Here is a 144,179-nt window from a genome sequence, read left to right as displayed (position 1 = left end):
GGCCGCACCTGTAATTATGTGCAGAAAATAGAACAAAAAATCTGTAACTAAGAAATAAAAACAGATTAGAAAAATGTTAGAATATTTGATTTTAAAGAAGTAGTGTAATTAGAGACATTCTATTACAAAATGCATCAGCTAAGTGCAACAGACTCGCCCCACTACTGGCACTTCTGGGGAAGCTGCTGAATTTGCCAGAGAAAGCCATGGCCCTACAGGCAGCATTACATGATGTGGTACTGCAGCATTACATGGTGTGGTACTACAGAATTACGTGGTGCGATAGTGCAGCATTACATGGTGCGGTACTGCAGAATTACATGGTGCGGTACTACAGAATTACACGGTGCAGTACTGCAGCATTACATGGTGTGGTACTGCAGAATGACATGGTGCGGTAGTGCAGCATTACATGGTGTGGTACTACAGAATTACACGGTGCGGTACTACAGAATTACACGGTGCGGTACTGCAGCATTACATGGTGTGGTACTACAGAATTACACGGTTTTGTAGTGCAACATTACACGGTGCGGTACTACAGAATTACACGGTGCGGTACTGCAGCATTACATGGTGTGGTACTGCAGAATTACATGGTACGGTACTACAGAATTACACGGTGTGGTACTACAGAATTACACGGTGTGGTACTGCAGAATTACATGGTGCGGTACTACAGAATTACACGGTATGGTACTACAGAATTACACGGTGTGATACTGCAGAATTATACGGTGTGGTAGTGCAGCGTTACACGGTGTGGTACTGCAGCACTACACAGTGTGGTACTGCAGCATTACATGGTGTGGTAGTGCAGCATTACATGGTATGGTACTGCAGAATTACATGGTGTGGTACTGCAGAATTACATGATGTAGTACTACAGAATTACACAGTGTGGCACTGCAGCATTACACAATGTGGTAGTGCAGTATTAGGCCAGTCTCACACGTCCAGATAATTCAGGTACCAGAGAAATCGGTACCGGAGTTATCCGTGTCCGTGTGTCCGCGTGCTCACGTGGCACATCAGTGTGGCACACGTGCGGCAGCTGTGTGCCGCCTGAGGACCACACGAACCGTGCAGGAAAGACAGCGCTGTCCCCTGCATGTGGTGCTGAAGCCGGCATTCATCCCTTCTGTCCTGCTCAGCTGAAAGCAGCGCTTGCAGGAGAGGAGGGATGAAAAATCAAGTTTTTTTTTTATAAAAATAAAGTTTGGGGGTCATCTAATGCCTCCCACCCCCCGCACGCACGCCCCCTAGCAGAGAAATACTCACCCAGCTCCCGCGATGCCTCCTCTCAGCGCCGGCAGCTTGTCCTGTGTGAGCGGTCACGTGGTACCGCTCATTACAGTGATGAATATGCAGCTCAACCTCCTATAGGGACCACAAACTTTAATTTAAACAAAAAAAAAACAAAAAAAAAAACCTTGATCTTTCATCCCTTCTCTCCTGCTTTCAGCCGAGCAGGACAGAAGGGATAAATGGCAGCTTCAGCACCACACACAGGGGACAGCACTTACTGTAGCGCTGTTCCGTGTGGTCCTCAGGCAGCACACGGATGGCACACGGACAGCATCCGTGTGCGGTACGTGTTTACACGGACCCATTGACTTTAATGGGTCCGTGTGATCCGTGCGCTCCCACGAACACAGACATGTCTCCGTGTTTTGCAAACGGACACACGGTCTGTGAAAACATGCTGACATGTGTAGAGACACATTTATTTTAATGTGTCTACGTGAGTCAGTGTCTCCGGTACGTGAGGAAACTGTCACCACACGTACCGGAACCACTGACATGTGAAACCGGCCTTACATAGTGTGGTACTATAGAATTACACAGTGTGGCACTTCAGCATTACATGGTGTGGTACTGCAGCATTACACGGTGTGGTACTACACCACTTCTAGAACCTTTCTGTCTAGTGTGAAAACTGCAAAAAAAAAATCTGAATATGCCACATGATGAAAAAAAATCATGTAACACACTGTTATGAATTGTAAACCAGTTAACTAAATAATTTCAGGGGTTTTCCAGGAATAGAACAAACAAACTTCGGCCACAGGATTAGCCAAAACACTCATTTTAAACCCAGAAAGCTGCCCCACTTTATTCACACAGTGCAGGCCAAAGGCCTCTTTTGAATCCCACAAGCTTTTCCTTCTGTATTCCCACAGTGCAGCTTGAAGCTTTACATCTACAGCTCTGGCAAAAATTAAGAGACCACCACATCAAAACCCTGCCATGGGCAGCCCAATCTCCAGACCTGAACCCCATTGAAAACCTCTGGAATGTGATCAAGAGGATGATGGATAGTCACAAGCCATCAAACAAGAAGAAGAACTGCTTACATTTTTGTGCCAGAAGCAGTGTGAAAGACTGGTGGAAAGCATGCCAAGACGCATGAAAGCTGTGATTAAAAATCATGGTTATTTCACAAAATATTGATTTCTTAACTCTTCCTGAGTTAAAACATTAGTATTGTTGCTTCTAAATGATTATGGACTTGCTTTCTTTGCATTATTTGAGGTCTGTTTGTTTTTTTTAATTTTGACCATTTTTCTTTGTCAGAAAAAAATACAAAATTGATTGCTTGGAAATTCAGAAAATGTTGTCAGAAGTTTAGAGAATAAAATAACAATTTATATTTTACTCAAAAATATATCTATAAAGAGAAAAATCTGACAAACTGAACATTATGCAGTGGTCTCTTAATTTTTGCCAGAGCTGTATATTCATACAGTGCAGCCTGAAGCCTTTACCTCTGTATTCAAACAGTGCAGCCTGAAGTTTTTCCTCTGTAGTCACACAGCACTATTTAAAGGGAATCTGTCACCACATGTGACCTATCTAAATATTAATATGGGCATACAGCTAATAGACTGCTGAAAAAGTCCTCCTTGTGTGTCTCCTATCAGATGTCTTGTTGTCGATTAATCCTCTTTTATCACTATATATGAATGATCTCTTTCAGGCTCTGGGGAGGTCACTGCCTGGAAGATAACTCTGCCCGAGAGCTTATTTTACATGAAGCGGAAGTTACCAATGTGAGACAAGTAACTAACACAGATAGGAGAAATGGAATTTGTCTTCTTGCAAACAATTTTTTTGCAGCTCTCTGAGCTCTGCTGTATTGCAACAATATTGCAAACCTGGCTGCCTGTGAGATTGAAGTTGAAGCCAAGAGGAACCTGCAGATGTGTCAGGTATAATCACACACAGCTCTGCAGTGAGATCAGGAGAGTAGAGAGCGGCCAATGCACATCACACTGGTAATTCACCCTTCATGTAAAATAAGCTCTGGAGGCAGAGTTATCTTCCAGGCAGCATCCTCCCCATAGCCTGGAACAGGTAATTTACATAAACTGATAAAAGATGATTTATCAACAACAAGGCATCTGATATGAGACATACAGTGAGGACTTTTTCAGCAGTCTATAACCTGTATGCCAATACAGATTCCCTTTAATAACAATACATAGTGCAGGGGTAAAGCAAGTGAACAGCTCTGACCCGCTCACTCTGTATTCCCACAGCTTCCTTTATCTATCCACAGTGCAGTAGCTAATACCAGTTCAGTTTCTTCTTTTCAGTGGAGGAGTTTATGTCAGTACAGCGTGAGTGAGAAAGAGTGCTCAGCTTTTTTCTACTCCGCTGTAGAATGCTAGGGCTGCATGTATGTAATGGTGCCCAGGGTGGTAGCTGTAGGCGAATGTCATGTGTCCCGCACCCCGGCAGGCTACAGATAATTGTGGGTCCTCACTGGGTGTTAGTGCGGTGAGGGCCTTGTGCCCGTGCAGGCTGTCGGTAGCTGATGGTATTGGCAGGCCAGGACCACAAGTTCCACAGATTAGTAAAGGAGACTTCGGTTCAAATATGGGAACTTTACTGAAACTGATGAAGGTGAGATCACTTATTGTGAGATTCTGTGCTATCAGCTGTTTAAAGAAATGTTACCTGTCATTGCAATCATGCCTCTGCTGATAATGAGCCTGCTAAAAACTTTTCCTGGAAGGACAGGAAGTTTAAACCTTACATAGACCAAGTGCTCACTGTGAAAATTGGAAAATTACTAATTGTATTTTTTAATAAAGATTGCGAACACAAAAGCCTGATTTAAACAAAAGATAATTTTCTGATGGCACATGCCCTTAGATGGCGGTCTGAGTGGGAATGTTGTATATTAATGCTGGCTGGAGCAACAAATGTAGATCTATGGCCTTTTTTGGAAATCACTGTAAGTGTAAGGAGGCTACGGTGGTAGTCGTGGCAACAGGCTGTATGGTTCCCACACCCTGGCACCCCACAGATGAAATGCAAAGTCCTTTCTACTGCATGTGCAGCATGCACCACAGCACACTTACAGGCTCTGTCAGATTCCCCTCAGCTGCGGTCATGAGCTCCACAAATTACTTCAGAGACAAGACCTTTTTCCAACAGTTGAACTATACTGAACAGCAACATATTCATCACACGGGTAGCATGATTCACACAGAGCCACATGTCCTGTACTTTCCCTGCCTTCCGAGCAGACTCTATTCTTTCTGTATTCTCTCTCTCTTTCTTCCCGGCATTTGCTGCCATACCTCTAGTAAAACTCTGTTCTGTCTGTGGCTTCCTTTTCCCTGCCATCCGGGCAGCCTCTTTGGACAGTCCGTGTCCTATCTGTGCCTTCCTTGTCACCAGCTCCCTGTCAGCCCCTCATCTGGTACCAATTGGGAAAGGTTCCGGGAACGCCATCTCAGCTGCTCCCGCCCCGATCTTAAACCCGGATCCTTCTTGGGGAAGGTCCTGTTGAGCTGGTGCCTGACTGCACTATTCTCCAGCCTGGGGCCCCTTCCTGCCGTATCCCCATGGCCTGCAACTGTCTGCACCACTGCCTCTCACACGCCCTGGGCAAAGGTTCCCGGGCTTCTGCTGCTCTGCTTGGTGGCCCCTCCCACATAATCATAAAACAAGGCCGAAATCAAATTTCAAGCTGAGGTCAAAGAATAAGAATAATCAGGACAAAACACTGAAACACAGGACAGAGATCTGAACCAAGATAGCTGAACCATTGAGTGGGACCTGGCTCTCAGGGGCTTGTATAGAACAGCTCCATCTAGTACTGACAGCAGACAGAAACCAAAACAAAAAGATTAACCCCATAGCTTTTGGACTGGCCAGAGCCACAAGTCCTAGGAATAAAATAGATTTGATGCCATAAAGCATCACCTGCAACAATGGTGTGGCACTGCCTAGCGACCGAAGCAGAAACCGGCTGTTAGGACTGGCGGAACGCACCAAGAGAGATGTAATGGATGCGTTCGCAGTCCGGGGTCCACCGTGCAGGTGAAACCTGCTGCTAGGACATGACAGACGATATGGCGGTACTCATAAGTATACACGCGTGGGTTAAACCTCACCCAGCGTGAAGAAAGCGATCCTGTTGCGTCACAGGATCGCGGTACCGCACATAGAGCGCGAGCAAGTGGTCAGCGAACTAGACCCCAACAGGGATAGTAGTCCGATTAGACCCTTGCTGGCACTACACCACAACTGGGTGTGAAAAGTATATACAATAGAGGCACCGAAGTGCAAACTGTGCCGTGCTGGCAGGCACCACTAAGTACCCAGACATGGGTCAGGAAGCGCACACAGGCGCGTGGCGCCGCACTGGCGGTCACAGCAGAGGACGCTGACACGTGTGTGACACGTTGAGTGTTAAGTCGGGCGCTAGATAGCAGCCATACACCATACGCGAACAATCATACAGTAGGGTAGGGGTATTTAAAGGACGACTTGCACTCACAACAAACACACGTATAAAGTTGTACACTAGCGCATGGCCGTGCGGTCATGCGCAGTTTATATAGCTGCAGGACAGGAAGCGGCCACAGAAACTTTGCCCTTCCAAGACCTGCCAAGAGGACCAATAGAATGCGCTGCAGAGTCTGAGCACATGACCCTCGATCTCCAACGGGAGATCTTGCCCTGGGCATGCTCAGTGTGCGCAGACAAGGACTTAGTCCCAGAGAAGTCCACTCGCTGCTGACCAGTATTGGCTTTAAAGGCAGAAGCTGGAGAAGCAGCAGTAACTCTTCTCACAGAGTCAGACTGAGCGAGACGCTGGGATCGACGTCCCTGCTGAGCAGGCTCCACTGCGGCTGGAGGAGAATGGGAGACCGCAGCGGAGACGGATCGAGATTCCCCCTGTACAGCAGAGGAAACTCGACTCCTAACATTACCCCCCCTCCTAGGGCCCCCCCCTCCTTGGGCCTCGCTACGTTCGAAGGCAGCAATGAGCTGTGGGGCCCGAATGTTTTCAGCAGGCTCCCATGACCTGTTCTCTGGACCATAACCCTTCCAATCCACCAGATAGAACTTTTTGCCGCGTACCACCTTACACCCCAAAATAGCGTTCACCTCGTAATCGTCCGTAGACGAACCCGATGTCCCGGCAGATGACTCGGAAAACCGGGACATGTATACGGGTTTCAAGAGGGACACATGAAAGGTGTCGGTGATACCCAAGCGTGGAGGAAGAGCCAGGCGGTAGACCACAGGATTAACCTGTTCGAGAACCTTGAAGGGACCCAAGTAGCGAGGAGCAAACTTAGTGGACTCAACTCGCAGCCTGATGTTACGGGCGGAGAGCCACACCAAGTCACCAGGGACAAAAGTCGGAGCAGGGCGCCGATGAACATCGGCGGAGGACCTCATTCTCTCCTTGGAGGCCCGAATGGCATCCTGCGTGCGATCCCAAATGTCCCGTGCCTCCACAGCCCAGTCTGCCACCCTATGATCAGCGGAAGACAAGGCATGGGCACAGGAACACGCGGATGCTGGCCATAATTTAAGAGGAATGGAGTCTGACCGGTGGAGTCGGCTACGGCATTGTTAAGTGCAAACTCTGCCCACGGTAGCAAGTGTGGCACCCCTAGGGGTATTTGCCACAAAAATAGTTACTGACAGTAAGTACAAATACTAAAATAGCAAGACTGCACTACCACCTCCGGCCAGAAGGGGGAGCTCCAGAGACTCCCCTTGATCCATTCTGGTCTGAGAGAAGAAATGGCAGTTGGGCCAAGGAGCTGATAGTGAGAGGTCATACAGTTGAATCTCTAACAGCCCTGTGACTGTTACCAGGCCTAAATCACCGGCCTGAGGAGAAGAGGGATAGAGAAAAAGGACATTGTGAGAACCGGGTAGCATTAATCACTACCCAGAACAGGCGCAAAGACGGATACCGGATCCGTGGCTGTATTCATTATATATAATACAGCAACCGGAAAAACGTGAGGTGATATCAGCTTCACTAGGGTCGGATGCAGCAACAGACACAGAGTTCAGCGGTACTCCCAGAGGGGGTAAACCGATAAAAGGACTCGGGTTGCCCGTCGAACCAGGACCCGGAGGGGACAGATTGGGCCGGCAGCCAGTTCACATACAGCAGCAGGGCCACACAGAAATTGCGCACAATAAGAGGCGAAGACCCCGGCAGGGTCAAAGTAACTCAGAGTTCCCATACAGACTCCGGTGACAGGACTGGTTGTAAATCCTTTTATGTTAAAGTAAACTGGTTAAACGTTTCAGTGCCTCAGTCTTTCATTTGGACAATAGCCATCTATCCAGGATCAGGATCGTCACCGCTGGGAGAACCTGCTGCTGATCAAGTAAGTGCCTGTCCCCTCATGATACCCCTTACACTGTGCATTGCCTGAGGCCACAGCACCGGGTCAAGCCACCCGTGACATCCCCCTCAAGAGACAGACTCCATTGGTCCGGTGCTGGGTATCCCGGTCTCCTGGGCGTCACAATTGGCGTCACGAACAGGATCTAGCCAGCCCGTATACCGGGTATTGTGTGCCGTGATTGGAGCCCAAAACTGTGAAAACTGGGATGAAAAATCTTGAAAATTGACTTTATTAAAGAAAAATCCATTCCCCATTGAAAACTATTGAAAGTGACTTTTCCCCATTGGTTATAATGGAGTAAAGATGGCCGCCATCCCCTGAGGTAATCACTTCATAACCGTTAGGCACGAGACTGTTAATTGAGCTACGCCATCACCTGAGCCCCAGTCTAACTGAAAAACTTCAGAATCCGCCATTACAGAGCGCGGTGGGTGGGAGCAGCAGGGGGCGTGTCATTGTGGGCGGCACCAAGCTGAGCGCTCTGACATCAGAGCAAGGGGAAAATCGATCCTGCTGCACAGCGGAACGAATCTACACTATCCCGACGGAAGCGGAGGACCGGAAGGGTCCGGATTAACTAAGGGGGCACAGTATGTCGCAGCACGGAGACGCCGCAGCACTCGGCAACGCTAATGCAGCTGAAAGACAGAGTGTCAATAGAGAGTCCGGCAGCGCAGCGGTGCAAGGAGTGGCGCCCATCATGCCGGTGCTGATGCCATATACCCCGGGTGGCCCATGGCTTCCAATGTATGAAGGTGAGCCTAATACCCTTGACGATTTCAGAGAAAAGATGCTGGCCCATTTTGACATGTTCCCCGTGGGTGAAGTTCAGCGTGTTAGTCTCCTGATGATGCAGTTAAGTGGCCATGCTAAGCGAGAAGTCACAGCATGGGCAGCTGATCTAAAAGGCACTGTTGAACGCATATTTGCTGGATTAAAAGCTACATTTGAAACCACGGCCAGCAGCAAAGCTAAAATACGATTCTTTAGTTGCAAACAAAAAGCTAATGAGGGCGTGAGAGACTTTGCCTTAAACCTGCAGGAAGCCCTTAAATCACTTACACTGGCTGAACCCATTTTTAACACCGGAGCGGATAAACTGCTAAGAGATCAATTTATTGAGGGACTCTACACCCCTTCTCACCGGGGGCATGTGAGCATGCTTGTTTTTAAGAACCCTGAATTGACATTTGCCCAATTAAAGGAGAGAGCTATACGTCTCCAGCTGGCAGAGGCACCTCGGGATCAGGATCCTGCGCAACCCATGGCAGAGGCACCTCAACAACAGGGAGTGCCAGTGACATCAGCTATGTCTGGGGCCATTGCTAAGCCCCTGGGGCCCAGTACTAATGAGGCTCTTCAACAAAAGCTTGACTCTTTAGCTGATGTTGTTGCTTCAATGGCTAAAACCATGCAGGAGATGAGAGGACACAAGATGGAGTTGGCAAACTGTAGAGAGGATGTTGCATGGATGAGACCCCGGAGATACCCGACATGGAGAGGACGACCCCGCGACCGCTACCAACCGGATGGACAGCCCATTTGCCGCCGTTGCCAGCAGCCGGGCCACTTTGCACGAGATTGTGATTTAAACGGGAATCCCCTGGGAATGCGGGCCGCTTCGCAGGAATGAACTTTCAAGGCCCAACACCCTGGCACGACAGGTACATCGGAGGACGACCCATTATCCCTATCGTGCTGGACGGAATTCCCCTCAACGCTTTGCTGGACACAGGTTCCCAGATTTCATCTATACCGTATATCCTTTATAAGAGGTACTGGGCTGATGCAGATATTGATAAAGGGCCCTCTGATGTTGAACTAGATATATGGGCCAGTAATGGTAAGTTGGTACCGAAACTAGGATTCAGGGAGATGACCATAAAGATTGGTAAAGTAGAATTGAAGAAACAGGGTATAATTGTTGTTGATGTTGACCGGCGGAACTGTGAACCAACTGTATTGATAGGAATGAATGTGTTAGAGAACTGCTTCTCCGAAGTCATTTCTGTCTTACAGCAAATTGCTGAAACTGCCCAATCCTGCCAGCAGAGAGTTCTCCGGAGGGAAATAAAAGTATTGATGTTAAGGCAACAGGTAGAAGTTGCAGGTGGAGAAATCGGCAGTGTGAGGGTAAGTGATCCAACGTCTATTGTAATCCCACCAAAAACAGAAATGCTGGTATGGTGTAGAGCAGCCATTGGTACTAAGGGACGAGATTATCAAGCCTTAATAGAACCAGTGTACACCGACAGCAGGCCCACTATACTCACAGCACGAGGGATAGTCGAGGTACACCGGGGACGAGTGCCGGTACGACTTTTGAACTGTGGAGAGGAAGAGGTCACTTTGCCAAGGTATGCTACAATGGCAAAGCTATATACTGTTGACAACAATGCCATCACAACCATTGAGCCCTTAGAACCAACCTGTCAGGTGGAAGGCAATGGCTCAGATGGAGAAATGGAGGATTGGTGCCAACAGCTACACGTGGGCATAAATTCAACACCTACCCATCAAAAACAAGGGGTGTATAGGCTAGTGACGGAATATGAACAAGTCTTCAGTAAACACCCATTGGACTTCGGACGGATAGAAGGGGTAGAACACACAATCCCCACAGGTGACCATCCCCCAATAAAAGAAAGATATAGACCCATACCGCCCGCTCACTATCAATGTGCAAAAGATATGCTGAGGGAAATGAAACAGGCCGGGGTAATAAGAGACAGCTGTAGCCCCTGGGCAGCCCCTCTAGTGATTGTCAAAAAAAAGGACGGAACCATGAGAATGTGCGTAGACTACCGGAAGATTAATAACATCACCCATAAAGACGCCTACCCCTTGCCTAGGATAGAAGAGTCCTTAACTGCTTTGAAATCTGCTAATTATTTTTCCACCTTAGACTTAACAAGCGGGTATTGGCAAGTCCCTGTGGCTGAGAGAGATAAGGAAAAGACGGCATTCACCACACCAATGGGTCTATGTGAATTTAATCGCATGCCGTTCGGACTCTGCAACGCATCCGGTACCTTCCAGCGGCTGATGGAATGCTGCCTCGGACACAAGAACTTCGAGACCGTCCTCCTGTACCTAGATGATGTGATCGTCTACTCAAAGACTTACGAACAACACTTAATAGACCTGGCAGAAGTGTTCGAAGCCTTATCCAGGTATGGCATGAAAGTCAAGCCATCCAAATGTCACCTTCTCAAGCCAAAGGTACAGTACCTGGGACACATCGTGAGTTCGGAGGGAGTAGCACCAGATCCCGAGAAAATAAGCGCCATAAGGGATTGGCCAAGACCTACCAGCGCAAAAGAAGTGAGACAATTCCTGGGATTGGTGGGTTACTATCGCAGATTTATAAAAGGATTTACCAAGTTGGCAGCACCCTTGCAAGACACCTTGGTAGGGCAGACGAAGAAACCTTCAAACCGAAACCCTCCTTTTCAGTGGAACGACGAAAGGGAAGACTCCTTTGAACAACTAAAGAAGGCACTAACTGGAGAAGAGGTTCTGGCATACCCAGATTACCATAAACCTTTCATCCTCTACACCGATGCCAGTAATGTGGGACTAGGAGCGGTGCTGTCACAAAAGCAAGAAGGTCGGGAGAAAGTCATCGCCTTTGCAAGTAGAAAGCTCCGGCCTACTGAAAGAAATTCAGAAAATTACAGCTCCTTCAAATTGGAACTACTGGCAGTAGTTTGGGCTGTGATGGAGCGTTTCAAACACTATCTGGCCGCTGCAGAATTTATTGTCTATACTGACAACAATCCGTTGACCCACCTGGACACAGCCAAATTAGGTGCGTTAGAACAGCGATGGATAGCCCGGTTATCTAATTACAACTTCATAATCAAGTATCGAGCAGGTCGCAAGAATGGAAATGCCGATGCCCTATCCCGGATGCCACACTTGAGAGATGTAGAAGAGGAAACGGGGGAGCTTGAAGAAATTGAACTACCAGCCTTCCATCGTCCCAAGGCAAAACATCATCAGTCAAGTACCTATCAGAAACAACAAGAGGTGAATTTTAATCCGTTAGCACACCATAGATGGGCTGACACCCAAGACAGCAATCCGGCTGTGAAGTTGGTGAAGGAACTGTTGACTGAGCAAAGTGCATATCCCTATGAGGATGCCCCAGAAGAGACGCATCAACTCTGGAAAGAGAGAGGCAAAATGTTCCTGTATCAAGGGAAGCTCTGTAGAAGATACACCAATCCGAAAACACATGAATTGGTTTGGCAGATTATTGTGCCTAAACAAGATGTGAAGATGGTCCTCGAAGCTTACCATAATGGTGCTGGTCACTTCGGTTGGAAAAAGTTAGAAGTACTTCTAAGAGAAAGATTTTATTGGGTCGGGATGAGAAAATCAATCGAACAGTGGTGCAGAAATTGTGGCCCGTGTAACCTCAGAAGAAACGATCAAAAGAACCAAAGAGCACCACTGCAGCCCATAATCACCAAACAACCACTTGAACTTGTAGCCATGGACCACGTGAAGTTGACACCAAGCCGGTCCGGCTATGTCTATGCCTTGACCATCGTGGACCATTATTCACGTTTCTTGGTAGTAGTACCCGTAAAAGATCTGACAGCAAAAACAGCAGCCAAAGCGTTCCAAACGTACTTTTGTAGACCCCATGGATATCCAGAACAGGTTCTCACCGACCAAGGTACAGCCTTTGAATCAGAGATCTTCAGAGAATTCTGTAATATGTATGGTTGCAAAAAGATCCGGACGACGGCCTATCATCCACAAACAAACGGCTTATGCGAGAAGATGAACCATATTGTAATAGACCTACTAAAGACTTTACCTGAGACAGAAAGGAATCAATGGCCAGAGAAATTGCCTGACTTGGTGGATCTGTATAATCATGTCCCGGTGAGCTCCACCAACTGCACCCCAGCTTACCTTATGCGTGCAAGACCCGGCCAATTACCAATCGATCTAGAAATGGGAATTCTGAAACCAGACGCAGAAGTTCAAGACTCCAATTGGGATATCATATGGCAAAAGCAGTATCGCCAAGTGCAAGAGAGTGTGGAAAGAAGCCTTCAGCAAACTAGAGAAAGACAAGAGCGAACTTTCAACCAGAATGCTCTAGCGACCCCATTAAGACCGGGTGACCAAGTGCTCAAGAGAAATCGTCGAACCAATAAACTGGACAATCAGTGGGAAGCCGTACCCTACACAGTTTTACCAACAAGAGTGGATAATCCTAAAATGTGTCTCATTAGCAAAAACGGAGGCTTAACATCTGTACTAGTGTCAAGAGACAATCTTAAATTATGTCCGGAAGCATTGAAAGAGCCAGACGTTGTCCAGCCAGAAACAGAAGTTATTCAACCCATACAGGTTCAACCAGTAAAGGAAAAAGAAGAGGAAGTGTATCACACCTGTATAGGAGACTTTCCCAAAACCCTACTAACATACCATGGTGCAGTAGTGGTTCCCATGGTGGCCTTTTACCCAACACCGAACCCAATACCAGAAGTCCCAAGACAGGAAGAGGCTGACCCCGTACTACAGGAGGTTCCAGGCCAGGAAGAACAGATTCCTGGTCAGAGTAATCCCATTCACGGTGGACTTGCCAACTCCATAGTCGTGGAATTATCTTTAGCAGAGCGGGCAGATACTACATCCGCAGTAGACAGTAGTACACCACATGAAGAGACACCGCTATTACGTAGATCACAGCGTAGTACCCAGGGTCAATTACCGGCCAGGTATGCAGATTACCAACTATAAAGCTCATAATGTGAATTGTATATATGTTATGCCGTATATAGTTAAACAGAAAATGTAGTATAGTCATTGCTATCAGTCTGCAACGTTTAAGCCCAGTGCCTACAGAGACTTGTCTGTATGAACTTATTGCATATTCTTGAACTTTTTATCAGCCCGGAGGCACTAAATCAAAGCTCCGGAAAGACTGCTTTTTGAACTTTGCTTTTTGCTCTTTTTGAACTTTCTTTAGACTTTATATTGATAACTCTGTTGGAAAAATGGAACTAAATTCCTGGACACTAAGTACAGTGCCGTTCCTAATACCTTCAAGGATAGAACTGTATTAATGGACGCTATTTGAAGTGACTTTTTACAGAACTCTATTTTTGTTTCCTTGAGTGGTTTTTGTAACTTTTCATTTTTAAGACTGTACATATTAATTGTTATTTCAAAATGTTATTGTCCCACAGTCCCGGAGTACTGTTCTTAACAAAGGGGGAATGTGGCACCCCTAGGGGTATTTGCCACAAAAATAGTTACTGACAGTAAGTACAAATACTAAAATAGCAAGACTGCACTACCACCTCCGGCCAGAAGGGGGAGCTCCAGAGACTCCCCTTGATCCATTCTGGTCTGAGAGAAGAAATGGCAGTTGGGCCAAGGAGCTGATAGTGAGAGGTCATACAGTTGAATCTCTAACAGCCCTGTGACTGTTACCAGGCCTAAATCACTGGCCTGAGGAGAAGAGGGATAGAGAAAAAGGACATTGTGAGAACCGGGTAGCATTAATCACTACCCAGAACAGGCGCAAAGACGGATACCGGATCCGTGGCTGTATTCATTATATATAATACAGCAACCGGAAAAACGTGAGGTGATATCAGCTTCACTAGGGTCGGATGCAGCAACAGACACAGAGTTCAGCGGTACTCCCAGAGGGGGTAAACCGATAAAAGGACTCGGGTTGCCCGTCGAACCAGGACCCGGAGGGGACAGATTGGGCCGGCAGCCAGTTCACATACAGCAGCAGGGCCACACAGAAATTGCGCACAATAAGAGGCGAAGACCCCGGCAGGGTCAAAGTAACTCAGAGTTCCCATACAGACTCCGGTGACAGGACTGGTTGTAAATCCTTTTATGTTAAAGTAAACTGGTTAAACGTTTCAGTGCCTCAGTCTTTCATTTGGACAATAGCCATCTATCCAGGATCAGGATCGTCACCGCTGGGAGAACCTGCTGCTGATCAAGTAAGTGCCTGTCCCCTCATGATACCCCTTACACTGTGCATTGCCTGAGGCCACAGCACCGGGTCAAGCCACCCGTGACATCCCCCTCAAGAGACAGACTCCATTGGTCCGGTGCTGGGTATCCCGGTCTCCTGGGCGTCACACAAGGATGCCCAGTCATCCTGTCTGGCAGAAACAAAATGTCGCAGATATGTGACCAAGGTCTGGTTGGCCCTTTCTACCAACCCATTCGTCTCGGGATGATATGCCGAAGAGAGATTTAACTCAATACTGAGTAAACGACATAGCTCCCTCCAGAATCGAGACGCAAACTGGGGACCCCGGTCACTAACAATTTTGTCTGGCATACCGTGTAAGCGAAAGATATGCTTGATAAACAAGACAGCCAACGCCCGTGCAGATGGTAGCCGTGGAAGAGGCACCAAATGCACCATTTTGGAGAAATGGTCGGTGATCACCCAGATAATGGTGCAATTACGAGACTTGGGTAAGCCCACCACAAAGTCCATCCCGACCATCTCCCAGGGCCTGTCAGCCACGGGCAGAGGGTAAAGCAAACCAGCTGGCCGTTGCCGAGGAGTCTTGTTCCTGGCGCAAGAAACACACGCCCGAACGTACTCCGCGACATCACGAGCCATATGCGGCCACCAGTATGTCCTCGCCAGTAACTCAGATGTCCTTTTAGTACCAAAATGTCCACCCACCCTGGACGAGTGCGCCCAAGAGAGAACCTCCGGCCGCAAACTAGATGGAACAAAAGTCTTGCCCGGGGGCACAGACTCCAGCGAAACCGGGGCCACGGTTCTCAAACTCTCGGTGGGGACAATAAGCCGAGGCTCCTCCTCCTCCTCCGCAGATGACACAACGGAGCGAGAGAGAGCATCGGCCCGAATGTTCTTCTCCCCAGAAAGGAAATGGAGGGTGAAATGAAACCGGGAGAAGAACAAGGACCATCTGGCCTGGCGAGAATTCAACCGCTGAGCTGTCTGCAGATACACCAAATTTTTGTGATCTGTGAAGACTTGGAAGGGAAAACGTGCTCCCTCCAAGAGATGTCTCCACTCCGAGAAAGCCAACTTCATGGCTAGCAACTCCCTGTCCCCGATGGAATAATTCCTCTCTGCTGGTGCGAAGGTCTTGGAGAAAAAGAAGCAAGGATGCTTCCGACCTTGAGCATCCTTTTGGAAGAGGACTGCTCCAGCACCAACAGAAGAGGCATCCACCTCCATGATAAATGGCTTATCAACATCGGGGCGATGAAGTATGGGAACGCTAGCAAAGTGTGACTTTATAGAGATAAAGGCCTTGGAGACCTCCTCAGACCACAATTTAGGATTTGCCCCCTTCTTGGCGAGGGCAACCAAGGGAGCTACCAAAGTTGAGAAATGCGGGATGAACTGGCGATAATAATTGATGAACCCCATAAAGCGCTGCACCGCTTTAAGAGAATGAGGTTCCTGCCAGTCCATCACAGCCTGTAGTTTGGCAGGATCCATAGCCAATCCCTGGGCTGAGATGATGTAGCCTAGGAAAGGTAAGGACTCCTGCTCAAACATGCACTTCTCCAACTTGGCATAGAGGGAGTTTGCCCGTAGGAGGTCGAAGACTTTGCAAACATCTCTCCGGTGGGAGTCAATATCTGGAGAGTAGATGAGAATATCATCCAGATACACTACGACCGAGGTGGAAAGCATATCCCGGAAGATATCGTTCACAAAGTCTTGGAAAACGGCTGGGGCATTACAGAGCCCAAAGGGCATCACCAGATATTCATAGTGCCCATCCCTGGTGTTAAAAGCCGTCTTCCATTCGTCTCCCTCACGGATGCGAATCAGGTTGTAAGCACCCCGCAGATCTAATTTAGTAAATACCCTTGCTCCCCGAAGCCTATCGAACAGTTCAGATATCAAAGGCAAAGGGTATTTATTCTTAACGGTGATGGCGTTAAGACCCCTGTAGTCTATGCATGGACGCAATTCCCCACTCTTCTTCTGCACGAAGAAGAATCCTGCCCCAGCAGGTGACACTGACTTCCTGATGAACCCTCTTGCCAGATTTTCCTGTATGTACTGTGACATTGCCTCCGTCTCCGGGAGAGATAGCGGATAGACTCGACCCCGGGGAGGCTCAGCACCAGGCAAGAGGTCAATAGGACAGTCATAGGGGCGATGGGGCGGAAGGGTCTCCGCCGCCTTTTTGGAGAATACGTCTGCATATGACCAATACTGCTTGGGGAGAGAGGATAGATCTGCGGATACCTCAGTAGTAGCAACCTGAACGCACTCCCTCTGACACCTACCCCCACAAGATTCACCCCAACCCAGAATTCTGCCAGAGGACCACTCGATATGAGGAGAGTGGTACCGTAGCCAAGGTATTCCCAACAGGATCTCATCAATTCCTTCCGGAATGACGAGCAGAGAAATTATCTCCTGATGAGATGGCGACATGGACAGAGTAAAAGGGATGGTCTGGTGTGTTATCTGTGAGGGCAATGTCGACCCATTCACCACTCGCACCGTTACTGGTTGAGCAAGCATAACCAAGGGTATTGCGTGACGTTGGGCGAAGGCAGAAGACATAAAGTTGCCCTCCGCCCCAGAATCCACGCAGAGCTCTACCGAGTGGGAAAATGAGCCAATAGTAATTGTCCCCTTAAAGGACAACTTAGAGGCAAACGTCGCCGTGTCTAGTGTACCTCCACCAACTACCACTAGACGCTGACGTTTCCTCGACTGCTGAGGACATCTGGTGGCTAGATGTCCTGACTGCTGGCAAACATGACAGACCCTGAGTGCACAAGCGGTCCGGGACTTAGATCCTGCTTGTGACACCTCCCTGGCCTCATGTGACTCAGGAACCAGGACTGGAAATTCAAGAGGTTTGGCAAAAGTAGGAGCCAGCCGAAACCTCTGCCTACACTGGGCTCGCTCTAACCTCCGCTCGTTAAAACGGAGGTCAATTCGAGTGGAGACAGTTATTAACTCCTCCAGTGTGGCAGGAATCTCCCTAGTGGCCAGAGCGTCCTTTACATGGTCAGCCAAGCCCCTCCAAAATATGGGGATAAGAGCTTTATCCGACCAATCCAGCTCAGATGCTAAGGTGCGGAATTGGACGGCAAAATGACTGACCAAGGACTCACCCTGAGTTAATGCCAGCAATTGGAGCGCAGTATCATGGGTGACTTGAGGTCCTAAAAAGACCTGTTTCAGAGCGCTCAGAAACAGCGGAGCACTCTGCACCACATGATCGCCACGCTCCCACAGCGGCGTAGCCCATTCCAACACCCTGTCCGACAATAGAGACAAAATAAATCCCACCTTAGCCCGCTCTGTGGGAAAACGTGTAGCCAGGAGCTCGAGATGAATAGAGCACTGACTCACAAATCCCCTACAAAACTTGCTATCACCAGAAAATTTTTCTGGCAGCGGGAGGTGAGATAATGTCGGAACAGGGGTGGCAATGGACATAGTAGCTGCAGCCACGCTGGCAGCCTGTACAGCTACTGCAGTAACATCCACAGCTGAGGTCGCGCTCTCGAGAGCCGCCAACCTACCCTCCAGCTGCTGGATATGCCGCAGAGATTGCTGTATGTCTGTCATCACTAGCCAGACCCTGGCGCTAGTGTAATGTTAGGACTGGCGGAACGCACCAAGAGAGATGTAATGGATGCGTTCGCAGTCCGGGGTCCACCGTGCAGGTGAAACCTGCTGCTAGGACATGACAGACGATATGGCGGTACTCATAAGTATACACGCGTGGGTTAAACCTCACCCAGCGTGAAGAAAGCGATCCTGTTGCGTCACAGGATCGCGGTACCGCACATAGAGCGCGAGCAAGTGGTCAGCGAACTAGACCCCAACAGGGATAGTAGTCCGATTAGACCCTTGCTGGCACTACACCACAACTGGGTGTGAAAAGTATATACAATAGAGGCACCGAAGTGCAAACTGTGCCGTGCTGGCAGGCACCACTAAGTACCCAGACATGGGTCAGGAAGCGCACACAGGCGCGTGGCGCCGCACTGGCGGTCACAGCAGAGGACGCTGACACGTGTGTGACACGTTGAGTGTTAAGTCGGGCGCTAGATAGCAGCCATACACCATACGCGAACAATCATACAGTAGGGTAGGGGTATTTAAAGGACGACTTGCACTCACAACAAACACACGTATAAAGTTGTACACTAGCGCATGGCCGTGCGGTCATGCGCAGTTTATATAGCTGCAGGACAGGAAGCGGCCACAGAAACTTTGCCCTTCCAAGACCTGCCAAGAGGACCAATAGAATGCGCTGCAGAGTCTGAGCACATGACCCTCGATCTCCAACGGGAGATCTTGCCCTGGGCATGCTCAGTGTGCGCAGACAAGGACTTAGTCCCAGAGAAGTCCACTCGCTGCTGACCAGTATTGGCTTTAAAGGCAGAAGCTGGAGAAGCAGCAGTAACTCTTCTCACAGAGTCAGACTGAGCGAGACGCTGGGATCGACGTCCCTGCTGAGCAGGCTCCACTGTGGCTGGAGGAGAATGGGAGACCGCAGCGGAGACGGATCGAGATTCCCCCTGTGCAGCAGAGGAAACTTGACTCCTAACACCGGCACTGATATCGCAAATTGGTGCTGCATCCCAATTCTAGAAGGAGGCAAGTTAAATAACAAAAAGCTTTCTTACATATGAAAATTACTGTGGTAGTAAAATAATTGGAGACCTTACCCAAAGCAAACAATCTAACAACTTCTTTCTTTTTATAGACCTGCTTTGAACAAATAAAAGCTGGAATTTGATGAGTTGCTATGAGCCATACAGTTCAGGTTTAACATTCAGCATGTAATAAGAGCAGCGGTAAGATACCTGCACACATCGCCAGTGTGTCCACACTGCACATTCCCAGTCTTCTCACATAGAGTAATATTTTAAAGCTCAGAAGCAGGAAGTCTCACAAAGCTGTCAGAAGAATGAGACAGCAGAGAGCCTGGCTTTAGCTGGTTTTGGTCTCCCTTTGAAAAAGTTTTTCCAATTTGATCTCCTTACCCTTCAAGAAGTTTATAGGAAATTATAGGCCCTCTTTAAGGGGACTTGTTAGCTTCACACATGGGTTCTGGATGCTAAAAAACCTCATGGGATTTATTTATAGATAATCACTATTTTGTGTAATGCTACTATACAGTGATAATGTCATCCATGCCCCTTAATATTATTATTATGTAACAGAATATACCATATGTCTTCTGTTCTTTACCTGCAGAAAAAATCTATTTATTATACTGTACATTTACTACAGATCTGTATGCCACATTTCATTGTAATCCGCTTTATAAAAATAATTTGCTACAAATGAGTAAAAAAAAATGTTGTTATACCTAGAGTATACACACAATGTCAAATGTCCCTGCTTAACGCAAACTTGAATTGTATGCACAAATCAGCCAGTGTGTTTAGATAGGAAAGATGCATTTGTGGCTTTCTTAGCAGGCCTCTAATTGCTTGATACAGTTCCATTTTGATGTGTTTTATGCAAATGTGGTAAATCCTATCACAGCAAATGTCATTGTGTGTAAAAATAAATTGGCTGGCAGTTTGCGCTCAGAAGCTGAACGCAGATTGTACGTCTTTGCAGATTATAATATGTGATAGGATGTCATCTATCTACACTGTTCTACATATATTAATAAACATGCTTTATGTTAATTGTCTTGAAAAATTGTCTTGCAGAAGAGCAACCTTCTTTTGAGTAGTACCATATTCTATCGCACCGTTATCAGGCAAAGATCACTGATTTGAAAGCAGAAATCTTATTGCCCATGTGTTGTACCGTACTGAAAGAGTATCACAGTATCAGGTCACACACAAGACGTTATGCTGTTGGTGAGGATAGTGCAGTGATCTGATTGTAGGAGGCCCATAGCTGATAATTTTTGGGCCTTGTCCATATTTCCCGCATCAATTTCATGAAGCCTTATTTAGACACACACAGATCTCACAAAAAAGATAATTATGCTCAATCCAATCAATGCCTGCAAAATGCATGGCTTTCTTTACTCTCCCAATTACACTGTTCTGGATAGTATTTTACGTCAGAATAGTGTGAGGTTCCAAGGGGAGAAGTACTAGAAAACAGATATGTTTCTCCCCGTTTCATTTCAAATGTATCACGGTATTGATTGTGAAGCTGTTTATTTCTCTGTAATCCGGTCCTGGTTTCTTTAGTGATCAGCCTGAAAGCTCTGGTGCTTCCCTTCCACACATACGATCCAGCTTTTGCTTCAGCTGATATAATCAAGGAACTGCTGGGATCTCAGTCTCTCATCTGCTGGTCTGGGAGCTGACACAGTAAGGTTGCACAAACTTCTTTCTTGTTGTATAGGTTTATTTTGCAGTTAGTATCTTGTTGTTAGTTAGTGGCCAGACGGCCTTAGACATTTTATTTCATGTTTGGCACGTGTAACATTGTACGGCAAATGTGTACAATAAATACACCTGACACATACCTGTGTGGAACTCGCTAGCCTGCTATTGTTCGTTGTGACTCCATAGCCACCTGCTTGGGCCAAAGCAGAGATCCCTGATGAGCTATATTCCCACAAATGGTTTTGAGAATGCGGGCATAGTGGCTGTTGGACTGTGACTGCAGATAAAGTGCTCTGTGTATGTCCTGGCTGAAAGCTCATGTGCTTTTGAAGAGCCAAGAGTCCAGTAATATGGAGGAACTAGTGAAACAGTTATTGCAGGCAAATGTGCAACAACAGCAGACCAATACTTACTTCCAGCAAGCCCTGGACCAGCAAAACCAGATTCAGCAAGAGCAGTTGAATGCAATAAAGCAGGCTTTGATTCGGCAGCCCCGAGATGAGAGGGATCATGCACAAAGTGTTGCTGGTGCACGGAAAGCCGTACAAAAAACCCTGCTTAAAATGACTGCTGACGATGATGTAGAAGCGTATCTCACCGTATTTGAACGTATTGCAGAACGTGAGCATTTACCGGTGGACACGTGGGCTGAAGTGGTTGCGCCATTTCTGAGTGGAGATCCACAAAAGGCCTATTACGATTTAAGTGGAGTGGATGCTATGGACTATACCAAATTAAAAAGCGAAATCCTGGCAAGGCTGGGAGTAAACACATATGTACGAGCACAGAGGGTACATTTATGGACTTTTGTGGAAGATCAGCCAGCCCGCTCACAAATGCATGATCTTATCCATCTAGTAAAAAAATGGCTGCAACCAGAGATTTTGACATCTGCAGAGATGGTGGAACGTGTTGTTCTAGACAAGTACCTGCGGTCCTTGCCCCCTAAGTTACAGAGGTGGGTTGGACAAGGTGACCCATATACAGCCGACCAGTTGGTGAATATGGTCGAACGCTACAATGCTTCCGAAAGCCTACTCCAAGGGACGTTATCACCTCGCTGGGCTCCCAAGAAATCGCCAGAAAATACTGCGAGACCTACTTCATCTTCAAAAGAAGAGAACGTTGCAATAAAGGGTAGCAGACCCACAAAGAACTATGGAGGCGGTACAGTCTCACAGCAATTCAGCAGACCCTATCAGGCGTCTCCGGCGAGGAAGCAAGGACCTATACAATGTTGGCGATGTCGCGGGCTTGGCCATGTAGCAGCTAACTGCCCAATGACTACAGAGCCAATGGACTGTAACGCTATGAGACGCCTTTCGTTATATGTACAGTCAGTCTGTGTTGCAGAGGTCCTCACAGGAAATGAACGACACGTGTGTTGCCTCGAGGTCGACGGCCATAGTGTGAATGCCGTCTTGGATTCCGGCAGTCAAGTAACTCTGGTACATGCCAGTTTGGTGGACCCTAGAGCCCTAACGAACTCAACCCTGGGCATTAGTTGCATCCATGGCGATATAAAAAACTACCCCACTGCCTGGGTCACCCTTGCCACGCCAGTAGGAACCAAAAGACATCAAGCGGCAGTCCTAAAGTCTATGGGACATGATGTAATATTGGGGAGAGACTTTCCCTTATTTTGGGACTTGTGGAACCTTAAAAATGGCATGAGCACTCTAGTTGAGGAGGGTGCCGTGGGGCTAACCCCTGAGCTATTGCAGCAAGAGGGGGGGGGAGTCCATCTCAGAGGTAACTCCAGAATCTGTAGACTCACCTCTGGCTGTATATGCAGGCGATGCAAGTGAACTAGAGGAGGCTATAGAAATGCCAGGTCTTGAGGTGGCCCGTGGTAAGTTCGGGACCGCTCAACACCAGGACCCTACTCTGGCAAGGGCATGGGAAAATGTAAAGGTCTCTGAGGGAAGACCATTGTACCCAGGGGCTCAAAATGAGTTCCCACACCTAGCTGTGCAACAGGGTATGCTGTATCATATAGACAAAGTGCGGGGGGTGGCGGTAGAGCAACTAGTGGTGCCCAAGTCCTTTCACCAGGTAGTTTTGGAACTGGCACATAAACATCCCTTGGGGGGACACCTGGCCGGAGAAAAAACAAAACACCGTATTCTGCAGCGTTTCTTTTGGCCGGGTCTAGGGGGGGACGTGACCCGGTATTGTCAATCCTGTCCTACGTGTCAATTGACCACACCTATGTCACATTTTAGAAGCCCCCTTGTGCCCTTACCAATAATAGAGGTGCCCTTCGAGAGGATAGCAATGGATATAGTGGGTCCATTAGTTAAATCTGCCAGGGGACATCAGTACATTTTGGTAGTACTAGATTATGCCACTCGTTACCCTGAAGCAGTGCCTCTGCGGAATGCCAATGCGAAAGCAATTTCAAAGGAGCTTGTTAATATGTTTTCTCGCACCGGCATTCCGAAAGAAATACTAACAGATCAGGGAACCCCCTTTAAGTCTCGAATACTTAAGGACTTGTGTAAGCTACTAAAAATCTCCCACTTGCGTACTTCAGTATATCACCCTCAGACTGACGGGTTGGTGGAGCGATTTAATAAAACCCTGAAGGGAATGTTGAAAAGGGTGGTAGATAAGGACGGGAGGAATTGGGATGCTCTCCTACCATATCTCCTGTTCGCTATACGGGAAGTACCCCAATCCTCCACAGGCTTTTCGCCTATTGAGTTAGTTTACGGGCGATGTCCTAGAGGCCTGTTAGATATTGCTAAAGAGACTTGGGAACAAGAGGTGACTCCTTATCGCAGTGTAATTGAACACGTAATGCTTATGCAAGATAGAATTGAGGCGGTCATGCCAATAGTTAAAGAATGTATAGAACGTGCGCAACAGGCCCAAAGCACGGTATATAACCGAGCGGCTAAAACACGAGTCTTTCAACCCGGAGACAGGGTGTTAGTATTAGTACCCACTGTAGAAAATAAATTTCTTGCGAAGTGGCAGGGCCCATACGAGGTGTTGGAGAGAATAGGTGAAGTGAATTATAAGATATATCAACCAGACAAGAGGAAAACCGAACAAATCTACCACATAAACTTGCTTAAGGCCTGGCGGGATAGGGAGAGTCTAATGACAAAAGCCACCCTTAATGATGGACCTCGTAGGGCACCCCCATCTGTGGTAAATAACCCCCAGGTAGCATTGCCAGAGGTGGGTATTGCAGAGACACTATCCGAAAGTCAGAAACGAGAGACTAAGGAATTTATACAGAAAAACGCAGAGGTTTTTTCAGAGCTTCCTGGTCGTACTCACTTAATTAAACACGACATTGTTACTGATCCACAGGTCCATGTATGACTAAAACCATATCGAATTCCGGAGGCTCGGAGACAAGCCATTGCCCAGGAAGTCGAGAAAATGTTAGAACTTGGAGTCATTGAAGAGTCCCGGAGTGATTGGGCTAGCCCAATCGTGCTAGTGCCCAAACCCGATGGGACTATTAGGTTTTGTAATGATTTTCGGAAATTAAATGAGGTATCAAAATTCGATGCCTACCCGATGCCGAGAGTTGATGAACTTATAGAGAGACTGGGTTCGGCCAGGTACATATCTACTATCGACTTAACAAAAGGTTATTGGCAGATTCCCCTCACGGATTCAGCCAAAGAGAAAACGGCCTTTGTAACGCCCCAGGGACTGTTCCAGTACCGTGATATGCCATTTGGGTTGCATGGTGCTGCAGCCACCTTCCAACGTCTAATAGATATTGTCCTTAAACCCCACGTCCGGTATGCGTCCGCATACTTGGACGATATCATTGTCTTTAGTGATGACTGGGACACACATTTGTCAAAAGTACAAGCCGTCTTAGACTCGATAAAAACTGCTGGGTTAACTGCCAATCCTAAGAAATGTACCTTGGGATTGGAAGAGGCTCGCTATCTGGGATATAGCATAGGGCGAGGAGTCGTAAAGCCACAGACCAATAAAGTGGACGCTATTCAGAATTGGCCACGACCGGTCAACAAAAAACAGGTCGGAGCCTTTTTAGGGATCGTTGGCTATTATAGGCGCTTCATTAAAAATTTTGCCACCATCGCGGCCCCTCTCACAGAGCTTACCAAGGGCTCAAAATCTATCACAATAAAGTGGAACGCAGAAGCAGAGAAGGCCTTTCAGTATTTGAAAACGGTCCTCTGTGACCAACCAGTGTTGGTTGCCCCTGACTTTAAACGGGAGTTTATTGTCCAAACGGACGCCTCTGGTGTCGGCCTCGGTGCAGTGTTGTCACAGGAAGTGAATGGCGAGGAACACCCAGTAAGCTATCTGAGTAGGAAGCTTACCAGGGCAGAAAAGAATTATAGCGTGGTTGAGCGCGAAGCCCTGGCTGTGAAATGGGCCCTATTCACCTTACGCTATTATTTACTAGGTCGCCAATTTAGGCTAGTAACGGACCATTCACCCCTAACATGGATGTCCCGCGCAAAAGAGGGCAATGCGAGGGTGACACGCTGGTTCTTGGCATTACAACCTTTTAACTTTTCCGTTGAGCACAGGGCAGGCGCAGCGCACGGGAATGCAGATGCGTTATCCAGAACACACTGCTTAGTGACTCATCGTGTCCAACCCTACAGGCTTGAACAAAGGAAGGGGGTATGTGAGGTGCCAAGGGGAGAAGTACTAGAAAACAGATATGTTTCTCCCCGTTTCATTTCATATGTATCACGGTATTGATTGTGAAGCTGTTTATTTCTCTGTAATCCGGTCCTGGTTTCTTTAGTGATCAGCCTGAAAGCTCTGGTGCTTCCCTTCCACACATACGATCCAGCTTTTGCTTCAGCTGATATAATCAAGGAACTGCTGGGATCTCAGTCTCTCATCTGCTGGTCTGGGAGCTGACACAGTAAGGTTGCACAAACTTCTTTCTTGTTGTATAGGTTTATTTTGCAGTTAGTATCTTGTTGTTATTAGTGGCCAGACGGCCTTAGACATTTTATTTCATGTTTGGCACGTGTAACATTGTACGGCAAATGTGTACAATAAATACACCTGACACATACCTGTGTGGAACTCGCTAGCCTGCTATTGTTCGTTGTGACTCCATAGCCACCTGCTTGGGCCAAAGCAGAGATCCCTGATGAGCTATATTCCCACAATAGAATGAAGCATCCTTATAACAATCTAAGATATTCACTCTCTACTATGCTCAAAAACTTGCACAGATTTATGCAAAAACTGTTATCAAAAATATATAAATGTAAAATGTGTAATTCAAAACATAAAAGGATAATTACCACCAGGAACTTAACCACATAATCCCTTCGAAAAAAGAAATATATATAAACCGGTATATAAAATGGGGATATAATTAAGCACACCAGTAGCGCTTCAGAAACTGTGAATCCTGCAGCGGATACAAATACAGTGCCACCCTTCTGTATTAGTAGCTATAAACTATAGTAGTGAAAAAAATTGGAACAGCATCCAGAGAATACCTTCAGTCACGGTGCAAAGCTCATCCAGCCAGCAATCCAAATGGCCTCAAACAATACAAGAAAAAAAGAAAAGCAGCACCAAATGATAAAAAATAATGTGGACTTCATTGCCGGAACAGCGTGGCAACGTTTCGGATATCAAATCCTTTCTTGAGAAAGGATTTGATATCCGAAACGTTGCCACGCCGTTCAGGCAATAAAGTCCACATTATTTTTTATTATTTGGTGCTGCTTTTCTTTTTTTCTTGTATAAACTATAGTAGTTATAAATGTTTGCCGCCGGCCGGGGCACTGCCTGGAGCCCGCTCACGTGAAAGCAAAAGAGGAAAAAAATTCCACCGAAGCCGCATTTTTGCACATTTGGACTTTTACAAAGACCGACTAAAGGGAACTGTGGATATTATCGACTATACCGCACTAGGTAAAAAATCAATTTATTATCTCGCTCAGAATTTCCTTATGGTAATGTTGTGCTCCACGATGGAGCTATTTTAAAACACAGCACAAACTTATTATTTTTTAATAGTTTTTTATTGTCATTTAAAAGGTGCAAATATTTATTGTTTTTTGGAGGTATTTAGTGGCCACAAAACGGGAGAACCCAGCGCGGATTATTTTTATATATATACCGGTATATAAAATGGTAGTAATTCAAAATAAGAGAAGTATAGTATCTTATTTCTTATTCACTCATTTGTGCAATGTTATAACTCCAACAAGAGTTTTAATCTAGTCAACTAGATGAAAGTGTAGTTGAAAAGTCATGTCAATGGGTGAATAAAATAATAGATTTCAATTTTGCTGTTATTCTTAATTTTTTTGCTATCTATTAAAAATAGGTCCTCTTGATAGATGACATTAGTATTACAAACTGTTAGAAAACATAGTCATGTGCTTATTTTCTTGCATAGTCAACAGTAGTTATCCATTACTGTATTATTATTATTATTTTTTTATATATATTTTCAATTATTTTTGGAATTGTACAGGCATTTGACACATATTTAGTTACCTAATGGGTAAATCAAGATCTATTGGCCCGATTCATCAAGACTGGAGTTTTTCACAGGTCTTGATAAGGGGATTTGATGGCGTCAAAACACTTCTGATTTATGAGTAGGTCGGTACACCAGAAAATTCAGTTCAGTCAGGTATTGAATTTTGTCCTGGGCTGGGAGAAACTGGCATGAAAACCACAAAAATCGCACAGTGTAGGCACTATTCTGATTTGCACCTAAATTTTGCAACTTTTAAAAGCTTTTATGCCAGAATTCTGGCATGAAAGCTTTGCTGATTCTAGCCCTACATGTTTTGAAAGTAAGGTTTTTAAAGGGAAACTGTCACCCCATTTTTGGCCTATAAGCTAAGGCCACCGCCTTCTGTAATGCTATAGATAAGCCCTGATGTAACCTGAAAGATAAGAAAAACAAGTTGGATTATACTCACCCAGGGGCGGTCCCGGTGTGGTCTGGTCCGATGGGCACTGCGGTCCGGGTCAGGCGCCTCCCATCTTCATGCGATGATGACGTCCTCTTCATTGCTTCCTGTAGCGGCTCCTGCACAGGCATACTTTGTCTGCCCTGTTGAGGGCAGAGCAAAGTACTGCAGTGCACAGGCACCGGGAAAGGTCAGAGAGGCCCAGCGCCTTCACACTGCAGTACTTTACTCTGCCCTCAACAGGGCAGACAAAGTACGCCTGCGCAGGAGATGCGACAGGAAGCAAAGAAGAGGATGACATCGTATGAAGATGGGCGGCGCCGGACCCGGACCGCAACGCCCATTGGACCTGCCCCTGGGTGAGTATAATCTAACTTGTTTTTCTTATCTTTGAGGTTACATCTGGGCTTATCTATAGCATTACAGAATGCTGTACATAAGCCCCTGATGCTGGTGGCCGCAGCTTATAGGCCAAAAATGGGGTGACAGATTCCCTTTAATTTAATTGAAAAACTGGCTCAAATCTCACACCCAGAAAGTTGTGGTAAATGGCTGCTACTCTGAAATGTCTTCCGTTTTAACTGGTGTACCCCAAAATTCAGTGCTGGGTCTGCTATCATTCAGCTTGTCTGTTAACCCCTTCACAACCTTGAGTTTTTCTGTTTTTGAGTTTCCATTTTTTGCTCCCCTTCTTCCCAGAGCCATAACATTTTTACTTTTCCATCAATATGGCCATGTGAGGGCTTGTTTTCTGCGGGACAAGTTGTACTTTTGAACAGCTCCATTGCTTTTGCCATATAGTGTACTGGAAAACAGGAAAAAAAATAAAACTGCAGTGAAATTGCAAAAAAAGTGCAATTTCACAATTTTTATAAATAAATATATATATATATATATATATATATATGCATAACATATAATATATGAATATTTTTTTATTTTACTTTGAATTGGACTAATGTAGTGTGATTTGAACTTTTATTTTTTTTATATTTTTAAAAACTTTTTTTTACTAAACACTTGCTTCAATAGTCTCCATGGGAGACTAGAAGCTGCGATCATCTGAATGCTTGAGATACACAGAGCAGGGTTGTATCCCTGCTCTGCATAGCAGAAATACTTGCTATGAGCTATGACCGCTGGGCGGCGCTCATAGCGTTCCGGCATTGACAACCACAGAGGTCTGCTGAAGACTCTGGGTTGTCATGTCAACCCATCGGCAACCCATGGTCATGTGACATGGGCACCGATGGGTGAGATTAGTGATGTGCTTCCGGCGTGATCATGTTAAATACCGCTGTTAGGGGCACATGTCAGCTGTTCAAATCAGCTGACATTTGCCGGAAAAGTTGCAGGCTCATAACCAGAGCCCAAAGTACCCATACGTCCAAGGTGGTAAAGAGGTTAATGATATAGAAGAAGGGATTAATAGTGTTGTTTATATTTTGCCCGCTAGCGCCAAGCTATGTGGTATAATGAAGTTATCAGTGTAGGACAGAGGAGCCTGTCTGTGAAAGCCAGAAATCTTGCATGTTTTTAGGTGACCAAATATTTTTTTCCAACATAATTTGCAAAGTAAATCTTGCCAAATCAGACAAGGCGATTTTCTGGATTTGTTTTCTCATTTTGACTCTCATACTTGTGGTCTACCTATGATGTCAGTTACAGGCCTCTTTCATCTTTTTAAGTGGGAGAACTTGCACAATTGGTGGCTGACTAAATACTCTTCTTCCCCACTGTATGTCTGACTTGCCGCTGCGAGAATTGTCTGAATTGTCCGGAGCTTACAGCAGGAAAAAGAGGCAAGATACCGCAATACATGTTACATATTCTGAAAGGGCTGCCATGTGATATTTCAGTTTTTCTTTTTTAATAAATTTGTATAAAATACTTCATTTTTGTTTGTTTTTTAGTCAAGATGGGGTGCAGAGTGTACATTATTGAGAAAAAAAATGAACTTTTTTGAATTTACCAAATGGCTGCAATGAAACAGAGTGAAAATTTCAAAGAGGTCTGAATACTTTCTGTACCCACTGTGTTTGCAAGATTTCAGAGCACAAAGGCTTCTTCCTCAAGCAGGTTCACAAATTAATTACCAAGTTAACCCCTTCATGACCCAGCCTATTTTGACCTTAATGACCTGGCCGTTTTTTGCAATTCTGACCAGTGTCCCTTTATGAGGTAATAACTCAGGAACGCTTCAACGGATCCTAGCGGTTCTGAGATTGTTTTTTCGTGACATATTGGGCTTCATGTTAGTGATAAATTTAGGTCAACAAATTATGCGTTTATTTGTGATAAAAACGGAAATTTGGCGAAAATTTTGAAAATTTCGCAATTTTCACAATTTGAATTTTTATTCTGTTAAACCAGATAGTTATGTGACACAAAATAGTTAATAAATAACATTTCCCACATGTATACTTTACATCAGCACAATTTTGGAAACAAAATTTTTTTTGCTAGGAAGTTATAAGGGTTAAAATTTGACCAGCGATTTCTCATTTTTACAACGAAATTTACAAAACCATTTTATTTAGGGACCACCTCACATTTGATGTCAGTTTACGGGGTCTATATGGCTGAAAATTCCCAAAAGTGACACCATTCTAAAAACTGCACCCCTCAAGGTGCACAAAACCACATTCAAGAAGTTTATTAACCCTTCAGGTGCTTCACAGCAGCAGAAGCAACATGGAAGGAAAAAATGAACATTTAACTTTTTAGTCACAAAAATTATCTTTTAGCAACAATTTTTTTGATTTCACAATGGTAAAAGGAGAAACTGAACCACGAAAGTTGTTGTCCAATTTGTCCTGAGTACGCTGATACCTCATATGTAGGGGTAAACCACTGTTTGGGCGCACGGCAGGGAAGGAGCGCCATTTGACTTTTTGAATGAAAAATTGGCTCCACTCTTTAGCGGACACCATGTCACGTTTGGAGAGCCCCCGTGTGCCTAAAAATTGGAGCTCCCCCACAAGTGACCCCATTTTGGAAACTAGACACCCCAAGGAACTTATTTAGATGCATAGTGAGCACTTTGAACCCCCAGGTGCTTCACAAATTGATCCGTAAAAATGAAAAAGTACTTTTTTTTCACAAAAAAAATTTTTTCGCCTCAATTTTTTCACTTTCACATGGGTAATAGGATAAAATGGATCCTAAAATTTGTTGGGCAATTTCTCCCGAGTACGCCGATACCTCATATGTGGGAGACAGGATCAGCTGTGGAGGATATCCACTAATAAAACATAACTTTTAATATTAAATGCTTAAAAAATGCACATCCAACAGGACACAAACGAAAAAAACATATATAAAGTGCTCAGGTGAACCAGTGCTCAATTTAAAAAGAATGGTTTGATCTCACCCAAGCTGCCGGACACTTGTATACTTCCGTACGACACAGTAAAGATCCAATTAGATGAGGAGGGGCAGGGCTCAAGTGGTATGTCTACCCTGTAACCCCTGTGTAACTCCTGTCCTAACAAGGACAGGCCCCAAATGGACCTTGCTAAAGGGACCAGCCTACCCAATGTGTATAAAGGCAGAGTCCCAAAACCTCTTGAAATGTAGTATCTTCCTCCCTTATGTTTTATTAGTGGATATCCTCCACAGCTGATCCTGTCTTGAGCCAGAGGGTACATGTATGGTGTGTTTTCTGCACACATTTGCTTGTTTTTCTCATATGTGGGAGTAAACCACTGTTTGGGCACACGGCAGGGCTCGGAAGGGAAGGCGCGCCATTTGACTTTTTGAATGGAAAATTAGCTCCAATTGTTAGCGGACACCATGTCGCGTTTGGAGAGCCCCTGTGTGCCTAAACATTGGAGCTCCCCCACAAGTGACCCCATTTTGGAAACTATACCCCCCAAGGAACTTATCTAGATGCATATTGAGCACTTTAAACCCCCAGGTGCTTCACAGAAGTTTATAACGCAGAGCCATGAAAATAAAAAATAACTTTTCTTTCCTCAAAAATGATTTTTTAGCCTGGAATTAACTATTTTGCCAAGGGTATTAGGAGAAATTGGACCCCAAATGTTGTTGTCCAGTTTGTCCTGAGTACGCTGATACGCCATATGTGGGGGTAAACCACTGTTTGGGCGCACGGAAGGGCTCGGAAGGGAAGGCACGCCATTTGGCTTTTTAAATGGAAAATTAGCTCCAATCATTAGCGGACACCATGTCACGTTTGGAGAGCCCTTGTGTGCCTAAACATTGGAGATCCCCCACAAATGACCCCATTTTGGAAACTAGACCCCCAAAGGAACTAATCTAGATGTGTGGTGAGGACTTTGAACCCCCAAGTGCTTCACAGAAGTTTATAACGCAGAGCAGTGAAAATAATAAATACGTTTTCTTTCCTCAAAAATAATTATTTAGCCCAGAATTTTTTATTTTCCCAAGGGTTACAGGAGAAATTGGACCCCAAAAGTTGTTGACCAGTTTCTCATGAGTACGCTGATACCCCATGTGTGGGGGTAAACCACTGTTTGGGCACACGTCGGGGCTCAGAAGGGAAGTAGTGACTTTTGAAATGCAGACTTTGATGGAATGGTCTGCGGGTGTCGCGTTGCGTTTGCAGAGCCCCTGGTGTACCTAAACAGTAGAAACCCCCCACAAGTGACCCCATTTTAGAAACTAGACCCCCCAAGTAACTTATCTAGATATGTGGTGAGCACTTTGAACCCCCAAGTGCTTCACAGACGTTTACAACGCAGAGCCGTAAAAATAAAAAATCATTTTTCTTTCCTCAAAAATGATGTTTTAGCAAGCATTTTTTTTATTTTCACAAGGGTAACAGGAGAAATTGGACCCCAATAATTGTTGCGCAGTTTGTCCTGAGTATGCTGGTACCCCATATGTGGGGGTAAACCACTGTTTGGGCACACGTCGGGGCTCGGAAGTGAGGGAGCACCATTTGACTTTTTGAATACAAGATTGATGGAATCAATGGTGGCGCCATGTTGCGTTTGGAGACCCCTGATGTGCCTAAACAGTGGAAACCCCTCAATTCTACTTCCAACACACCCCTAACCCTAATCCCAACTGTAGCCATAACCCTAATCACAACCCTAACCGCAACACACCCCTAACCACAACCCTAACCCCAACACACCCTAACCCTAACCACAACCCTAATTCCAACCCTAACCCTAAGGCTATGTGCCCACGTTGCGGATTCGTGTGAGATTTTTCAGCATCATTTTTGAAAAATCCGCGGGTAAAAGGCACTGGGTTTTACCTGCGGATTTACCGTGGATTTCCAGTGTTTTTTGTGCGGATTTCACCTGCGGATTCCTATTGAGGAACAGGTGTAAAACGCCGCGGAATCCACACAAAGAATTGACATGCTGCGGAAAATACAATGCAGCGTTTCCACGTGGTATTTTCCGCACCATGGGCACAGCGGATTTGGTTTTCCATAGGTATACTTGGTACTGTAAACCTGATGGAACACTGCTGCGGATCCGCAGCCAAATCCGCACCATGTGCACATGGCCTAATTCTAAAGGTATGTGCATATGCTGCGGAAAACGCTGCGGATCCGCAGCAGTTTCCCATGAGTTTACAGTTCAATGTAAACCTATGGAAAACAAAAATCGCTGTACACATGCTGCAGAAAAACTGCACGGAAACGCAGCGGTTTACATTCCGCAGCATGTCGCTTCTTTCTGCGGATTCCACAGCGGTTTTACAACTGCTCCAATAGAAAATCGCAGTTGTAAAACTGCAGTGAAACCCTACCCCTAACCCTACCCCTAGCCCTACCCCTAACCCTACCCCTAGTTCTTACCCCAACCTTAGTGGAAGAAAAAAAAATCTTTATTTTATTATTGTCCCTACCTATGGGGGTGACAAAGGGGGGGGTCATTCAGTATTTTTTTTATTTTGATCACTGCGATAGGTTTTATCGCAGTGATCAAAATGCACTTGAAACGAATCTGCCGGCCGGCAGATTCGGCGGGCGCACTGCGTATGCGCCCGCCATTTTGGAAGATGGCGGCGCCCAGGAAAGAAGACGGAAGGACCACGGGAGGCTCGGTAAGTATGATGGGGTGGGGGGGAGCACGGGGGGTGGATCGGAGCATGGGGGGGTAAATCGGAGCACGGGGGGTGGATTGGAGCATCGGGGGGTGGATCGGACTGCAGGGGAGGTGGATGGAGCACGGGGGGGTGATTGGAGCATGGGGGTGAGCGGACAAGAGCACGGGGGGAGCAGACAGGAGGACGGAGGGGAGTGGAGCAGTGTAAAGGACAGATCGCAGGGCTGGGGGGGCGATCGGTGGGGTGGGGTGGGGGCACATCAATGTTTCCAGCCATGGCCGATGATATTGCAGCATCGGCCATGGCTGGATTGTAATATTTCACCAGTTATAATAGGTGAAATATTACAAATCGCTCTGATTGGCAGTTTCACTTTCAACAGCCAATCGGAGCGATCGGAGCCACGGGGGGGTGAAGCCACCCCATCTGGGCTAAACTACCACTCCCCCTGTCCCTGCAGATCGGGTGAAATGGGAGTTAACCCTTTCACCCGATCTGCAGGGACGCGATCATTCTGTGACACAGCATATGCGTCACAGGTCAGATTGGCACCAACTTTCATGACGCATACGCTGTGTCACAGGTTGGGAAGGGGTTAAAGGCACAAAATTTAAGAGATGTTATAACAGCACATTTGTACATGGAAAAGATGGGGTGATGCCTCGTAAAGATTAGCCAAGGAAATTAATTTGTGAACCTGGCTGATGAAGGAGCTTCTGTGTTTTGAAAGCTTGTATTTTTTTCTGGTTAGCCAACAAAGGTATCATGTCTAGAATATTTTTGACTTTTTGGGGGTATAACAGTATTTACAGAGAAAAAAAGAGATCTCATATAAAAAATCATAATGGAACTGTGTAAAAACTCTGAACACAGCCTAATTGTCTGTGCAGGACAAGCTGTCGGTTAGAGCCCTGTATTAGAGCCAGAGATGGTATCACATCCAAGATTTCTCAGTTTATGACCATATTAAGCCTAAGTCACCGAATTTAGGAGGTGAAGGACACTGGTGCATATTGCTGCTCACAGAAATATGTAGTAGACTTGTCTATATTCTTCAGGTTGTTTTTCACTAGTTTTTATAACATAACCGGGCAGAGCATTGTCTTTCCTATTAATCAGTAACAGTCTGCTTATAAAATGTCATGAGGAATGCTGGAGGATCAGCACGATCCCCAGAATATAATATCTTTTCTGATCTGGAAATTCCCATGCTTTCCTAATTGTACCTAGAAGCTGTATTCTCCTGCCACTTAGGGGAACTGTCTGTAGTCATGCGTGACAAAGAGACCAGTTTTGAGAATTGATTCCTTTTTTCTTTATTATTCATTCTACTTTATATATTTCATCACTTTGGTCTCCTGCTTTCAGGAGTGAGAGGAGAAACCTTTCCTTTTTCTCATTAAACCTAATAACTTCTTATTATAAATTCCCAGTGCCACGTATACTGCAAAGCTACTCCAATTTTGTCGGCAGAAGGTAGAGATTTCACAAAGGAAAGTTTCCTTCTACATATCATTTTACTGTGCTGAGTTCTATTGATTCATAAGTTACTATGGGCTTGACAATGCGTTGCTGAACTACAATTCAGACACTGCTTGGCTTGAGGTACAATTACATTTTTCCAGGAGATGTAACAATTCAAAAATATGGCAGGATTTACAATTTCCAGTACTGCAGTTCTTAGTATGGAAAAATCACCTTTTTTTTGGCGGTCCATATGTTGGCAAAATTTTGGAACCTATTTAAATTTTGCGCCGGCCTTTCCAGTTTCCTAAAAAGTTACTAAGTTTCTGTAAGGAGATGGATATATTGCCCTGCTCCCCCTTGAAGACATCAGTACTGTGTATAATGTGATGTGTAATCTGAATAATTACAAGGTATCATTGTAATCAGTATCATGGCGCCGACCTGACACTGTGTGCAGGTTACTGTGGACAATCCTGCTGACAGATTCTCTTTAACATGGTTTTCTGTGATTTTAATATTAATGAGCTATCTTTAGTATAGGCAATATACAGTGACGCCATCACAAATGAGACCTGCCAGCTCATTCAACACACTATGTGTGAGTCGAAAGTTGCAGTTACAATGAAAGTCTATTGTGCCTCGTTCTGCTGCTCCATAGACTTATATTGTAAAAGTCACTTCTGGGTCGCATAGAGCGCAGCGTGATCCAGAGGAATCTGCAGAGCGGTGACGTCATTCAGCAGAGCAGAAGAAAGTGCTGTATATTAATACACTCACACTACATTACATCCACAAATACATTTAAGCAATAAAAACATTGGGACCATACTTCACAACCATCATAATAATGTTAAAGTATAATTTAACATCGACGTACTCTTGTTACTTTGGTCTATCTCAGGCTTTTTTCTGTTTGCTAAATCTATATATATATGAGAGGCATCGTGATTACTCGCTAATCCTGCCTCCTGCACAGTAGCTCTGCCCCACCACATCACCACACATAATCCCACCCCCCTACCCCATTACCACACACAATCCCACCCCCCACCACATTACAACACACAATCCCGCCTCCCACCACATTACCACACACAATCCCGCCCCCCACCACATTACCACACACAATCCCGCCCCCCCACAATACCACACACAATCCTGCCCCCACCACATTACCACACACAATCTCACCCCCCCACCACATTACCACACAAAATCCCCCCCCCACCACATTACCACACATAATCCCACTCCCCCACATTACCACAGGAGGCTCCGACCCCACACATTACCACACGAGGCTCCATCCCCACACATTACCACACGAGGCTCCATCCACACACATTACCACACGAGGCTCTATCCACACACTGTTATTAACTTCATTTTAAGTTAATTTACCACCTGCGTAAGCGCTATTGAATATTGTCATTATTTACTTTAATCACCAGCAGCGTTAATTAGATAGCAATGAGCGTGCCGAGCGTTAGCTGGCTGGAAAAAGCTAGTATATTATATGTGCAAAAAAATAGGTTAAATCCACTATAGGCTCATATCCATTAATATAATACATTAGCCTTTTTGCAAAGGTACAGCTGCCAATATAATTTTTCCCCTTGAAAAGCCAGTATAGTATAGCTGGTTATGAGAAGCAGTGTCTGCCAGACAACTGCTTTTACCATCTAGGTGTAATCGATTAGTCTCAAATACTAGCTGATGCAAGCATCGACTTTCTTCAGTACCCAGCCTGCCCAGAGTATGCACAAGACAAATGGCCTACTGATCTAACTATTGGGTGCATTGGGTCCCAGCAGCAGGAGACCATGACCAGCCCAGACTCTAAAGGTACCGTCACACTAGACGATATCGCTAGTGATCCGTGACGTTGCAGCGTCCTCGCTAGCGATATCGTCCAGTGTGACAGGCAGCAGCGATCAGGCCCCTGCTGTGCTGTCGCTGGTCGGGGAAGAAAGTCCAGAACTTTATTTGGTCGCTGGACTCCCCGCAGACATTGCTGAATCGGCGTGTGTGACACCGATTCAGCGATGTCTTCACTGGTAACCAGGGTAAACATCGGGTAACTAAGCGCAGGGCCGCGCTTAGTAACCCGATGTTTACCCTGGTTACCATCCTAAAAGTAAAAAAAACAAACACTACATACTTACCTACCGCTGTCTGTCCTCCAGCGCTGTGCTCTGCACTCCTCCTGTACTGGCTGTGAGCGTCGGTCAGCCGGAAAGCAGAGCGGTGACGTCGCCGCTCTGCTTTCCGGCCGCTGTGCTCACAGACAGTACAGGAGGAGTGCAGAGCACAGCGCTGGAGGACAGACGGCTGTAGGTAAGTATGTAGTGTTTGTTTTTTTTTACTTTTAGGATGGTAACCAGGGTAAACATCGGGTTACTAAGCGCGGCCCTGCGCTTAGTTACCCGATGTTTACCCTGGTTACCGGCATCGTTGGTCGCTGGAGAGCGGTCTGTGTGACAGCTCTCCAGCGACCAAACAGCAACGCTGCAGCGATCCGGATCGTTGTCGGTATCGCTGCAGCGTCGCTAAGTGTGACGGTACCTTAAGGATGTGTGAGATACATAGAGATTGTGATTCATGCTTTAATTTTTTAAGCTATTTTAACATTCTGTTTCTGCCTTTCCTTGCACATGCATACAAGTTTCAGGAATTCTGCCCCTGATTTTCAACAATTTAATTAGCAGCACTTAAAAGTAACCACAAAATGTCAAGTGTTTTTTGAAAAGTTTTATATAATTTTCCTCTTACAATTGCAGTTACATGTTAGAAATAATTATAACGCCTTAATTACAACATAAAGAGCAAGTATTTGACATTAATATTTATTAAAGGCTGCACATTACTAAGCCAGATAATCCACAGGGAATAACTGCTGAGCTTCTACACTACGACTAAATGCCGTCCATCATGCTGTTTTTTTACCTTTCCAAATCAGGTTCATAGCAGGAAGCACAGCTCTGTCTAAACAGCCAGGCAGCGCCTGTCAGAGACACTGACTTGTATATAAATGTACTGTCATTATTATGATCCCATTTATAGCACTAATAAATTTGACAGTGCTGTAAAGTCATGGACTTTACAGAGCAGCAGGACCAGTAAAACCATTGCAATGTAAACTTCTTTAGCATTTTTTGACTAGCAATGTGTGTGAGTTAGCAGAATTGAGATAACATATGGATTTGCCAGGGAAGATTTTGGTACTGTACAATTTAGATTCAAGCACCATATCAAACGATGTTAATTATAACTTTGACCTTTACATTTAGCTATGTTTTTATGGAAAGGCAAGAAAATTATTTCCATTTCTCAACACATTTCAAGACATATTTGCCAATTTTTCAAGCGGGCAGTCCAGGAGAATCTTGAGCTCAGCAATCCCTTTTTGTGGTCATATTTCCTCTACACCGTATTGCACGCTCCTATGAAAGCACAATTGGACACCAAAATATCTGGCACCCTCAGAATTTAGGGTGTGCTCTGATATTTGTCAACTCCTCCCAGAGTCTACTCTTTTCTTAGGAAACTCCTAGATGTTTTGGGGAAGTTGGCAGAGGTTGTCTGCTTAGAAAAAACTCTTTAATGTACCATTCTAGGGAATTCGATTCAGACTTACATAGAAAACTCATTGATTTGACAGGTCACCATGAAATTTTCAATTTTCCCTGTGATGGTGCTGTGGGGAAATTGAGAATTAACTTTCAAGTTTCTTCACAGAGTTTTAGATAACCATTGGGAGTCACAACAGGAGGACATTTTATGGTTGACCTATTGACAAGTGTCTCTTCTAAGAAGCTGGACTGTCCGAACCTGAGAGCACCTTTAAGTACAGAGCAATGAGTGTACATTCACAATAAATATTACTCTTATTCCAAATTCTATCATCGGCTAGAATCTGTAATGTGGCATATGCAAGTTTTTATGGGTGATCTATTGATATATCCAATATTGCTCTACTGACTGGTGGCTAAATATTGTTCTAAAAGTTGTTGGTGTTATGCAGATTTAGTAAGTCCCAAGCAAATGATAATTTCAATCTAACAAACAATCAGACACATTTAACAAAATTATTGTGTATTCTGGACTCATATTAACTTTTCATTGTAGCTATTAAATAGCAGGATACGCCATGATGAAATACAGATAATGGTTTGGCGCAGGAAACATTTATAGCATGCTTGCTACATCTTTATTATAGGACCATTCCAGGCAAAACTGATGCGTCATATTATGCATGAGAACTAATCACTGACAATCACTTACAGTTTATGTTACACCAACTGCTAGAATAATCAAAGGGACTCATGTGCTTTGATACATGTGTGTTGAAATCTACAGGGTAGGCCATTCATATGAAATACACCTAAATAAAATGAGAATGGTTGGTGATATCAACTTCCTCTTTGTGGAACATTAGTATTTGGGAGAGGGAAAACTTTTCAAGATGGGTGGTGACCATGGTGGCCATTTTGAAGTCAGCCATTTTGGATCCAACTTTATTTTTTCCAATGGGAAGAAGGTCATGTGACACATCAAACTTATTAAGAATTTCACAAGAAAAACAATGGTGTGCTTGGTTTTAATGTAACTTTATTCTTTCATTAGCTATTTACAAGTTTATGACCACTTATAAAATGTGTTCAAAGTGCTTCCCATTTTGTAGGATTGTCAATGCAACCCTCTTCTCCCACTCTCGACACACTGATAGCAGCACCGCACAAGAAATGCTAGCACAGGCTAAAACATGCATAAACATATCCCAGTGATTATGAGACTGCTTTTCATGACATTGCACTTTATGTTAGTGGCAAATTTTGGTCGATATAATTTGGGTTTATTTATGAAAAAATCCCAAGAATTGTCAAAAAATAGCAAATTTTTCAGTTTTAGAACTTTGAATCTTATGCCCATAAACCAGATTGTTATACCACACAAATAGTTAATAAATAGCATTTACCACATGTCTATTTTCGCATTAGCATACTTTTTTAAATATATTTTTTTTGGTTGGGAAGTTAGAATGGTTAAAAATTTATCAGCAGTTTCTCATTTTTTCCAACAAAACTTACAAAACCAATTTTTTTTAGGGACCACATCCCATATGAAGTGACTTTGAGGAGCCTATGTTACAAAAAAATACCCCAAAGTAACACAATTTTACAAAACTACACCCCTCAAAATGCTTAAAACCACATTCAAGAAGTTTATTAATTCTTTAAGGTTTCACAAAAATTAAAGCGGCGTGGAAGAAAAAAAATGAAAATGTTACTTTTCCCACATAAATGTTGCTTTATCCACAAATTTAGCATTTTTAAAAGGGTAGCAGGAGACAATGGGCAATAAAATGTGCCTGGCAATTTATCCTGAATACACCAATACCCTATATATGGGGGAAAACTACTGTCCTGTGCACATGGCAAGGCTTGGAAGGAAAGGAGCAACATTCAACTTTTGTAGCGCAAAATTGGGTTGAGTAGATAATGGACGCCATGTTGCGTTTGCAGAGCCCCTGATATGCCTAAACAGTGGAAATCCCTGTCAAGTGACCCTATTTTGGAAACAACAGTACTCATATTTAGAGGTGTGGGGAGCAACTTGTACCCACAGGTGCTTCACAGAATTTTATAATCATGAGCCGTGAAAATGAAAAAATACATTTTTCCTATAAAAATGTTGTTTCATCCCCAAACATTTCTTCTTCAGAAGGGTAACAGAAATTGGACAGTACAATTTATGTTGCCATGTCAAGTTTGCAGAGCCCCTGATGTGCCTAAACAGTGTAAACTCCCACACGTGCCCCGATCTTAGAAACTACACCCATAAAGTATCATGAAGACACAAAAAGAGCACAGCGAGGTCAAAAATACTCTGTTGTAAAGAAGTCACAGTAAATGAGCAGGTGCTAGTCAAAAAATGAAAAAAAAACAGGGTATTTAGTTAATAAGTTTTTTTGCAAAAAAATGTATATTAAGCTGCTCCACCAATCGCCAAGGTATACCCATAATAGAGCAGTCCTATCTAATGTATATAATCCCTATCTGATGTATTTAAAAACCTGATCATCAGTATAGTACCTGTATAAGCAGGGTTCAGAGAGAACATATCCATGTGGACATGCAGGATGGAACAGCTTTAGTGCAAATGGCCCACAGAGGAGTGGTGGACTCCCCAGTCTTGTAGAAACAAGAGAACAATTATGGAACCAAAAACACATGGGCTACTTGCACAGTGAACAAGTCTGTAGAAACCTGTTCACACCACCAAGAAACTTGAAGACACAAAAAGAGCACAGCGAGGTCAAAAATACTCTGTTGTAAAGAAGTCACAGTAAATGAGCAAGTGCTAGTCAAAAAATGAAAAAATACAGGGTATTTAGTTAATACGTTTTTTTGCAAAACAATGTATATTAAGCTGCTCCACCAATCGCCAAGGTATACTCATAATAGAGCAATCCTATCTAATGTATATAATCCCTATCTGATGTATTTAAACCCATAAAGTATCCTATTTAGAAGCGTGATGAGCACCTTGAACCCACATGTGCTTCACAGAATATTATAACGTTGAGCCATGAAAATGAAAAAATATTTTTTTATGCAAAAATACTGTTTTAGCTCCAAAGTTTTCTTTTCCACAAGAGTAACAGGAAAAAATACAATTCATAGCTTGATTTCTCCTGAGTAAATTCATACCACATATGTGCTGGAAAGCTACTGTTTGGGCACATGGCAGGGCTCGGAAGAGAAGGAGCGCCAATTGAATTCTGGAGCACAATTTTGACTGGAATAGATTGCGGTAAAAAGCGCTAATATCAAGGTATAACATAAGGTAGTTCACGTCTTAATTATGTAGCAAGGGTTGGAGTAGACACCTCACAGAATATAATGTAGCCCCCTCATAAAATATAATGCAGTTCCCTCTCATACAATATAATGCAACCCCCTCAGGTATAACGCAGTCCCCACCATAGAATATAATGTAGCACACTCATAGGGTATAATGCAGCCCCCCTCATATAATGCAGCCCACCACAGAATATAATGTAGTCCCCTGAGAAAATGCAGCCCCACCACAGAATATAATGCAGCCCCCCCATAGAGTATACTGTAGCCCCCTCATATAGCATGATGTAGCCCCCCATAATATAATGTAGTGTAGTCCCCTGAGAATAATGCAGTCCCCCACAGAATATAATGTAGCCCCCTCATAAAGTATAATGCAGCCCCTCTCCACCCCCATCATTGTCCTCATCACCACCTCCATCATTGCCTTCTCCCCTTTCACCCCTATCATTCTCCCCCACCACCTCCATCACTGCCCATTCCACCATTGCCTCCTCCCCAACATCATTGTCCATTTCATCACCTCCATCATCACCTCCATCATTGCCTCCCCACCACCATCATTGCCCATCACCTCCATCATTGCCTCCCCCACCACCATCATTGCCAATTTCATCTCCTCCATCATTGCCTCCCACCACAAACATTGCCCATCACCTCCATCATTGCCTCCCCCACCACCATCATTGCCTCCCCACCATCATTGCCTATCACCTCCATTGCCTATCACCTTCATCATTGCCCATCACCTCCATCATTGTCTCCCCCACCACCATCATTGCCCATCACCTCCATCATTGTCTCCCCCCACCAATATCATTGTCCTTCACCACCACACACACACACACACACACCTCACCGCAGCAGCAGCTCATCACACACACACACACGCAGGCACACACACACACAGACACAGACAGACATGCAGGCACAGACAGACGCACAGACAGACACACACACAGGCACACAGCACAGATCACCTCCCCGCAGCAGCAGCACATCTCAGCAGCCTCTTCCTCACTGGAAGCTTTCTGTCTGAGACAGCCCGCAGGATGATGACATCATCCAGCTGGGCTGTCTCAGACAGGAAGCAGAACGCCGGGAGGTGAGCTGCTCTGTGTGAGTTTGTGTGCCTGCATGTGTGTGCATGTGGGTTCTCTGGTGGACCAGTCCGAGCCTGTCCACATGAGTATGCCAATACCCCATATGTGGCCAGAAACTACTTTAGAGGCACAGTGCAAAGCTCAGAAGGTAAGGAATGCCATATTAGGGTTCAGATTTTGCTGGAATGGTTTGAGGGTGCCATGTTACATTGGCAGAGCTCCTGAGGTGCTAGAACAGCAGAACCCCTCTGTATGTGACTCTATTTTACAAACTGTACCTCTCAATTAATTTACTTCAGGGTGCAGTAAGCATGTTGACACCTCATGTGCCTCACCGAATTTCATACCATTGGGCAGTGAAGAATGAATAATTAAATTTTTCCACTAAAATGTTGTTTTAGCATAACGTTTTTAATTTTTCTAGGGGATAATAGGAAAAAAATGAATCTCAGTGCAATTTGTTCTTGAGTTCGACAACACCCTACATATAATCGGGAAATATTTTTCAGGCAGAGTGGAAATCTCAGAAGGGAAGGAGTACAATATTATAGTTAAGATTTTGTTTTTATGGTTTGTGGGTGCCATGTCACATTGGCAGAGTCCCTGTGGTGCCAGCAGAACCACCCCGACATTGACCCTGTTTTCCAAACTACATCTCTCAATTAATTCATCTAATGGTGCAGTAAATATATTGATACCATGGGTATGTCACAGAATTTTATTCCATTGGGCGTTAAAGAAAACATAATTCCATTCTTACCACAAAAATTTTGTTTTAGCCCCACATCTTACATTTTCGCATGGGGAAATGGGTAAAAATGGAGCCAAAATTTGTTAAACAATTTCTGCTGAAAGTGGAAATACTGCAAATGTGGCTGTGTAGTACTGCTTAGCTACATGACAAGACTCGGAAGGGAAGGAATGTTATTGGACCCTTGGAGAACAAATATCCATGGAAACTCTGATGTAAGCGCACAGCACAGAGCGCAGGATAAATGTAGCTTACTGCAATCTTTGGGAGGCAGAATAAACAAATCAATAGAAGGTAAAAAATTAGTTTATTTTATTCTTTAGATTGGTGCGATTACAGCTATACCAGATTTATATTGCTTTTTTGTGGATGGCTGCTGTGACACAGTAAAAGACACTTTTTTTTTACAAAAAAAGGTTTTGCATCTCCATACTTTGAGACTTTTCTATATTTTTGCCGACAAAGTCATGTGAGGGATTGTTTTTTGCTGAATGAGTTGATGTATTTATTGGCACAATTTTCGGGCACATGAAATTTTTTGATCACTTTCTATTCCGATTTTTGGGAGGCAGAATGAACAAATACCAGCAACTAGGGAATTGGTTTTTTTTTTTATGCCATTCTCTGTGTGGCAAAAGTGATAAGGCAGCTTTATTCTTCTGGTCAGTATGATTGTGCTGATGACCTGGCCTCCCACCTTATAGAGAAAATAGATAACATCCGTCTGGAAATCCGCTCCCAACCACCAAGTTCAGTAACTCCCTTCCCTCCCTGCCTTTCCCCTGGCTCACTCTCCACATTTGATCCCATCACAGAAGAAGTCTACAGGCTCCTCTCTTTTTCTCGTCCGACTACATGCACTGCTGACCCCTTTCCCTCTCATCTCCTCCAGTCCCTCTCTCTAGTCGTCACAACTCACCAAACTACAATCTTTGATCTTTCCCTCTCCTCAGGCATTTTCCCATCCTCCTTCAAACACTATCATTACTCCATTATTAAAGAAACCCTCTCTCAATCCATCCTGCACAAATAACTACAGACCAGTCTCCAATCTCCCCTTCATCTGTAAACTCTTGGAGCGCCTAGTCTACTCCCGCCTTACCTGTTACCTCTCCACTCACTCACTCCTAGACCCTTCACAGTCAGGTTTCCGCCCCCTACATTCAACAGAAACTGCACTCATCAAAGTGGCCAATGACCTTCTGATAGCAAAATGTAATGGTGACCACTCTGCTCATTCTTCTTGACCTTTCTGCAGCTTTTGACGCTGTTGACCACCATCTACTACTCTCTAGGCTCCAGTCACTTGGCTTTAAGGACACTGCTCTCTCCTGGTTCTCTTCCTACCTCTCTGATCGCTCCTTCAGTGTTTTGTTTGCTGGCTCCACTTCATCTCCTCTTCCTCTCGCTGTCGGGGTACCTCAGTGCTCAGTCCTTGGCCCCCTTCTCTTCTCTCTCTACACGGCCCCAATTAGACCGACCATCAGCAGATTTGGCTTTTAGTAACATCTTTATGCTGATGACACACAACTATACACGTCATCCCCTGACCTTACCCCCGCTATACTACAGAATGCCAGCGACTGTCTGTCAGCAGTCTCCAACATCATGTCCACTCTATCTGAAACTCAACCTCACCAAAACTGAACTTCTTCTGCTCCCACCATCTACCAACCTCCCTAAATCTGACATTTCCCTCTCCGGGGGTGGCACCATAATAACACCCCAGCAGCAGGTGTGCTGTCTGCGTGTTGTGTTTGACTCCGATCTCTCCCTCACATCCCATATACAATCTCTTGCCCGCTCTTGCCGCTTACACCTAAAGAACATCTCTAGAATCCGCCCTTTTCTCACCATGGAAACAACAAAAACCCTCACTGTCGCCCTGATCCACTCCCGCCTGAACTACTGCAATGCTCTATTAATTGGCCTCCCCCTTACTCGACTTTCCCCTCTCCAGTCTATCCTTAAGGCAGCAGCCAGGGTTGTCCAACTAGCTAATCGGTATTCAGACGTGTCTGCTCTTCGCCAGTCGATACACTGGCTGCCCATTCATTATAGGATCCAATTGAAAGTACTTGTTCTCACCCACAAAGTTCTCCACAGTGCGGCACCCCCTTACATCTCCTCCCTCATTTCTGTCTATCGGCCTATCCGACCTCTGCACTCTGCAAATGACTTTCGACTAACCTCTGCACTAATCCGTACCTCCCACTCCCGACTCCAAGACTTCTCCCGTGCCAATCCTCTGGAATACCCTACCCCAAGATATTAGGACCATCCACAATTTGCATAGCTTTAGACGCTCCCTCAAAACTCATTTGTTCAGAGCAGCCTATCACGTTCCCTAATCAAAGCCATTTTAGGTTTGTGTGTGTGTGTGTAGCTCATTCACTAGTTCCATCTATCCCCCACTCCCTGAAGATGGCTGGACCATCATTGTAAATACATCATTGTAAATACACACGTGTACTTTGTATCTCCCCCACCTTATTGTAGATTGTAAGCTCTCACGATCAGGGGCGTCTTATTTTGCTTTAATTATTGTATTGTTATCGTTGTTACTTATGAGTGACTATTGTGTTTGAAACTGTTAACTGTAAAGCGCTGTGTAATATGTTGGTGCTATATAAATAAAGATTATTATTATTATAACAGTGATATCACATTTATTTTTTTTTATGTTTTGGCTCTTTTACACAATAGAAACTTTTTAGAAAAAAATGTTTTTGCATCTGTGTATTTTGAGAACTTTAACTTTTTTATTAACATTCAATTTATTTATCGCGTTTTATTCCACTTTTTCTTTGTCATTATGATGAAAAAGCATATTTTTTTGCCTGATTTTTTTTTTTACGGTGTTCACTGAAGGGGTTATGTAGTGTGACAGTTTTATAGCTCAGGTCGTTCCGGATGTGGCGATACCAAATATGTGTACTTTTTTTGTTTATTTTTGTTTTTACATAAATATATGTATTTATCTCTATAATAATTTTTATTCATTTTTTTTTTTTTTTTTGTGATTTTTTAAATGTTTTTACAATATTTTAAAACTGTTTTTGTTACTTTTTTACTTAGTCCCTCTATGGAACTTTACTTTTTAGTACTTTGATTGCTGGTATAATGCATTGCAGGATGGTCTAAAAGTATTGCCGTACCTGGCAGACCCGAAGGTCATTATGACAACCTCGGTTGCCATAGCAACGATTCGGCCCTTGCAATGACATCAGGGGGGCACCGATTGTAAGGAAGAGGGACTCCCCTCTCTCTTCTAGCCTTCTAAATGTTGCAGTTGATATCGATTGCAGCATTTAGGAGGTTAAATGGCCCAGAGGTGGTGCGGGTACCACTCCTACGATTGCCATGATGTAAGTTTGCGCCAAAGGTCGTGAAAGGGTTAAAGAAGCACTCACATCAAAGTTTTTATCTTGTTAATACATTGCAATCATCATATTATATAGAACTGTGTACTTACAGTTGATCATTTTGTCTTTCTACCCAGTTAATTCTTCTCTTTTACATTAGGTCTATGACATCACATGATTAAAAACAGATTGACTGGCTGAATCCTTCTAAGCTCTCTGTAGAAGCAGGAAGTCTGGGTCAGGAGTTGAAGGGGAAGTGCAGCTGGACTGCAAGGGACTTGAGATAGAATTATAGTTCTAATAATGACTCATGCAGATTAGCTGAATCTGCTAAGCTCTATGTATGAACAACTCTTTTCCCTGCATGAGTCATCATTAAAGCTAAAATTCTGCATCACTGCAAAGGCCTTGGCGAAGGGTCAGGAGTTGAAGGGGAGGTGGAGCTGGGCTGCCAGGGGCTTTGTACTGAGGTATAATTGTTGTTCTAAGGATGACTCATGCAGGGAAAAGATAATTCCTGTATCTACATAGAGCTTAGGCGGATTCAGCAAAGTCAGACAAATGTCTTTTTTCGGCCTTACTAATCACATGATGTCATAGACCTAATGGAAAAGAAAAGAATTAACTGACTAGAATGGCAAAATATGCAATTGTAAGGGGGTTCTTTACAGTTAGAGCAGTCAGAATGTGGAATGCCCTACCACAAAAGGTAGTAATGCCAGATAACAGCATAAAACAAGGGCTGGATGCTTTTCTCACTAAAAATGGCATTGTTATAATTAATCAAATGGTAGAGAATGTATAACTGGTGGAGAAAGGTTGAACATGATGAATGTATGACTTTTTTCAACCTATATAACTATATAACTATGATAAAGGGATTAAAACTGGTATTATATATTATTAAATGTGGAAGAAATCTATATTTAAAGGACTGCAAGATCGGTCGGCCATGTAATATGTATGAGGGTCTCTGACTCTGTGATACTAGGAAGAGAAGGATCCGGCGGTTGGAATTGCAACAACCAATCCTTTTGTGAAAATAAGCCTCTGTCAGAGGAGTCTGAAAAAGGACAGAAGAGAATACAGGGGCGTTCAGCCAAGATGAATATTCCCATGTATAGGGGAGTTGGCCTATAGCTATTTATTGTTTATGGTGGCCTTTACTCTTTCTGTTAGAGACATCCCATTAATGCACCATGCAATTCTCCCATTATCATGTCTGTTTATGTAGCATCTGACCTTTATGTATCAAGAAATGAACATAATAAAGTTTGACTTCCCCCACATTGTTCTCCATGGTTGATGGTATTTCAACATAAATGTGTTCTTTAGAAATTCAAGGCCATTATGAAAGTGTTTCTTAGGGAATATATAAAAATAACGCTCTAATATTAGATGTGTCCTAATTTCCTAATATGACCTATCTGAGAACACAGTGCCAGAATACTAATCATGCAGACTATGGTTAAGCAGAAGTGAAATGTATAGAAAAATGGACATATTAATAAACATCCTGAAATAGACAGATTGATATATGCACAAGACCCCCACCACTCAATAGTAGACTTCTTTTAGCCTACAAAATATGTTATCATAGGGCCTGCTAGTGACATGAAGCATCTCTACTGATGTGTTAAAGGGGAGGTCCAGTACCTATAAAGCCTTTTATAAATATTTGTCTTTAAGCCCTAACCGCTTCTGTAATTACAGTAGCTTTATTATAAAAATTTCCTAAAATTCTTGCTATCCTGCTAATCCCTATATGTGCGTTTTTTCTTTACTTCCTGTGATGTTTTGTTTGAGGGAAGTCTGAAATGGGAAATCAGAGGAGCATGGCCCGGCAGTGCAACTTTTATCACTCCTCCTAAAACAAGATGTCGTAAGGGGATAACGCTACTGTCACTTATCACAGCTTCGATACGTCTATCCTCTAATGACGTACTGTTTCAGGGGCTTTGATAAAGAAATGACTGTATATTCTATCCCCACTAACACAGTCCCTGCTATAGACACCACTGCCTCTCTACCTGAATCAAAATGTCATTAGGGGACTGTGATAGAAGCAGGGTGAGTGATCCGAACATCGCCCCTGATGATTTGTTTCAGGGCAGTGATAGAAGCTGTGGGGCGGCACTGCTATCACTCACAATGCTTCTATCACCACTCCTTGATGATGATTTGTTTCAGGGAAAGAGGTGGTGGTGTCAAAATCAGGGACTGTGGCAACAGTCACAGAACTGTTGTGGCACCACTGAAGATATTGATGATGGAGACAAAGGCTGAGGTCACTTCTCCATCACCACATTGTAACAGGATATCATCAGGGGTCACTGGTGACAGAGACTGTGGTAAGTGCCCACAGCGCCACCCCTTGATGACATCCTGTTTCGAGAGGGATAGAAGAGTTGGTAAAAGTTAAATGTCAGTCACTGTAGGGCCATCCTCTTTTGATGTCGTGTTGGAGATTTTCCTCTAAATGAAACCTCACAGGACGTAAAGTAAAAAAGCAAATCTAAGGAATAGCAGGATGGGGAGAACGACTGGGAATTTTATAATAGAGCAAATTACAAAAGTTGTTAGGGGTTTAAGATGGTTACTTATAAACAGCATTATAGGTATCGGACTATCCCTTTAAGCAAAAAATTATTAAACTGGAGTATTTTCAGGTTGCATATAAAGATTTCAAAGATGGGGAAGAGTCTGATCACTTGTGGCAGCAAGTTCTAGAGATGCACTGGAGATTTTTTAGAAATGGCTGAGTGAGGAGCAGAAAGGAGGAGACGAGGTATGGTGAGGACCAGAGATCAGGAGAGGGCAGGTAGCAGATTAGGATGTGTATAGATAGGACAGTTTACGGGCAGCTTTATAAGTCATTGTTAGCGTTATAGCATTCTATTCTTGCCCACTCTGCATTGCTGTAGTCTAAGAATATCAGCTACCACCAAACCAGATGAAATTTCTACTTTTTTTTACCTCTGTATAAAGAAAAGAGCTGGAAATATTGGGATTAATTTCATGCTATATTGTTCAGCAGTAACAGTCACTGCCTGTACCTTTTACGTGACTTGTGTGTCCCTGGGCAGTCATTGATTGTGATTTTCTCATTTTCTCCAGAACAGGAAGCTCAGTCCAGAGTTCCGCGAGATGCAGGAAATGAATGCATAAGCAATGAGATGGCTTGACGTACGCTTGTCCTGATGACACCGCAGACAGGAGACAGAGAGCTTCAGATGGGAATTACAAGCAATGGCGGATGATTCATAACCATAAAACGAAAGGTTGGTAGTGTCTTATGAATATGTTTTATAACAGTTTTATTTGATGCTAAAATATTCACTCTAATGCATACAAGACACAATATAGGTAATTACACAAAATAAAGGCCGTGAAAAGGTCTTGATAACACTCATCAATCGCATTTAACCATTTCCTATCAATCACAACACTACAGTAATTTATGCTGCAATTTATAAGGCAGGAAATTGAGCAAACGTAATAACTTCATTGCTGCCAATAGAGAGATTGGGAGGGTATATTGGTCTGAGTAAGAAGTTCTGACTTACTCCTAGGTTATCAACTGGTGTAATATAAAAAATACTTGTTCCAGTGTGCGTAACCGCTATTAAGGCATAGAATGGACTTTGTACGTTAGGGGCATGTTCACGCGTGGTGTTTTTGCTGCTTTTTTTAATGCAAATTTTCAGCTACATTTTACAAACTCTATGAGATTTCAGAAATTCAGTATTTTGTGCTTTGCTTGATTATTGCAGAATGAAGCATGTCACTTCTTTAAGCGTTTTTTCAGTGTTTTTTCAGCGTTTTTCATCCATTGAACGTAATGGGTTTCAGCAACATATATTGTTGTGAAAGCCCCTGTTTAGTTTGTTTTTTAAAGATTAACAGATATTACTCCCAATAATCCTCTACAAAGCCCTCATCTGTAGTAACTTCTTCTTCCAAAGGTAATACAGCACACAATACCATATAATGGGGCCCTTGAATCCTGTTACTGCTATTATACATCGCCGGACTTTTTATACTCTTAGAATACAATAGAGTCACTAAAATATACTTGTCTATTACTTATTGGCTAATATCTATTTGCGTAATTAACTTCTTAGAATGTTAATTATCATACAAAAGATATTAGAAGCGACGGTGCTGTCTTGCACAGTTCCTACAAAGACGCCTGCTTATCTCACCCACAAGTTTTGATAACACGAGTCCTATCTAAATCCATGGTCTGCATCCTAAAAGAGACTTGGAGTACAAAGTCCAGGGTGTAATATAAAAACATTATTTTATTAATCACATACACGACAATAATTCAGTACAATGAGTACATAAAAAGTTAGAGGAAAATGGCGCACAGAGTCAATGAACTGCGCATCCACATTAAATAGTAACAGGTATGGGAATCGAAGAACACAAGTAAAAAATGAAGCAAAAAGATGGCATACACATAAGGGTAGCCGATTGTAGGCTATAAATACACTGTTGAATAACATTAGATCCATGTAAAAAGCAGGCAAATATAAGTGACAAACAAGCTCCTAAAGAGTTTCAATCATGGAATTAGTAAATAGAACTCCCCAAAGTAAAATGACCCATCAGGGTGTTGTATGGGAAAACAGGGCATACAAAATCAGAAAGAAACCCATAGATAACCTGTATGTGGATATGCAGAACCACTAGCCCCATGTCTTGGAAATGCATTTTGCTATAACTTTTAAATCTTGGTTTTCATAACCATATAAAGATATAGAATTGTCTAAATGATAATCAAAACAAGGTATAAAATATTAACCATAACAACAATAAATGACAAACTCATTGACTATGACAAACTCAAATAATTGTTCAAGTGTTTCCAATTGATTTAGAAAAATAAATGATGTAATGCTAAGCCTCACCGATCCCTGCAGCTCCGTGTTCTTCTAGGAAAAATAGAGATGATTATGGACTATGCAAACATCAGAACAGAGCTACAGGGATCAGTGAAGGCTAGTATCACTTCTTAAAGGGATATTACAGATTAAAAAAATGTATTACCTATACACAGGATAGATGATTACTTCTAAATTGGTGGAGGGTTGATCTCCACCGATTGCCAAAAAGGGGAAGTTTGTCTTAGACTTGAATGGAATAGCAGTAGCTCCATTCGCGCTCTGTTGGAACTGCTGGAGATAGCCACAAGTTGATGCTAGGGAATAAACAGGAGACGCAGAGTTAAATACAGGGAAGTAGTGCTTGTCCAGGAAGTGAGAATTGTTTTTGTTTCTTCTTTTCACATACCTGGGCCCATTAATAAGGAGTTGTCCAGTAGTGTACAACCCGTTAAGCTTACAATTGCAGGTTTAGCAAAGCTGAGTTTGTTATCAATCGCTTACTTTTTGGTGCAATACCACAACATACCAAATGACAAACTCGTTGAGCTTTACAAATGTAGTCCTACTACATTTCTATAACCAGCGGTTTGGAAAATAGCTGGGAATCTACGGCAGACCAGCAAATTTATTGTGTCAAGCGTTAGTCATGCTGCAGATTGTCGAATTCTAAAATGGCAGATTGTTCTCTTTGTAAAACAGAATTTCACTCATTCTACTGTCATTATTACTGCTAGATTTGGTTTAAGATATGCAGCTACTTGTCATTACATTCCACATTTTCTGCCCGCAGTTACAAAAACAACATATGATATGAATTCTGCTTCTTAAAAAAAACTGTTTTTTTTTCATTAATAGTATCACACAAATGGCGCATTCACTTAAGATAAGTCATCTGCTTATGTTTATTATAGGAGATTAAATATTTAATAGCTTTGTGCCTTTTATTGGGGACAGGTTTTTTTTAAGAATGTACTTTTTATACAGAACATTTCATTATTATAGTGATTTATTTAAATGCACTAGACAGGAGGTTTTCAATGGGAAGGTGATTGGGAAAAACGTAGCATGTATTACATACAAAAAAGTGAATATTTTCAAGCAAGTTTTAGTGTTTGCTTAGAGCATACTTTTGAAATGAAACTTATGGCTGAAGTGTCATATATTGTACAAGTATAGTGTGGTTCTGTTTATGAATGACATTAAGGCTGCCGTCACACTATCAGTATTTGGTCAGTATTTTACATCAGTATTTCTCAGCCAAAACCAGGAGTGGGTGATAAATACAGAAGTGGTGCATATGTTTCTATTATACTTTTCCTCTATTTGTTCCACTCCTGGTTTTGGCTTACAAATACTGATGTAAAATACTGACGAAATACTGCTAGTGTGACGGCAGCCTTAATGTTAAGCCATGGCACCTTGAGGTGATGGCCGATAAGCGATCTCAGAATAGTGAGATCATTATGCTTCGGCTTTGGTCCAGTTTTTGAATAATGAACTGTATGAATGGTAAATAATATTTTATAGTTACCGTAACTATTAAAAATTATTGTATGTTATGTGTCCAGTGAAAAGAAATAATTTCTTAAATAGTTTCAACAGACTGAAAAAATAGAAAAAAACGAACGCTACTGATACCCTGTAGCGCAATGCTTATCAGGTCCACCTCTTGTTTCGACTCATAAGATAAATATGCCCCTTCGGTCACTAATTGTCTAAGCGGCAATTCCTGACATCTATGATGTTGTTACAATAGAAAATGGAAGTAGAGATGAGTATGGACTGTGTAAAAAACAGAACAGAGGTACACATGTCCACTCAAAGGAGAACTTTGTCTCTGAGAACCAACTATATGATACATGAGCCAGAAGAACATATACCTGCTGCTCAGCTCTCTTGTAACAATTTCTGGTATGCCATTTCAGGCAGTAGTAACAACAGTTAATTTTAGTGTTCATATTGTGGTCACAACAGAAGACCTTCCATGGTTCAAGTGACCTGAACTTAGATCAACACAGGGTTTTATGATGAATATTTATTCACTAGAATTGAAGGAGATCAATAAATTGTGGTCAAGCTATGGATAAATAAAGGTAGCAGGAGAACTTATTTGTACTGTATATGTGCGATTGTAGTCTGCAAGTATTAACCTCAAAAGAAGCAAACAGCAAGGGTTTATTTTTACCATAAAACTCTTTGAGGGCTAAAAATATCTTAATGCAGTTACTCAGCCTAGAACTTTTTCTGCAGCATTAATTTATTATCCTGTCCGCCCACGCAGTATAAATCATGTCAGTGTCAGGTGCACAGGAAAAAAAGGAACCCAAACATACTTACAGGCTGTGACCCAGAAAATACAAATCACTCACAGCATGGGAGCGATTACATTTCATCAGTGGCCTAGCTAGAGTCTGATAGGCTCCATTGCAGCACTAGGAACCCCCCCCCCCCCCCCATCCTGAATATATATGTGCCTTTCATCCTGGTATATATGTCCCTCATCCATATTTTCCTCATCCTGGTATATATGTCTCTTATCCTGGGCCCCATCCTGGTATATGTCCCCCATTCTGCTAATGTTCTTTAATATATAGAAAAAATAAACCATTATACTCTCCAGGGGCATATATAGAAGTCATGGAGCCCCAAAGGAGAAGTATAATGTACTCCCTATAGTCCTCCATATGGTTTAACACACATCCCATAGTCCTACTTATAGTATAATGCAACCCTTATAGTCCTCCATATAGTATAATACACCCCCATAGTCCTCCATACAGTATAATGCACCCCATAGTCCTCCATGCAATATAATGCAGCTCTTATAGTCCTCTATATAGTATACTGCATTCCATAGTCCTCCATATAATGCACCACATAGTCCTCCATGTAATAATGCACCCTCCCTCCATTGTCCTCCATATATAATGCAGACCACAGTCTTTCATATAGTATAATGCCCAGCCCATAGTAGTTAATATAGTATAATGCACCACATAGTCCTCCACATAATATAATGCACCTAACACAGTCCTCCATATATATAATGCACCCTCCCATACTCCTCCATATAGTATAAAGCACATCTATGTATAATGCACAGCCCATAGTCCTTCATGTTATTATAATAAACAGCCCATATCTTTCATATAATATAATGCACAGCCAATAGTCTTTCATATAGTATAATGCACAGCCCTTTGTCCTTCATATAGTATAATTCATAGCCCATAGACCTCCATATAGTATAATGCACTGTCCATCTTCCTCCATGTAGTATGATGCATCCTATAGTTCTCCATATAATATAATGCTCTCTCCATAATCCTTCACATAGTATATTGCACAGCCCATGCAACGTCCATGGTAGTGGAACCACTGTGCTGTGGCCTGAGGAGAGCCTGGAGGAATGTGACTAGGTGAACACCTGACTCTTCGCTAGAGCCCCTGCAGCTGACCCCCAAGGTGGCAGGAAGATAGAACTGCCATGAATGGGTGGACTTGACAAGTAAAGGCAGGCATGGCAGGAACACAAAAAGACAAGGCAGGTGTAGGCTGGTACAGCTGGTATACAGACTGGCATGGCAGGTACCGTTGGTATGCAGACAGGTATGGCAGGTGGAGATATGTAAGTCTGGTAGACAGACTGGCACAGCAGGTGCAGGCAGCTACGGCTGGTATACAGACTGGCATGGCAGGTGCACGCAGGTACAGCTGTTTTACAGACTGGCATGGCAGGTGCAGGCAAGTACTGCTGGTATACTGACTGGCAAGGCAGGTGCAGGCAGGTATGCTGGAATGCACAAGCAGTAATGAGCAAGAGGGTACTGGTAGGTACAGGCAGATACTAGCAGGAACGAGACAGACAGGGGACCTGAGAACTAGCAAACATGCAGACTAACTGACAAAACACATTGCTCAGGCACCTCCCAACAGGGGCCTTAAATAATAAGTGTCTCCCAGCCTTTGGGGAAACTTTAAGACGGCTTGCTCTGTCCCATTAAGAGGGCAGGAATGCGCACCCTAAGCACAGTGCCTGGGAATCTGTGAGCCATGCCCAGACCCCGGGCAGCAGGAGAAGAGGGAGGAAGTACGAGACGGGGGTTGCGGTGGTAAGTAAGTCGGCGTTCTTGCCGGAGGAAGTGCGCAGGGATGCTGGCGCCAGAGCCCATAGTCCTCCATATAGTATAATGCAAAGCCCATAATCCTCTATATAGTATAATGCACCCCATAGTTCTCAAAATAATATACCGTAATGCACCATCCATAGTCCTCCATATAGTATAATGCACCTCCATATTAATATAACACACAGCCTATATCATTCATATAATATAATGCACAGCCCATAGTCCTTCATACAGTATGATACACAGTCCATATCCTTCATATAATATAATGCACAACACATAGTCTTCCAGACAGTATAATTTACAGCACATATCCTTCTAATATAATGCACAGCCCATAGTCCTCCATACAGTATAATGCACAGCCCATAGTCATCCAAGTAGTAGTATGGCCACTGTGTACTCACTGATTTTAAAAATAGCACTCACCTTCCTTCTGCTCCGCCGCTGTGCAGTGCCCTCTTCTGAAGCAGGCAGTTGACTTCAGCGTGCAAGCGGCGGGAACGTATGACATTACTGCCATGCGCCTCAAGTCACGTGCACGCTGACGCCAGCTGCTAGCTTCTGAATGGGTCTGTCTGGAGCAATATACTTCAACTGGATGCGCGTCCAAGGACGCATTTGCAGTTAAAGTTTCTGCGGGCATCGTTTTTTGTCATCCATGCAAATCGAATCACAGATTGTTTGACTTTGCTGAGACATACAAATGTTCAGAAATTTAGAGTAAATCAATTGACTCATCTCTAGTTGTAATTACAACATGTCAGAAAGCCAGTGACTAGAGGGCAGGTTTTTCCCCGCTGCTTGTGACTTCTTACATGCACACTCCAATGCTTACATGCAGGACAGTTTATCATTAAGCCAGTAAAGTCTCATCCAAATCAATAGTAGGATCCTAAGTATGTTGTATTACCCTCTGAAACTGCCTGAATTTGATGTGATATAGTCCACATATTGTTCACATATTCAATTCAACAAACATTTACGTATTTTCTAAGTAAATATATTCTAAAGGTGCTGTGGACTTCTCACCAGATGTCGGTAACAGCTCACCCAACCCATACAAGCAAAGAAATCAAACCAAACAGGTCCATAAATTGTTATGTTTAAAGATGAGATATGGAACAGAGAAAAGTATTGAACACACAAAGAAATAAAGGTGCAATAAGCCATGGAAAGTCATGACACCAGCTGAAATCTATCAGTAATTACAAAGTAATTCTGTCACTTAGTGAAAAATTATATCAGCTGGTTCAACTGATGGCCTATAAAAAGGTGTCTCATTACCAAGGTGCCCCACAAGAAATATCTCATCATGGATAAAACTAGTGAGCTGTCTCAAGGCCTTTGCAACCTTATTGGCGCAAAATGTACTGATGGCATTGGTTACAGAAAAATTTCTAAACTACTAAAGGTTCCAGTGAACATTGTTGGGAACATAATTCAGAAGTGGAAAGAGCATAATTTCACCATAAACCAGCCAGGACCAGATGCTCCCCACAAGATTTCAGACAGAGGAGTTAAAAGAATTATCAGAAGACTTGTCCATGAGCCAAGGACCTCCTGTGAGGAGCTACTGAAAGACCCAGAATCAACAGGTACAAATGTTTCAAAGAAAGCAATAAGTAATATACTCAACCTCCATGGCCTGTATGCATGCTTACCACACAAGACTCCATTGCTGAACATAAAGTATGTTCAAACGAGTATAAAGTTTCTCAACAATACTTAGACAATATGAAAGCAAAAAGAAAGCTCACCCCAGCTCCAGGCATGTTAAAGCACAGAATCCATAGAACCAAATGTAGATAAATGAAATCATGTAAAAAATCTTTGATGTGATTCCATTGGTGCTGGGTGATTTAAAATGGTGCAGTCATTTGGTTTGCAACTCTGACAAAGAATGCTATGTGCATTTCAAACATGTTGCTGTGCTGCTTATTCAAATACTATGTATTGATTTTATCGATTTTTCCAATTAAATTTGTGCAATTTTCAAGAAGCTGGATTTTCTTTCCTCACCAATATTTAGACAAGCCTGTGAAACACTGGGAAAATATAGTATGGTCAGATGAAACCAAAATTGTACTCTTTGGATGCCATCATACACATCATGCTTGGAGGCCAAAAGGCACTCCATATCATCCCCAAAACACCATACTAACAGTGAAATTTGGAGGATGGAATATCATGGTATGGGGCTGTTTTTCAGTATACGGCACTGTCAAACTTCATATCATTGAAGGAAGGATGAATGGACAAAAGTACCGAGAAATTCTTGATAAAAATCTGCTGCCACCTACCAGAATGATGAAGATGAAAAGAGGGTGGACATTTCAGCAAGATAATGATCCCAAACATACAGCCAATGAAACTCTCTTGGTTTCAGAGAAAGTGTCACGACCCACAAGGGTCAGTCCAGCAGATGGCACAAAAACATCAACAATGGGATGGAAAGAGGAAGAGGAAGGCCCTTACAGTAGGGAACAAAGAATGGGGCACCTCCTAACACAGCTTGTGCCTATCTCTAAGCTCTCCTAACACCCTATGTGGGTTCTTCCCCTCGCCACCGTCACGTGCCTAGTCCCTGTCACCTCACTTAACCCTGGATAGTGCACTAGCCCGCAAGGACTCTGGCCTCACCACTGCAGATGGTGTAAACACAAGGGGTAGTGACAAGCACGAGACAGACAAGGTAAGTAAACAAGTAACTTAGCTCCAGGCTCCACTGCCAAGCTTCACACAGCAGAGGACATGGAAACAGGATCCCGATTCCACAGAAATAGCAGATACAGCACTGACACCAGAGAGCTGCAAACTCCTAAGCTGGTCTGCATAGAAAAACTCTATTACTAACAGTCAGCTGATGCGTCACGTGACTATTTAAAGGATGGTGGGAGTGGTCACCACCCACATCAGCTGACCTAGCAACAAAGCAGCTGCCAGCAAGGAAACTGACATTAACCCTTGCTGGCACAAAAGCAAAATGCAACGTTTAAATTAAAGCAGAGCCAGAGCTGTCACGAATCCAAAAATGAATCGTGACAGAAGGAAAAAAAAGATGCTAGAATGGTCCAGCCAATCACCTGACCTGAAACCAGTAGAAAATGTATGAAAGGAAGTAATGCTCTGAGGTCATAGAAGGAGCCAACAGAACTTTCAGGATTTGAAGAGTGTTTGTGTGTAAGAATGGGCCAAAATGACACCTGAGCAATGCATGCAACTAGTTTCTCCATGCAGGGGGTCTTGAAACTGTCCTCACCAACAAAGGCTTTTGTAGGAAGAATTAATTAAATTTCAGTAAACATGTTCAATACTTTTTCCCTTTGTCATTTCTCATTATTACACATAACTTAGTTTATGGACATCTATGGTTTGAGTTCTTTGCCTGTGTGGATTGGATGGGCTGATACTAACTGGTGAGAATTTAATGTCAGCACCTTTAGAAATATATTTAGTTAGAAAATTGGTGCTGTGTTCAACACTTATATGTATAAATATGTATACACATAGGGTGAATTGTATTTTATGTTTAATGCACCCTCCTGACCACCTGAAGACTTCATGCATGGAAAATATGTGCTCATCGTCTGATATGCTTGAGTATGTTCTCCCCATAATTATATCAATTTAGAGTGTGTGCATGTGATGCAATTTGTTCATATTTTTGCCAACATTTTCCATGTTTGCTTATTGATTTACGTTATTAAGCTATACATTTTGCCCACAATGTCTTGGCAGACGTCGCAAATTGCCCATTAGGGCACACTTAATAGTTGTATCAAAATACAGCAGTCAAGTTTCATGTTAGGCACTCAATGGTTTATTCATAATGAGTTTAGCAAAGCTGTATAAATGGAAAGATAACTGTATAATGGGTATAGTGTCCTTAGTGCTAGACACTGCTATCGCCAATTACATTTCATGTGAAAGTGGCAAACATCCTTTTAGGAGAGCATTTGAAGTTGGCATTGATTCTTTCTAAGTGTAAAGCTGTAAAGTTGTCCATTAAGATTGGAGCTATTCTGAAGATTAAATGATTTCACGCTTGCATGTCTGCAGAACGTGGAACAGCTTATTTAAACCAAGTGTCTTTTTTTTAGCATTTATGATTGTCACATTACAATAGCTAAAAATAGAAGCCGAATTCTGAGAAAACTTTGAGTTGGTAGTAAGTTTTGAATAATTAAGGCATCTATTTCACAAGAAGACATCACACCCGTTTCAGGAGTGTACATACCGTTGGTGCAACCAGTGCAGCCACAAAGATGCCCAAGACGTAAATGGGCCACTTCTATCTCCAAAGCAAATGGAATTGTGCCCATACATTCTTCTTGCACAGGGGACCTCTTCTGCCTGTGTCCGTTCCTAAGCATTATTAAGATATTATAAGGTATTTTACTTCATTTACCTATATTTTTCCCATAAAACATTACCCTAAAAGCCTCAACATTGTAATTGCAACACCAAGAAGGAAAAGTTGGGGAATTATGGTAATCACAGGATTGATAGTCATGTTACTGATATGCATATATTAAAATGGTAACTACATTTTCAAAACTTCTCAATAAATTTAGTATAGAGTATGAACGTACAGAAATATATGCACTTAATTGGCATGACATCAATTTTACTTTCCTCCAATCGAACACATCTAGGATGTCATTGGTCATCAATTGCAAAGGGAGCTGCCAGCAGCAGATCTTGATGATGTGTGTGCCCATGTGCATTCGGCACTCAGAATATTCCTCAGACAAACATTAATAACTGACAGCAGTCAAGGTGTGCAAATGTGTGCATTTCTATAGTTATTGGCATTCATACTTGAATAAAATGAGATGTTTTGATTTTTTTCAGCATTTACACATCATTAACATGTCTACTGATTTTGTGATTTCCATAATTCCACAACATTTCCTTATTGGATCAAAGTTGAGGAGTGTAAACATTATATTTTTTTACATCAAAGAGTCTGAAGTGTGGTTCCTTCTCTCTTTGGTTTACACCACTGGAAGGTTCCTTGGCAGTGAGGACCTGACCGCACACACAGCAATGTAATTACTCTATCATTAATTCAAGTGCATCCATTAACTACAAAACTGTATTTTTACACCTTTTGCAATGTTTTGACCCTTGTTTATGTTTACTGTATGCCTGTGATCCAGGATGATGAGTGGATGTGACGGCAGGGTGTACTAGCGCTAGTCATCTTTCTTGCAGCATTCAGGTTTTAGCAGCTGTCTACATGAGAAACAATAAAGATGTGAGTTACCGCAATAATTATGCGCATATATCAGCAGTGCCTGTGATCTTTCTAGCAGATGGATTATGCTTTTCCTATGAGATGAACCCAAATGCATTGCTCTATAAAAGGAAAACCATAATAGATATACCTTGGGGAAGGTCCTATGTTATTCCCATATAATATCATTTATTTTATCCTTGAACTGTCAATAGTGTGATTGAGCTCTTTTTTAACCTTCACAATATCTGTGTACATGTGAAGTGAATTTACAATAGACAACCAAATCTTTTTTTAAGGACGAATATAGTAAATGCAGCTAAGTTCACTTATGAAATGAACTTATAGCCTCAGAGCAGCCGCTGATAGCCAAGAGCCTCTTTTGTACAGCTCCTGACTTTCCAGTCCCATGACAAACAAATATTCAGGATTCAATGAGACAGCTCTGGAACGGGCAGTGGAGACAGTAAGTCACACTTCCATCCCCGACTTTAATTTTCCACACTCCAATATCTTCAAAAATGGCTCATGTATAATAACATTGTATTAATATACAGCTCTGGCAAAAATTAAGAGACCACTGCAAAATGTTCAGTTTCTCTGATTTTTCTCTTTATATGTATATTTTTTAGTACATTGTAAATTGTTCTTTTATTCTATAAACTACTGACAACATGTCTCCGAAGCAATAAATTTTGTATTTATTTCTGAAAATGAGAAATTGTCAAAATAACAAAAAAATAATTCCAGACCTCAAATAATGCAAAAAAAAAAACAAGTTCATAATCATTTAGAAACAACAATACTAATGTTTTAACTCAGGAAGAGTTCAGAAATCAATATTTTGTGGAATAACCATGATTTTTCATCACAGCTTTCATGCATCTTGGCATGCTTTCCACCAGTCTTTCACACTGCTTTTGGGTGACCTTATGCAACTCCTGGTACAAAAATGTAAGCAGTTCTTCTTTGTTTGATGGCTTGTGACTATCCATCATCCTCTTCATTACATTCCAGAGGTTTTCAATGGGGTTCAGGTCTGGAGATTGGGCTGACCATGGCAGGGATTTGATGTGGTGGTCCTTCATCAACACCTTGATTGACCTAGCTGTGTGGCATGGCGCATTGTCCTGTTGGAAAAACCAGTCCTCAGAGTTGGGGAACATTGCCTGAGCAGAAGGAATCAACTGTTTTTCCAGGATAACCTTGTATCCAGCTTGATTCATTTGTCCTTTGCAAAGAACAACCTGCCCAATTCCAGCCTTGCTGAAGCATCAAGGTGTGGATGAAGGACCACCACATCAAATACCTGTCATGGCCAGCCCAATCTCCAGACCTGAACCCCATTGAAAACCTCTGGAACGTAATCAAGAGGAAGATGGATAGTCACAAGCCATCAAACAAAGAAGAACTGCTTAAATATTTGTACCAGGAGTGGTATAAGGTCACCCAAAAGCAGTGTGAAAGACTGGTGGAAACCATGCCAAGAAGCATGAAAACTGTGATTAGCAATCATGGCTTTTCCACAAAATATTGATTTCTGAACATTTCCTGAGTTAAAACATTAGTATTGTTGTTTCTAAATGATTATTAACTTTTTTTGCATTATTTGAGGTCTGCAAGCAATGCATTTTTTTGTTATTTTGACCATTTCTCATTTTCAGAAAATAAAAACAAAATTTATTGCTTGGAACTTCGGAGACATGTTGTCAGTAGTTTATAGAATAAAAGAACAATTTACATTTTACTCAAAAATATACCTATAAAGAGAAAAATCAGACAAACTGAAAATTTTGCAGTGGTCTCTTAATTTTTGCCAGAACTGTAATATATTACACACAGCTTATGTGACTCAAATTTTCCAAATTCTGTTGAAACTAAATATGCTGGTTATAGAATATTAATAATTTAGCAGATTTAATGTTTTTATACTGAAGCCATAGTAGGAGTCAATACTTTTTACCAGCTATAACTCCACCTAAGGCCGGCGTCACACTACCGTGTTTTACGGACGTAAGAGAGGTGCTGAAAATACGGATTGTATACGGTACAATGCTTCTCTATGCCCCAGCTCCTATCTGCCGTATTTTACTGATCCGTATTATACGGTCTTCTACGGCCGTAGAAAATCGCAGCATGCTGCGTTTGTCATCGTGTTGCGCAAAAAATATGCCAATGAAAGTCTATGGGGCGAGAAAAATACGGATTACACACGGACCAGCAGTGTGACTTGTTAGAGAGAAAAGCCGGCAATTCAGTGCGGTGTACAGTAAAATCACACTGACAGCTTACAGTAGAATAGGTAGAATAAATGTGTACACATAGAATAGGTATATATATATATATATATGTGTATACATATATATATATATATATATATATATATATATATATATATATATATATATATATATATTAATATTTCATCCAGTGCGAGATAGCTTAAAAGCCGGTAATTCAATTGCCGGCTTTTGCTATCTCCTTCCCAAACCCGACATGATATGAGACATGGTTTACATACATGTCATATACCCATTTTTTTTTTTGCATATTCCACACTACTAATGTTAGTAGTGTGTATGTGCAAAATTTGGCCGTTCTAGCTATTAACCCCTTTACCCCCAAGGGTGGTTTGCACGTCAATGACCAGGCCAATTTTTACAATTCTGACCACTGTCCCTTTATGAGGCTATAACTCTGGAATGCTTCAACGGATCCTGGTGATTCTGACATTGTTTTCTCGTGACATATTGTACTTCATGATAGTGGTAAAATTTCTTTGATAGTACCTGCGTTTATTTGTAAAAAAAACGGAAATTTGGCGAAAATTTTGAAAATTTTGCAATTTTCAAACTTTGAATTTTTATGCAATTAAATCACAGAGATATGTCACACAAAATACTTAATAAGTAACATTTCCCACATGTCTCCTTTACATCAGCATAATTTTGGAACCAAATTTTTTTTTTGTTAGGGAGTTATAAGGGTTAAAAGTTGACCAGCAATTTCTCATTTTTACAACACCATTTTTTTTTTAGGGACCACATCTCATTTGAAGTCATTTTGAGGGGTCTATATTATAGAAAATACCCAAGTGTTACACCATTCTAAAAACTACACCCCTCAAGGTGCTCAAAACCACATTCAAGAAGTTTATTAACCCTTCAGGTGTTTAATAGGAATTTTTGGAATGTTTAAATAAAAATGAACATTTAACGTTTTTACACAAAAAATTTACTTCAGCTCCAATTTGTTTTATTTTACCAAGGGTAACAGGAGAAAATGGACCCCAAAAGTTGTTGTCCAATTTGTCCTGAGTACGCTGATACCCCATATGTGGCAGTAAACCACTGTTTGGGCACATGGGAGAGCTCGGAAGGGAAGGAGCGCCGTTTGACTTTTCAATGCAAAATTGACAGAAATTGAGATGGGACGCCATGTTGCGTTTGGAGAGCCACTGATGTGCCTAAACATTGAAACCCCCCACAAGTGACACCATTTTGGAAAGTAGACCCCCTAAGGAACTTATCTGGATGTGTGGTGAGCACTTTGACCCACCAAGTGCTTCACAGAAGTTTATAATGCAGAACCGTAAAAATAAAAAATCATATTTTTTCACAAAAATTATATTTTTGCCCCCAATTTTTTATTTTTCCAAGGGTAAGAGAAGAAATTGGACCTCAAAAGTTGTTGTCCAATTTGTCCTGAGTACGCTGATACCCCATATGTGGCAGTAAACCACTGTTTGGGCGCATGGGAGAGCTCGGAAGGGAAGGAGCGCTGTTTGACTTTTCAATGCAAAATTGACAGAAATTGAGATGGGACGCCATGTTGCGTTTGGAGAGCCACTGATGTGCCTAAACATTGAAACCCCCCACAAGTGACACCATTTTGGAAAATAGACCCCCTAAGGAACTTATCTAGAGGTGTGGTGAGCACTTTGACCCACCAAGTGCTTCACAGAAGTTTATAATGCAGAACCGTAAAAATAAAAAATCATATTTTTTCACAAAAAATATATTTTTGCCCCCAATTTTTTATTTTTCCAAGGGTAAGAGAAGAAATTGGACCTCAAAAGTTGTTGTCCAATTTGTCCTGAGTATGCTGATACCCCATATGTGGCAGTAAACCACTGTTTGGGCGCATGGGAGAGCTCGGAAGGGAAGGAGCGCCGTTTGACTTTTCAATGCAAAATTGACAGGAATTGAGATGGGACGCCATGTTGCGTTTGGAGAGCCACTGATGTGCCTAAACATTGAAACCCCCCACAAGTGACACCATTTTGGAAAGTAGACCCCCTAAGGAACTTATCTGGATGTGTGGTGAGCACTTTGACCCACCAAGGGCTTCACAGAAGTTTATAATGCAGAGCCATAAAAATAAAACAAAATTTTTTTCCCACAAAAATTATTTTTTAACCCCCAGTTTTGTATTTTCCCTAGGGTAACAGGAGAAATTGGACCCCAAAAGTTGTTGTCCAATTTGTCCTGAGCACGCTGATACCCCATATGTGGGGGAAGAACCACCGTTTGGGCGCATGGGAGGGCTCGGAAGGGAAGGAGCGCCATTTGGAATGCAGACTTAGATGGAATGGTCTGCAGGCGTCACATTGCGTTTGCAGAGCCCCTAATGTACCTAAACAGTAGAAACCCCCCACAAGTGACACCATTTTGGAAAGTAGACCCCCTAAGGAACTCATCTTGATGTGTTGTGAGAGCTTTGAACCCCCAAGTATTTCACTACAGTTTATAACGCAGAGCCGTGCAAATAAAAAATATTTTTTTTTCCACAAAAATTATATTTTAGCCCCCAGTTTTGTATTTTTCCAAGGTTAGCAGGAGAAATTGGACCCTAAATGTTGTTGTCCAATTTGTCCTGAGTACGCTGATACCCGATATGTGGGGGGGGAACCACCGTTTGGGCGCATGGGAGGGCTCGGAAGGGAAGGAGCATCATTTGGAATGCAGACTTGGATGGATTGGTCTGCAGGCGTCACATTGCGTTTGCAGAGCCCCTAATGTACCTAAACAGTAGAAACCCCCCACAAGTGACCCCATATTGGAAACTAGACCCCTCAATGAACTTATCTAGATTTGTTGTGAGAACTTTGAACCCCCAAGTGTTTCACTACAGTTTATAACGCAGAGCCGTGAAAATAAAAAATCTTTTTGTTTTCCCACAAAAATTATTTTTTAGCCCCCAGTTTTGTATTTTCCCAAGGGTAACAGGAGAAATTGGACCACAAAAGTTGTTGTCCTATTTGTCCTGAGTACGCTGATACCCCATATGTTGGGGTAAACCCCTGTTTGGGCACACGGGAGAGCTCGGAAGGGAAGGAACACTGTTTTACTTTTTCAACGCAGAATTGGCTGGAATTGAGATCGGACGCCATGTCGTGTTTGGAGAGCCCCTGATGTGCCTAAACAGTGGAAACCCCCCAATTATAACTGAAACCCTAATCTAAACACACCCCTAACCTTAATTCCAACGGTAACCCTAACCACACCTCTAACCCTGACACACCTCTAACCCTAATCCCAACCCTATTCCCAACCGTAAATGTAATATAAACCCTAACCGTAACTTTAGCCCCAACCCTAACTGTAGCCCCAACCCTAACCCTAGCCCTAACCCTATTCCCAACTGTAAATGTAATCTAAACCCTAACCCTAACTTTAGCCCCAACCCTAACTGTAGCCCCAACCCTAACCCTAGCCCTAACCCTAGCCCTAACCCTAGCCCTAACCCTAGCCCTAATCCTAGCCCTAACTCTAGCCCTAATGGGAAAATGGAAATAAATACATTTTTTTTTATTTTTCCCTAACTAAGGGGGTGATGAAGGGGGGTTTGATTTACTTTTATAGCAGGTTTTTTAGCGGATTTTTATGATTGGCAGCCGTCACACACTGAAAGACGCTTTTTATTGCAAAAAATATTTTTTGCAATACCACATTTTGAGAGCTATAATTTTTCCATATTTTGGTCCACAGAGTCATGTGAGGTCTTGTTTTTTGCGGGACGAGTTGACGTTTTTATTGAAAACATTTTCGGGCATGTGACATTTTTTGATCGCTTTTTATTCCGATTTTTGTGAGGCAGAATGACCAAAAACCAGCTATTCATGAATTTCTATTGGGGGAGGCGTTTATACCGTTCCGCGTTTGGTAAAATTGATAAAGCAGTCTTATTCTTCGGGTCAGTACGATTACAGCGATATCTCATTTATATCATTTTTTTTATGTTTTGGCGCTTTTATACGATAAAAACTATTTTACAGAAAAAATAATTATTTTTGCATCGCTTTATTCTCAGGACTATAACTTTATTTTTTTGCTGATGATGCTGTATGGCGGCTCGTTTTTTGTGGGACAAGATGACGTTTGCAGCGGTACCATGGTTATTTATAACTGTCTTTTTGATCGCGTGTTATTCCACTTTTTGTTCGGCGGTATGATAATAAAGCGTGGTTTTTTGCCTCGTTTTTTTTTTTTTTCTTACGGTGTTTACTGAAGGGGTTAACTAGTGGGCCAGTTTTATAGGTCGGGTCGTTACAGACGCGGCGATACTAAATATGTGTACTTTTATTGTTTTTTTTTATTTAGATGAAGAAATGTATTTATGGGAATAATATTTTTTTTTTTTTTTCATTACTTTGGAATTTTTTTTTTTTTTTTTCTTTTACACATTTGGAAAAATTTTTTTTTACTTTTTTACATTGTCCCAGGGGGGGACATCACAGATCAGTGATCTGACAGTGTGCACAGCACTCTGTCAGATCACTGATCTGACATGCAGCGCTGCAGGCTTCACAGTGCCTGCTCTGAGCAGGCTCTGTGAAGCCACCTCCCTCCCTGCAGGACCCGGATCCGTGGCCATCTTGGATCCGGGCCTGGAGCAGGGAGGGAGGGAGGTAAGACCCTCGCAGCAACGCGATCACATCGCGTTGCTGCGGGGGGCTCAGGGAAGCCCGCAGGGAGCCCCCTCCCTGCGCGGTGCTTTCCTGCACCGCCGGCACATCGCGATCATGTTTGATCGCGGTGTGCCAGGGGTTAATGTGCCGGGGGCGGTCCGTGACCGCTCCTGGCACATAGTGCCGGATGTCAGCTGCGACAAGCAGCTGACACCCGGCCGCGATCGGCGGCGCTCCCCCCGTGAGCGCTGCCGATCGCTATGACGTACTATCCCATCCAGGGTCAGATAAGCCCAGGGCAACTCGACGGGATAGTACGTCTAAGGTCACAGAGGGGTTAAATTAAAGTATTAAATGGCAGAAAAAATTGGCGTGGGCTCCCGCGCAATTTTCTCCGCCAGAGTAGTAAAGCCAGTGACTGAGGGCAGATATTAATAGCCTGGAGAGGGTCCATGGTTATTGCCCCCCCCCCTGGCTAAAAACATCTGCCCCCAGCCACCCCAGAAAAGGCACATCTGGAAGATGCGCCTATTCTGGCACTTGGCCACTCTCTTCCCATTCCCGTGTAGTGGTGGAATATGGGGTAATAAAGGGTTAATGTCACCCTGCTATTGTAAGGTGACATTAAGCCAGATTAATAATGGAGAGGCGTCAATTATGACACCTATCCATTATTAATCCAATAGTATGAAATGGTTAAAAAAAACACACACACAATATTGCAAAGTATTTTAATGAAATAAACACACAGGTTGTTGTAATATTTTATTCCACTCTCAATCCACCTGAAGACCCTCGACCTGTAACAAATTAAACATAATAAACCAACAATATCTCATACCTTCCGTCGATATGTCCCACGATGTAAATCCATCTGAAGGAGTTAAATTATTTTATAGGCAGGAGCTCTGCTATAATGCAGCTGTGCTCCTGCCTGTAAAACCCCATTGAATGAATGGAAAGTAGGTCAATGACCTGTAGTTACCTTCATTCGCGGTGATGCGCCCTCTGCTGGATGTCCTCATATGACCTCGAGGCTGGGAAAATATTCAGAAAAGTTCCCACGCTCGAGGTCATATGAGGTCATATGAGGAAATCCAGCAGAGGGCGCATCACCGCGAATGAGGGTAACTACAGGTTATTGACCTACTTTCCATTCATTCCCACTGACTCATATGTCTCACTGACACACACATATATATATATATATATATATATATATATATATATATTGTAGCATGGCTAATCATGTGATGGGTTACTGGGTGGGGTTAGCTCTTTATAAGACTGGCTAATCCTTTACACAGCAGATATGTGTGGAGGTGAAACCCTCCTGGGTGTGTTAAGGCTTCAGGACTGAGCCGGATGAACTGGACACTTGCTTTTCTTTGCCTGAACCAAAGGCCCATTTTGCTTTCTGTTATTTGCCACATGGTTTATGAAGCAATAAACCCAGTGAACTTTAAAGGAACACGTCTCCTGAGTGTCAGCCGTCGCAGCTGAGTGAGTGAAATCCTTACAATTGGTGGAGAATGCGGGCAGCGTTCCCAGCGGAGACGTGAGTTTATTTTTGAATGTCCTGGGTCAAGGCTGTTGCAAGCCAGCAAGCATTGCCGGAGAAAATGGAGGACCTGCTGAAACACTTGGTCCAGATGCAGTCACAGCAGGAGCAACGGCAGCAGATGCAGCAGAGCCAGCAGGAGCATCAGCAGCAGATGCAGCTTCTGGCAACCGCCATCCAGGGCAAGGCGAGCGCCCCAACCCCAGGTTTGGCTGATGACACCCACGTCCGGAAGACGGTAAGACGCGCATTGCAGAAAATGATTCCCGGGGATGATGTTGAGGCCTTCCTGACGGTGTTTGAGAGGGTCGCTGAGAGGGAAAAACTTCCGCCAGAGCAGTGGGCAGAGGTACTTGCGCCATACCTGACGGGAGAACCCCAGAAGGCGTACTATGATTTGACCTTGCAGGATGCCAAAGAGTATCACAAATTGAAAGCCGAGATTCTCGCACGTTTGGGGGTGACACTGACTGTCAGGGCACAGCGAGTTCACTCCTGGGGCTATCACCGGGACAAACCACCTCGTTCCCAAATGTTTGATCTGTTGCACCTGGTCCAGAAATGGCTGCAGCCAGAATCCTCTGCGCCTGCACAGATGGTAGAACGGGTGATGATGGATCGGTTTGTCCATTCCCTCCCGAGGCCTATACAGTCTTGGGTTGCCCAGGGTGATCCCCAGAATGCCGACGAGCTGATCGGACTGGTTGAGAGATACCAAGGGTTGGAAGGCTCCTTCGGGAGGCAGCCCATGCCGTACTGGGGGTCCCAGAAGGCAGCTGAGTCCCAAAAAGGGGTGGTGCGTCCAAGGTCACAAAGGGCGGGGGAGGTGGTGCCCAAGGTCCCCACGGGTGATATTATTTGTTGGAGGTGCCACAAGCCAGGACATATAGCTGCCCGTTGTTCCCAAACCACTGAGCAGATGGACTGCAGCATGGGACGCCGTTGTTCATACTATGCGTATCCAGCCTGTAGCGTGAACTCTCCATCCAACGAGGGACCTCAAGCGTGTCCCGTAAAGGTGAACGGTCGAGCAGTAACGGCACTGTTAGACTCGGGGAGCCTAGTGACCCTGGTGAGGGCCACTTTTCCTCTCCACCTGCTCCCAGGAAAGAAGGTCAGAGTGCGGTGCATACATGGTGATGCAAAGGACTACCCTATGGCCAGGGTGGACATTGAAACGGCATGTGGCACTGAGTCCCACATAGTCGGCGTGGTTCAGGACTTGTTGCACCCTATAATTATTGGCCGGGATTTCTGTTTGTTTTGGGATTTGTGGGGAAATGGTTCTGAGCTCCCTGGCAGGGAACCAGTGAACCCTGGAAGGGTATCGCCACACCCAGAGGCAGACAGTTTTCCTTTTTGTGTTCTGGTTGGGGATGAGGAGGAAGTATCCCCTACATCTGACATTCTGGAGTTAGAAGTTACCGGTGAAAATTTTGGGACTGCCCAACATAGGGACCCCACTCTGAGGGAAGCCTTTAATAATGTCACAGTTATTGACGGGGTGGTACAGGAGCCGGGGGCAGACACAAGATTTTCCCATTTTCTGTTGAGGGGGGAGTTGTTGTACCGTGTCACGAAAATACGGGAGGAGTTGGTAGAGCAGTTGGTAGTGCTGGGTCCGTATAGACGGAAAGTGTTGGACATGGCCCATTCACACATCTTGGGTGGACACCTGGGGGTGGAAAAAACGCAGGAACGGGTTGTGCAGAGGTTCTATTGGCCTGGGTGTCACCGGGAAATGGTGAACTATTGCAGGTCCTGCCCTACATGTCAGCTAACTGCTCCTACTCCTCATTTCCGGAACCCCCTTGTGCCACTGCCCATTATTGAGGTACCGTTCGAGAGAATTGCCATGGACTTGGTCGGTCCCTTAGTTAAATCAGCTCGGGGCCATCAGTATATATTAGTCATCCTGGACTATGCCACACGCTATCCTGAGGCAATTCCCTTGAGAAATTCTTCCTCAAAAAGCATAGCCCGCGAGTTGATCCATGTCTTTTCCCGGACAGGTCTGCCAAAGGAGATCCTGACTGACCAGGGTACACCTTTCATGAGCAAGGTGATGAGGGAGTTATGCAAAGCCCTGAAGATCTCCCAGTTGAGGACCTCGGTGTACCATCCCCAGTCAGATGGCCTTGTTGAGAGGTTTAACAAGACCCTAAAGAGCATGCTGAGAAAAGCTATAGAGAAAGACGGTAGAGACTGGGATTGTCTCTTACCCTATCTGATGTTTTCCATTCGTGAAGTTCCACAGGCCTCCACAGGGTTCTCACCGTTTGAGCTTCTATATGGCCGACATCCACGAGGACTCCTGGATATAGCCAAGGAAACCTGGGAGGCCGAAGTCACACCCCACAGAAGCGTCATTGAGCATGTGACCCTGATGCAGCAGAGGATTGCAAAGGTGATGCCTATCGTGAAAGAACACCTTCTCCAAGCACAAGAAGCTCAAGCCAGGGTCTACAACCGGTCTGCAAGAGTGAGGCAGTTCAATCCGGGAGACCGAGTTCTTGTGTTAGTTCCAACGGTGGAAAGCAAGTTCTTGGCCAAATGGCAAGGGCCATATGAGGTTGTCGAGAAACTTGGTGAGGTAAATTATAAAATTCACCAACCAGGAAGACGGAAACCATTCCAAGTTTACCATGTCAACCTCATCAAGCCATGGCAAGATAGAGAGCCGACAGCAACTCCATCATTGTTAAGCAACCCAGAAGGTGAGGTTGGAGCGGTTACTATAGCAGAGACGCTATCAAAGACCCAGAAACAGCAGTGCCGGGAGTTACTCCAGAAAAACAGGGACCTGTTTTCAGAATTGCCAGGATACACGAAGGTCATAGAGCACGAGGTCCTAACAGAGCCACATGTGCGGGTGAATGTGAAACCTTATCGTATTTCTGAGGCTCGTCGAGAAGTTATCTCCAAGGAAGTGGAGCGTATGTTGAGGCTTGGGGTCATTGAGGAATCCAAGAGCGGTTGGTCGAGCCCAATTGTCCTGGTCCCAAAACCTGATGGAGAGTGGAGGTTTTGCAACGACTATCGGAAGTTGAATGAAGTCTCCAAGTTCGACGCTTATCCCATGCCCCGTATTGATGAGCTCATCGAAAGGCTTTGGCACGCCAGATATATATCCACCTTGGATTTGACAAAGGGGTATTGGCAGATCCCCATGGCACAGGAAGCCAAGGAGAAGACGGCCTTTTCGACACCTGATGGATGCTTCCAATATGCCCGGATGCCGTTTGGCCTACAGGGAGCTCCGGCGACTTTCCAGAGGGCTATGGATAGAGTCCTTGCACCCCATAAGGCCTACGCTGCTGCGTACCTAGATGATATCGTCATCTTTAGCCCGGACTGGGAGAGTCATCTGGAGAAAGTCCAAGCGGTGTTGGATGCTATAAGAGAGGCCGGATTTACTATAAACCCGAAGAAGTGCGCCTTGGGTAAAGAAGAAGCTAAGTACCTTGGATACATAGTGGGTCATGGAGAAATAAAACCCCAAATCAATAAAGTGGAGGCAATCCAAACATGGCCAAAACCAGTTTCCAAGAAACAAGTTAAAGCCTTCCTGGGAATCGTGGGATATTACAGGAGGTTCATCCCAAACTTCGCCACGATGGCTGCGCCTCTGACTGACCTGCTAAAAGGGACAAAATCAGTAATGGTTAAGTGGTCCGAAGAAACAGAGTCAGCCTTCCAAGAAATGAAAAACGCTTTGTGTAAGCAACCCGTTCTGATGGCCCCAAACTTCAAGAAAGAGTTTATTCTTCAGACAGATGCCTCAGATGTTGGGGTGGGAGCAGTCCTTTCCCAAGAACTACATGGGGAGGAGCATCCTGTTCTCTATCTGAGTAGGAAGCTGTCCTCATCTGAAAAGAACTACTCAGTTGTTGAGAAGGAGTGCTTGGCCATAAAATGGGCAGTGGACACATTGCGGTACTATCTGCTGGGACGTAAATTTAGACTGGTATCTGACCATGCCCCGCTTAGGTGGATGAGAGAAACGAAAGGAAGAAATGCTAGAGTCACCCGTTGGTTCTTAGCCCTGCAGGACTTCAGTTTCCATGTGGAACATAGGGCCGGAAAGCTGCATGGTAATGCGGATGCCCTATCGAGAATCCCTTGTTTAGTGGGGGAAAGTGCCAAGCCCCACGGCTTTAGGCAGAGGGGGGAGGTATGTAGCATGGCTAATCATGTGATGGGTTACTGGGTGGGGTTAGCTCTTTATAAGACTGGCTAATCCTTTACACAGCAGATATGTGTGGAGGTGAAACCCTCCTGGGTGTGTTACGGCTTCAGGACTGAGCCGGATGAACTGGACACTTGCTTTTCTTTGCCTGAACCAAAGGCCCATTTTGCTTTCTGTTACTTGCCACATGGTTTATGAAGCAATAAACCCAGTGAACTTTAAAGGAACACGTCTCCTGAGTGTCAGCCGTCGCAGCTGAGTGAGTGAAATCCTTACAATATATATATATATATATATATAGACAGTACATATGTTTTTATGTTTTTGGGAGCACATGGATCCATTGTATGTCCGTATGTTGGTTTTGCAAGCCTGCGAGAAAATCTCGCAGTACGGATGCCATACGGATTACATACGGAGGATGCCATGTGCAAAATACGCTGACACACCCTGCGTACGGAGGAGATACGGACCACTATTTTGGGGACTTTTCTGCGTATTACGGCTGTAAATTACAGACCGTATTTTTATACGCTGAGTGTGACGCCGGCCTCAAAGTGATTCCATCTTCACAACTGATTTCTTAGTTCAGTAGTGACCTGGAACATCATCTACTGTGATCAATGAGATCAATCATATCACTTTTGCCCAACTTCAGTGTTCATCTCTCACTGTATGGCACAGGACACAATGGCTATTTTCTAATGACTGCAGAATGAATCTTCAAATGTAATCAGTTATTTTAAAAAAGTAGGAAGCCGAGCAAAACAATGGAGCAGATAAGGGTCTAAAATAATGGGATCAATAAGTCTAGTTAGGATTACTGCTTTAGCAGTACCTACACTCTGGGAATGCAGCCTGCTGAATTCATCTACTATATAATTGTCTAAGGGTCACCTCCGTCTTTCTGTCTGTCCTTCTGTCACGGTCATTCATTCGCTGATTGGTCTCGCCAGCTGCCTGTCATGGCTGCAGCGACCAATCAGCAACGGGCACAGTCTGGAAGAAAATGGCCGCTCCTTACTCCCCGCAGTCAGTGCCTGTCGCCCGCATACTTCGCTCCGATTACCGCTAACACAGGGTTAATGCCAGCGGTACCGTAACGAACTCCGTTACCGCCGCTATTAACCCTGTGTGTCCCCAACTTTATACTATTGACGCTGCCTATGTGGCATCAATAGTAAAAAATGTAATGTTAAAAATAATAATCGCCATCTTCCGTTGCAGGTTCCGGTGGCAAAGATGGTATGGGAGAAGGACCTGCGCAAGAAGGACCTGCCATAACGTCATGGTCATGTGACCGCGACGTCATCACAGGCCCTGCGCGCCAGCCTCCAGGCTGTGTAAGGGCTATTTGACCAAGAAGGAGAGTGATGGGGTTCTACGCCAGATGATCTGGCCTCCAAAGTCACTTGACCTGCACCCAATCGAGATGGTTTGGGGTGAGCTGGACCGCAGAGTACAGGCAAAATGGCCAACAAGTGCTAAGCATCTCTGGGAACTCCTTCAAGATTGTTGGAAGACCATTCCCGGTGACTACCTCTTAAAGCTCATCAAGAGAATGCCAAGAGTGTGCAAAGCAGTCATCAAAGCAAAAGGTGGCTACTTTGAAGAACCTACAATATAAGACATAATTTCAGTTTTCACACTTTTTTGTTAAGTATATAATTCCACATGTCTTAATTCATAGTTTTGATGACTTCAGTGTGATTGTACAATTTTCATAGTCATGAAAATACAGAAAAATCTTTAAATGAGAAGGTGTGTCCAAACTTTTGGTCTGTACTGTATGTCGAGTATATCCCAAACTCCATATTTTATATGGAAAAGTTGGGGGTCGTCTTATACGCCCAGTCGTCTTATACACCAGAAAATACGGTACTTCCTAATGATTATTATTTTTCTAGTCCTGCTGACTACCCAAGCATAAGACAAAGAGTTGTTATATAATTCTTTCTAATTTAACAGTTTTGTGAAGCACAACATCCAGAAATGTTATGTCTAGATCTAGTTCAGCTTTTATATTGATGCTGTTACTAGTGACTAGGATCGATCTTTGTGCCGTCACAGAATGTAGTCCAAACAAAATTCTCCAGTTTCATTTGTATGTCAGTAGAGATCTTAGCCTTGACGTGCGGTTGATTTGCTGGGCTGTCAATCTGAGACTGCTGATTAGAGCTTCTGTCACTGTAGATGTGCTGCGCAGATAGATTTGCAAATACAAGTTGAAAATTGGACAACAGGCTTATATTACAATACAAAGGAAAGCTGCAGATTGTAAGTGATAAACGGTGCAATCCTATTATTCTCCCTATGTACAAAGACAGGAGGTCTTACACATTTGTAATATAATTTGTTTTCACATTTTATTAAATACAAAGGAAAGTCTTAATGAATGTACCAGTATAACAATTTAAAATCTGATTGTAAGAATAATGTATAAAAAATAATTGGTATAGGGAACCAAGAAGTATCGTTCCTCCTTGCAGAGAGTGACATGTTAAGCATGTCAAAATGAGGAAACTTAGAGCCGCAATGCTCCTCTGGGAAATATGCAAATTGTCTCTTCAGAGAGGAAGATGACTAGAACTCTAGTGCCACCTATTGGAAGTAGCAATCCTAATAGTCAATGTCGACCCTTTAACGAGCCTTGTCACATGACTAAAGGTACCGTCACACTAGACGATATCGCTAGCGATCCGTGACGTTGCAGCGTCCTCGCTAGCGATATCGTCCAGTGTGACAGGCAGCAGCGATCAGGATCCTGCTGTGATGTCGCTGGTCGGGGAAGAAAGTCCAGAACTTTATTTGGTCGCTGGACTCCCCGCAGACATCGCTGAATCGGCGTGTGTGACACCGATTCAGCGATGTCTTCACTGGTAACCAGGGTAAACATCGGGTAACTAAGCGCAGGGCCGCGCTTAGTAACCCGATGTTTACCCTGGTTACCATCCTAAAAGTAAAAAAAAACAAACACTACATACTTACCTACCGCTGTCTGTCCTCCAGCGCTGTGCTCTGCACTCCTCCTGTACTGGCTGTGAGCGTCGGTCAGCCGGAAAGCAGAGCGGTGACGTCACCGCTCTACTTTCCGGCCGCTGTGCTCACAGCCAGTATAGGAGGAGTGCAGAGCACAGCGCTGGAGGACAGACGGCTGTAGGTAAGTATGTAGTGTTTGTTTTTTTTACTTTTAGGATGGTAACCAGGGTAAACATCGGGTTACTAAGCACGGCCCTGCGCTTAGTTACCCGATGTTTACCCTGGTTACCGGCATCGTTGGTCGCTGGAGAGCGGTCTGTGTGACAGCTCTCCAACGACCAAACAGCGACGCTGCAGCGATCCGGATCGTTGTCGGTATCGCTGCAGCGTCGCTAAGTGTGACGGTACCTTTAGGATAAAAGATTCTGGTTTGGTTTTTATCCTAAGTCATGTGACAAGACTCGTTAAAGGGTTGACATTGACTGTTAGGATTGCTACTTCCAATAGGTGGCACTAGAGTTCTAGTTCTCTTTCTGTCTGAAGAGACAATTTTGGTATAGGGAAGTCATTATGCATAACAATAGTGTATGCCTATGTACATTTTGCTTTCAAAATATATGCACAATTTTAGAAAATCTAATCCAATTTTGTGGTGCAGATCCTCTCTGATTTAGACTTTATTAATTAGTTAGGCATATTTTAGTGACTGTAAAGGGTTATTCCTATATTCACATTATCTCCAATCCACATGATTGCTATTGGCTGGGGGTTTAACCATTGGCACTCTCTCTTATCCTTTAAACAGGGATGTAAACGGCCTCATAATAACGATGCTATCTCCATCAGTCCCATGGGCAGCCTCTTCACCATTCAGAGCCCCATTCTAGATATCAGTGAGTGTCCCAGTGGTCAAACTTCCAACGATCAGCAAGTTATCACCTAACCTGTGGATAGGTTAATGAGTTGTGTAGAAAGGAATAACCTTTTGACATAGGAAAATACAGGCAAAATACAATAACAGTGTTAGTCCGAGCAAGGACGCACGTGGATTAGTGGACCCACTGTACCATAGGACCAGGCCTGCCAAGGATGGGGCGTGGCTAAGCGGCTACCTGGTGTTCACTGGAGCCTCTAGTGGTGAGGTCAGGTACACTGACACTGAAATAGGGCTCTGTTTAGACTAATAGGTTCAGTTCAGGATCACTGCAGAAAGGTTACTGAAATGGAGATTCAGATTATTATTTATTATTATAGCGCCATTTATTCCATGGCGCTTTACATGTGAGGAGGGGTATACATAATAAAAACAGGTACAATAATCTTGAACAATACAAGTCACAACTGGTACAGGAGGAGAGAGGACTCTGCCCGCGAAGGCTCACAATCTACAAGGGATGGGTGAGGATACAGTAGGTAAGGATAGAGCTGGTCGTGCAATGGTTTGGTCGATCGGTGGTCACTGCAGGTTGTAGGCTTCAGATAGGTAAACCTTCAGATACTTGCAGCACTGGGACCAGGGGAGTTCGAGAACAGGACTGGCCGCACCAGGACCAGGGGACAATGTTCAAGAGATGGCCACACCTAGAGCAGGGGAGTTCGGGAACAGGACTGGCCACACCAGGACCACTGGACAATGTTCAGGAGCTGGCCACATAAGGACCAGGGGAGTTCGAGAACAGGATTGTCTGCACCAGGACCAGGGGACAATGTTCAGGAGTTGGCTGCACCGGGACCAGGAGCGTTCGGGAACAGAACTGGCCACACCGGGACCAGGGGGCAATGTGCAGGATGCTGGCTGCTCCAGGACCAGGGATTCTGGTTCAGGGCCCTGGCAATACCAGGACCAGAATACCAAACAACTCACTAGTAGGGGAGACTACATACTAATGAATGCTGTTGCTTTGGTTACTCCCTAAAGGAGAGGGACTCTTTTATAGAGGATGACTCTCAGCAATTGGCTGAGAGCCACATTACAGGTGAACTAATTATACCAAATGCCTCTCAGCAACAGGCTGAGGGCATTTCACTATATGCATGCTGCCCCTTTAAGAAGGGGAAGCGCAATCTTGTGAACACTATGCATGCTGCCAGGAAGCGCAGTGTGCACTTCAGACATTCCAGCAGAAGGGGACCACACTGCGGGGCCAGAGCAGTGAGTATGCCAGCGTCCCTGCATGGAGGAGGAGGGGAAACCATGCAGGGGGTTGGCAATAGTTTTACAAACAGCCATAGTTTATGGCCAAATGTAGTGTAATTTTCACTACAGCAGAGGTCTGTTCCTTAGATAGCTTCTTTAAAATATTATATTCAGCCCTTACAACCCCTGCCTCAACAGGATAATGCTTTTAGCCACTATCACAAGCGCAGTAGTTGACTTTACAATCATTTTTTCTGTGACTTTAAAATCCTGCTTCTCTGCAGGTAGTCTAAAATGCAGTTATGGGTTCACCTTTGATGTGAATTCTCTAAGCCTTAGTTCTGGGCAAAGACAATGGGACAGATACAACAGTGCTGCGGGACAGGTCTTGACGGATAACACATGAATCATTGAGGGGCAGAAAAACAGGGTATGTAAGAGAGCAGAACAGAAACAGAGCAGGTAAACCAAAGAAAGCAAATCCAAGAGTAGTAGCAGAGAATAGGTAATCAATATATTACGGGAGGAAATATATAATCACATGAATGCAGTCTGGTGTTTTCCAGCAGAGCAACGGTTAACAGCAGCAACGTAACATAAAAGTAACTTCAATCTGGTAACATCCAACAGGGCAATGATTAATCACAGGATTGTAATGAAATATAGGCAAACTATTTCCTTGCAGAGATGCATTACCTTTACCACAGAGTGTATACAGGGAGAACAGTTGGTAACTTGCATGTTGAGAGGATGGTGTGGCCAACACCAAGTAAGTTTGGCGGACCTTGGAAATAACACTGGTTGCAGCATGGATATCAGGAGAAGCTGAGGTGATGACAAACACTTGGCTGGAGCTCAGCCAAGTGGAGTAGATAAAATCTCCTGATCAACATGTGGCAACTTTAGACACTACTACTTAAGGCTACTTTCACACTAGCGTCGTACTCGGCCCGTCGCAGTGTGTCGGGCCGAAGTACCGACGCATACTGTGGAAGCGCAGCACAACGGGGGCAGCGGATGCATTTTTCCAGCGCATCTGCCCCATTGTGAGTTGTGGGGAGGTGTGGGCGGAGTTCCGGCCACGCATGCGCGGTTGGAAATGGCGGACACGACGCTCAAGCAAGCAACATTTTTTTGTTCGGACGGTCCGCCACAATACGACGCAACCGTTGCATGACGGTTGCGACGTGTGGCAATGTGCCGCAATGCATCGCTAATTTAGTCTATGGGGAAAAAACGCATCCTGCAGACAACTTTGCAGGATGTGTTTTTTCCCCAAAACGACGCATTGCGACGTATCCCAAACGATGCTAGTGTGAAAGTAGCCTAATACCTACACCTGACCTCTGCCAAAGCTGGACTTAAACAGCCTAGTGTGATGATGTCAGAGGAGATTGCTAAGTTACCTAAGAAACCTGGGGTGGACTATTGAAAAGGCAGACTGTCTCTAAGGCTGTGGTCACACAACAGTATTTTCTCTCATACAAGAGAATTGATTATGCTAATCACACTCTCATCCAGATATCAGATGCAAATCGAGCATGCTGTTGTGATTTTTTTCCCCAGACAGACTCTGACCAAGGAAAAAATTAGACATGTGCACAGCCCCACAGCATAACATAGGTTAGAGTGCGATTCAATGTTTTGTTGGATCACACTGGGACCGATATTATGGCCGTCTGTATGAGTCTTACATGTAAATTTAGTCGTGAGCACTGGTGGTGTCAACACCCTCCAGCATCCACCTGCTTCAGTCTTAGTCCAGAAGACAAAGTAGTAGCCAGGTAAGCAAAAGGACAAGTGAGACATATTTTTTGTCCCCAATAATAGCAAGTGTATTGTGTTGGAGCTATAGCATTACTGCCAAATATAAACAGCTTAATTAAAACATTCTGGAATTATTTGGATAATCTGTATTTTAATCCAAATATCATTACTCTCTACTTTCAAAACACTACAAGAAATCAGCACATTTATTAAGGAAAAGTACGTAAAACAAAGTTCATTATGTGAATTTATTTATGCATTAATAATTTTTGTATCAATATTATGAATTTACCTTAATATGATAGATACATCGATGTACTAATAAAACAATACATATTAAAGTGAATAATTTAAGCATTGTAGGTATTAATTATGCGTTTTCATTGAATTTTGAAATGGTAGCTTTTGCATATTACTTGATTGCTGGATCCTCTGAGGCTTTATTAACCCACTTGAGCTTTGTGTGATGTGTCACATCTTCTTGGCACAGTCTTGAAGAGTATCGGTGTCTGCTGTAGAGAAGCTACTTACCAGATGCCGCAGGTTAGTTGAAGAAGGAACGTGCCACAGATTAATGTCAATGAGTTCAGTAGGTGGTACATCCCACAGTTATGGCCTGTAGGCCACAAGGACTGTGTAATTTGCATAAGAATAATTGTAAAACCTCTTTAATATTAATAATTATTAAGATTTGTTTTTATTGTCTTGTCTTTTTCCCTGTCAAAACTCTTTGATATTGTAAATTTAGTAGACTAGCTAGGTGGGCTTCCTGAATGAGTTTGAAGGCCTATGGTATGCAATTAAATGTCTTGGCATTGAGTCTGAAGGACATTGGCAGATGTCCAGATAGCATTTTCCCCACTCGAGACATTTAATTGAAACCATAGGGAAGAAAAAAAGGCTGTTGGCAAAAGAAAAAAAAGAACCCACAGGCAGGTTTTTTTCACTATTGGATTGGAGAAGACAAGGCAACAAAGCTGATAAAACAGGATTAGCAAAGCAGTTTACTTGGATGTCACACACTAGGTGACATTCTCTACAGAGATGGAGTTGGGAAGGATTAACTTGCTGAGCATGAAGATGTAAAAGACAATAAGTCTCTATTAACTCTTTTAATGCCGCAGAAGTAATGTATAATAATGCTTGATCTACAAGGACCACATGCAATGTGATTGACAGTAGTGTCATTGTATAGTCATATAATGGAGAACATTCACAAAAGGCTCAAGCCAGACGTGTGTATTTGTAGAGTCAATTGCATGATTTTAAACTGTTATGTAATCAGGAGACCAAAGAACGTGTCACCGAGGGATGAAACAGCATCTCTAGACATGGGGTACAGTATATTAAAGCGAATCTGTTAGCAAACTAAGCGACATAAGGGCAGCATGGTATATGGACAGCTTGCTTATTAGCCGAGATAGCATTAAAATATATACATATTATTATTATTATTAATATTAACCCCTTTCCGACATTGCGCGTACATTTACGCCTATATCGGACTCCCTCTCTCACCGCCGGAGCCCACATCTTTCCGGGGACATGTCAACTGTTTTGAACAGCTGACATGTGCCTGCAATAGACGCGAGTGGATTCGTGATCCACCCGTGGCTATTAACCAGTTAAATGCCGCTGTCAAACTCTAAATTGCACTTAATTGTGCATAACACGCACCGGAAATACTCACACCAGTGACCCCATCACGTGATCGTGGGTCACCGGTGTGTTGGCATGGCCTCTATGTAGCAGAGCCGATCGAGTTGTTGCAGCTTCTAGTTTCCTATGGAGACTATTGAAGCATTCCAAAAGTAAAAAATAAATGTTTTAAAAAATATTTAAAAAATTTAAAAAAATCACCCAATCAATAAAAAAAAAAAGGGATTAATCTGATTGCTAAATGGCGTAGCGAGAATAAAAGTCAAAATGCCAGAATTACGCTTTTTTGGTCGCTGTGACATTGCATTAAAATGCAATAACACGCGATCAAAAGATCGTATCTGCACCAAAAAGGTATCATTAAAAATGATGGCTCAGTGCGCAAACAATAAGCCCTCACCAACCCGAGAACACGAGAAATGGAGACGCTACGGGTATCGGAAAATGGCGCAATTTTTTCCCTTTAACAAAATGTTGAATTTTTTTCACTACTTAGATAAAAAAGAACCTAGACATGTTTGGTGTCTATGAACTCATAATAACCTGGAGAATCATAACGGCAAGTCAGTTTTAGCAATTAGTGAACCTAGTAAAAAAGCCAAACAAAAAACTAGCGTGGGATTGCACTTTTTTGCAATTTCACCGCACTTGGAATTTTTTTCCCATTTTATAGTACACTACATGGTAAAACCAATGGTGTCATTCAAAAGTACAACTGGTCCCGCAAAAAACAAGCCCTCACATGGCCATATTGATGGAAAAATATAAAAAGTTATGACCCTGAGAAGGGAGGGAAAAAAAGGAAACGCAAAACCGAAAAAAGCTCCGGAGGTTAAGGGGTTAATAATAATAAATACTGTCTTATTTAGGTAATAGAAAGGGCCACAGAGTACACCAGACCCACAGTTTGTGATTTGTGTGGACAGTGTACCCATCTCCTGTCCGCTGACCTACACAGTGATTGACGGGATGCTGTTGTGAATTCTGTGGCCAAGCTCCCTCCTGTGGTCGTGAGTGGTACTTCGGCTGGTTCTGTCTATGAGCTTCCTTTGGTGGATGAGAGTGGTACTGTGGCTTCTGAGCTTCCTTCCTCAGGTGATGAGGTTAAGTCGTTAGGTGCTCCTCTATTTAACTCCACCTGGTGCTTTGATCCTGGCCTCCAGTCAATGTTCTAGTATTGGTCTTGCTTCCTCCTGGATCGTTCCTGTGGCCTGTTTATCCTGCATAGCTAAGTTCTGCTTGTGTTACTTTTGTTTGCTATTTTTTCTGTCCAGCTTGCTATATTGGTTTTTCTTGCTTGCTGGAAGCTCTGAGACGCAGAGGGAGCACCTCCGTACCGTTAGTCTTTTTACCCCTCTGCGTGGTTGTTTGTAGGTTTTTGTGTTGACCGCAAAGCTATCTTTCCTATCCTCGGTCTATTCAGTAAGTCGGGCCTCACTTTGCTAAATCTATTTCATCTCTGTTTGTATTTCATCTTTACTCACAGTCATTATATGTGGGGGGCTGCCTTTTCCTTTGGGGAATTTCTCTGAGGCAAGGTAGGCTTATTTTTCTATCTTCAGGGCTAGTTAGTTTCTCAGGCTGTGCCGAGTTGCATAGGGAGCGTTAGGCGCAATCCACGGCTACCTCTAGTGTGGTGTGATAGGATTAGGGATTGCGGTCAGCAGAGTTTCCACGTCTCAGAGCTCGTCCTATGTTTTTGGTCAATGTCAGGTCACTTTGTGTGCTCTGAACTTCAAGGTCCATTGTGGTTCTGAATTACCTGTTCATAACAGGATGCTGTGCATACAGATACACAGCAGCAGCACATCAGTCACCGCCGTTAAAGATCTACTAATATATATACATGAATCCACTGTAATGCCAGAAGTGTAGGGTCATACAGGACTTCCATTACAAATCTCAACTCCATTTTCTTAAAAGTCAAATTGATTAAATAAATAATTAAAAACAGCTCTAGTTATCAAGACAGGGCTCAATGATCTAGTACCGATATACTGGATCCACCACTATGAGCCAGAGAGCATGTCAATGGCCAACATCTAAATGTCCATGCTATAATATTGGCAAACGACTAGATTGTCTATGCTGACAGAAATATTATGAAAAAAACCTTCGTCCAATGTTAGGAAAACTTGGACCTGCATATTCAAACATGTTCAAACTACCATGAAGCAAACATTAGGACCAAAACGTGCCTGAAGGACTCCATAGTAAATAATTACAAAATTTACATACGGAAACTAACAGGCTATATCCAACAAGCTTGTATCTCAGATAAATGACTTGATATATTTCTCTGTAACTTTAGATACTTTTGTTTTCAGCCAAGCCGGCTTGCATTTGAACCCTAACACCTGGAGGCCAACGGTAGTCAGCATAGCGCACGTCTATGTGGAGTGGAAGTGCCACTTGTCATAGGGATCAATGGTTTCTGACAGCCTCATAATTCATTGCTTTTAAGCAGTTTACAACTGGTAAAATACCACCGTCACTCACAACTCTGCTGTTAGCGCTGTGCCAAAGCATCATTTATGCTCAGTGTTGAAGTGTAATTGAACTCTATTCTCCGTTATGTGCATTTTTTTTACAAGGTCATAGAATAAAGTTAAAATATACGTGGAACTATTCACAATTTATCTGCTTCTCGGCTGCTTCATACTGTTCTTATCCCAGCATCTTTAAAATGCAATTTTTTTCATCCTTCTACACAACTGGATCAAAAGATGTAAAATCCCAACAGAAAGCTGAATAAAAGAAGTTCGCTTTAATGCAGTAGTTTTGTTAGTTTTTAAGAATAACATTTAGAAAAGATGCATTAAAATGTTTCTGTGTCGAACACTGAGAAACAAAAATAAAAAGCAGAGTTATAAATGTGATTCATTATTAGGTATTGTTACTGCTTTTGTTATGTTTATATCATTGTGAGATTGCTTCCTCCTTCTTTTATGGGTCCTGCAGCATCAGAAAGCTCATTCAGAATTAATCAATTTTTTCTTCAGGTTATTGCTATATTTAATACAATGCAGCTCAGTTTTTGTGTTTTAGATGTATATAGAATTGCTTCTAGGTATTTGTTTCCATTAAATAAAGTAGGCAATGACAAGTATACAGTATGCTAAAGTGTTTCATGAAAACATGTACACCACAAGAGTAAATACAAATATGAAACACTTCAAATTCATGCCTTTTTTAATGATGTCCACCCTTGGCCAAAGTAGTATTTTCGCATTATGACGCCTCCTCCCTCACTAAAGTTTAAGATGATTGTTCATTATTCATCTCGTAGACTTTGTTTTATTATTCTCCCCCATTCTTATTTATGCAGGGGTTTGGTATAAAATGTAAAAACAAATTTATTTATTTTTTTGCTTAATTCCTAAATGATGACTCCTCCCCATTAATGGTGCCATAGGTAACTGCCCAGAGACAGCTTAATCTTCTCAGTTTCTAGGATGAGCCTTCTCTTTTTGTCATGCCCTATTTAGGCCCTTGCTCTCAGTTCATCTTCACAAAGGTGGAGATGTTGCCCAAGTTACCCCTTAAAGACATGTGTATTGCTGTAATGCATTATGCATTATGATGTTTGTGTGTTTAACGATCTGTATTGTTATTTGTTGAGGTGGGGTTCTGCCCTGCAGCTGAGAGTTAATAGGGAGAGATCGGGTTAACAGTTGGGACTAGCCCAAAATGGGAGGGGCTAGGTGAGAAGACAGTGGAGAGTTTCCTCTCAGAACATCAGATAAGGCCTAGCCTGTTAACGGAAGCAGACCTACGGTCTGACAAGTCAGCAGAGCCACATGAAGTAGGTGTCCCTGAAGTGAAAGTAGGCAAAGGCAGCAGAGAGTGTGGTCCATAACAGAGACCAGGAAAAGTGATAGAAGGAGTTAGTGATTCTCTGGAGACAGGATCTGGGGCAGAAAGCCTAGTGGGATGGTTCCGAGTTCCCAAGTCAAAGAGATAACAAACAGATGAGAACAGGGAATATGAGATGAAGAGAGTACCCCGAGTGGTAGTCCTGAGACATTGGCAAGCAGAGAAGCTACGTGACGCCCCTAGGGTCATGAATAGCTCTCCTAAAGGGAAAAGCATGTGAAACTGCAGTTGAAGAACAGGAATTTCACTTACTGGACTGTAGTGTCGTTCTTGGGAATGAGAAAAGCTCCTGAAATACTGTGCTTGGTTGTGTGAAGGCAGAGGAACTACCTGAGGCAGGATCAAGTGAGTCTAGGAAGTAAAGAGAGACTGTGTATGAAGATGTTCTATCTTTTAAAAGAAACATCCATGAAATTATACACCCGCTATCTGTTGTACACACTTCCCAATTTATTGTTCAGTAAAAGACAGTTTATTTTTGAGTGGTGGTCCTGGCCATATGAAGTCAACTACATCATGTCATCTGCAAGGGTGCACTGCCCTCACAGCTAAAGTCCACACACCCAGTCAGGACCCCCACTTTTATGTAGCCTGTCAGGGCATGAAGCGCGAGTACCTCACTCATGGCACGGATGGAGTTAAAAAGCAAGTAGGTGGGGTTGTGCTCTCAACTGCTTTGCCGTATCAAGGTTGCACTACCCATGTGTGCTTGGTTTGAACAGTCATTTTCTGCATTTTCTCCTTAACCATCACTCTTTTTGTAAGTCTTCTTCTTAGTCCTCATAAGACCCTCTCCTCACAGTGCCTTTTCTCCTCTCATCTTCTTCTCAGTCCATAGAGAACAATCAAAGCTAGTAAATGACGATCACTGGTTGTGAGAAGAGGTGGTCTTAGCAAAGACCTCATTGAATATAATCGAAATGAAAAGAAATCTTGTCAGGATCAGGGGAGCATTTCTTAAAACAGACACTTTATTGTTATTAAGAATAAAGAATGAACTTAATGACAGATCTCTTACATATATCAATTCTTAAATAGATAAATTACTATTTTCTGACCTTTGTGATCTTACATGTATGTCCTTTTATTTCATTCATATACAGGTGATTCTGATAGAGAATATTTTCCCTATTCTACTAAAAGACAAAACTGTACATGAAATTTGAAATATATATTTTTCTTCTCAGTCAATGGGGAAATCAGCCACAAATCAGTTCATGTCGAGACCCAAAATTAAACTGTTGATTTTTTTTTTAAGAGTACGTCAATGTAATACGTGAATTGTTTACTGGTCACTGGAAGCAGCATAATTTTCACTTCTGGATTTATGAGGCGCATTTTTTGTATCAATAACCCTTGAAAATAGTAATTTATTGGACAGAATTTAATTAAATAATTGTCAAACTGATTTCCTCCAAAATTAACATGGTTTAGTTCTGTATATGAAGGGATCTGTAAAACTCTGTTAAATAATCTATAAAATGTAACCAAATCTCCATGGACTCAGAACTGATAAACTATTTATGTACCGTTCAGAACAGCTCATTCACTTTGAGTCTCAAGGGCCATTTTTGTACTAAATTGGAACCAATGGATGAAAAAGCTTACAACTGAAATGTATCTTTTCTCAAAGTGACAACAAATATTCTCTGAACCTTTAGAAAACTTCCTTCTAGAAAATGAATAGGATTGTGCTGGCAAAGGTTTGTGCTGTTTGATAACCATACGTGTCCTTAGCTATAGTATCAGTCGAACCAAAGCACTAGGATTAAAAATGGGACAGGTATTGCGGTGCAGGAGCTGTTATGAAAGGCAATTCAGTACTACAATGGACATAGCGGTCAGAGCACATACAGTGATCTGACAATAACCCAAAATCATAGAACGAGCTCTGAGACATGGGAACTCTGCAGACCGCAATCCCTAATCCTCTCCAAACAACACTAGAGGCAGCCGTGGATTGCGCCTAACTCTGCCTAGGCAACTCGGCACAGCCTGAGAAACTAACTAGCCTGAAGATAGAAAATAAGCCTACCTTGCCTCAGAGAAATAACCCAAAGGAAAAGGCAGCCCCCCACATATAATGACTGTGAGTTAAGATGAAAAGACAAACGTAGAGATGAAATAGATTCAGCAAAGTGAGGCCCGACTTTCTTAACAGATCGAGGATAGAAAAGGTAACTTTGCGGTCTACACAAAACCCTAAAGAAAACCACGCAAAGGGGGCAAAAAGACCCTCCGTACCGAACTAACGGCACGGAGGTACACCCTTTGCGTCCCAGAGCTTCCAGCAACAAATTAGACAAGCTGGACAGAAAAAATAGCAAACAAATAGCAAAGAAGAACTTAGCTATGCAGAGCAGCAGACCACAGGAATGATCCAGGGAAAAGCAAGTCCAACACTGAAACATTGACAGGAAGCCAGGATCAAAGCATTAGGTGGAGTTAAGTAGAGAAGCACCTAACGACCTCACCAGATCACCTGAGGGAGGAAACTCAGAAGCCGCAGTACCACTTCCTTCCACCAACAGAAGCTCACAGAGAGAATCAGCCGAAGTACCACTTGTGACCACAGGAGGGAGCTCTGCCACAGAATTCACAACAGTACCCCCCCCTTGAGGAGGGGTCACCGAACCCTCACCAGAGCCCCGAGGCCGACCAGGATGAGCCACATGAAAGGCACGAACAAGATCGGGAGCATGGACATCAGAGGCAAAAACCCAGGAATTATCTTCCTGAGCATAACCCTTCCATTTAACCAGATACTGGAGTTTCCGTCTAGAAACACGAGAATCCAAAATCTTCTCCACAATATACTCCAATTCCCCCTCCACCAAAACCGGGGCAGGAGGATCAACAGATGGAACCATAAGTGCCACGTATCTCCGCAACAATGACCTATGGAATACGTTATGTATGGAAAAAGAATCTGGAAGGGTCAGACGAAAAGACACAGGATTAAGAACCTCAGAAATCCTATACGGACCAATGAAACGAGGTTTAAACTTAGGAGAGGAAACCTTCATAGGAATATGACGAGAAGATAACCAAACCAGATCCCCAACACGAAGTCGGGGACCCACACGGCGTCTGCGATTAGCGAAACGTTGAGCCTTCTCCTGGGACAAGGTCAAATTGTCCACTACATGAGTCCAAATCTGCTGCAACCTGTCCACCACAGTATCCACACCAGGACAGTCCGAAGACTCAACCTGTCCTGAAGAGAAACGAGGATGGAACCCAGAATTGCAGAAAAATGGCGAAACCAAGGTAGCCGAGCTGGCCCGATTTATTAAGGGCGAACTCAGCCAAAGGCAAAAAGGACACCAAGTCATCCTGATCGGCAGAAACAAAGCATCTCAGATATGTTTCCAAGGTCTGATTGGTTCGTTCGGTCTGGCCATTAGTCTGAGGATGGAAAGCCGAGGAAAAAGACAAGTCAATGCCCATCCTACCACAAAAGGCTCGCCAAAACCTTGAAACAAACTGGGAACCTCTGTCAGAAACGATATTCTCTGGAATGCCATGTAAACGAACCACATGCTGGAAGAACAATGGCACCAAATCAGAGGAGGAAGGCAATTTAGACAAGGGTACCAGATGGACCATCTTAGAAAAGCGATCACAGACCACCCAAATGACTGACATCTTTTGAGAAACGGGAAGATCAGAAATAAAATCCATAGAGATATGTGTCCAAGGCCTCTTCGGGACCGGCAAGGGCAAAAGCAACCCACTGGCACGAGAACAGCAGGGCTTAGCCCGAGCACAAATCCCACAGGACTGCACAAAAACACGCACATCCCGCGACAGAGACGGCCACCAAAAGGATCTAGCCACCAACTCTCTGGTACCAAAGATTCCAGGATGACCAGCCAACACCGAACAATGAACCTCAGAGATAACTTTATTGGTCCACCTATCAGGGACAAACAGTCTCTCCGCTGGACAACGATCAGGTTTATTAGCCTGAAATTTTTGCAGCACCCGCCACAAATCAGGGGAGATGGCAGACACAATTACTCCTTCCTTGAGGATACCCGCCGGCTCAGACAAACCCGGAGAGTCGGGCACAAAACTCCTAGACAGAGCATCCACCTTCACATTTTTAGAGCCCGGAAGGTACGAAATCACAAAGTCAAAACGGGCAAAAAACAGCGACCAACGAGCCTGTCTAGGATTCAACCGCTTAGCAGACTCAAGATAAGTCAAGTTCTTATGATCAGTCAATACCACCACGCGATGCATAGCTCCTTCAAGCCAATGACGCCACTCCTCGAATGCCCACTTCATGGCCAGCAACTCTCGGTTGCCCACATCATAATTTCGCTCAGCAGGCGAAAACTTCCTGGAAAAAACAACGCATGGTTTCATCACTGAGCAATCAGAACCTCTCTGCGACAAAACAGCCCCTGCTCCAATCTCAGAAGCATCAACCTCGACCTGGAACAGAAGAGAAACATCTGGTTGACACAACACAGGGGCAGAAGAAAAACGACGCTTCAAGTCTTGAAAAGCTTCCACAGCAGCAGAAGACCAATTGACCAAATCAGCACCCTTCTTGGTCAAATCGGTCAATGGTTTGGCAATACTAGAAAAATTGCAGATGAAGTGACGATAAAAATTAGCAAAGCCCAGGAACTTTTGCAGACTTTTCAGAGATGTCGGCTGAGTCCAATCATGGATGGCTTGGACCTTAACAGGATCCATCTCGATAGTAGAAGGGGAAAAGATGAACCCCAAAAATGAAACCTTCTGCACACCAAAGAGACACTTTGATCCCTTCACAAACAAAGAATTAGCACGCAGGACCTGAAAAACTGTTCTGACCTGCTTCACATGAGACTCCCAATCATCCGAGAATATCAAAATGTCATCCAAGTACACAATCAGGAATTTATCCAGGTACTCTCGGAAGATGTCATGCATAAAGGACTGAAACACTGATGGAGCATTGGCAAGTCCGAATGGCATCACTAGATACTCAAAATGACCCTCGGGCGTATTAAATGCAGTTTTCCATTCATCTCCTCGCCTGATTCGCACCAGATTATACGCACCACGAAGATCTATCTTGGTGAACCAACTAGCCCCCTTAATCCGAGCAAACAAATCAGATAACAATGGCAAGGGGTACTGAAATTTAACCGTGATCTTATTTAGAAGGCGGTAATCTATACAAGGTCTCAGCGAACCATCCTTCTTGGCTACAAAAAAGAACCCTGCTCCTAATGGTGACGATGACGGGCGAATATGCCCCTTCTCCAGGGATTCATTCACATAACTGCGCATAGCGGCGTGCTCAGGCACGGATAAATTAAACAGTCGACCTTTTGGGAATTTACTACCAGGAATCAAATTGATAGCACAATCACAATCCCTATGCGGAAGTAGGGCATCGGACTTGGGCTCATCAAATACATCCCGGTAATCAGACAAGAACTCTGGAACCTCAGAAGGGGTGGATGACGAAATTGACAGAAATGGAACATCACCATGTACTCCCTGACAACCCCAGCTGGACACCGACATGGATTTCCAATCTAATACTGGATTATGGGCTTGTAGCCATGGCAACCCCAACACGACCACATCATGCAGATGATGCAACACCAGAAAGTGAATAACCTCCTGATGTGCAGGAGCCATGCACATGGTCAGCTGGGTCCAGTATTGAGGCTTATTCTTAGCCAAAGGCGTGGCATCAATTCCTCTCAATGGAATAGGACACTGCAAGGGCTCTAAGAGAAACCCACAACGCTTAGCATACTCCAAGTCCATCAAATTCAGGGCAGCGCCTGAATCCACAAATGCCATGACCGAATACGATGACAAAGAACAGATCAAGGTAACGGACAGAAGAAATTTTAACTGTACCGTACCAATGGTGGCAGACCTAGCGAACCGCTTAGTGCGCTTAGGACAATCAGAGATAGCATGAGTGGAATCACCACAGTAGAAACACAGCCCATTCAGACGTCTGTGTTCTTGCTTTTTAACTCTGGTCAAAGTCCTATCGCACTGCATTGGCTCAGGTTTAAGCTCAGGTAATACCGCCAAACGGTGCACAGATTTACGCTCACGCAAGCGTCGACCGATCTGAATGGCCAAAGACATAGACTCATTCAAACCAGCAGGCATAGGAAATCCCACCATGACATCCTTAAGGGCTTCAGAGAGACCCTTTCTGAACATAGCTGCCAGCGCAGATTCATTCCATTGAGTGAGCACGGACCACTTTCTAAATTTCTGACAATATACCTCTATCTCATCCTGACCCTGACAAAGAGCCAGCAAATTTTTCTCTGCCTGATCCACTGAATTAGGTTCATCGTACAGCAATCCGAGCGCCAGGAAAAACGCATCGATATTACTCAATGCAGGATCTCCTGGCGCAAGAGAAAATGCCCAGTCCTGAGGGTCGCCGCGCAAAAAAGAAATAACAATCAAAACCTGTTGAACTGGATCACCAGAGGAGCGAGGTTTCAAGGCCAGAAATAATTTACAATTATTTTTGAAACTCAGAAACTTAGTTCTATCTCCAAAAAACAAATCAGGAATAGGAATTCTTGGTTCCAACATAGCTTTCTGATCAATAGTGTCTTGAATCTTTTGTACTCTTGCCGAGAGCTGATCCACAAATGAAGACAGACTTCTAATGTCCATCGCTACACTTGTGTACTGAACCACCCAAATGTCTAGGGGAAAAAAAAGGCAAAACACAGTGCAAAGAAAAAAAAATGGTCTCAGAAATTATTTTTTCCCTCTATTGAGAATCATTAGTACTTTGGGCTTCCTGTACTGTTATGAAAGGCAATTCAGTACTACAATGGACATAGCGGTCAGAGCACATACAGTGATCTGACAATAACCCAAAATCATAGAACGAGCTCTGAGACGTGGGAACTCTGCAGACCGCAATCCCTAATCCTCTCCAAACAACACTAGAGGCAGCCGTGGATTGCGCCTAACTCTGCCTAGGCAACTCGGCACAGCCTGAGAAACTAACTAGCCTGAAGATAGAAAATAAGCCTACCTTGCCTCAGAGAAATACCCCAAAGGAAAAGGCAGCCCCCCACATATAATGACTGTGAGTTAAGATGAAAAGACAAACGTAGAGATGAAATAGATTCAGCAAAGTGAGGCCCGACTTTCTTAACAGATCGAGGATAGAAAAGGTAACTTTGCGGTCTACACAAAACCCTAAAGAAAACCACGCAAAGGGGGCAAAAAGACCCTCCGTACCGAACTAACGGCACGGAGGTACACCCTTTGCGTCCCAGAGCATCCAGCAACAAATTAGACAAGTTGGACAGAAAAAATAGCAAACAAATAGCAAAGAAGAACTTAGCTATGCAGAGCAGCAGGCCACAGGAATGATCCAGGGAAAAGCAAGTCCAACACTGAAACATTGACAGGAAGCCAGGATCAAAGCATTAGGTGGAGTTAAGTAGAGAAGCACCTAACGACCTCACCAGATCACCTGAGGGAGGAAACTCAGAAGCCGCAGTACCACTTCCTTCCACCAACAGAAGCTCACAGAGAGAATCAGCCGAAGTACCACTTGTGACCACAGGAGGGAGCTCTGCCACAGAATTCACAACAAGGAGCTATTACTAATGCTTAGCAGCTATATCTGTTACTGAATATACTGATCTGCACATGGCATCCCACATTCCTCTGCGGAAGTTGGCCTGCATCCAGCTACAGTATCCCACAAAAGTAAGTGCATCCCTGACATTTTTGAAAATATTTTATCATCACTTTTTCATGGGACAACACTGAAGATATGACACTTTTATACAATGTAAAGTAGTCAGTGTACAACTTGTATAACAGTGTAAATTTGGTGTGCCCTCTTAATAACTCAACACACGGCCATTAAATGTCTAAACCACTGGCAACAAAAGTGAGTACATCACTAAGTAACGCATTTCTTCAGACTGGTCTACCGTCTCAAAACATTTATTTAACTATCCCTGTGTTGCCCATTCCAAATTTTCTTCATAACCAGGTTCCTCGTTTCATGTTCTCACACGCTTTATGCATTTAGTAGCCCTCTGTGTCTGTACTTTTACACATTCTGGCTGATAACCGGTTCGCGCAGCATTACATCAACACCCGATTTATTACATTATGGCTGGTGAGAACAACGAAAGCAATTGTTACCATCCACCTTTTATGTCTCGCCTATTTCCTCATAGATTGTAAGTTTGCGAGCAGGGCTCTCACTCCTCTTGGTATCTGTTGATTTATGTGATTATTGTTATGCTGTAATATCTTTTATTGTCTGTACAAGTCTCTTCAAATATGTAAAGTGCTGCGGAATATGATGGCGCTATAGAAATAAAATTATTATTTAAATGTAAGGTAACCAAGACACAAAGACAAAACAGGGATAACAGAAAACCTCGATCATAGAAAAGTACTAACCAACAATAGGGAGGAGGAAAGGAACAGGGAGGAATAAACTAAACGGTAACAGGGATGAGGAAATAAGCACACGTACTACAAACCATTGTACACTACTACAATAACTCTACTATACCAAATTAACTTTAGCACACTCCACAGGAAGACAAATCTTTCACAGGCAGGGAGAAGAAGGTCTGACCAGTTTATATAGGAAGAGGTAATGACCAGATCAGAAACAGCTGAAATAGAGCTGCAAGTTTCTTTAAACTAAATCCATTTAAAATGGGACACAAAGCACACCATCTCTAAATTAGACCTGTGATTCAATACCCTACTCCAGGACTTCCAGGGAGACATGACACCCCCAAGACACTATTAGAACTTACATTGTTTTGGCTATGTTAAATGAATGGGAAGGTGTATCACTACTTATAGATATTTTTGTGTGTCCCCATTGGGATTTATTTTTAAGTGGTTGTGTTGTAGTTGGTTTATTATGACCTATACCACAAATCCTATGTCTCCGTTTCTTTGAGATTTATAATTACTTTTACAATATGTCATTGTCCATTTATAATGTCTTTGTTTGCATGGTTTGATAATAATAATTATTATTTCTATAAGAACTTGTTCTGTAACATATAGTTTTTTTGCACTTATGTGTTATCAATGTTTTTCAGTGTGTTAGGAGCAGCGCCCTTTTTAGCGACGGTGGGTGCAAACATTTTCTGTTTTACTATAGCCTACAAAAGCCATCATGAGTCAATATAGGGTAGTAATGTTCTCCGGGAAGCAGTCCAAGTCAATGTTCTTTGTGGTGCTGTGGTAATCATCTATTAGAGGTCTCAGCCTTTTAGATTGGTTTATCGTTGGTAGATTTGTGATCAATCTAAAATAAGCCTGACACTTAAGAATGTGTCATGATAGTTGACTGACAAATAATACACTAGATGTGAGTGAACCAAATTCGCTTTGAAATTTAAATTTACTTAAATCCTGTAATATGGCATACAAGCAGCTTTGTTACACTGCACTGTACCCCCTGAGGAAGCAAGTAGGAATGAGCGAAACATGCATAGGAGAGCATACTTTGCATTGTGCATTTTATTAGGGCTAAGAATATCTGTGCTGTGTATATATGAACTGGGTGCATATACTACTGCTGTACTTATTATCTATACTATGATTGAAGAACTCTATAAATTAAAGGTGTAGTGTACCCATCTTACAACATGATATGTAAGTGCATTGTTACCCATCATTTGGTTCATATGGTCCGATATATTTTTGGTTTTGTAGCCCAGTTTTATTATATGGTATGAACAATAAAATCGATACATTTTTAGCTTTTAAAACTCCTTCTGTGCTTTTGTTCAGTAAATTATTTGAAGTTGCTAGTGGTTACTCTTATAAAGGCTTACCTTATTGTGGGTCTGCCTAGCCATTATATTTATTATGTACCGTATTTAGTGGATGTGATATTTCTTATCTATCAGTATTGGCAAATAAAAATGTAGAACAAGGCCTAAACTAGCTGCAACTGAAAGAAGTTACTAAATCTCACCATGTCATATGCTTTAACTTCATTTTTGTTTCATATCAATTTTGTAAATTTCTTTTTGTCTTTTCTTTCTACACAGATCACCAGGACTGCAAATGAAGCTGCACTTTTCTAGCACAGAATGTAACATCGGTAGAGCAGATTTTGGTACTGTGCAGCAGCTGGTGTTGTGAATCAGGCCGTGACCAATCAATACCGGCTACTTCACAACACCAGGGTTGTACCACACCCTTGTCTTCACTTGGAAACATCCATGTCCGGGATTAACATCAAGTCTGAGATCTACATCAATGTTGAATCTGAAAATATCTTGATTTTCTTACAGATACACAATTGATATCACTGTGATACAAACATACATCTATATTGTAAACGTTTGTTACATTTTTACTACTTATATATATGTAATACAGTACTTGTGCATGTCTGAGCGACATAGATAAAAGTAAATGAGCACAGCTATGTGATGCTGTCATACTGTTACACCGTACCACCCATTTTGTTATTTAATATATAGCCCATTCTTTCCATGTACAGCAGATCGGTGGTGGTCCAGATCTTGAGACCTCCGCCAATCATTCAAAAAAATAAAAAACATTTCCAGCACATGGCTCAGCAGACAGAAGCAATGTGTTCCTGCACGACGAAGTATACGAGCTCCACTCTATATACATGCTTATAGACTTACTATTGAGGCGGCTAACACTTCTGCATGGGTTTTGTGCTTCTGCCTGCCGAGCAGCACACCGCAGAGAGTTTTTATCTTGACCCTGACCCCCGACATTTTGCTGTACATGATTAGAAGGTACTAGATATTATCATTCTGGAAAAAGAATGCCTGATCAATGTGGCAATCAGGTAGCTTTTTTTTTCCACTGGTGAAGAATCTTCTTGACTACTTTGCAATAAAGATGGCACAAATACAGCATGTGATCTCATTCTGACAATTGTTATGAGTGTTACATATAATAACATTTTGGGCCCACTGATGTTGAGTTTAGGTGGGCTCCTTTAAGAAGGTGCAATAGCATTCCTTATCTTAGGGCTATTACAACTCATCAATAAAAGACAGAGGTTGCAATTGCTCCTCTACAGACATCATTACCACCATGAAAGGCATCTGCAAGCTTTAAAGAGAACCTGTCACCCCCAAAATAGAAGGTGAGCTAAGCCCACTGGCATCAGGGGCTTATCTACAGCATTCTGAAATGCTGTAGATAAGCCCCCAATGTATCCTAAAAGATGAGAAAATGAGGTTAGATTATACTCACCCAGGGGCGTTCCCGCTGCAGTTCTGGTCCGATGGGTGACGCGGTCCGGTCCATGGCCTCCCATCTTCATACGATGAGGTCCTCTTCTTGTCTTCACGCTGCGGCTCCGGCGCAGGCGTACTTTGCCTGCCCTGTTGAGGGAAGAGCAAAGTACTGCAGTGCGCAGGCGTCGGGAAAGGTCACAGAGGCCCGGCGCCTGTGCACTACAGTACTTCAACAGGGCAGACAAAGTACGTCTGCGCCGCAGCTGCAGCGTGAAGACAAGAAGAGGACGTGATCGTAAGAAGATGGGAGGCCCCGGACCAGACCGTGACGCCCAGCGGACCAAGACCGCCCCTGGGTGAGTATAATATAACCTTTATTTCTGATCTTTCAGGATACATCGGGGGCTTATCTACAGCATTACAGAATGCTCTAGATAAGCCACTGATGCCGGTGGCTTAAGGTACCGTCACACATAGCGACGCTGCAGCGATACCGACAACGATCCGGATCGCTGCAGCGTCGCTGTTTGGTCGCTGGAGAGCTGTCACACAGACAGCTCTCCGGCGACCAACGATCCCGAGGTCCCCGGTAACCAGGGTAAACATCGGGTAACTAAGCGCAGGGCTGCGCTTAGTAACCCGATGTTTACCCTGGTTACCATCCTAAAAAGTAAAAAAACAAACGCTATATACTTACCTTCTGCTGTCTGTCCTCGGCGCTCTGCTTCTCTGGTCTGGCTGTGAGCGCCGGGCAGCCAGAAAGCAGAGCGGTGACGTCACCGCTCTGCATTCCGGCTGACCGACGCTCACAGCCAGAGCAGGAGGAGAGCAGAGCACAGCGCTGGAGGACAGACGGCTGTAGGTAAGTATGTAGTGTTTGTTTTTTTACTTTTAGGATGGTAACCAGGGTAAACATCGGGTTACTAAGCGCGGCCCTGCGCTTAGTTACCCGATGTTTACCCTGGTTACCAGCAAAGACATCGCTGAATCGGTGTCACACACGCCGATTCAGCGATGTCTACGGGGAGTCCAGCGACGAAATAAAGTTCTGGACTTTCTTCCCCGACCAGCGATCTCCCAGCAGGGGCCTGATCGCTGCTGCCTGTCACATTGGACGATATCGCTAGCGAGGACGCTGCCACGTCACGGATCGCTAGCGATATCGTCTAGTGTGACGGTACCTTTAGCTCACCTTCCATTTTGGGGGTGACAGGTTCCCTTTAATTCAGTTAATAACCAATCATTTGTGACTGGCTGACATATATTGAAACATCCAGCAGTTTGACACTGGTAGCTCGGTAGGAGAAACTGATAAGAGAAGCAAACAGTGGCCCCTTTTACAGACAACCTCCCATGGAGAACTCCCTATAAGACAGCATAATCAGTGAGTCTTCTTGAGGAGAGACAGTTTCCCCTTATTGCTTCACCAGGGGAATCTCATTCATCCAGCCAAACCTTGCATCGCACTGATGAATAAACAGCTGTCTATTGGGCTTCTGGCTTGGCTAATATCCTTTGTCACATGGCAGGATTGTTAAAGGATTGATCGCTGACTTACACGTCTTTTTCCAATAAGTCTACCTGTAGTAGAGCTACCTACAGTATGGCTTGGCTAATATCCTTTGTCACATGTTAAGGATTGTTAAAGGGTTGATCGCTGACTTGCAGGCCTACCTATAGTAAGTTGGTCCTACTAACTACTTCCAATATGTGGTACTAGAAAATATTTCTGTCTTTCCTGCGACAGAGCTAATTTGCATGTTTTCCAATAAAACATTGCCAATTAGAGATTATATTCCGCTGGTGTCCATAAAAAGAGCCAATTCCCCTCCAAGAACGGACACCTGGGAAATGTTTGTACGGCTGTTATCCACATTTCTGTAGGATGAACTGACAAAGACAGATTATTTTATTTAGAGCATCCCTAAATTATTTGTCTTTTCTTGTTTTTTTTTTTCTGAAAAATGTGCTGTTTTATTTATTAGCTTATACACAATGGAGGCAGCTGTTGGCCAATATTTTAACGATTTGCATCCTATAAAACACTCAGTCCTAAAAGCATACGCTGTTCATACCTTCATTAGGATCAGTCCCACCAGTATAAAGTATTAGATACTGTACGTGCCCCCGTGATCCCGCCGCTGAACTCAGAATGCCTCTGATGAAATATTTGAGCACCATTTACGGCGTTCGGAGTTGATTAATTGAAGGAAAAAATGTGGGTGAAGGAAATTACAGGACTGCCAGGCATGCTCTGGAGTGCGCTTGACAAGGAGGAGGATATGGGATAATGCTTTTAAAATTGGTTGCTATGACAACAGAATGAAGCTGCAACATTCACTGGCCGCATTCCTCAACTGCATGCTGGCTTTTCCCAGTCTTATCTAATATCCATCCACAGAGGTCTGTTTATAAATACTATTTATATTACTGTTAAATTGATAGGTTCACTAAGGAAAATAGCAGATTTTGTATAGAGCAAGAAAAAAATTTACTACGGCCTCTTAGCCCTGATTGGTTTTACACTTCCTTCCTTTATACACACATTAGTATTGTACTGAATATATATATATATATATATATATGCTTTATATACAGTATTGTATTGTACATCCCCTCCTTGGTACAGATCAGAAATTACAGATGATTTTACAGTTGTTTTCTAACTATATAGTATAAAAGCTTTAGGCTAAGTTCACACTGGGCGTTTTTGCTGAGTTTTTTAAATGTGTTTTGACGCGCTAATTTTCAGTTGCGATTTACGGTACCAACTAGGTCTATGAAATTTTCAGAAATCTCACGCACACACCTTGGGTTTTTTATCATTAGTATTTTGTACTATACGTGTTTTTTTGGACATAGAATATGTCACTTCTTTCAGCGTTTTTCACCCATTGAATTGAATGGAAAAAACACCAAAAACGCAGCAAACCCTGCATTTTTGCCACAGCTTCTTTCCTGCCAAACACTCAGGTTTTGCTACAGAAAACTCAACAAAAACACCCAGTGTGAACTTAGCCTTATAGTGCAGTATGGTTTCTAAAATATAGCAGTTCATGGACAATATTAATTTCAGGTTATATTTTGATGCCGCACTAGAGAACGGATCAACAGCATAAAGACTGCCTTTCTTTAATATACGACAAGTTGGCTGATGAGCAATTATTTGAAGGTTTTCTTATCATTGTACTTTCAGAAAACATTATACATATACAGTAATAGAGAAACGTCAGTAGTTTTGATCATTGGGGGTCCAGGTGCTAAGACCCCACAGATCATTAAAAGAGAGTGGCAAAAGGAAAAGGTCAAGCAATAGTGTCCGACAAGACACTCTATGAGGAGAGTAGTGCTCCCCCTGTGCTTCTGCCCCTTTGATTTTAGTGATCAGTGGGGGTCTCAGCACCAAAACTCATATCAATCAAAACTTCTCATATATCTCGATGGCGTGTTAAATGTTGTCTAAAAGTCAAGTTACACCTTCAACTTCACTCAGGATAGATAAAATTGAAAACTATGCAAAATGTGATTTAATTATATAAAAGGGTTGTTCCCCTACAATCATATTGACATCCTACCCTTAGGATACATAATGCCGCCGTCAACTATGAAAACAGCTCATTTATTGGGGTGTGATCTAATATTGATGATTTATTGCAAAGTTCGGTCTTCAATATAATTTGAGCAATACTGGAAATACGACAGTGCTAGAGCTTTCATGTTCACAGATAACGTCCTACCCCTGAAAGGTCCAATGATAAGGAAATCCGGCACTCTTAGGATTAGCCGATATAATTTATTCAGCCATTAAATAGTGTATAATTGTGTGACGTTTCGGTCTAACCAACCTTCATCACACAATCACATGAAAGAAACAGACACCTAGGCATTCTCTCCACATCATCCCTCTTGCTGTTGTATTATTCACTTTTCTTCAGGTCCATTTCTTTCATGTCAATATAATTGTAGTGGAACATCCCTCATCCCTTTAAGCAGTATTTAATTCTATGGGTAAGTGCACACTGTGCAGATTTTGCTATGTATGACTGAAATCTGACCTTCTGTGTGAATAACTGGAATACTACATCATATCAATATCTCGTTATTGCACTGGTATGGTCTCATTGTATTTCTTTTTTTTTGCAACATCAAATATGATAACTAATTTTAAGGTTGATAGTGGTTATCATTATTTTGCCATTTTGGATTTGTACATTCGTATCCCTCCGATGTATTGTCATATTTTTACTACGCTGATTTAGCCTATTCTGGATTTTTTATTTGACCAGTAATAATCTATTCAGATATATTTTTACTATAGTGCAAACTGATATAAAAATATAAAATTAACCAATTGCCTTTTTCTACTGCAGCATTGCGCCTCAGGCTCTTCTCCTTTTACTATCACACTAGAATTCCAATGCAGCAAGAAATGATCATGCAGGGCGGCACAGGGCACCAGAGGGATGGTAAAATGTGTCTGCCAGCCTGGCATATTAGAGGGAGCAAGCTGTACTGCAGCCAACGGTGTTCTTTCTGAATGACTCTGTTATTCCTGGCATCAGTAAAGCATCGACCTGGAAATTCACCATGCTTGATTGGCACAAGACACTACTCAGGCATCTTAACATGCTGAAAATTCCTGCCATGTCATTTCCCAGTACGATGTGTGCTCCACAGAGCAGAGGAAGATTAATTGGGGGCCGTTGCACATTTTTTTTCAGATGGTTGCACAATACAGATTATTTATTGTACCATAGCATTGATCTCTTCCAATACAGAATCCATAAAGCTTATGTATCAGCTGTGTTATTTAGCATAATCAGACTAAAATGTGAATTTACTGGACATTGACATACAGTACAGACCAAAAGTTTGGACACACCTCATTTAAAGATTTTTCTGTATTTTCATGACTATGAAAATTGTAAATTCACACTGAAGGCATCAAAACTATGAATGAACACATGTGGAATTATATACTTAGCAAAAAAGTGTGAAACAACTGAAAATATGTCTTATATTCTAGGTTCTCCAAAGTAGCCACCTTTTGCTTTGATGACTGCTTTGCACATTCTTGGCATTCTCTTGATGAGCTTCAAGAGGTAGTCACCAGAAATGGTCTTCCAACAATCTTGAAGGAGTTCCCAGAGATGCTTAGCACGTGTTGGCCCTTTTGCCTTCACTCTGCGGTCCAGCTCACCCCGAACCATCAGGTCATCTGGTGTAGCACCCCATCACTCTCCTTCTTGGACAAATAGCCCTTACACAGCCTGGAGGTGTATTTGTGGTCATTGCCATGTTGAAAAATAAGTGATGGTCCAACTAAGCGCAAACCGGATGGAATAGCAAGCCTGGTTCAGTACGCCTTCAATTTTGAATAAATCCCCAACAGTGTCACCAGCAAAGCACCCCCACACTATCACACCTCCTCCATGCTTCCCGGTGGGAACCAGGCATGTAGAGTCCATCCGTTCACCTTTTCTGCGTCACACAAAGACACAGTGGTTGGAACCAAAGATCTAATATTTGGACTCATCAGACCAAAGCACAGATTTCCACAGGTCAATTATCCATTCTTTGTGTTCTTTAGCCCAAACAAGAAGTCTCTTCTGTTTGTTGCCTGTCCTTAGCAGTGGTTTTCAAGCAGCTATTTTACAATGAAGGCCTGCTGCACAAAGTCTTCTCTTAACAGTTGTAGAGATGTATCTGCTGCTAGAACTCTGAGTGGCATTGACCTGGTCTCTAATCTAAGCTGCTGTTAACCTGCAATTTCTGAGGCTGGTGACTTGGATAAACTTACCCTCAGAAGCAGAGGTGACTCTTGGTCTTCCTTTCCTGGGGCGGTCCTCATGTGAGCCAGGTTCTTTGTAGCGCTTAATGGTTTTTGCAACTGCATTTGGGGACACTTTCAAAGTTTTCCCAATTTTTTGGACTGACTGACTTTCATTTCTTAAAGTAATGATGGCTACTCATTTTTCTTTACTTAGAATTTGTATTATGGCAAGAAAAAAGCAGCTAACAGTCTATTCAGAAGGACTATCAGCTGTGTATCCACCAGATTTCTGCTCAACCCAACTGATGGTCCCAACCCCATTTATAAGGCAAGAAATCCCACTTATTAAACCTGACAGGGCACACCTTTGAAGTGAAAACCATTTCCGGTGACTACCCCTTGAAGCTCATCAAGAGAATGCCAAGAGTGTGCAAAGCACTCATAAAAGCAAAAGGTGGCTATTTTGAAGAACCTAGAAAATATTACATATTTTCAGTTGTTTCACACTTTTTTGTTAAGTATATAATTCCACATGTGTTAATTCATAGTTTTGATGCCTTCAGTGTGAATTTACAATTTTCATAGTCATGAAAATACGGAAAAATCTTTAAATGAGAAGGTGTGTCCAAACTTTTGGTCTGTACTGTACTTGTGTTAGAATAGTGAATATACCCTATAATACTAAAAGTAATCAACAGCATTACCACTGAGAGCCAAGTACATACAATTGCAGCCAAATGTCTTGAGACTGACGTACATTTAGTTTTTCGCAGTTTGATGCTTCTGTTTTTATACTGAAATTTGCAATAACTTTAGATTGTTATGAAGACTGACCAGATGACTTGGTAAGTCATTCCCTGCCATGAAAATTAACTTTATCACAAAAACCTAATTTCCACTGAAATTCAGCCCTTCCAGAAAATGACCTGCTTAGTGCTTACATCCTTTCAGTGATCTTCTTGTCAACTTAGGAGAAAGTGTTAGGGTACCGTTACACTATACGATTTACCAACGATCACGACCAGCGATACGACCTGGCCGTGATCGTTGCTAAGTCGTTGTGTGGTCGCTGGAGAGCTGTCACACAGACAGCTCTCCAGCGACCAACGATGCCGAGGTCCCCGGGTAACCAGGGTAAACATCGGGTTACTAAGCGCAGGGCCGCGCTTAGTAACCCGATGTTTACCCTGGTTACCAGCGTAAAAAAAAACAAACACTACATACTTACATTCCGGTGTCTGTCTCTTGCCGTCTGCTTCCCGCACTGACTGACTGCCGGCCGTAAAGTGAAAGCACAGCACAGCGGTGACGTCACCGCTGTGCTCTGCTTTCACTTTACGGCCGGCAGTCAGTCAGTGCGGGAAAGCAGACGGCAAGGGACCTGACGGACACCGGAATGTAAGTATGTAGTGTTTTTTTTTTTTTACATTTACGATGGTAACCAGGATAAACATCGGGTTACTAAGCGCGGCCCTGCGCTTAGTAACCCGATGTTTACCCTGGTTACAAGCGAACGCATCACTGGATCGGTGTCACACACACCGATCCAGTGATGACAGCGGGAGATCCAGCGACGAAAGAAAGTTCCAAACGATCTGCTACGACGTACGATTCTCAGCAGGGTCCCTGATCGCTGCTGCGTGTCAGACACAGCGATATCGTATGGATATCGCTGGAACGTCACGGATCGTACCGTCGTGGCGACAAAAGTGCCACTGTGAGACGGTACCCTTAATGAGGACAAAACAATAGGGTGATAAGAGCAGACTGGTTACTTTAAAACGGGGCTAATTTTCTTCTCTTTAATAAAGAGAGCATTTCACCAACTGTTTCATGTTGAACTGGACACACAATGTAATAATATAGTAGTAGATCATGGCTCCTGACAGCAGGTGCACAAGTAGGGGGACAATCTGTGGTATAATATCTATGAAGAACTTGAGAATCAATTGACATAGAAAAAAGATGATTTATTTGCAGTCCACAGTGAATATATATGACGTTTCGGTCTCCGTTTAGACCTTCTTCAGATGTAATGGGTATAAAACAAGTGAAACATAGAAAAAATAATGTACAAACAGATGTACAAAAGAATAATAAGCAAATATTAAAGATCTATAATATAACCGGATATGTGTCCTCCTTCTGTCCGAAGCCTCCGGCGCCTGTGTGAGAGGCAGCGCCAGGGCCGCAGTCGTGGCTGAGTATATCTGGTTAAGCGTGCCCTGGCCTCCCGTCACATTTAAACAATGACCCTTTTCTTGCATACCTTCTGCTGTACCCTCTGCACCATAAGGGTCCCATCGGGGCTGCTGAAGTTCGGCTACTGGTGTTGTTGAGCACAAAGAGACAGAGTCCAATTCAAACTGTAAACAAAGAACTTTACTTGGTTTCAATTGCAGCACATCCAAATCAGTTACAGCATCAACCAGAGCCTTCTCTTATTCCTTCCAGGGCTTCCCCGGGTCATACCAAACCATTCGGTACTGCAGCGTCCTCCCTGTCCAGCATGACTACACTTCCTTTGTCTGTTTTGCCCAAGACAGAAGGGCTTCAGCCCATGTAGTTAGCTGACACATTTTCGGAGCGACCTGCGTCTTTATCCTGCTGCAAATCTTTAACTGTAACTTTCTGACCCACTGGCACTGGACGGCTGGGCCCTCTTCATAGGATGCTGCATATCTGCTGTGCTGTCCCGGGCTCTTAAGCCCCACAGGACGCCTGGGCTCCCTGGTCACTCTGAGCTGTCTCAGCTCCCAATCTCCACGCAACCCTTTCAGGAAATGCTCCTGTCTTAACCACAGCTGACTCCTCCTATTAGAAAACTATGTGCACTATCTTAAGGTACCTCATGTAGTGGGAAAACTACAATACTACACTGTCCCTACAATACATATCAAGACAATGAATGTGTTTGGAACTTGGAATCATGAAAAAGATTTTGATTTTCAGTATATTTTTCCTACACCCTTAATACACTACAAACAAAAAGGGCAGAATTACATTGTTTTCAGCATTCCAAAGCACTTGAATTTTTTACCTAATTTTTCAGGACATTGTATAGTAAAACAAATAGTCCCATTCAAAACTACAACTCATCTTGTGAAGAACAAGCCCTCATACAGCTAAGTTGACAGAAAAATAAATACATTATGACTATTCGTAGAACTGGAGGAAAACATGCAAGATGGCTGCGGCTGGAAGGTTTGAATACAAGTCTATTAGTAAGTTGTATGTACTTATATTTTAAGACAATTTCTTCCTTCACCAATTCATTAGTAATTGTGGGTGACTAAATTCATTAGCTCAGCTTATTATATACTCATTATACTGCATATCTAATTAATTAAAAAGCTGCTCCTCCATTTACTGGAACAGGGGTATACTCCACACAGGAGGAGGTAGGGTGAAACTAGGGTTTAACAGTTTGGTAAATGGGATGGGGTAAGGTGTAGAATGGAATTAACAACAGTTCTCAAGAGTTAACTTATCAGTCTGATGGCTTCCTGACTGAAGACTCCACAATAGGTATGGTGGCGCCAACATAGTAAGCGCGGGATGAATCCATTGTCATCCTGTAGGTGTCCTTCATTCGAATTCCTACGGCAGCATCTTGTTCTCGGCATCTTTAACGGGTTCCTTGGTCCGGGGTCTGTTGAGCAGTGTGTAACACGGTCCACAACACTAATGGAGCCTAACGTGGCTCTGCAGATGTATACCGGGGGATGAGAGCAGAGTTATCGGTGAGTCACCCAGTCTTCCCTAGGCGGTGCGAACACATTACTCACAGGCCCGGGGCATCTGGCACCTTGGGTCACAGGAGCCAGAGGGCACACTGCTAGATACTGGTCACAGTCTTTGTGAGTTACCGCAGGGAAGCACGAGCACGGCCCTACGCTATCCCGATGCTCAGTAGTGGGAGCAATCTCTTGTCCCTGCCATGCGCTGTCTCTTCCCTCCAAGTCTGTCTGCTTATGGGCGTGCTCAGGCTTTTTTTCAGTAGCCATGCCCCCTGCTTTGTCATGCAAAGGTCAGTTCGGGTCTCTAAGTTTTCCCCCGGACAACAGAGGAGAGAGTCGACAGTTCCGGACTGGCACAGAACAGGTACCCACGGTCCTTCTTCTTACACTCCCCCTCTCCTTTCACTCACAATTCCACGGCGAGATTTCTTGTAGCAAGCGCTGACATTTCCTTATGCCTTGGATGACCTGTTGCCAAATAAATTGGTCCCGGTTGTATCTATTGGGGGGTATTCTGGCTGTTTTTCGTTTAGTGTGCCGTAAGTCAGATGAGGTAGTCGAATCAGGCTGAGTAGTCGAGTCAGGTTGAATAGGGCGAGGGCGGGGATGCGCCCGAATCCAATGGAGCAACTTCTTCAGGAATTTCAGGTGCCTGGCCCTCTTCTGGGCCTACATGTGGTATATCAGGGAATTCTTCACAATCAACAGCTGCAGGAGGAGGCACTCCGGGAGCATTCTGCACCTCCTTGATCGGGATCTCTTGATAAGCAAGGACGTAGCATGTTCCGATGGACTACCCGAGTAGGGGCGTCCTTCTCCCCCTCAGGTTGGACTTCATAGTCAGGACCTTTGGTGCTGATTCTTCGTTTCACTCTATACAAAGTCTTCTCCCATCATTACGCTAGCTTGTCCTGAGGGCGCTTTTCTCGGACCAACACACGGTCTCCGGCTTGAAGAGATGTCCCTTGCAGGGGAGCTGTTTCTGTATGCTCAAGTTCCCAAAACTTAGTCTGCACGAGGCGGTGTAATGTTTGCAGCCGGTGACGATGTTCTCAAACCGAGGCATACACCCCTGTCCACGGGTAGTCTTCTGCTGGATCCAATTCCAGTTGAGTAATCTCTCTTCTCGGTCGGCTGAATAGCAGGGTATATGGCGTGTACCCGATGGTGCGATGTACTCAGATATTGTACACCCAAACTAATTCAGCTACGAATTTAGGCCAGCGGGCCTTTCTTTCTTCCTCTAGAATCCTCAATATTTGAATCAGAGTACGGTTGAACTGTTCACAGGCTCCAGAGGGTGGTAGGGTGTCATCCGGGACTTGCCAAGCTGATAAATGCATTGTAATTCTTCCATTACTTGCCCCTGGAAACATCCGCCTTGACCAGAGTGGATCCTCTTTTTGTAGCCATACACCTAAATGAAGATCCTGCAAATGGCTTGTGCTGCTGATTCAGCAGTTTGATCCCATGTCAGAGTCACAACAGCAAATTTTTTGAAGTGGTCAGTCATCACCAGGCAGTATTCATATCCAAGGGAGGCCGGACCTATCATCAGATAATCTATCATTAACACTTCCAGAGGAGCAGAAGTCACGATGGTCTGCGTGAGAGCTCGATCTTCAGGAAGTTAAGCTTCTGCATTGTCGACATGCTTCTTCTACCACAGCTTTTAGTTGAGGATGGTAGACTAGCTTTTGAAGCCACTGAAAGGTCTTCTTTTGTCTGAAATGAGCTTTTTCATGTGCCTCCGTGGCCACCTTATGAAGCAGCATCTCTGGAATCACCACTTGCCAGGTAACACCCAGTTCCCGATGCAGCTAAATCTTCCGGTTTAACAGTTCATCTTTGAGGTGGAGCCTTTTCCACTGTCGAAAGATCTGCAGGACAGGGTGCCTCTTTCTTTCTGACTGGGTAGTTGTTTTAGGGATACCCACTTTCTCATTTGGGTGAGTTCTCCATCTTCCTGTTGTATTCGAACCCACTCATCATGGGGTCGTCCCAGAATACCTTCTCCGGACGCTGTCTGAATCTGTTCCTGCGTAGTTGCCAACCTCCTGGCGGAATCACGGAACTCAGGGATTTCTTCTGGCTCCAGTTCTTCGTCTCTGTTGGGTCCAGGTCTCTCGTGTGTTACTCGTGACAAGGCATCTGCGTGAGCATTTTCAGCCCCCCTCTTGTAGGCAATTCTATATCGAAACTTCGCCATCCGAGCCACCTAGCGCTGCTCCATGGCCCCTAGTCTCACATTTTCCAAGCAAGCCAAAGAGTTATTGTCGGTATATACCAGGACATCGGTCCCACACAAGTACTCTGCAAACTTCTCAGTCATGGCCCACACCAACGCCAGCAGCTCCAGCTTGAATTAACGTTAGTTGTCGGGGTATCACTCAGTGTCATGGAGGGAATGGCATGCATAGGCAAACACTCATTCTTTTCCACCCTGAATTTGAGATAGGACAGCTCCAAGCCCATGCAGGCTTCCATCGGTATGAAGAATAAATGGTAGGGTGAAATCTGCGCAGGCCAGCACAGGTGGTTCAGTCAGAGTCATCTTCAAAGCTCGAAACACCTCCTCCTGACGATCACCCAACTGTATAGTCCTGTTTTTCGCACCAGACGGCACCCCTTTCAGCAGCTCCAGCAGTGTGTTCAGAATAAGAGTTAAGTTCTTTACAAATCACCGATAGTACCCGGTAAGCCCCAGGAACGCCTGAACATCTTTCACAGTCCTCGGAGTAGGCCATTCCTGTACCACTATGTCCTTTTCACGGTACGGTCTCACTCCTTCAGCTGAGACGACATATCCCAAATATTCAATCTGGGGGCGGAATAGATGACTTTTCTGAGGCTTCACTTTCAGGCCATGTTTCTAAAGATGACTCAACAACAGTTCCAGCCTTTGCAAATGTTCTTCAAACGTGGCGCCATACACAATGATATCGTCCAGATAGATGAGTGTGGCCTCAAAATTTAAATCGCCTAGACACTTCTCCATGAGTCGCTGAAAGGTCTCGGGGGCGGTAGCAAGGCCAAACGGCATCCGATTGAATTCAAACAACCCCATGGGTAGTATAAAGGTTGTCTTCGTTCAGTCGTGCTTGGACATGGGTATTTGCCAATAGCCACTGGCTAAATCCAATGAAGAGAAGTATTTTGCGCTTCCCAGGGCAGACAAATACTCTTCAATTCTAGGTAGAGTATTCGAATCTCAAACAGTGCAGACCTTCAATTTCCGATAGTCCACACAGAAATGCAGGGTCCCATCCTTCTTCCGCTCCAGCATAATGGGAGCCGCCCATGGACTCTGGCTTTCTCGAATAACACAACTCTGTAGCATTTGTGTAAGCATCCCCTTCACCTCTTGGTACATTTGCGGTGGGATCTGTCGGTATCGTTCGCTTATGTTTTCAGTGGGAATTTTGTGGGTGATTGTGATTGCTGTATTGCAGCCGAAATCATCATCATGATGGGCAAATACGTCCTGATATTGCCCCAGCAGAGCTTCCACCATCGCACCTGTTGAGGTGAATGTTCCGTGAGTTCAGCGCGCATCTGTTCCAAGATTCGGTTCCCCTCCTGTAGGTGCCGGGGTTCTGATATAGTAGACATATCCACTGCCACTGTCCAAAGATCTCTGGTTTCACTGTCAGTTGAACAGCCTGTGATGGTATCAACTTTTCTGACATGCCCAGAATTTGTGCCACTTCACTCCTGGGTGGGAGCGTGAGGTTACCCCCTCCCAAGTTAACACATCGCACTAGCACAGTTCCGTTGTGCAGAGTAGCTAACATTCGCGCCACGAGGAGGCCTGGAGGCAGCTGCTCTACCAAAGCTGGCTCTATCTGAATCTCAACTCCTTCCAGGAGGGTGCAAGCTCGGACTGGCAGAGTGAGCACAGTTTGGCCCGGTGGCAGAACATGGCTGGCTGAGGCTGGAACAATCAATTTTCCCAGCATCTTCCCATCACTAGAGGTTTCTTGAGCTTTGGCCACATGGATCAACTGCTGGAACATTCTCCTCTGAGGAGTACGAGGGCTCTACTGTTTCAGGAACACATCCGTCGATTCGTTGAAGGCTCCCCAGTTCCTTCAATACGTTCATCCCCAGAGTAACAGCTTGACCGTTGCCTGCATCTCCGGCTGTCAACACCACTACCTTCTGGCCCAGATCTTTGCCACAAACAGTAACTTGCATCCATACCACCCCTGCAACCGGGAAGGGTAAATGATTAGCAGCCATCAACTTTATCACCGGGCCCCATTTGGGCCACATCGTTTCGTGGAAATGTCATCTGAAGTATGTCTCAGGCATTGTGGTCACTTGAGAGCCGGTGTCAACCAAACAACATATGGGCCGGCCATCAATTTCGGGCCAAACAAGTGGACACATGGAAACAAGACTTGTGGGACTTGTCATTCTCCTTTTTGACTGTTCAGGCTCTGGGCGGCGTACCCCAGCCACGGAGCCTCCTAGTTTAACGGACAGCATTGAAGGGGGTCACCCCGTCATGCACAACTGCTAGCCAAATGTCCAGTCTCACCGCAGTCATAGCATGTAGACAGTTCTTCCCTGCAGGACATCCTCATTTCCCTATGGGGCTCAGGGCCAGTTCTACCTCCGGATGAGTTTGATGATGCTGTGGGTTTTTTCTTTGATTCAGAGAATTCTTCTCGTATTTCCTTAATCTCTTTCCGCAGTTCTTCCACCCACCCTGGTTCAGTGGCCATGGTCACAGATACCTCCCCACTCAGGACCGTCCCCATTAGGCTGTCAACCCCTGCTCCTGTTCGCACGCTCCTTGCTCCCAACTTCTAGAAAGGTCATGCGCGGATTCACCCGTAAACACTCCCTTAAGGCCTGTTTCAGTAGCGCATTTCTCAAGCCTGTCACCAACTGATCCTGCAATACTACGTCAATAGACCCTACACCTACACCAACTTTCTTGATAATTGCAGTATGGATCTTCTGTAGCACTTTCATGTACTGGGTCCCAGTCTCCCCCTCCCTTTGAACATGGCTAAATAAACGCAAATGTAATTCCCCTATGTCCATGGGGTCTCCGTGCATCTCTTCTAGTATTTGAAACACCTTAGATACGAGAAAAGCCAGCTCACCGGTATTGGAAAAACAGGTGCACAGAACTCCATCCTGGTCAGATGTGAATAATGCAAATGAAAAAACAAAACTGTTCCAGCTCCTCCAGCTGCAAATACTTTATTGGAAAAATTCTTTAAAATGTGAGTGTGGAACACTTATATTAGAAGTTCCTCAAACTGTGACTCCTGCTGGGAAATCAATGGCACCGGCAACAGCTGATGGGGTATCTTTTCCTATGAAGTCCTATGGGCAACAATGCCCCATCTTCTGGTGGCAGCAGTCGGTGTCCGGTACCTTCCGCTGGGCCTAGCCCATATGCAATTAGTGGCTGGTAAGGGTGCAAGCCACAGTACTGTACGAGCTCAACGTGGCTCTGCAAATATACTCTGGCCAAGTCAGAGTCTCCCGTTAGCGGGAAAATATATGCTGATAAGGTGAGTTACAAAAGTCTATCCATTACTCGGTTCTCTCTTTGTGGCACGTGCATTGTATTCACGGTCTTGAAGCACACGGCACCTCGATCTCTGTCAGCTACTGGGAGGACTGCATTCTTCTCTCTATGTTGTGCATTGCTTGCTCCTGCCGAGACTGAAGCGCCAACAACCACTGGTGCGCTGCTTCTCTGGCGGGGTACTCCACCCGATCTCTCGCTGGCAGCACGCTCTCTGTACTCGTTCGCCCGGAACGTTTCACACCTCGCTCTGTGGTGACCAACAGGCACCCTGCACGTCTCTCCTCACAATCTCTGTAAGTGGCAGCAGGGATAATAAAGTGTGGGCCTGCGCTGTACGGATGTTCCAGGGTCGCAGCACTCACTGATCCCTGCTGCGCAATATCTGTTCCCGCCAAGTCTTTCTCTGAGCTGCCGCTGAAAGCTCAGCCCAGTTTTTGTGTGTTATCCTGATTTTTGAAAATTTCCAGAGTGTTTGCAAGTTTTGCAATTAGCTCTATTGCATCTAAAAAATCCCTTGCAACTCTGCCACGTATCACTTTTTTTATTGGTTGATGTAAACAAATTTGGAGAAACGATGTTACCTATGATTGGTGCTCTTCTGGCTATTATATTGCACCCAGATTGTAAAATTTAGCCCAGAATTTAATCCTCATAAAGAATAGGCAAAAATCTATTAATATGTATGGATACATACAAAAGATTTTCGCTGAGAATAATGATCCGATTTTTTATTTACTAAAGCTGGTGTAATCAATTCATTATGATTTTTATTGGACACTATACTATCTGCTCCACTCAAAGTCCAATCTGGATACTGTTTCTTCTTTAATCTCTGTGCTGAAAGATTTAACTCCGTTTCCAAATCACAAACATCACTGCAATTTTGTTTAGTTCTAATGAACTCACCCACCGGTACTGATCTGATGGTATGTTTAGGATGACTGCTAGCAGCATGAAGTACCTGTATAGTGTTACCTGCAAAAGGTTTTGAAAAAGTCCAAGTAAAAATAATTTCACCAGTGTACCCTGTAAATTCAAATTAAGAAAATAAATAATTGTAGAATCACTGTTCTATGTAAATTTTAAATTATAATCATTATTATTGAGATATTGCACGAAGTCAGGTATGACAGGCACATCCCACCCCAAATGATGAGTGTATCATCGATGTATCTACCATACCAGAAGATGTGCAACACGAAACATTGGAAACAGAATTGTTGTGAATTCTGTGGTCGAGCTCCCTTCTGTGGTCACAAGTGGTACTGCGGCTTCTGAGTTTCCTTCCTCAGGTGATGAGGTTAAGTCGTTAGGTGCTGCTCTATTTAACTCCACCTAGTGCTTTGATCCTGGCCTCCAGTCAATGTTCTAGTATTGGTCTTGCTTCCTCCTGGATCGTTCCTGTGGCCTGTCTGCTCAGCATAAGCTAAGTTCTGCTTGTGTTACTTTTTGTTTGCTATATTTTCTGTCCAGCTTGCTTTATTGGTTTTTCTTGCTTGCTGGAAGCTCTGAGACGCAGAGGGAGCACCTCCGTACCGTTAGTCGGTGCGGAGGGTCTTTTTGCCCCTCTGCGTGGTTGTTTGTAGGTTTTTGTGTTGACCGCAAAGCTATCTTTCCTATCCTCGGTCTATTCAGTAAGTCGGGCCTCACTTTGCTAAATCTATTTCATCTCTGTGTTTGTGTTTTCATCTTTCTCACAGTCATTATATGTGGGGGGCTGACTTTTCCTTTGGGGAATTTCTCTGAGGCAAGGTAGGCTTATTTTTCTGTCTTCAGGCCTAGCTAGTTTCTCAGGCTGTACCGAGTTGCATAGGGAGCGTTAGGCGCAATCCACGGCTACCTCTAGTGTGGTGTTATAGGATTAGGGTTTGCGGTCAGCAGAGTTCCCACGTCTCAGAGCTCGTCCTATGTTTTTTGGTTATTGTCAGGTCACTTTGTGTGCTCTGAACTTCAAGGTCCATTGTGGTTCTGAATTACCTATTCATAACACAGAATATAAACAATTGTATTCCCAAAATAACATAACAAGATTTGCTAAAGAGGGTGAATATTTTGCCCCCATTGCCACAACAGAACATTGTAAATAAAACTGTTGATCAAAGAAAAAAAAATAATGAGTTAGTAAGAATTGTGTGACCTGTAAAACATAATTAAATAAATCCCGGGAATAACCACTAAATTTGTTCAAATGAAAATGTAATGCCTTCATGGCCACAGAATGTGGAATGCATGTGTATAAAAACACCACATCGCAAATTAACCATGTATATTGCGATGACCAAACCTTATGGGAAAAAAACATCCAGTAAATCTCTAGAATCTTTAATGTAACCAGGGACTCTTTGTACCAATGGCTGCAACAATGAATCCAACCATTCACACAAATGTTCATTTATTGAGCCGATTCCAGAAACAATGGGTCTCATGAGAGGAAAAACACCCTCCTTATGAATTTTTGGTTTTACTTCCAAAAATTCTGCCTGTTTTTTTGTCAGCACTCCCAAAGATAAACCATCCTCTATAATTTTGTCAATTTCAATTTTAAACAAGCGTGTGGGATCAGAAACAAGTTTTTTTGTATGTCATAACTTCAGATAGGAGTTCAAGAATTTCTGGGCGATAATTCAGAGCTGTTCATTATTATTATTATTATTATTATTATTATTATTATTATTATTTATATAGCACTGTTCATGACAACTACTACTCCACCCTTATCTGACATTTTAACCCCTTAAGCCCCGAGGGTGGTTTGCACGTTAATGACCGGGCCAATTTTTACAATTCTGACCACTGTCCCTTTATGAGGTTATAACTCTGGAACGCTTCAACGGATCTTGGCGATTCTGACATTGTTTTCTCGTGACATATTGTACTTCATTTTAGTAGTAACATTTATTCGATATAACTTGCGTTTATTTGTGAAAAAAACGGAAATTTGGCGAAAATTTAGAAAGTTTCGCAATTTTCCAACTTTAAATTTTTATGCCCTTAAATCACAGAGATATCTCACGCAAAATACTTAATAAGTAACATTTCCCACATGTCTACTTTACATCAGCACAATTTTGGAACCAAAATTTTTTTTTGTTAGGGAGTTATAAGGGTTAAAAGTTGACCAGCAATTTCTCATTTTTACAACACCATTTTTTTTTAGGGACCACATCTCATTTGATGTCATTTTGAGGGGTCTATATGATAGAAAATACCCAAGTGTGAGACCATTCTAAAAACTGCACCCCTCAAGGTGCTCAAAACCACATTCAAGAAGTTTATTAACCCTTCAGGGGTTTCACAGGAATTTTTGGAATGTTTAAATAAGAATGAATATTTAACTTTTTTTCACACAAAATTTATTTCAGCTCCAATTTGTTTTATTTTACCAAGGGTAACAGGATAAAATGGATGCCAAACATTGTTGTACAATCTGTACTGAGTACGCTGATAGCCCATATGTGGGAGTAAACCACTGTTTGGGCGCATGGCAGAGCTCGGAAGGGAAGGAGCGCCATTTGACTTTTAAATGCAAAATTGACAGGAATTGAGATGGGACACCATGTTGCGTTTGGAAAGCCACTGATGTGCCTAAACATTGAAACCCCCCCACAAGTGACACCATTTTGGAAAGTAGACACCCTAAGGAACTTATCTAGATGTGTGGTGACCACTTTGACCCACCAATTGCTTCACAGAAGTTTATAATGCAGAGCCGTAAAAATAAGAAATCATATTTTTTCACAAAAATTATCTTTTCGCCCCCAATTTTTTATTTTCCCAAGAGTAAGAGAAGAAATTGGACCTCAAAAATTGTTGGCCAATTTGTCCTGAGTACGCTGATACCCCATATATGGGTGTAAACCATTGTTTGGGCGTATGGCAGAGCTCGGAAGGGAAGGAGCGCCATTTGACTTTTCAATGCAAAATTGACTGGAATTGAGATGGGACGCCATGTTGCGTTTGGAGAGCCCCTGATGTGCCTAAACATTGGAACCCCTCACAAGTGACACCATTTTGAAAAGTAGACCCCTTAAGGAACTTATCTAGATGTGTGGTGAGCACTTTGACCCAACAAGTGCTTCACAGAAGTTTATAATGCAGAGCCGTAAAAATAAAAAATCTTATTTTTTCACAAAAATGATCTTTTCGCCCCCAATTTTTTATTTTCCCAAGGGTAAGAGAAGAAATTAGACCACAAAAGTTGTTGTGCAATTTGTCCTGAGTGCGACGATACCCCATATGTGGGGGTAAACCACTTTTTGGGTGCATAGCAGAGCTCGGAAGGGAAGGAGCGCCATTTGACTTTTCAATGCAAAATTGACTGGAATTAAGTTGGGACGCCATGTTGGTTTGGAGAGCCCCTGATGTGCCTAAACATTAAAACCCCCCACAAGTGACACCATTTTGGAAACTAGACCCCATAAGGAACTTATCTAGATGTGTTTTGAGAGCTTTGAACCCCCAAATGTTTCACTACAGTTTATAACGCAGAGCCGTTAAAATAATTTTTTTTTTTTTTTCGCAAAAATTATTTTTTAGCCCCCAGTTTTGTATTTTCACAAGGGTAACATAATAAATTGGACCCCAAAAGTTGATGTCCAATTTGTCCTGAGTACGCTGATACCCCATATGTGGGGGGGAACCACTGTTTGGGCGCATGGCAGAGCTCGGAAGGGAAGGAGCGCCATTTGGAATGCAGACTTAGATGGATTGGTCTGCAGGAGTCACGTTGCATTTGCAGAGCCCCTGATGTACCCAAACAGTACAAACCCCCCACAAGTGACCCCATATTAGAAACTAGACCTCCCAAGGAACTTATCTAGATGTGTTGTGAGAACTTTGAACCCCTAAGTGTTTCACTACAGTTTATAACGCAGAGCCGTGAAAATAAAAATTCTTTTTTTTTTCACAAAAATGATCTTTTCGCCCCCAATTTTTTATTTTCCCAAGGGTAAGAGAAGAAATTAGACCACAAAAGTTGTTGTGCAATTTGTCCTGAGTGCGACGATACCCCATATGTGGGGGTAAACCACTTTTTGGGTGCATAGCAGAGCTCGGAAGGGAAGGAGCGCCATTTGACTTTTCAATGCAAAATTGACTGGAATTAAGTTGGGACGCCATGTTGGTTTGGAGAGCCCCTGATGTGCCTAAACATTAAAACCCCCCACAAGTGACACCATTTTGGAAACTAGACCCCATAAGGAACTTATCTAGATGTGTTTTGAGAGCTTTGAACCCCCAAATGTTTCACTACAGTTTATAACGCAGAGCCGTTAAAATAATTTTTTTTTTTTTTTCGCAAAAATTATTTTTTAGCCCCCAGTTTTGTATTTTCACAAGGGTAACATAATAAATTGGACCCCAAAAGTTGATGTCCAATTTGTCCTGAGTACGCTGATACCCCATATGTGGGGGGGAACCACTGTTTGGGCGCATGGCAGAGCTCGGAAGGGAAGGAGCGCCATTTGGAATGCAGACTTAGATGGATTGGTCTGCAGGAGTCACGTTGCATTTGCAGAGCCCCTGATGTACCCAAACAGTACAAACCCCCCACAAGTGACCCCATATTAGAAACTAGACCTCCCAAGGAACTTATCTAGATGTGTTGTGAGAACTTTGAACCCCTAAGTGTTTCACTACAGTTTATAACGCAGAGCCGTGAAAATAAAAATTCTTTTTTTTTTTCACAAAAATGATTTTTTAGCCCCCAGCTTTGTATTTTTACAAGGGTAACAGAATAAATTGGACCCCAAAAGTTGTTGTTCAATTTGTCCTGAGTACGCTGATACCCCGTATGTGGGGGGGAACCACTGTTTGGGCGCATGGCAGAGCTCGGAAGGGAAGGAGCGCCATTTGGAATGCAGACTTAGATGGATTGGTCTGCAGGCGTCACGTTGCATTTGCAGAGCCCCTGATGTACCCAAACAGTAGAAACCACCCACAAGTGACCCCATATTGAAACTAGACCTCCCATGGAACTTATCTAGATGTGTTGTGAAAACTTTGAACCCCCAAGTGTTTCACTACAGTTTACAACGCAGAGCCGTGAAAATAAAAAATCCTTTTTTTTCCCACAAAAATGATTTTTAGCCCCCCAAATTTTTATTTTCCCAAGGATAACAAGAGAACTTGGACCCAAAAAGTTGTTGTCCAATTTGTCTCGAGTACGATGATACCCCATATGTTGGGGTAAACCCCTGTTTGGGCGCACGGGAGAGCTCGGAAGTGAAGGAGCACTGTTTTACTTTTTCAATGCAGAATTGGCTGGAATTGAGATCGGACGCCATGTCGCGTTTGGAGAGCCCCTGATGTGTCTAAACAGTGGAAACCCCCAATTATAACTGAAACCCTAATCCAAACGCACCCCTAACCCTAATCCCAACTGTAACCCTAACCACACACCTAACCCTGACACACCCCTAATTCTAATCCCAACCCTAATCCCAACCGTAAATGTAATACAAACCCTAACCCTAACCCTAGCCCTAACCCTAGCCCTAACCCTAACCCTAATGGGAAAATGGAAATAAATACATTTTTTTTAATTTTATTATTTTTCCCTAAGGCTAGGTTCACATTGCATTAGGGAAATCCGTTTAGCACTAGCGGATTGCGCTAACGCAATGTCTTTTTAGGTGTCGTGTTTAGTGGTCGCGTTAACGTCCCCGCTCTGGAAGATCGGGGATCGGACCTCGGGCGCGCCGCGGACGCTGCAAGCAGCGTCTGAGGCGCGCCACAAAAGAACGGCACCTTGCTAGCGCGAGCCGAAAATGGCACGCTCTAGCGATGCGCTACACCCGAAAATCACATTGCTGTCAATGGTTGTGCTAACGGACCCGTTGCACGGCGTTAATTGTGACATTTTCGCCGTGCAACGCTGTCCGTTAGCGTTAACCCATTAACGCAATGTGAACCTAGCCTAACTAAGGGGGTGATGAAGGGGGGTTTGATTTACTTTTATAGCGAGTTTTTCATATCGGATTTTTATGATTGGCAGCCGTCACACACTAAAAGACGCTTTTTATAGCAAAAAAGTTTTTGCGTCTCCACATTTTGAGACCTATAATTTTTCCATATTTTGGTCCACAGAGTCATGTGAGGTCTTGTTTTTTGCGTTGACGTTTTTATCGGTTACATTTTCGGACATGTGACAGTTTTTGATCGCTTTTTATTCCGATTTTTTGTGAGGCAGAATGACCAAAAACCAGCTATTCATGAATTTCTTTTGGGGGAGGCGTTTATACCGTTCCGCGTTTGGTAAAATTGATGAAGCAGTTTTATTCTTCGGGTCAGTACGATTACAGCGATACCTCATTTATATCATTTTTTTATGTTTTGGCGCTTTTATACGATAAAAGCTATTTTATAGAAAAAATAATTATTTTGGCATCGCTTTATTCTCAGGACTATAACTTTTTTATTTTTTTGGTTATGATGCTATATGGCGGCTCGTTTTTTGCGGGACAAGATGACGTTTTCAGAGGTACCATGGTTATTTATATCCGTCTTTTTGATCGCGTGTTATTCCACTTTTTGTTCAGCGTTATGATAATAAAGCGTTGTTTTTTGGCTCGTTTTTTTTTTTTTTTTCTTACGGTGTTCACTGAAGGGGTTAACTAGTGGGCCAGTTTTATAGGTCGGGTCGTTACGGACGCGGCGATACTAAATATGTGTACTTTTATTGTTTTTTTTGTTTTTTTTTTATGTAAAGAAATGTATTTATGGGAATAATATTTTTTTTTTTTCTGCTTTATTTAGGATTTTTTTTTTTATTTTTTTTTACAAGTGTGGAAATTTTTTTTTTTACTTTTTCACTTTGTCCCAGGGGGGGACATCACAGATCACCGATCTGACAGTGTGCACAGCACTCTGTTAGATCGGTGATCTGACATACAGCCGGGCAGGATTAGAGCTGCAGCTGCAGCCTGATCCTGACCCGGAAGTGCTCCCTGCAGGACCCGGATGCAGCCCGGCGGCCATTTTGGATCCGGGGACTGCAGGGAGAAGACGCTCGGTACACGGTGAGCACATCACCGTGTACCGATCGTCTCAGGGAAGCCCGCAGGGAGCCCCCTCCCTGCGCGATGCTTCCCTGCACCGCCGGCACACCGCGATCATCTTTGATCGCGGTGTGCCGGGGGTTAATGTGCCGGGAGCGGTCCGTGACCGCTCCTGGCACATAGTGCCGGATGTCAGCTGCGATAGGCAGCTGACACCCGGCCGCGATCGGCCGCGCTCCCCCCGTGAGCGCGGCCGATCGCATATGACGTACTATCCCGTCCATGGGAATTAAGTCCCAGGTCACCTGGACGGGATAGTACGTCATATGGGATTAAGGGGTTAATGGTAAGGTCCGTCATGTTTTTTATTTCCTTTAATGCTTCAGTAGCTAAACGTTTTGTATCTTGTCATTCCAGAGATACTTCTTCTTTTTATACTTATGGTATTGAGAAAATTGAGAAATTACAGTAAGGCCCTGAGACAAAACTGCCCCCACCAACACCTCCGAAGCTTCAACCTCAATGATAAAAGGTCTTGACAGATCGGGTTGTACCAATACAGGGGCTGAAGTAAAACATTTTTTCAAAATCAGAAAATAATTTTTTGCAGGCACAGACCAATTTTTCACATCAGCCCCCTTGAGAGTGATGTCCGTCAAGGGTTTTACCACCTGCGAAAAGCCACTAATAAACTTCCTATAGAAGTTAGAAAAACCTAAAAATTGCTGCAACCCCTTTAAGTAATGAGGCTGTGCACAATCAGTAATGGCCTGGACCTTCTTCCGATCCATGCCGAACCCATCCTCTGACACAATTAAGCCCAGAAAAGACGGTTCCTGTAAAAAAAAAAGCACATTTCTTCAATTTGGCATGCAAATGATTCTCCCTGAGTCTCATGAGAACCATACGTAAATGTTGCAAATGAGATGGACTGTCTACTGAATCCACAAAAATGTCATCCAAGTAAATAACCACATAACGCCCAATCAGGTCAGAGAAAATTACATTATTAAAATTCTGAAAAACAGCAGGGGCGTTACTGAGACCAAAGGGCATAACCAAGTTTTCAAACAGCCCTTCAGTTGTCAAAAACGCTGTTTTCCATTCGTCCCCTTCCCAAGCAGAGACTCTTAGTGATGTACTCCTTCATGGCTTGACGTTTGGGCCTGGATAAATTAAACAGACGAGCCTTTGGTAACTTGGCTCCTGGGACTAAATCAATGGCCCAATCAAAAGGTCTATGTGGTGGTAACTCCTCAGCCTCAATTTCGGAAAACACGTCTTCGAAGTCCTTCAGGTTCTCCGGAATACCCTCCAGACCGACAGACGACACAGACACAGTTTTTACAGGAGTGACAAGAGGTGCCAAAATTACAACACATGCCGTTGGCTTTACATCCCCATTGAATTATCTCCCCCGTAACCCAATCAATGACAGGATTGTGGCGTTGAAACCAAGGCATTCCTAACACCAGACCTGCAGGCAAATTATTCAGAACAAAACAACTTAATTTTTCCACATGAGTGGGACCCACTTTCAGCGAAAAAACTTCAGCTATAAAATAGATTCCCTTACGGGTGAGGGGAGAGGAGTCAATAGCCATGATTTTAACAGAATCATTAAGCCTACCTGTCCCTATCTTATTAATAGTCACCACCCGGGCATCGATCAGGTTAATGGTAGAACCACAGTCAACAAAAGCGGTGGTAACAATGGGACCATCAGCAAGTTCCAACTCCACCTGGAGAAGAATTTTAGCAAGTGAGGAAAAATGTACCTGGTAGTCTGGGCAACTTCCTCAATCGTTACCCAGACTTAGGCGTTTCCTGATGGTTTAGAGGGACAGTCTTTTTTCCAATGTCCAGAGGCTCCACATAAAAAACACAGTCAGTTGTCTCTCCGGCGTCTTCTCTCTTTTTCCTTCAACGAGATAGCCCCTACCTCCATGGGTTCAGAGTCAGGCGTAGAATCACTCAGGTTGGGTTATAATGGACTTTCCTGCTGCATCGCTCCTCTAGCACGAAGTCTCCGGTCCATACGGACTGTCTGAGTCATGGCGTCCTCCAAAGAATCTGGGGGAGGATGTAATGCCAGAGCATCCTGTAGACGGTTAGACCGGCCCCTGAGGAACAACCTCCACAGAGCGGCGTCATTCCAGGAAACTTCAGCGGCCCAGGGTCTAAACTCTGAACAGAACCATTCAGCTCAGTGCTTTCCCTGTGTCACACTTATAACCATATCTTCAGCCAAACGCACTCCATCAGGTTCATCGTAAATGTGCCCTAGGGCCTCAAAAATTAAATCTACAGACATATGTTCAGGTGCGGAAGGAGGCAGAGAGAAAGCCCAAGCCTGCGGAGCCCACCTTAACAAGGACATAACAATCTCCACCCTCTGCATTTCGTTCCCTGAGGAGCGGGGACGTAACTCAAACAACAATTTAAACCCCTCTTTGAAAGTTCTAAATAATTTTTTATCCCCGAAAAAATGGTCAGGTAACTTCATTAGAGGTTCCATAGCTACTAATGAAGCATCAGTGATGTCCTCGTCCCGAGCCCCCGACGGAACCGAACCTTGAAGAGCGCCTGCCACATCTCTTTGCACCTGTTAGTGCGACTGAGCCAAAGCCCGATGCTCCATAGACAGCTTCTGCATCATCTGAGCAAAGCTATTCACCTGTTCAGAGAGAGCATGCAGCGAATCCATGACCAGGGATAAAAAGGGTGCAAATCCCGTTTAAATGTTATGGTCAGTTAGAATGTAAAGATCACTGCACGGTACTCACACTGTACGTCGTGCGCTTGTCCTGAGCAGGGATGGTAAAGCCTGGAATGTCCTGAAACACATGACCACCGGAGGAGTGGCAGAGGGGGACCTGAAACACATGACCTGACCTTTCAGGTCCAACACAGGACCTGAAAGGACCTGAAACACATGCCCGCCGGATTAGTGGCAGAGTACTGGCGGAGAGTGCAAGACGGGGTGTGGGAAGTACACAGGTACAAACGGAGAGTAATGAAATACCAAAGGGGGCACACTAGAGACAGAGTCAGTAACAAGCCATAGTCAGAACTGGAGAGGGCGGCGCAGTACAGAGAGGGAGCAAACAGACGGAAGTTCAGGGACAGAGCTAAGAGTCAAAACCAGGAGATAAACTGAAGGTACAGAATCAGATAGCCAAAGCAAGAACATAAACGGACCAGGTCATACACAGGCAACATGAACACAAGCAAACTGTATCCACAGACATATGGGGGTCAGAACTCAGCCAAGGATCAGAGTATAACTGACAGAGAAACCAGGTTCAGTGTAGGTATAAATAACCCTCCCAGAACCAAAAGGAGGCTACAACCATTAACCCTGTGAAAGCAGGGCATGAACCCAGTCATACCATGACAGTGTGCTCATATATCATGTTATCTGAGCATGCTTGGGTGTTAGCGTGCTTGAATAATATGATTTGTGGATGTTAGACAGCAACAAAACATGCAGGGATTGCCTATTTGTTAGGCAAGAACTCTTCGCTCATCACTACTATTAGCCCTATTAAAATAACCACAGACACGCCTTGCTACTGTGGTCATTAAGTAGTCTTGGCGCTGATCAGTCATTGAATCCTCTAGATTCCACTGTCAATCATGACAATGACATTTAGATGGTTAGCAGAGGAAGAGGGCTCCCTTTTTACACACGTTGGGATTCCATGATCACAATTGCAGGTCATGACAGTTGCCATGGTATCGCGAGGTCAAGTAATGGCCATGGAGTATGGTGGCCTGTTAGGCCCTGCAATAAGCAGGGTCTTACAGGCCACGTCAATGTCAGACCACGATCACATGTTGAGTACTTGGTGAGTTTTTTACCACAGTATTTGTAAGCCAAAACCAGGAGTGGAGTAATCAGAGGAAAAGTATAATATATACACATCACCAAGTGTATTATTACAGTATGTATTATTCACGCACTCCTGGTTTTGTCTTACAAATACTGAGGTAAAAACTTACCAAATACTCAACGTGTGTACGTGGCCTTAAAATATCATTCTACATAGATTGTATCTGGGGATCTGGCATTTCTATAAAAAAAAATGTATTGAAGAACTAGTGATTTACAAGAATGTTCCCTATCAAATCACTGCTGTTAAATACAATTTAATAGCATATCGATCAATCCAATAGGCTCAAAAACAAGTCCTTTAAAAATAAATTACAGTGGTATGCCAAATATAATTTGTAATCCAACATTATTTTCAGAATTCATTATACTGAAATACAAGACCACAAGTACAGAAGTGTTTTACAGGAATTGGACTGGTAACCATGGCAGCACTAATTACTTCATGTTTTAACTGATTACATGCATATATTCTTCCAAAGTAACACTGAAAAATACCAATTTGCACTTGGTTAAAAATTACAAACTTACTGTAAATGAAGCCGAATGATTAACATAGGAATGAATAATACATACTCACTGTAAATGAATCATTTTGTTACATAGGAAATCATTTATTATTGACCAAATGTTATGTATATTACTCCATTACAATCTTCAAAGTCAGTCTCCATGACTTTTTTCATTTTTTTCTTTGACTAGAGTTTGATCTATGGGGGATAGGCAAAATAGGGAGCTGTGTAGTGCTTGTACATGTGAAGCGGGATTGAGGCCTGGGCTACACTGCAACTTTTTGTAGCGCTACTCATTGATTTGAACTATTTAGCTACAGCTGCAGTCCACAGCAATACATTGAGTTGTATGCAATTGGGAGGACTGCAGTTGCTCTGTCACTTAACATTTAATTAGTTGTGTGGGGTCCATTGGAGTCCAAGTGAGTTGGTTTTCATCATATTTCTGCAAGTATGGAAGGTAGGCAACCTTCCATTTCGCCAGCTTTCTAGCTTGGGTGCCCCTCTCTCCTTGGTGCATCGCAAGGTGCGGCGTTGAATTCACATACCATAGCGAGATGCGCACAACTAATAGTGTGTTTTGCCGTTAGTAAGGTTAAGGCCGGGTCACACTTGAGAGTGCAATGCAAGAAACTTGCACCAGTCTCTCGCATCCCCACACTGCTGCCTGAGGCGAACTTCAAAATGGCGCCCCCCCAAACACATATACAGTACAGCCCCCCTATAGGGCTCCCATCTCATATACAGTCCCCCCATACATTACATGAGTGATTACTATTGTACATTCTACAATAGGTCATAAATCACACAGTATAGTCCTCCATACATTATTCTGGGCACCACAGTGCTCCCTACAGAATAATGAGCCCCATATATTGCTCCATACAGTATAATGAGCCCCATATATCGCTCCATATAGTATTGTGGGCACCGCACAGCGCCCCATACAGAATAACATGCCCCATATATTGCTCCATACAGTATAATGAGCCCCATATATTGCTCCATACAGTATAATGAGCCCCACGTGATGCTCCATACTGTATAATGGCCACACAGTGCTCCATACTGTATAATGGCCACACATGATGCTCCATACTGTATAATGGCTACACAGTGCTCCATACTGTATAATGGGCACACATGATGCTCCATACTGTATAATGGCCCCACATGATGCTCAATACTGTATAATGGCCCCACATGATGCTCCATACTGTATAACGGCCACACAGTGCTCCATACTGTATAATGGCCACATATAATGCTGCATACTGTATAATGGGCCGACATGATGCTCCATACTGTATAATGGCCACACATGATGCTCCATACTGTATAATGGGCCCACATGATGCTTCATACTGTATAATGGCCACACATAGTTACTCCTACACGACGTGGCTGAGCTCCGTACACTTTGTACACACGGCTCCACTCCGTACTCACGTGGCTCCGCTCCATACACCTCGCACACACCCGGCTCTGCTCCATACACCTCATACACACCTGGCTCCGCTCCATACACCTCATACACATGCAGCTCCGCTCCGTACACTAAATACACACCCAGCTCCGCTCCGTACACTGAATACACACCCAGCTCCGCTCCGTACACCTCATACACATTCAGCTCCGCTCCATACATCTCATACACACACGGCTCTGCTCCATACACCTCATACACACACGGCTCTGCTCCATACACACACGGCTCCGCTCTGTACACCTCATACACACACAGCTCTGCTCCGTACACCTCATACACACAACATGGAAACCAGCACAGCAGAGCCCTGCAATCCATGGAGGTCCTGATCATGTGACCCCTGACTCCTCCCCTCCTGTGACATCATCACAGGTCCTGTTTGCACAGAGCAGCCAATATGTGGTGTGCTGCTGTGCGGGTGCAGGGATGGCCGGCTGATATTGCACACTGTGGGTTGTGAGCAGGGGCGCGCGCACCGCACGAGTGACAGCAAATGTCAGGGATTATGGAGAGTCGGCACCAGGTGTTCTGCCGCCGCTCTGCCACCCTCTGTCTTTCAGTGACGCCTGCCACCTGAAGCAAAGGGCTCAACTTGCCCCATGATAGCGGCGCCCCTGCTCGCATCAATAATCGGAACTGCTGCCGGCTCTCGGGAGTGGAGCGTTTAGCTGCATAGAAATACATGCAGCCGCATGCACTGGTCCCGAGTGTCGGATATTGATGCAAGAGACTCGTGCGAGTTTCTCGCATTGCACTCGCAAGTGTGACCCGGCCTAATAGTTAAAATCAACGAGCAATGCAATGTAGCCCAGGTCTTCTTGCATCACTTTTGTAGCGGATTTTTTTTTTTTACAATTTTGACAAGTCTGTTTCAAGCAAAATATTTTTTTTTTTGCTTGAAACAGACTTGTCAAAATTGTACAAAAAACCCAAAAAACTAGAGCTAGTGGCCATCCTTATCGGGTGCAACTTGCCGCGATAGGATGGATTTTATATTTTTTTAAAATCAAAATAGTATAATTTACTTACTGCAGGGTATTTCCTCATTGTTTTTATCCTGTTTTGTTTGTTAATGGTCAAAATGTGAATGAGCACCTAGACATTGCACTTATACCAACAGGTGTGCCTTCCCATTTTTTCGGTTTTGTAGCAAAATTCTGTTTTGAGCAAAACCAAAATGCAATGTTATTATTTTTACACGACTTTTCTAAAAGGGGACAGAGCTTAGCAGGAGTGGCGAAGAACCACTATGCAAGCTCTTGATATAAATTACAGATATATGAGTATCTGTTTTCCTGAGGCACTGAGAGGCAGGGATGCAATTGGGAGGCCTATGTCTATTAGTAAACTTGATGCACTTTTACTGCACCATGCTCAGTGGCTAAAACCGACAAATATCGGGGAATATATTACAGAAAGCTACTTCTCTAAATTCCATCATCTCTGATGGCACCTTTTTGGAAAGGGGACCTCTATAATAATAAAAACACAAATACATTCAAGGTAACACATTTCTGCAAACATTGCTTTGGGATACCATGTTAAACAAAAAAGCCTAAAACTAAAAATACTGCCATCTTCTGACTGTAGTTAGAAGTACAATATAGGGATTTTCTTCATTGTAGATAATGTAAAAGCTCGTTAGCGTATGATTAGGATTGTGTATGCAAAGTCCCTCTTCCTCAATCAGCAGGCAAACAAAGCATTAATATTCATAATGATCAGAACACAAAAGCAGCTCTCAACCAGCTTGACAAATAAAAAAATAAAATGATTCAGAGATGACCCTAGCCTAAAAACAAAAAGTGCATGACTTCTGGATATGGAATGGACCCTTGTTTATTAACACATGACCTAAACTACATACATAGCCCAATACAATAAAATACACAACACATTATTCTTTTAGTGTCAAAAAACCACAACTTGTATCTAAAATCACATGATTATAGTAAGAGTTAGGTGAAATGCTAGGCAAGTTTATTCTGAGATTCATGGACACTGTGAGATCCCCAAGCTGCCTGCCATAGAGCAATCTGCTTATACTACCCAATCCTGTAGACATGTGAGAAAAGAAGTTATATTTTTCATAAATTAATCTCTCCCAACAGTAATAAGAAACCATGCACGTAAACTAATGATGGTCAGTCTGGCACTTTTGGGTGATCTTTTTGGTAATTTGGTGATCTGGCTCTCCCTGCTCTGCTCACTAAAAAGAGTGGACTCTTTTGGATACTAAATGAATCCCTATTAAATATGTGTTCACAATAGGTGAACACATACTTAACCCCTTCATGACCCCAGCTTTTTTCGGTTTTGCGTTTTCGTTTTTCCCTCCTTCCCAGAGCCATAACTTTTTTATTTTTCTGTCAATTTGGCCATTTGATTACTTATTTTTTGCGGGACAAGTTGTACTTTTGAACGACATCAATGGTTTTAGCATGGCCAGAAGAAGTAGAAAGAACAGCGCTCCATCCGGGTGTAGAAATCTTAGAAAAAGGTTTATTAAGCCATAATCCAGCAACGTTTCGACCGATACTCGGTCTTTGTCAAGCATACAATACATCATAGGCAGCCATCTTAAATAGTATGGGTGCCACACAGTGCACCAATCACTATCGACGCCGCCCCCCACATATAACAAATAACTCATAAAAGAAACAGACATCAATATTCCATATATACAAGTGTCACAAATCTAAAACCTTACAGCATATAAAAAATCACATTATGCCGCATAATGTGATTTTTTTATATGCTGTAAGGTTTTAGATTTGTGACACTTGTATATATGGAATATTGATGTCTGTTTCTTTTATGAGTTATTTGTTGCTGGATTATGGCTACTTCTTCTGGCCTTACTATATCCGGGACGGTTCCCTGGATGTTGAACGGGCGCTCTAGGACTGTGAGTGCTGTCAGCCTTTGCTTGTTGTATTGATCAATGGTTTTAGCATGTCGTGTACTAAAAACAGGGAAAATATTCCAAGTGCGGTGAAATTGCAAAAAAAGTGCAATCCCACACTTGTTTTTTGTTTGGCATTTTTGCTAGGTTCACTAAATGCTAACATTGACCTGCTGTTTTGATTCTCCAGGTCATTACGAGTTCATAGACACCAAACATGTCTAGGTTATTTTTTATCTAAGGGGTAAAAAGAAATTGAAAACTTTGCTAAAAAAAAAGCACAATTTTCCAATACCTGCAGCGTCTCAATTTTTCATGATTTCGGGCTGGGTGAGGGCATATTTTTTGCGTGTCGAGCTGGCGTTTTTAATGATACCATTTTGGTGCAGATACGTTCTTTGGATCGCCCGTTATTGCATTTTAATGCAATGTTGCTGCGACCATAAAAACGTAATTCTGGTGTTTTTAATTTTTTTCTCGCTACGCTGTGATCAGGTTAATCCTTTAATCCTTTTTTTATTGATAGATCGGGCGATTCTGAATGTGGCGATACCAAATATGCGTATATTTGATTTTTTAATTGTTTTATTTTGAATGGGGCGAAATGGGGGTGATTTAAATTTTTACATATATTTTTTTTTCATATTTTTTAAAACATTTTTTTTACTTTTGCCATGCTTCAATAGCCTCCGTGGGAGGCTAGAAGCTGGCATAGCCTGATCAGCTCTGCTACATAGGAGCAATGCTCAGATTGCTTCTATGTAGTAGAATTGCTGCATTGCTATGAGCGCCGACCACAGGGTGGCGCTCACAGCAATTCGGCATCAACAACCATAGAGGTCTTCAATAGACCTCTGGTTGTGATGCTGACATATCGCTGACCCCTGATCATGTGCATTTCCGGCCCGATGGCCGAGCACTAGTTAAATGCCGCTGTCAGCATTTGACAGCAGCATTTAACTAGTTAATAGATGTGGGTGGATCGTGATTCCACGCGCCGCTATTGCGAGCACATGTCAGTTGTACAAAACAGCTGACATGTCCCGGCTTTGATGCGGGCTCACCGCCGAAGCCCGCATCAAAGCGGGGGTTCTGACCTCGGACGTACTATCCCGTCTGAGGTCAGAAAGGGTTTTAGCAAAGTTAATGTGGCTGAAACCCTGCCAACACACAGTCAAAACTCCACAATGCTGTTAACCAATTAAATTGATGACTGGCTGGAGTTTTGTTTGAGTGGGCAGAGTTACGTCCGCTGAAAATCAGAATTTTACGCCCAGTGAGAGCCATTCAGAGGATTTAGTGTCTCTCACTGGGGTCTTGGCTCCCATTGTACACAGCATGGAGTCGGCGCTTTGCACCAGATCATTCACAAACGACCCATCACTAACACAAACGGACTCTTGTTTCTAAGGCTGTGTGCACATGTTCCGATTTTTCACTTGTTTTGCTATAAAAACATGATAAAAGCACTTAAAATACGCATACAGATGCATCCCATCATTTATAATGCATTCCACAATTTTTGTGCATATGTTGCATTTTTTTCCGTGAAAAAAACGCATCGCGGAAAAAACCGCAGCATGTTCATTAATTTTGATTTTTCGCAGATTTCCCACTATGTTATTGCATCGCAGAACCTCTGGGAAAAAACGCAAAAAAAAGGGCAAAAACGCAAGAAATACGCGAAAAAAAACGCAAAAAATCCGCATGCGGATATCTTGCAGAAAATGTCCAGTTTTGTTCAGGAAATGTCTGCAAGAAATCCCGACGTGTGCACATGGCCTAAAAGGGGAACCTCTAGCCTAGTACAATCGATATAAATATAGATAATAAAAACTCCAAAATTTGATGGTTCTCCCATTCTTACAGTCTTGTGTCCCCTTTAATACTCTGTCTACTGTCTATTACTCTCTAATGTACAGTGGTAACTAGAGTTGAGCGACTTTTACTTTTTTCGGTTCAAGTCGGGTTTCGCGAAACTCGACTTTGTCAAAAGTTGGGTCGGGTGAAATCGGCCGATTATTGCAAAAAGTCGGGGGCCAACTGAAACACGAAACCCAATGCAAGTCAAAATACATTGAAAAATAAGTTTCCCCGCATATCCCGAGCACAAAAAAATAAAGCAAAAACTAACTGGCATTTCTGGAGAGGACTGTGTATGTACCGTAATCATTCTAACAAATGCATGTTTTAAATGTTACAAATTAAAAAAAAGAAAAAAATGCTATGAAAAAAACTATTTTGATGCTAAAAAATTGCGTTTGTAAAGGACCCCTAACAATTACTTAATGCAAGAAAACCTTCAGAAAATCAAGATGTCTATTAATTACAAACCACTTACCCTACTCCAACACCTGGCATTTGAGTACACGAGGTTACAGCGTTCAGATGAGCACAGCAAGGAAAGGTCCTGCAGCAGCTCATCCTTAAAACTTTGCTCAGGTAGTAATTCATGATGCTAATAACTGGCTGCTGCTGCCAACAATCTGCCAACACTACCTACGGCAGCTAATTGCTGGCATCTTTCATCTCACATGATCTGGAAAGAGAATAGATAAATAGTTATTTTAAGGACAACACATTGGTCATCATAATAAACTTGCACATACAATAGCGACAAAAAAGTTTTGCATTTTGTTTAAAAGTGGGATTATTTCTGTTTGGTTGTTGTGATGCCCTTTTTCTGGTGATGAATTGAAAGTGCATGACATCATACATGACCTTAATTTTAACCCAAATGCTTTAGATAGGTATGGCATTTAATTAAAGAAAACCGACTGCAAAAAGTTTTGCACATATTATTTATTGATCACAACATAGAGAGTAATTAATTGTTTCCAATGCGATATCTTAGTATTTTGTAGCATAACCTCTTGCTTTAATTACTGCACCACACTGACAGGGTATTGGAGCCACTAGGGTATTCAAGACACATTGAGGGATCTTGCTTTATTCCATTTCCAAATCTGCAAACAATTCATCTTTATTACAATGGGTATGGGCCCCAATTTGTTGCCCTAACTCACCCCAAAGGTGCTCTATAGGGTTTAAATCAGGTGATTGGCTTGGCCATTACAACAGGCGAAAATTTTTCCTTGCTAACCAATTTTTCACTAAATTGAATGTGTGCTTAGGACTTACAGCCCTTGCCTACTTTGATTTTGTCATGGGGCAAAATTACATTCTCCAGTATATCTGTTGTGAATTCTGTGGCAGAGCTCCCTCCTGTGGTCACAAGTGGTACTGCGGCTTCTGAGTTTCCTTCCTCAGGTGATGAGGTGAAGTCGTTAGGTGCTGCTCTATTTAACTCCACCTAGTGCTTTGCTCCTGGCCTCCAGTCAATGTTCTAGTATTGGTCTTGCTTCCTCCTGGATCGTTCCTGTGGCCTGTCTTCCTGCATAAGCTAAGTTTTGCTTGTGTTATTTTTGTTTGCTATTTTTTCTGTCCAGCTTGCTTAATTGGTTTTTCTTGCTTGCTGGAAGCTCTGGGACGCAGAGGGAGCACCTCCGTACCGTTAGTCGGTGCGGAGGGTCTTTTTGCCCCCTTTGCGTGGTTGTTTGTAGGGTTTTGTGTTGACCGCAAAGCAATCTTTTCTATCCTCGGTCTGTTCAGTAAGTTGGGCCTCACTTTGCTAAATCTATTTCATCTCTGCGTTTGTATTTTCATCTCTACTCACCGTCATTATATGTGGGGGGCTGCCTTTTCCTTTGGGGTATTTCTCTGAGGCAAGGTAGGCTTATTTTTCCTTCTTAGGCCTAGCTAGTTTCTCAGGCTGTGCCGAGTTGCATAGGGAGCGTTAGGCGCAATCCACGGCTGCCTCTAGTGTGGTTGGATAGGATTAGGGATTGCGGTCAGCAGAGTTACCACGTCTCAGAGCTCGTCCTATGCCTTTTGGTTATTGTCAGGTCACTTTGTGTGCTCTGAACTTCAAGGTCCATTGTGGTTCTGAATTACCTATTCATAACATATATCCTTGTACATGATAGTTTTCATATTTTCATCATTTCAATTCCATCAGCAGAGGGACGATGGTAGATGCAGAAAAGCAGCCCCAAACCATGACATTGTCACCACCATGTTTCACTGTAGGTGTTTGGTATCTTACATCATTATGTTTTCAAATTGGGTGGTATATATAGTGCTTGCCATCACTATCAAACAGACTGAACTTGGATTCATCCAACCACAACACCTTAGACCAATCTGTCTCTTTCCATTGGCTGTGCTCTTGTGCTCTTTGGCAAACTCAAGTCGGACCTTACGTTTCTTTGCAGAGATGGAAGGATTCTTGACTGAAACTCGTGGGTTCGACCCTACTGCTCTTAGCAGTTTGGCGACTCACTGTGACCCTATATTACTTTCTTTATTTTGCGCCAAACCTGTACAGCACTTTTATCAACATCAGATACTGACTTTGTTAATAATGTGATCAACTTTGGAGGAATAAGCTTCCTGACATCTAGTGATAAATGTGGCTTTGTCTTTGGCATGTTATAACCTAAAAACACCCCCCCCCCAAAAAAAATTTTAATCCTTATAGCTTACAGCCATTTGCTTCCTGTTTACTGAAATCACCATGAAAATGGCATCACAACAACCAGCCAGAAGTAACACTTTAAAAATAACATGCAAAACTTTTGGTCATTACTGTATATAACTATTACTTTTAAATAAAATAGATAACAAAAATAGTTTGTGTATTAATAAAGAATAGGAATATTACCAGGGTAGGCCTGTCCAACAGAGGGCCAGCCCCAGTAAACTTAATGCGCTATATACAAAAAGCCAGTAGTCTGTTGTAAAACTGCATGCACTGCTTTCCTGTGCAGGCGTACATCTCTCCCTGACCAGGGCAGTGAAAGTATTGCAGTGCGCATACACCATGTTTCTTTGACCTTTTTCCACATAAGTGTAACACCCCAGGAAGCCGGTTGTTACAGTGGTGTTGCCTTTCTTTCGGGGAGGCTGATGCCATGCCTGGAAGTGACAAGGATCCCTTTAATAGGTAACAAGTACACACAACACTGTTCTGACTCCAGGCCAGAAGGGGGAGCTCTGATCCAGTTTGTGGGTGGCTTCCCTATATATTCTGGCTGGTGGAGGAGTTAGGAGTTCAGTTAGAGTCTGAGGAGAGAGTTGGAGAGAAAAGCTGGAGCCGTGCAGACATGAGGTTCTGCAGCTCCTGGAAGTAGAAGAGAGAGACAGGGCAGTCTGTAGGAAACTGTGAGGGGAAAAGAAGCACAGGAGAAGTGAGGAGCTGGAGTGGAGCTGTGACTGGGCTCCCGCCACGCTGAAGCACAGGAACAGGACACCAGGAGTCCGAGGCTGTGTGCGACTATATGCCCTACAGCAGAAACCGGGGGGCAGGAGATTTCAAGCTGCCTGTCCACCCCTACACCCGAAGGCACAGCAAAACATAGAGCCTGGAGTTGTCACAAACAGAGACACCTGTAAAAAGGCTTGAGTTGCCTGCCATGCATGTACTCTCCTATATATAGGACAGAGAGAGAGAGGACCTTATGTGAAGCCTCAGGCAGCAAGGGATGCACACTACAGAGCAGAAAGGAAGGCTTCCAACCCCACCTGCTAAGGGGACTCCAAATCACTTCCAGACTGGCCAGACCATACCATCATCGGTTACCGGTACCCTGGACTGTGGCTGCTTACTACTAGTAAAAGGTAAAGAGACTGCAACCTTGTGTCCTCTAATTTTTTCTGGCACTACACCATTTACCATCTTTGCCTACTACACCGGGAAGCCACACCATCAACTGGGACTCACTGCAGCAGGAATACTCACCAATCACCGTCCATGGGGATAGAAGAGTCACTTCCGGGCTGGTAGTCGTCACTTCCGGGTGAGAGTGAGGAGCTCATCACTAAGAAGAGCAGCGCTGTCGCTGACACACAGATCACGTCGCGACATGGTCTGGGACCCGGTTGCACCATCCAGTTCCAGCGCAGCGAGCAGCAGAAGACGAGCAGCATTCATCAGTGAATGTGCTCAGATCCTGTGTCCACAACGGTCGGGGGCGACGGCGATGGCGTGGTGGTAGGTGAGCTGGGCTGCCTGTGCTATATACTACGTGGGCTGCCTGTGCTATATACTACGTGGGCTGCCTGTGCTATATACTACGTGGGCTGCCTGTGCTATATACTATGTGGGCTGCCTGTGCTATATACTACGTGGGCTGCCTGTGCTATATACTACTTGGGCTGCCTGTGCTATATACTACTTGGGCTGCCTGTGCTATATACTACGTGGGCTGCTTGTGCTATATACTACGTGGGCTGCCTGTGCGATATATCCTACGTGGGCTGCCTGTGCTATATACTACATGGGCTGCCTGTGCTATATACTACATGGGCTGCCTGTGCTATATACTACGTGGGCTGCCAGTGCTATATACTATGTGGGCTGCCTGTGCTATATACTACGTGGGCTGCCTGTGCTATATACTACTTGGGCTGCCTGTGCTATATACTACTTGGGCTGCCTGTGCTATATACTACGTGGGCTGCTTGTGCTATATACTACGTGGGCTGCCTGTGCGATATATCCTACGTGGGCTGCCTGTGCTATATACTACATGGGCTGCCTGTGCTATATACTACGTGGGCTGCCTGTGCTATATGCTACGTGGCCAGTGCTATATGTTACGTGGGCTGTGTTATATGCTACGTGGGCTGTGTTATATACTACGTGGGCTGTGTTATATGCTACATGGGCTGTGTTATATGCTACATGGGCTGTGTTATATGCTACGTGGGCTGTGGTATATTTCTCTGCTGTATCTGAGCATCATGAAGCATGGTATGTGTTTAAGAGGGGGGCCCACTGAGACTCTTTCGCCCGGGGCCCTCAAAAACCTGGAGCCGGCCCTGGCTGGGGGCAATGTGTGGATGGGAAACGGAAGGAGTGAGGACCAGAGAAGGGAACAGACAGAGTCAGATAGAAAAAACATGGTGCAGAGCTCTGTAGTATGTGTTTTACCTCATATCAAATGAAGACAACTGAGCTCTGCTGTATAATGTCATCCATGTTGTTGCTGTTTATGAAAGAAATCACAGAGGCTAGTCTTCTGCCAGCAACAGTGAATTGCAAGTTACAGATAAAGCACGCAAAGGGGGAAAACTAGTGAGAATGCAAGATATACATGATGACTAGAAACGGTGATATTCCTCATGTACTTACAAAGGACACTGTATTCTGAAAGTGACTTGAAAACATAGTTACCCTTTAATAACACTTGCTACTTCCTGGATTTGTATTATCCATTTTAAAGGGAACTGTCACACCCCAGGCGTTTGTAACTAAAAGAGCCACCTTGTGCAGCACTAATGCTGCATTCTGACAAGGTGGCTCTTTTAGTTCTTGTTCCTGGCACTGCTGAAATAATCGTTTATGAAATTTGTCCCTCATACCTTGAAATCGCCCTGGGGCAGGTCTTCCCCAGCTAATACAGACGCACGACAGCCATCACTCATGGCCTCTGCGCACCAGGCGCCGCCTCCTCTTGCTTCATTAGCATTCACGGCATCTGTGCTGTAATTTCTTTTTTTCGGGCATGCGCAGTTGCGCTGCCCTTCGAACTTACAGCGCAGGCGCTCGGGACGATACTGAAGGAAGAGGAGGCAGCGCCCGGCGCGCAGGGGCCCTGAGTGAAGACAATGTTCAGCATAATCCTTAAGTTGCTCCAGCAAAAATCTTTCTTTCTCCACTACATATAAAGTTGGGATTGATTAAAAACTTTGGGAAAGCCATGGCAAACAAATTCACAAAGGTTCCTGTACATTTCACAGAAATTCTCCAGCATTTCACCAGCAAAACTGAAGGAAGGAGTATTTGTTGGTCCTCAGATCAGAGAGCTTATGAGAGGTGATGTGTTTGAAGGAACTCTAAATGATAAGGAATTGAGATCTTGGAAAAGCTTCAAGTGGATCTGTGAAAACTACTTAGGAAAAATAAAATCTCCATAATATGTTGAAGGTGCTGAGGAATTGCTAAATGCATAGTGTCTTGGATGTCCCATGTCCCTGAAAATGCACTTTTGCATTCACATTTAGATTTCTTTCCTCAAAATCTTGGGGATGTAAGCGATGAACAAGGCAAGCGGTTTCACCAGGACATTAAAGTAGTGGAACACCGCTAGCAGGGTTTTTGGAATGACTCAATGATGGCAGATTACTGTTGGATGTTATATAGGGACAACCCTGAAAAATCGTATCAATGACAGTGTAATGTCAAGCACTTTTCATTTCTGCTCATATTTTGGTTTCTATTTTGCATGTGAAATTATTTTTGTTCAATAAAAACTGTAAGGTGAAGTATTTTTTTCTGACATGTAGATTACCGTTTTTTTAATGTCGCCAGTATATTTCCTATACCTTATAATAATGATGCTGCTCCATGAAAACTTGATGTGCTACAGAAAAACTGTATACATTTTTGAAATCAGGAAAAAAATATGATTCAGAAAAGTACAGTCACTTGCGATGATTACAAAAAATATTTTTTTTGTAAACCTGTGTTATTAGTTTATGGTCGTTAAGAGAGGACATAAATACTGTAGGGGACAATTAGCAGACATTATTAGTGCTGTAATATATTTTACTTTTGAGGACACTGTCTTCCATGGGGGAAACAACAGGAAGGTCCTGTTACTGTGCAGGGCAACACTATGTTGCTTTTCTTTCATCTGCCACAGTGTAGAAGTCAGGGAAAAAGTGGGAAATTTGCTACACAAGCAATCGGCCATAGTTGTCTGGGTGTTACCTACTGCCCCGGTGGAATGGTGATACATGTGCTGTTTCTGTGATCACAGACCCACAGCCTTGTTCACACATCCATTTTCACATATGGATTCTATCCATGTTTTTCACAGATAGAACACATATCAATTATATTCTATGAAACTGTTCACCTGGAACAGGCACATGGGGCCAGAAATGAGACACATGGGCCCAGGAATGAGATACAAGGAGACCAGAAATAAGACAGAAAGAAAAGTAAATACAAATATTGGATATTTTAAGAAAGATTAGAGTAGAATAGAGCCCTGCCAAAAGAGTCTACATTGTCACGGTAGAAGCTTAAAAAATCTTTTGACCAAAACAAAAGCTGATGGCTATGTAGGTGATATGGTGTTAGGTGAGAATTATTAATGTGTGATTGGTGAGGACATAGTGCACAAGTAGAGTTTTTCCTAGGGTGGATGTTGGAAGGTTCGAGGAGTGGAGGTGAAGCTGTGGTGGAGCCTGAGCAGAGTCTCAAGGGGGCCTGAAAATCTTGCTAGTATGGGACCCTGAAATTCCTGGTGGCAACCCTGTTCACAGCTGTTTCAATAACAACATATATGGCAGTGCTCTTCATGGACAATAAGAACACTAGTTGTCCACATTATTAACCACCGGCCACTATTTCCCCTGTTACTCTTGTTGGAACTTGTGTACAGGACATGTACAGGGGTTGGACCAAATAATGGAAACACCTGGAAACATCAACAAAAGTTAGTCTAATATGGTGTAGGTCCACCTTTTGCAGCGATTACAGCCTCAATTCTCCGAGGTATGGATTCATACAAGGTGTGAATTGTTTCCAAAGGAATTTTAGCCCATTCTGCAGTTAAACCGCCCTCCAGTTCTTTGAGCGACGATGGCGGCGGAAATCGACGTCTAACTTGATTCTCTAAAATTGACCATAAATGCTCAATAATGTTGAGGTCTGGGGATTGTGGGGGCCAGACGAGATGCCCAACTTCATTAGAATGTTCCTCATGCCATGCTTTAATGTAACAACCCTGCCGGCATCACTGCATGGCCTTCCATTCCCCACCTGCCTGTTATATCTACTCACTCACCCAGTGCCATGCTGTGAGATCTGTCTGCTGCCGGTTCCATGCCATGTGCTTCATGGCGGCCTGCTCTGTGTACACTTCCTGGCTGTGTGCGTAGGGGGGCGGTGCCAGCCACTCCGGATTCTTATTGAGACTGTGTGCACCTCCCTAAGGTGCTTCTGGCCAATAGCCTTGAGGCCTCTGATACTTAAGGCATCCTCACCCATTAAAGGATGCCTGAGCAAACTATTCCCCTCAGTTAGCACTTGCTACTGAGCTGCCAGGTCGTGTGTTTCCTGTCTCTGAGGGCTGCAATACTGCAGGCCTTCATCTGTGTTCTGTTTGTGTATCCGTGTCCGTTCCTGTCTGAACTCTGGTCTATGTCCGTTCCTGTTTCTCCTTTGTCATTTGTAATTTCCCACTCTGCTGTGTGTACCTCCGCCTTATCTTTCTGCTCTGTTTGCCACTGTCTGTGGTTCTGCTTCTCTCTGCTCAGTTCTACCACAACCTGTGGTTCTGTGTCTCTCAGCTTTTCTCTCAGCTCTGCTCTCTAACTTTACTTTGCACTCTGACCTTGCTTTACACTCTGTGGCTTTGCTCTCACCTCTGCACTCTAACCTTGCTCCGCACTCTGTGGCTTTGCTCTGTGGCTCTTCCCTGCTCTCGCTCTGCGGCTCCGCTCCTTGCGGTTCTACATGGCTCCGCTCCTTGCGGTTCTACATGGCTCCGCTCCTTGCGGTTCTACCTGGCTCTGCTCCTTGCGCATCTAGCGTCTCTGCTCTTGGCTCCGCCTCCTGCGGCTCCATCCTTGGCTCTGCCTTCTCCTTTTCTACTCTCTGCTCTGCCTTCTTCTCTGCTCATAGCTCTGCTTTCTCCTTCTCTTCTCTTAGCTCCACCTTCTACTTTTACTCCGCCTCCTGCCATTCAGCTTTGCTTCCACTCTTGCTCTATCTTTATTCTGCAACTTTCCATACAGGTCTCTACCTGTTTCTTTATATTCTCCAGTCTGAACAGGTTCTTACCTGTTTCCACACATCCATCTGAATACCAGTTCCTACCAGAGTATCAGTCCTGTCTGCCAGTGCCAGCCGTGCCCGCCTGTCTGCCTGAGTGCCAGCCGTGCCCGTCTGCCTGCCTGTATCTCCATCAAGCCAGTCCGCCCGTCAGGGCCTCTGCCATACCCGTCTGTCAGCCAGTGTTACAGCCGTGCCTGCCTGCCCATGTATTGTCCCCGGTGGGATCAGCATCCACAGTCCGACTCCACCCTGGAGTGGTACCTGGTAGCTTCCTATTGCACAAGTCTGACCTCACCATCAGAGGCTCCAGCGAACACCTAGGAAGCTACTTAGTTACGCCAGATAGAGAAACAAACGAAGGCGAAATTCCAAATATATGAAAAAGATTTTATTAGTTAAAATAACAATACAATATAGTTAGATTCAATATATAATATATTATATCAAAAAGAGTACATGCCTGATGGAACAAAGACCATCATAAACTAGGTGTCGGCAGACAGAGAAAACCTATAGCGGGAATAAGATATACGAGCACCACATAGGCTTAGAAAATCACACAGGATGTACTACATGTATCTATCTCATAAGGCTCTAGTCACAGGGTCCATAATGACAAGTGGCAGGGGATGATACTGAGAGCGTACCTATATATACCAAGTAATCCCATAATATTGCACTATGCCCATAGGCCAATAGCATGGAAAAAACATATCCATAGATGGAAATACAGCTATGCGTGCTGGGCATACAGATCTATTCAACTCCCAATAGAGCACCAAATCCTCGAGCCCGTATACCTACTGAAGATACCCTGAAAGACCCTAGAGGAGAAAGAAGCACTAAATACCTGCAGCCATGTTGGCCCGATGGTCCACCCCGCACTAAGTCACCTCGACGCGCGTTTCACCACGCCTGTGGCTTCGTCAGGAGGTAGGTAGGCATACGTGTGATCCCCTTTTATAGTGGCATATGCTGCTAGAAAGGAATTAGCGGCCGTGCATGGCGCGCCCCCGCCATGTTGCGGCGCGCCGAGGAGAGCGGCGCACTCGACGAGCGTCACCACGTCACATGATCCGGTCACATGACCGGACCCGTGACCATGGAGACGCTGCATCTAAACCGTGCGCCGCCCACCACCGCGCGACGCAGCGCATGCGCGGTGCGCGCACTGGCTCGAAAACAGAGGACAGGAAAAAGTGGACCAACCTACCCTCCCAGAAGAGACAGAGCAAAGGAGGGGGAAATGGGTAAGAAAAAGGAGCAACAGAAAGGGCGCAACATGGTCCACACTAATACACATAAACGAACTGCAGCTAGCTGGATATATGGTAGCAGCAGCATTGGGCCAAAATCACGCAGCGCCCACACCATGCCCCCCAAGGGATATATCCATATAGATAATGTCCTAAAGAGGGGCTCTTATTAGATAAGTCCCCAGTGTAGATAAACACATGCCGTAATTGCCCATGGACCCAAAGTATGGAGCAGACATAATGAATGGACAGAATACATGATAATATATCATAGGCAAGCACATATCATTAAAGCAATGAAACGCATAATGTCTCTTTAGTAGTTGTCATCCCAAAAGTCATAATGACCATTGTTGACAAATCACAGTAACGAGTCCACCAGTCGCACTGCTCAGCCCCCAACGGATCCAAAAGAATGGTTCAAGGCATAGTCCTCCACTTCGTCCAGATGTAGCGCCATATATTGCACAGTATGTAATCCACAGCAGCATAGCATAGAATTATATAACTAGAATAAAGAAGACAAGTTAAAAATCTATACATAGAACAAAGAATCATAAACAGTAAAAAACACAAAAAAAAGGGTGAGTTAAAATTCGCGCCTACTAATCACAGGAAGGACTTAAAGCTTAGTGCCTCATTTAGGCCTTTTGGGGCAACTGTATCCAGACAAACCATCCACTTTGTTTCCCTTTGAAGCAGTTCCTTTCGGTAATCCCCCCCACGGATACCCAATTGCACTCTATCGATACCTTTGAACCTGAGCATTCTCGGATTGCTGTTATGATGGGTACGGAAATGCTTAGGTATAGTCTTTAGGATCGAAAGATCATGGGCCCCGCCGCGTTTTTAATATCCCTAGCGTGTTCCAAGATCCTGACCCTCAACTGTCGGGTAGTCATACCCACATAGATGAATTTACACGGACAGGAAGCGTAATAAATCACTCTATCCGTGGTACACGAAATATGGTGTGTGATTTTGTAGGTCCTGGTCATATCACTATTGTCGAATGTGAAGGCCCTAACCATGTACTGACATGCAGAGCAGTCACCACATTGGAAGGACCCCCACATTGGACCCACCCGTGTCGAAAAAAAAGATTCCTGTGGTGCCACATAATGGCTGCGAGTAAGCAGATCTTTTAGATTTTTGGAACGTCTCCATGTTACTGAGGGATTGGCTGGCAGGTGTCTATTCAGATCTTCATCTGGTGTCAAAATGGACCAGTGTCTCCGTAAAATATCCATGACATCGGTCCATCTTGTATTAAAGGTAGTGATGAATCTAATGGACTCATCTTGTGGATATAGCCTCTTCTTTGCGGTCAATAATTGGCCACGCGGAGTACTGGCCGCTCTCCTATACCCCTTACGTATATCCTTATGGTTGTAGCCACGTTGTTGTAATTGTCCAGTAAGTACTCTCGCCTGATTTTGGAACCTACCATCGTCAGAACAAATGCGTTTCATGCGAAGAAATTGGCCCACCGGTATCGCCCTGGTAGTCTGAGGATGATAGGCAGAGGAGGCATGAAGGAGGGCATTTACCGCCGTTTTTTTACGGTAAACGTCAGTAGTCAGGTAGCCGTTTCCGTCCGCCTGGATCAAGACGTCAAGAAACTCCACCTCTTGTTTACTATACTTATACGTGAGTTTAATGTTATAAGGGTTGTCATTTAACCGCATCATAAACGTAGTTAGGGATGTCTCTGAGCCCTGCCATATAAAGAGTATATCATCGATATACCTAGACCATGAGACCACGGCAGAGAAGTCCTCCATTTCATAGACCACCTCCTTCTCCCACAGCCCCAGGAACAGATTTGCGTATGAGGGCGCACAAGTCGCCCCCATCGCTGTACCCTGGAGCTGTAGGAAAAAACGGTCCTTAAATGTAAAAAAATTATGGGTCAGAATAAATTTCAAAAGGTCCAAAATGAAATGAATCAGGGAAAAATTCAAATTAGTCATATCCAGGAAGGACCTCGATGCCGTGATCCCATGGTCATGGAATATCGACGTATATAGCGACTCCACGTCGCACACCACTAGATACATGTCCCGTTCCAATTGGATGTTATTGAGACGTGTCAAAAT

The sequence above is a fragment of the Ranitomeya imitator genome, chromosome 6 (assembly GCF_032444005.1).
Source record: "Ranitomeya imitator isolate aRanImi1 chromosome 6, aRanImi1.pri, whole genome shotgun sequence".
In the NCBI taxonomy this organism is placed as follows: domain Eukaryota; kingdom Metazoa; phylum Chordata; class Amphibia; order Anura; family Dendrobatidae; genus Ranitomeya; species Ranitomeya imitator.
The sequence above is the reverse complement of the archived record's forward strand: the minus strand, read 5'-3'. Positions refer to the sequence as shown.